This window comes from Phocoena sinus, chromosome 3 (assembly GCF_008692025.1).
Source record: "Phocoena sinus isolate mPhoSin1 chromosome 3, mPhoSin1.pri, whole genome shotgun sequence".
Classification (NCBI taxonomy): domain Eukaryota; kingdom Metazoa; phylum Chordata; class Mammalia; order Artiodactyla; family Phocoenidae; genus Phocoena; species Phocoena sinus.
Window position 1 is genome coordinate 130,473,677 of NC_045765.1, and position 113,257 is coordinate 130,586,933.

Below are 113,257 nucleotides of genomic sequence, written 5' to 3' on the forward strand. Positions count from 1 at the left end.
AAGTGCACCAGCCACCAAGAATATACTCCAGAAAGAGTACAGTCCTCCAGTTTCTGCTTCAGTTCCTGAGCACTCCAGCCAAATGGGACATCTCATAATTTCCCAAAAGCACCCTGCGATTTTGCATCTCCACACTTTGTCCATGTGGCTCCTTCTGCCTAGAATGTCATTTCCTCCTTATTCCTGAAAATTAATCCATCCTTCCAGAGCCAGCTCAAGGCTAACCTCTAAATGCCTTCCCTCAACTCCCAGATGGACTCGGCCAGCCAGTCCTCCCGTGTCCCACCCACCCTCCATGCCATCTGTACTGTGGCACACGGCACACAGAATGGCGTTCAGTAGTTTATCTGTTGGCTTCTCTACAGATAGAGAGCTTCTGAAGAGTGGAGCTTCTCTAATGCCTCTATGAAGCCTTAGTGTTGAAGGCAGTGCCTTCAACGGTAGACATTCACTACTGTTCGTGGAATAATTAGAATAAAAGACTATTGGCACTGGCTCCTCATCTCATCCCAGATGAGACGGTGAGATAGTCTCAGGATATAGCAAATGTAAAAGCAATACCTCCCTTTCAGGAAGAAATAAATGCTACATTTTCAGCTGACATATCATCATAGCGGGGAACAAAGGAGAGTGCTCAACAAAATAAATCATTTTAGAAAAAATCCCATGCAGCACTTCTGGACAAAACCACAGGGATAACATTTTCTCACACACAAACCAAGTGAAATACCTAATTGAAAATGCCTAAGGCAAAATAAAGCAGAATGAGAACTTGGATCCATAATAATAAAAATACCATCATGAAACAATCAGAGACTGGTTACATAACAGCAATAGTTAATGCCCGTTATTCAAAAGCTATAGCTAGTCTCTCCAAAAAGAACCATTTTGATTGAAATGAGTATAAAACTTAAAGGGAAAATTTTTTAAGTTTTTCAGTGAAGAATAAATGTGTTCTTTGAAAATTAATTATAACGGTAATAGCATTTTTTTTTTTTGGCCACGCGGCATGTGGGACCTTAGTTCCCCAAGCAGGGATCGAACCCGTGCCCTCTGCAATGGAAGCGCAGAGTCCTAACCACTGGACCACCAGGGAATTCCCAGTAACAGTATTTTTAACGTCTAACTATTCACAATGTTGTCTTAATTTTCTCTAAATCTTATCCAAAAGACATGCCTTTACAAGTTCTAAAAGCGTATTGGAAAGGTAGGGAGGCCCAACCATGTAGGCTGACATTCTCAGTAATTGAATAAATAAATAATTACGGGTGCTAAAGCTCAAACTGTTATTCCAATACAGGATTTTGCATTTAAAAATCTTATCAATATTAAATATTGAATATTTTATGTATATAAAATATTTTAATTAATTGTAGCTATTGCTTGCTTCCTTTATAGTGAGAACACTCACCTATTATTTGTGAATTTTTTTTAGGCCTTAAGAAAAAGCAACAGGGCTTCCTTGGTGACTCAGTGGTTAAGAATCCACCTGCCAATGCAGGGGACACAGGTCCGAGCCCTGGTCCGGGAAGATCCCATGTGCCACGGAGCAACTAAGCCCATGAGCCACAACTACTGAGCCTGCGCTCTAGAGCCCACGAGCCACAACTATTGAGCCTACACACCACAACTCCTGAAGCCCATGTGCCACAACTACTGAAGCCCACACACCTAGAGCCCATGCTCCGCAACAAGAGAAGCCACCGCAATGAGAAGCCCGCGCACCACAAGGAAGAGTAGCCCCCGCTCACCGCAACTAGAGAAAGCCCACATGCAGCAACAAAGACCCAACGCAGCCAAAAATAAATAAATAAATAAATTTAAAGGAAAAAAAAAAAAAGAAAGAAAAAGCAACAGTACTAAGTTATACCCAGAGACAAAGCTGGAAAAACTGCAGAAGAAAAAAGGCTTGAGGACCAGTGATCTACTTGCAGAGACAGCAGCATGGACAGTAATAGAAAATATCACCTGCTAAGTGTTGTAATTACAGTAGTACAAGGAGAGCACAGAGCGTCCATGGAGAGCAAAGAGCTGACAACTGGGGAAAGCCAACAAGCGTTGCCAGGATGATGATAATGCCTGTTTGTCCTCCAGTGCCTTTTCCACTTGCCCTCGCACAGCAGAGAACCACCACATGTGACGGCTTGTTGGTAGTAAATGCGAACAAATGTGAGGTGCCTCCCAGGAACTCAGAAATAAGTTCAACTGAGAGTTCAACCAGCAAAATCTGTGCACAAAGGCTATCCTAGTTAACTGTGGGAGTAAATCAAGAATGTATTGGTAAAAGGGTAATTGAAGAACTTGAATTCTCTCCAAACTCCATCCAAGGAAGCCTGGGTATAAACTCAAGAGAGTTGGATCTGGAAAATCAACATTGCCATTTAGCTGCTTGAATCTATTCAACTAATTGTATCCTAAATGGAAGGAGATTTGGGGAACAGAAAAGAGAGGTCACCACAGAATGTAAAACATTGATGGTTAAAGAAGACAAAAGTTGGCAGTGTTCATCCAGTACGATCCGTGGGAGGAAATGATGAAGTTTTCTGTTGCTGGAGCAATATACAGTTGACCTTGAAAAAAGTGGGCTTTAGGGGTGCTGGTTCTCCACACAGTCAGAAATCCACCCACATAACTTCTGTCCATATACGTGGTTCCTCCCCATCCAAGGTTCCGCATTCTTGGATTCAACCAACCACGAATAGTGTAGTACTATAGTATTTACCATTGAAAAAAAGTCCACATATAAGTGGACCCACACATTTCAAATCCATGTTGTTCAAGCGTCAGCTATACTCTATAAGAGGGCAACTTTATAGACCTCAGACTTCACCACAGCCTTGATGAAATATACCTCAAAACCCAAAATCTCCATGATTGCTCTGATTCTATGAAGCCCTTTCTGGTTACTAACTTAGCAGAAGGGGAGACCCTGAAAAAAGAATATAAGCCTTCTTCTAGTCATTAGAAAAGACTATCCCGCCTTTGTTTAAATATATCAGTATCATGAAGTCTTACATGAGGTGAATCAACCCTCCCAAATCTGAGCAATTCTGGGTGCAGCCAGACTATGGGCTGTAGAAAATTCACAAAGATTATCCTGTGCTCTTAAGGAGAAACATCAAACCATTTCCTTCATTGCCTGGGTTATCAGCCCTAAACTTTTAAAATGCAGCAGCTGTGAATAACTGGTCTTCACTAAGAGGGCACCTCCTAGAAATATACAGTTTCTCATTAGTGGTGTCTCATTTGAATACAGCATTTAATGGAGTCCTGGAATTCTCAAACAATGCTATGAATATTCCATGCTGAACCAAAGGACTCCTAGAATATAAAGTGATGCCACTTAAGTAATTTGTGGTGTCTTATCTTCAAAGTCGGAGCTACTGTTTGGAGTAGAATGACTGGAAATAAATCCAAGTAATTACTGCTGGCTATAGCAGTGGCTAGAGACAAGGTAAGAGCGAGAAAACAAAGGAAGAGACACTGCCCCTGCCAGCTGACGTTAAATTATCCCTGCCTCCCCACATCCTGTCTCATATGACCGAAGCAAAAGCAATGGCATGGCTGTTCCACTCTCTAGCAGGCTCCCATTACACACACAAACACCCCCCCCTACCTCAGCTGTCCTTTGGCAATTCAGTTCCCGCTCAAGGCTGTGTCCTGGATGCTGTTTTATCTGATTTCACTTGTATAAAAATGTATCACTATGTGATTTTTCCCAGGGCTGACCTTACTTTCACTCATTCATTCATTCATTTATTCATACATTCACTCAATTAATGTATGTTGATACTCATACTGTGCCACAAACTATGCGGAGTGTGGGATTGGTCTTTAAAGGATGAGCAAAGGAGTAGTAAATTCTAGGGAGAGCAATACACTTTTACGTTGAATCATACAAAACTGCTATTTTCATAAGTCTAAAACAGTCAAATATTGGCAATTTCAACCTAATAAATAATATTATCCTTTCTTTTTGGATTATGTACCTTGCCCAAAATGAGATTAAGAGCTATCAACATGGTGACGATAGTTGGCAATACTGTATCGTATATTTGAAAGTTGCTACAACAGATTTTTTTTTTGATGTGGACCATTTTTAAAGTCTTTATTGAATTTGTTACAATATTGCTTCTGTTTTATGTTTTGGTTTTGGCCGTGAGGCATGTGGGATCTTAGTTCCCCGACCAGGGATCGAACCCACACCCCCCGCCTTAGAAGGTGAAGTCTTAACCACTGGACTGCCAGGGAGGTCCCATGACAGTAGATCTTAAAAGTTCTCATTACAAGAAAAAAATTCTGTAACTATGTATAGTGATGGATGTTAACTAGACTTATTGTGGTGATCATTTCACAATACATACAGATATCAAATTATTATGTTGTACATCTGAAACTAATATAAGTCAATTATATCTCAACTATTTTTTAAAAGAACTGTCAGATAACTACATTCAATTTCAAAGTCTATAAACCCATTTGAGGTTCAGGGTGCTTTCACACAATGAACATTTTTTTTTTTTTTTTTTTTTTGCGGTACGCAGGCCTCTCACTGTTGTGGCCTCTCCCGTTGCAGAGCAACGCAGGCTCCGGACGCGCAGGCTCAGCGGCCACGGCTCACGGGCCCAGCCACTCCGCGGCATATGGGATCTTCCTGGACCGGGGCACGAACCCGTGTCCCCTGCATCGACAGGCGGACTCTCAACCACTGCGCCACCAGGGAAGCCCCACAATGAACATTTTGAGACAGCCAACAGCAAGATTGGCAAAAACACAACCATGACAATAGTGAGAGTCTACAAAGTGCTGATTACATTACAAACTACATCTGTCCCTCTTAAAATCTCTGCAGAGCTGGTATTATTACCTCCACTTTACAGATATGGAAGTTGAAGCTCAGTAATATTATGTAATCAGTCCAAAAATCTTATAGTTTGTAAATGGCTTAGCTGGATTTGAACCTATGATTGTCTTATTCCAAAGCCCAGACTCTTTCCACCAAAATTAAGCAGTAACTATTAGTGATTTAGTCTCCCTCAGTCCTCCTGCCACAAAACACCAATACACACAAGGATTTTCCTCTGAACCTCCTAGGTCTAATTTTCTATAGCCTAGAGTTTCCAGAAAGTTAAATCCATTATGTTCATATATTTTCCCCAGCCCCTGACCACTGTCCTCCATGATTTCCCACTCCAGTTCCAGCATTTTAAAATATTTACTGCCAAAAGATTAGATTCCCTGTAACCATCACAACCAGTCTAAGGAGCAATTCTAAGGTTAATTCTGACCCATAATTTTACTGAAGAAAGCAGAAAAACACCCTTACATAATAGAAGAGACCTAATCTGCAAGTGTTTGGGTTATCAAACTCCGCAGCACTCACCTCCCTGTATCAGATGGTGTCCCACAGATGTCCAGCTGGTTCAAAGGATCTGAATCAAACGTCTCTGTCCCCTACAGCACAAGTGAGAACAGGGAGGGTGGTCTGTAATTTATCCACATAGAGCTATGTGAATATTTCCTCTCTGGTTGTCCAGGGGCTTTTCCTTTGCTTTTAAGCCCAGCCCAAGCCAGGGTGGCACTTAACCCACTTATGCTGGGAAGCAGAGTGCATTATTATAACTTAAAAAAAAATCACTTCTGGGCTTCCCTGGTGGCGCAGTGGTTGAGAGTCTGCCTGCCGATGCAGGGGACGCGGGTTTGTGCTCCGGTCTGGGAGGATCCCACGTGCCGCAGAGCAGCTAGGCTTGTGAGCGATGGCCGCTGAGCCTGTGCGTCTGGAGCCTGCGCTCAGCAACGGGAGAGGCTACAACAGTGAGAGGCCCGCGTACCACAAAAAAAAAAAAAAAAAAAAAAATGCTGGAACCTACCAAAAAAAGATACACTACATCCAAAGACAAAGAAGAAGCCACAACAAGATAGTAGGAAGGGCACAATTATGATAAAATCAAATCCCATATCCACTGGGTTGGCGACCCACAAACTGGAAAGCAATTACACCACAGAAGTTATCCCACAGGAGTGAAAGTTCTGAGACCCACATCAGGCTTCCCAGCCTGGGGGTCCAGCAATGGGAGGAGGAGTCCCTAGAGAATCTGGCTTTGAAAGCCAGCAGGGTTTGATCACAGGACTTCCACAGGACTGGGGGAAACAGAAATTCTCTCCTGGAGGGTGCACACAAAGTCTCGTCTGCACCAGGACCCAGGGGGAAAAAGCAGTGACCCCATAAGAGACTGGGCCAGACGTACCTGACAGTATTGGAGGTTTTCCTGCAGAGGTGAGGGGTGGCTGTGGCTCACTGTGGGGACAAAGACACTGGCAGCAGCAGTTCTGGGAAGTACTCACTTGTGTGAGCCCTCCTGAAGGCCACCATCAGCCCCACCAAACAGCCTGTAAGCTCCAGTGCTGGGTCACCTCAGACCAAACAACCAACAGGGCAGGAACACAACCCCACCCATCAGCAGACAAGCAGATTAAAACTGTACTGATCACAGCCCTGCCCACCAGAGGGACTAGACCCAGCTCCACCCATCACCAGCCCCGCCCACAGGAAACTTGCACAAGCCTCTTAGACAGCTTTATCCACCAGAGGGCACAGAGCAGAAGCAAGAAGAACTACAGTCCTGAAGACTGTGGAATGGAAACCACAATCACAGAAAGTTAGACAAAATGAAACAGCAGAGGAATATGTCCCAGATGAAGGAACAAAATAAAACCCCAGTAAAACAACGAAGTGAAGTGAAGGTAGGCAACCTTCCAGAAAAAGAATTCAGAATAATGAGAGTGAAGATGATCCAGAATCGTGGAAGAAGAATGGAGGCAAGGATCAAGAAGATGCAAGAAATGTTTAACAAAGACCCAGAAGAACTAAAGAACAAACAGAGATGAACAAAACAATAACTAAATGAAAAATACACTAGAAGGAATCAATAGCGGAATGACTGAGGCAGAAGAACAGATAAGTGACCTGAAAAACAGAATAGTGGAAATCACTGCTGCAGAACAGAATAAAGAAAAAAGAATGAAAAGAAATGAAGACAGTTTAAGAGACCTCTGGGACAACATTAAACACATCAACACTTGCATTATAGGGGTCCCAGAAGGAAAATAGAGAGGGGACCTGAGAAAATATTTGAAAAGATAATAGCAGAAAACTTCCCTAACACGGGAAAGGAAACAGTCACTCAAGTCCAGGAAGCACAGAGAGTCCTAGGCAGGATAAACCCAAGGCGGAACATGCCAAGAGACATAGTAATCAAATTGACAAAAATTAAAGACAAAGAAAAAATATTAAAAGCAACAAGGGAAAAATGACAAATAATATACAAGGGAACTCCCATAAGGTTATCAGCTGATTTCTCAGCAAAAACTCTACAGGCCAGAAGGGAGTGGCACAACATATTTAAAGTGATGAAAGGGAAGAACCTACAACCAAGAATACTCTACCCAGTAAGGCTCTCATTCAGATTTGACAGAGAAATCAAGAGCTTTACAGACAAGCAAAAGCTAAGAGAATTCAGCACCACCAGACCAGCTTTGAAACAAATGTTAAAGAAACTTCTCTAGGGGAGAAAGAGACTAGCAACTTAAAACAATATTGCACATATAAAGATTGCTGCATCAAAAGCTCGTGGGAACAGCAAAGCCAAAAGCTACAATAGATACACACACAAAAGAGAAAAAGCAACCCAAACAACACTAAAGATGGTCATCAAACCACAAGAGAACAAAAGAAGGGAAGAAAAAGGACCTATGAAAACAAACCCAAAACAATTAAGAAAATGTAAATAAGAACATACATATCGATAATTACCTTAAATATAAATGGATTAAATGCTCCAACAAAAAAACATAGACTGGCTGAATGGATACAAAAACAAGACCCACCGTCTACAAGAGACCCACTTCAGACCTAGGGACACATACAGACTGAAAGTGAAGGGATGGAAAAAGGTATTCCATGCAAATGGAAATCAAAAGAAAGCTGGAGTAGCAATACTCATAGCAGACAAATTAAGCTTTAAAATAAAGACTGTTATAAGAGACGAAAAAGGACACTACATAATTATCAAGGGATCAATTCAAAAAGAAGACATAGGGCTTCCCTGGTGGCGCAGTGGTTGAGAGTCCGCCTGCCGATGCAGGGGACACGGGTTCGTGCCCCGGTCCGGGAGGATCCCACATGCCGCAGAGCGGCTGGGCCCATGAGCCATGGCCGCTGAGCCTGCGCGTCCGGAGCCTGTTGCTCCGCAGCGGGAGAGGCCACAGCAGTGAAAGGCCCGCGTACCGCAAAAAAAAAAAAAAAAAAAAAAAAAAGAAGACATAACAACTGTAAATGTATATGTACCCAACATAGGAGCACCTCAATATATAAGGCAAATACTAATAGCCATAAAGGGAGAAATCGACAGTAACACAATCATAGTGAGGGACTTTAACCTTCACTTTCATCAATGGACAGATCATCCAGACAGACAATCAGTAATGAAACACAGACCTCAAATGATACATTAGACCAGATGGACTTAACTGATATTTATATAGCATTCCATCCAAAAGCAGCAGAATACACATTCCTCTTGTGTACACGTGGAACATTTTCCAGGATTGACCACACGCTGGGCCACAAAGCGAGCCATGATAAATTTAAGAAAACTGATATCATATCAAGCATCTTTTCTGACCACAACACTATGAGATTAGAAGTAAACTACAAGAAATAAAAAAAAGAAGTAAACTACAAGAAAAAAACTGTATAACACAAACATGTGGAAGCTAAACAATATGCTACTAAACAACCAATGGATCACTAAAGAAATCAAAAAGGAAATAAAAAAATACCTAGAGACAAATGAAAACAAAGGCACAATGATCCAAAACCTATGGGATGCAGCAAAACCAGTTCTAAGAGGGAAATTTATAGCAATTCAATCTTACCTCAGGAAGCATGAAAAATCTCAAATAAACAACCTAACCTTACACCTAAAGCAACTAGAGAAAGAAGAACAAGCAAAACCAAAAGTTAGTAGAGGGAAAGAAATTACAAAGATCAGAGCAGAAATAAATGAAATAGAGACGAAGAAAACAATAGCAAAGATGAATGAAACTAAAAGCTGGTTCTTTGAAAAGATAAACAAACTTGATAAAACTTTAGCCAGACTCATGAAGAAAAAAAGGGAGAAGACTCAAATCAATAAAATTAGAAATGAAAAAGGTGAAGTTACAATGGACACCAGAGAAATACAAAGGACCATGAGAGACTACTACAAGCAAGTGTATGCCAATAAAATGGACAACCTAGAAGAAATGGACAAATTCTTAGAAAGGTACAATCTCTGAAGAGTGAACCAGGAAGAAATAGAAAATATGAACAGACCAATCACAAGTACTGAAATTGAAACTGATTTTTAAACTCCCAACAAACAAAAGTCCAGGATCAGATGGCTTCACAGGTGAATTCTATCAAACATTTAGGGAAGAGCTAACTATCCTTCTGAAACTGTTCCAAAATAATTGCAGAGGACAGAAAACTCCCAAATTCATTCTATGAGTCCACTATCACCCTGATACCAAAACCAGACAAAGATACCACAAAAAGAAAATTACAGGCCAATATCACTGATGAACATAGATGCAAAAATCCTCAACAAAATACTAGTAAACAGAATCCAAAAACACATTAAAAGGATCATACGCCATGATCAAGTGGGATTTATCCCAGGGATGCAAGGATTTTTCAATATCCGCAAATCAATCAGCGAGATACACCACAACAACAAATTGAGGAATACCTACCATATGATCATCTAATGGATGCAGAAAAAGCTTTTGACAAAATTCAACACCCATTTATGATAAAAACTCTCCAGAAAGTGAGCATAGAGGGAATATACCTCAACATAATAAAGGCCATATATGACAAACCTACAGCTAACATCATACTCAATGGTGAAAAGCTGAAAGTATTTCCTCTAAGATCAGGAACAAGACAAGGATACCCACTCTCACCACTTTTATTCAACATAGTTTTGGAAGTCCTAGCTACAGCAATCAGAGAAGAAAAATAAATAAAAGGACTCCAAATTGGAAAAGAAGAAGTTAAACCATCACTGTTTGCAGAAGACATGATACTATATATAGAAAACCCTAAAGACACTACCAGAAAACTACTAGAGCTCATCAATGAATCTGGTAAAGTTGCAGGTTACAAAATTAATACACAGAAATCTCTTGCATTTCTATACACTAACAATGAAAGATCAGAAAGAGAAATTAAAGAAACAATCCCATTTACCATCACATCAAAAAGAATAAAATACCTAGGAATAAACCTACCTAAGGAAACAAAAGACCTGCACTCTGAAAAGTACAAGATACTGATGAAAGAAATTGAAGATGACACAAACAAATGGAAAGATATACCATGTTCCTGGATTGGCAGAATCAATGACTATACTACCCAAGGCAATCTACAGATTCAATGCAATCCCTATCAAATTACCAATGGCATTTTCCACGGAACTAGAACCAAAAAAATCATAAAATCTGTATGTAGACACAAAAGACCATGAACACCCAAAGCAACCTAGAGGAAAAAAAAAAAACAAAAATGCAACAGGAGGAATCAGGATGCCTGGCTTCAGACTATATTACAAAGCTATAGTCAACAAAACAGTATGCTACTGGCACAAAAATAGAAATATAGATCAGTGGAACAGGATACAAAGCCCAGAAATAAACCCATGAATCTACGGTCAATTAATCTACAACAATGGAGGCAAGACTGTACAATGGAGGAAAGACAGCCTCTTCAATAAATGGTGCTGGGAAAACTTGACCGCTACATGTAGAAAAATGAAATTAGAACATTCTTTAACACCATACACAAAAATAGTTCAAAATGGATTAAAGACCTAAATTTGAGACTGAACACTATAAAACTCTTACAGTAAAACAGGCAGAACACTCTCTGACATAAATCACAGCAATATCTTTTTCAATCTGTCTCCCAGAGTAATGGAAATAAAAACAAAAATAAACAAATGGGACCTAATTAAACTCAAAAGCTTTTGCACAGCAAAGAAAACCATAAACAAAACGAAAAGAGAATCCACAGAATAGGAGAAAATACTTGCAAATGACGTGAATGACAAGGGATTAGTCTCTAAAATTTACACATAGCTCATGCGGCTTAATATCATCAAAACAAACAACCCAATCAAAACATGGCAGAAGACCTAAATAGACATTTCTCCAAAGAAAACATACAGATGGCCAAGAGGCACATGAAAAGATGTTCAACATCACCAATTATTAGAGAAATGCTAATCAAAACTACTATGAGATATTACCTCACACCAGTCAGCATGGCTACCATCAAAAAATCCACAAGCAATAAACCCTGGAGAGGGTGTGGAGAGAAGGGAACCCTCCTACACTGTTAGTGGGAATGTAAATTGGTATTGCCACTGTGGAGAACAGCATGGAGGTTCCTTAAAAACTTAAAATAGAGCTATCATATGATCCAGCAATCCCACTCTTGGACATATATTTGGAGAAAAACACGGTCTGAAAGAATACATGCACCTCAATGTTCACTGCAGCACTGTTTACAATACCCAAGACATGGAAGTAACCTAAATGTCTATCGACAGAGGAATGGATAAAGAAGATGTGGTACATATATACAATGGAATATTAGTCAGCCATTAAAAAGAATGAAATAGTGCCATTTGCAGCAACATGGATGGACCTAGAGATTGTCATATTGAGTGAAGTCAGTCAGAGAAACAGAAATACTGTATGATATCACTTATATGCAGAATCTTAAAAAATGATACAAATGAACTTATTTACAAAACAGAAACAGACTCACAGACTTAGAGAATGAACTTATGGTTACCAGGGGGAAAGTGGGGGGAGGGGAGGGATAGTTAGGGAGTTTGGGATTGACATATACACACTGCTATATTTAAAATGGATAACCAACAAGGACCTACTGTATAGCACAGGGAACTCTGCTCAATATTAGGTAGCAACCTAAATGGGAAAAGAATTTGAAAAAGAATAGATTCAGGTATATGTATAACTGAATCACTTCTCTGTATACCTGAAACTAAAACAACATTGTTAATCAACTATACTCCAATATAAAATAAAAAGATTTAAAAATAACAACCATATTAATAGTTTGGTGAAACAATATTTAAACAGTGTCTAAGAGGTTTCATTTTGTCCAACAGGCTAATTTTGAGATGTTAATGCATCTCTCTTACGTTTCCTTCCTTCCCCATTATAAGCAAGAAGACAGGACCCTTGTTATTTCTTTTACTCGGGAATGTGAACAGGCTGGAAATGTCCACTTGAAGTCAATGACTCTTCCAGTCTTTAGGGAGGGCTCAGATTAATGGGAGAGGTACCTCAAGGAAGGGAGAAGAGAGTGTCTAGAGAGGCAGCAGAGAATAAGAGGAAGAAAACCCCCACCCAACCCCAGACCATGGAGAGGTAAAGGATTTTCTAGGTTTCAAGAGTTTGATCTGAAGGGCTTCCCCAGGACTTTGGTGGTGCTCACGAACCTGGAACCTCAGCATAACTATGAGTTTATGTGTTGGGGTGAAGGTGATCCCTAATAATGCCTGAGATCAAATTTCCTGCCATTCCAACAGGATAGGGACTATCAGATTCAGGCTGAATTTTTAAAGTTGTTATATTACTTTCAAGAGTTATGGAATAGGAGTCACACCCCTATGTGTTCCAATTTCCAAACTGTATATCATTCATGTAATAATTTACATTCTGTGGTAGACAGCTTCTCAAACGTCTCCCATTGGAATTTAAATTGATGCAGCCACTATGGAAAACAGTATGGAGATTCCTCAAAAAACTAAAAATAAAACTACCATATGATCCAGCAATTCCACTTATGAGTATTTATCCAGAGAAAACAAAAACAGTATTTCGAAAGGATACATGCATACCTATGTTCACTGCAGCATTATTTACAATAGCCAAGATACAGAAGCACCCTAAGTGTCCATCAATGGATGAATGGTTAAAGAAGATGTGGTATAAATATACAGTAAAATACTACTCAGCCATAGAAAAAGAATGAAATTCTGTCATTTGAGACAACATGGGTGGACCTTGAGGGTACCATGCTAAGTGAAATATGTCAGACAAAGAAAGATACATACTGCATGATTTCACTTGTATGTGAAATCTAAAAACAAAACAAACAAAATTCACAGATACAGAGAACAGACTGATGGTTGCCAGAGTGGAGAGGAGTTAAGGGGAGGGCAAAATGGGAGAAGGGGATCAAAAGGTACAAACTTCAAGTTATAAAAGAAATGAGTCGGGTTTCCCTGGTGGCGCAGTGGTTGAGAATCTGCCTGCTAATGCAGGGGACATGGGTTCGAGCCCTGGTCTGGGAAGATCCCACATGCCACAGAGCAACTAGGCCCGTGAGCCACAACTACTGAGCCTGCGCGTCTGGATCCTGTGCTCCGCAACAAGAGAGGCCACGACAGTGAGAGGCCCACGCACCATGATGAAGAGTGGCCCCTGCTTGCCAGAACTAGAGAAAGCCCTCGCACAGAAACGAAGACCCAACACAGCCAAAAATAAAAATAAATAAATTAAAAGAAGGCTCAACATTTAAAAAAAAAAAAAGTCATGAGAATGTAATGTACAGCATAGTGACTATAGTCAATATTGTACTGCAAGTCTGAAAGTTGCTAAGAAAATAAATCTTAAAATTTCTCATTACAAGAAAAAATTCTTTTAACTTTGTATGGTGACAGAGCATAACTACACAGATTGTGATAATTTCTTAATGTATACAAATACCGTATCATTATGTTGTACACCTGAAACTAATATACTGTTGTATGTCAATTAGACTTCAATTAAAAAAATAAAAATGTCTGCCAATCATCTTGCCTTTTGTTATTCATGCTCTGTGTAATGCTCTCTTGAGTGTAGGTTGGAATCGGTGAGTCACTTCTAATTAACAGAACACAGCAAAAGTGATGGGATGTCACTTCTGTGATCAGGTTATAAAATTTTAACTTTTTTCTTTCTCAACTCTCTCCTGCCCTCTCACTTGCTCACCCTGATGACACTAGTGGTCACATTGTAAACTGCGCTATGGAGAGGCACATATGGCAAGGAACTCACAGGGCAACCTTTGATAACAGCTCGTGAGAAACTGAGGTCTTAAGTCCAACAACCTGAAAGGAACTAAATCTTGCCAACAACCACTTGAGTGAGCTTGGAAGCAGATCCTTACTAACCAAGTCCTGAGATGACCATCCCAGCCAACACCTTCATTGCTGCTTTGTGAGACACGCAGAACCAGAGGACCCAGCTAAGTCATGCCCAGATTCCTAACCCACAGAAACGGTGAGATAATAAATGTTGATTTATGCCTCTCAGTTTGGGGCTAATTTATTATGCAGCAATAGATAACTAAAACAGATTTCAAGAGAAAAAGTAGAAAAGAGAATGTGCTAATACACATTTACCTATAGGTGATATTTCTATAGAAAGTAAAATCTAGCCAGTGCTTCTTAAGCAGGGGTGCATATCAGAATAACTCAGGGCTAAGAGGAGTGTTAGAAGACAGAAATATACAGAAAAGGTAAAATGGGGTAATAAAAAATAAGGAAAATGAAGTCCATTTTTTTCCAATGAGATTCCACTGCCCAAGCCTCTGGTTCAGTCCATAGCAGGTGAGGCTGTCAGAGCCACTGTCTCAGGATTTCCTCTCCTTGTTACAAAACGGCTTTGGTTCACCACATTTCTTATGTGGTCTTTCAGGATCCTTTGGCTTCCTGCTATCTACCAGTTGAATTTGGTTTCCAAATTGCATTAAAGATAAATGCAAAAAAAAAAAAAAAAAGATAAATGCAGGGGCTTCCCTGGTGGAGCAGTAGTTAAGAATCTGCCTGCCCTTGCAGGGAACAGGGGTTCAATCCCTGGCCTGGGAAGATCCCACATGCCGCGGAGCAACTAAGCCCATGCACCACAACTACTGAGCCTGCACTCTAGAGCCCGCGAGCCACAACTACTGAAGCCTGCATGCCACAACTACTGAAGCCCGCATGCCACAACTACTGAAGCCTGCACGCCTAGAGCCCATGCTCCGCAGCAAGAGAAGCCACCACAATGAGAAGCCCGAGCACCACAATGAAGAGTAGCCCCTGCTCGCCACAATTAGAGAAAGCCCATGCGCAGCAACAAAGACCCAATGCAGCCAAAAATAAATAAATAAATAAAAATTTTTAAAAATTTAAAAAAGATAAATGCAAGTGAAGAGGGACACTGTTGTGATATCATCAGAATCTTATCCCCAGTCCTTATTCCTAGACAGGCTTAGCAGTCAGATTTGGGGAAATGGCTCCAGTTGGATCCTTAAACATTCCACAGTTTAATTAGTTTGTTCTGCCCTGGCAGAGGTTGTGAAACAGCTCATGGCAGTCCTGACACAGAGTAAAGTGAAAGTTTCCTTTCATATGTGTAGTCTCTCTCACTAACTGGACTCCCTCCAGTTATTGAGACCCATGAGCTAGTGAAATTAGTAAAGTCTCATTTTCAGTCATATCATGTTTCCCAAAACTACTAAGCAAGATTTCAAGTCATTCCCAGAAAACCTTGGCATGGTTAGAGGTGCTAACAATCCCTAGAAAACACTAGTGAGTGGGGGAAAAAAAGAGGACATAAGACTTGACAGTTAGGTGTTTTACTACTTTGACCTTTACAAGATAAGGACTTTGGGCCAAAAAAAGAAAAAGGAAAACTTACTCTTCTCAGGTGACTGAGAAATAATTTACTTAGCCATGGGAAGCTCTCATAATTAAATACGGAGGAACAATCATCAAAGAAAAATTAGACATTGGCCTCTCTGCTTCAGAATGTCCATTGTATTCCCTTCTGATTCTATACCCTACACCTCAATCTATCTCAACAGAACATGTTAGGACAGTCTAAAACAGAGATGCCAAAGACATAAACTGCCAAATTCAAGATCTTGTGTAGGAAATGTTTAAAAGAAAGATAGGTAAGAAAATATAAAAAGATATTGTATCTCACCAAGATTAAGACTTTTTGATTCTGTACTTGCTTTTTTTAAAATTGAAGTATAGTTGATTTACACAATTATATTAGTTTCAGGTGTACAACATAGTGATTAACATTTTTATAGATTATACTCCATTTAAAGTTATTACAAAATATTGGCTATGTTCCCTGTGCTGTACAATATAACCTTGTAGCTTATTTTATACATAATAGTTTGTATTTAATCCTCTACCCCTGTCTCTCCCCACTGGTAATCACTAATTTGTTCTCTATAACTGTGAGTCTGTTTTGTTATATTCGTTCATTTATTTTTCAGATTCCACATATAAATGATAACATACAGTATTTATCTTTCTCTGTTTCAATTATTTCACTAAGCATAATATATTCCAGGTGTTAAAGATATGTTGTTGCAAATGGCACAATTTCATTCTTTTTTATGGCCAAGTGATATCCCATTGTATATATATACCACAACTTCTTTATCCACACAGCTGTTGATGGACAATTAGGTTGCTTCCATAACTCGGTTACTGCAAATAATGCTGCTTTGAACACTGGAGTGCATATGTCTTTTCAAATTAGTGTTTTCCTTCTACATACCCAGGAGTGAAATTGCTGGATCATATGGTATCTCTAGTTTTTAGTTTTTTGAGGAACTTACATACTGTTTTCCATAGTGGTTGCACCAATTTACGTTCCCACCAACAGCATAGGAGGGTTCCCTTTTCTCCACATCCTCACCAACACTTGTTATTTGTAGACTTTTTAATGATAGCCATGACATGTGTGAGGTGATATCTCACTGGGTTTTGATTTGCATTTCCCTAATGATTAGCAATGCTGAACATCTTTTCTTGTGCCTGTTGACCATCTGTATGTCTTCTTTGGAAAAATGTCTATTCGGGTCTTCTGCCCATTTTTTAATTGGGCTATTGGGTTTTTCTGATGCTAAGTTGTATGAGCTATTTATATATATTGGATATTAACTCCTTGTTGGTCATATCATTTGCAAATATTTTCTCCCATTCAGTAGGTTGTCTTTTCTTTGTTGATGGGTCCCTTTGCTGTGCAAAAGCTTTTAGTCTAATTAGGCCCCATTTGTTTATTTTTGCTTTTATTTCTTTTGCCTTAGGAAACAGATCCAAAAGAATATTGCTACACTTTATGTCAAATGGTGTTCTGCTTTTGTTTTCCTCTAGGAGTTCTAAGGCTTCAAGTTTTATATTTAGGTCTTTAACCCATTTTGAGTTTATTTTTACATATGGTGTGAGGAAATGTTCTAATCTCATTGTTTTACATGTAGCTGTCCAGTTTTCCCAGCACCACTTGGTGAAGTGATTATCTTTTCTCCATTGTATATTCTTGCCTCCTTTGTCAAAGACTAATTGAACATAAGTGTGTGGGTTTATTTCTGGGCTCTCTGTTCTGTCCCATTGATCTGGGAGTCTGTTTTTGTGCAAGTACCATACTGTTTTGATTACTGTCGATTTGTAGTACAGTCTGAAGTCAGGAAGCGTAACACCTACAGCTTTGTTCTTTTTTTCTCAAGATTGCTTTGGGTATTCAGAGTCTTTTGTGGTCCCATATATATTTTAGGATTATTTGTTCTACTGTGAAAAATGTCATGAGTATTTTAAACAGGGATTGCATTAAATCTGTAGATTGCTTTGGGTAGTATGGGTATGTTAACAAAATTATTCCAATCCATGAACATGGGATACCTTTCCATTTCTTTGTATCATCGTCAATTTCCTTCATCAATGTTTCATAGTTTTCAGGGACTTCCCTGGCGGTCCAGTGGTTAAGACTCCATGCTTCCAATGCAGAGGATGCAGCTTCAATTCCTGGTCAGGGAACTAAGATCCCACATGCCCTCACACATGGCCTAAAAAAAAAAGTTTTCAGAGCACAGGTCTTTCACCTCCTTGGTTATGTTTATTATTAGGTATTTTATTCTTTTGATGTGATTTTAAATAGAATTGATTTCTTGCTTTCTCTTTCTGAAAGTTCATTACTAGTGGCTAGAAAAACAACAGATTTCTGTATAGTAATCTTGTATCTTGCAACTTTAATGAATTCATTTATTACTTCTGATAAGAGTTTGGTGGAGACTTTAGGGTTTTCTACATATATAGTATCACATCATCTGCAAACAGAGACAGTTTTTCTTCTTCCCTTCCAATTTGGATGACTTTTCTTTTTCTTGTTTGCTGTGGCTAGGACTTCCAATACTATGTTAAATTAAAGTGGCGAGAGTGGACATTCTTGTCTTATTCCAGATTTGAGAGGAAAAGCTTTCAGCTTTTCACTATTGAGAATGATGTTAGCTATGAGTTTGTCATAAATGCCCTTTATTATGTTGAGGTATGTTCCCTATATACCAACTTCAATGAGAGGTTTTTTTATTGTGATTGGATGGTGAATTTTGTCAAATGCTTTTTCTGAGTCTATTGAGATGACCACGTAATTTTTTTATCCTTCCTTTTGTTAAGGTGGTGTATCACACTGATTGATTTGCAAATATTGAACCATCCTTGAAGCCCTGGAATAAATCCTACCTGATCATTGTGTATGATCCTTTTTATATATTGTTGGATTTGGTTTGCTAATATTTTGTTGAGGATTTTTGCATCTATGTTCAGCAGAGATACTGGCTTGTGATTTTGTTTTTTCTCTGTAGTGTCTTTGTCTGGATTTGGTATCAGAGTAATACTAGCCTCATAGAAATGAATTGGGGGGTGTTCCCTCCTCTTCAACTTTTTTGGAATAGTTTGAGAAGTATAGGTATTAGTGTTCTTTATGTGTTTGATAGAATTCCCCTGTGAAGTCTTCCAGTCCTGTACTTTTGTTTGCTGGAAGTTTTTAAAATTACAAATTCAATTTCACTAGTGATTGGTCTGTTCAGATTGTCTATTTCTTCCTGATTCAGTCTTGGAAGACTGTATGCTTAAAGAAATGTGTCCATTTCTTCTAGCTTGTCCAATTTGTTGGTGTATAACTGTTCATAGTATTCTCTTACAATTTTCTGTAGCTCTGTGGTACCAGCTGTTATTTCTCCTCTTTCACTTCTTATTTTATTTGGGTCCTGTTTTTTTCTTGATGGGCCTGGCTAAAGACTTATCAATTTTGTTTTGTTTTGTTTTGTTTTTCAAAAAAACAGGTCTTGGCTTCACTGATCTTTTCCATTGGTTTTTTTTGGGGGGGGAGGGGCTCTTTTTCATTTCCTTGTTGATCTTTTTTTTTTGCGGTACGTGGGCCTCCCACTGTTGTGGCCTCTCCCATTGTGGAGCACAGGCTCCGGACGCGCAGGCTCAGCGGCCATGGTTCACGGGCCTGGCCGCTCCACGGCATGTGGGATCTTCCCGTACCAGGGCACGAACCCGTGTCCTCTGCATTGGCAGGCGGACTCTCAACCACTGCGTCACCAGGGAAGCCCTCCTTGTTGATCTTTACTATTTCCTTCCTTCTACTGACTTTGGGCTTTGTTTGTTCTTCTTTTTCTAATTCCTTTAGATGGTAGGTTAGGTTGTTTGAGATTTTTCTTGTTTCCTGAGGTAGACCTGTATCGCCATAAGCTTCCCTTTATAGACCTGTTTTTGCTGTGTCCCATAGATTTTGGAAAGTTGTGCTTTTATTTTGTCTCAAGGTATTTTCTGATTTTCTTTTTATTTCTTCATTGACCCATTGGTTTTTTAGTAGCTTGCTGTTTAGTTTCCATGTGTTTGGGTTTTTTTCCCCATTTTTCTTACTGTAGCTGATTTCTAGTTTCATACTGTTGTGGTCAGAAAAAATGCTTGATATAATTTCTATCCTCTTAAATTTGTTGAGACTTGTGTTGTGGCATAGCATATGATCTACCTTGGAGAACGTTCCATGTGCACTTGAAAAGAACGTGTATTCTGCTGGTTTGGGGTGGAATATCCTATAGATATCTATTAAGTCCAACTGATCTAATGTATCACTTAATACTACTGTTTCCTTGTTGATTTTCTGTCTGGATGATCTGTCCACTGATGTAAGTGGGGTGTTAAAGTCACCTATTATTAATGTTAATTTCTCCCTTTACATCTGTTAACATTTGCTTTATACATTTTGGTGCTCCTATGTAAGGTACATACATGTTAACAAATGTTATATCCTCTTATTGTATTGATCCCTTTATCAATATATAATGACCTTATTTGTCTTTTGTTATAGACTTTGTTTTAAAGTCTATCTTATCTTACAAAAACAGAAACATAGATCAATGGAAGAAGATAGAAAGCCCAGAGATAAACCCACGCACCTATGGTCAACTAATCTATGACAAAGGAGGCAAGGATATACAATGGAGAAAAGACAGTCTCTTCAATAAGTGGTGCTTGGAAAACTGGACAGCTACATGTAAAAGAATGGAATTAGAACACTCCCTAACACCAAACACAAAAATAAACTCAAAATGGATTAGAGACCTAAATGTAAGACCAGACACTATAAAACACTCAGAGGAAAACATAGGAAGAACACCCTTTGACATAAATCACAGCAAGATCTTTTTTGATCTACCTCCTAGAGTAATGGAAATAAAAACAAAAATAAACAAATGGGACCTAATGAAACTCAAAAGCTTTTGCACAGCAAAGGAAACCATAAACAAGACAAAAAGACAACCCTCAGAATGGGAGAAAATATTTGCAAATGAATCAATGGACAAAGGATTAATCTCCAAAATATATAAACAGCTCATGCAGCTCAATATTTAAAAAACAAACAACCCAATCCAAAAATGGGCAGAAGACCTAAATAGACATTTCTCCAAAGAAGACATACAGATGGCCAAGAAGCACATGAAAAGCCGCTCAACATCACTAATTATTAGAGAAATGCAAACCAAAACTATGATGAGATACCACCTCACACCAGTTAGAATGGGCATCATCAGAAAATCTACAAACAACAAATGCTGGAGAGGGTGTGGAGAAAAGGGAACCCTGTTGCACTGTTGGTGGGGGTGTAAACTGATACAGCCACTGTGGAGAACAATACAGAGGTTCCTTAAAAAATTAAAAATAGAATTATCATATGATCCAGCAATCCCACTACTGGGCATATACCCAGAGAAAACCATAATTCAAAAAGACACATGCACCCCAATGTTCATTGCAGCACTATTTACAACAGCCAGGTCATGGAAGCAACCTAAATGCCCATTGACAGACGAATGGATAAAGAAGATGTGGTACATATATATAATGGAATATTACTCAGCCATAAAAAGGAACGAAATTGGGTCATTTGTTGAGACGTGGATGGATCTAGAGACTGTCATACAGAGTGAAGTCAGTCAGAAAGAGAAAAACAAATATCGTATATTAACGTTTGTATGTGGAACCTAGAAAAATGGTACAGATGAACTGGTTTGCAGGGCAGAACTTAAGACACAGACGTAGAGAACAAACGTATGGGCACCAAGGGGGGAAAGCCACAGTGGGGTGGGGATGGTGGTGTGATGAATTGGGCAATTGGGATTGACATGTATACACTAATGTATATAAAATTGATGACTAATAAGAACCTACTGTATAAAAAAGTAAATAAAATAAAATTCAAAAATTAAAGTCTATCTTGTCTTATATGAGTATTGCTACCCCAGCTTTCTTGTCGTTTCTACTTGCATGAAATATTCTTTTCCATACCCTCACTTTAATTCCATGTGTGTCTTTAGCTCTGAAGTGAGTCTCTTGTAAGCAGCATATACATGGGTCTTACTGTTTTATCCAATTAGGCACTCTATGTCTTTTGATTGGAACATTTGGTCCACGGACATTTAAATATACTTATTTCCATTTTGCTACTTGTTTTCTGGTTGTTTTGTAGTTCTGTTTTCTTCTTTTTTAGTTTCTTCCCTTGTGGTTTGATTATTTGCTTTAGTGGTATGCTTGTTCTTTTTTCTCTAGCTTTTGTGTATCTATTGTAGGTTTTTGATTTGCAGTTACCATGGAGTTCATATGTTGACCTATATCTACCTGTTTTAATTAAACTGGTAGTCATTAAGTTCACACACATTCTAAAAGACTTACATTTTTTTACTCCCCATCCCTGCATTTTTGTATTTTTGATGTCATATTTTACATATTCATGTTTATCCCTTTTTTGTAGTTATAGTTGATTTTACAATTTTTTTATCTTTTAATCTTTGTACTAGGTTATTTAAAGTGATTCACAGCCTTTACTATGTATTTGCCTTTACTAATTGGATTTTTCCTTTCCTATAAATTCTTACTTCTTGTTGTAGCCTTCTTTTCCACTTATAGAAAATCCTTCAACATTTCTTTTAGGGTTGGTTTAGTGTTGATGAATTCTTTTCATTTTTTTACTTGTCTAATAAGTTCTTTATCTTCCAATTCTGAATTATAACCTTACTCAGTAGAGTATCCTAAGTTTCAGGCTTTTTCCCTTCAGCACTTTAAATAAATCATGCCACTCCCCTCTGGCCTGCAAAGTTTCTGCAGAAAAATCAGCTGATGGCCTTATGGGAGCTCCCTTTCAAGTGACTCTTGTTTTTCTCTTGCTGCCTTTAGAATTCTAACTTTTTGCCATTTTAATTATGTCTTATTGTGGGTCTCTTTGTGTTCATATCTTTTGGGGGACTCTGTGCTTCCTATATCTGGATATCTATTTCCTTCTTCAGTTTCAGGAATTTTTCAGCCACGGTTTAATCAAGTTACATTTTCAGTACATTTTTCTCTCTCTTCTGAGATGCCTATAATGTGACTATTAGTATACTTGGTGTTTTCCCACAGGTCCCTTAATCTGTTCTCATTTTTTTTCTTTTTGCTGTTCTGATTGGGTGATTTCCCTTATTCTATCTTCCAGATCACTTATGTGTCCTTCTGTATCACTTTAGTCTGCTGTTCATTTCTTCAAGTGTGTTTTTCATTTGTTATTATATTCTTCAGTTCTGACTGGTTCTTTCTTACATTTCTACTTCCTTATTAAAATTCTCACTGTGTTCATCTATTCTTTTGCCTAATTCAGTTAGCATTTATTACTAATGCTTTTAACTCTTTACCTGATAAATTATCGTTTTCATTAGTTTTTTCAGGGTTTTTTCTTTTTCTTGTTCTTTCATTTGAAAAAAAAAATGCCTCTTTCTCATTTTGCTTAACTTTCTCTTTTGAAATTAGGTGAACCAGTTACCTATTCCAGTCTTGCAAGGGCGTCCTTGTGTGGGAGCATGCCTATACTGTCTGCATGTGCCCGGTGGCTTTCCTGGGAGAGCTGGACCTGAAGTGGTCATGAGTCACGTCTTACCCCAGGGTGTGCTGGCAGCTATCACCTTGGTGGGAGGTGGGGCTGGAGATGGAGGGGTTAGAGTCAGAGCCAGGTGTGAGCCAGGGCATCTCCTCTGCTCAATGCAACATCATTCTATTGGGGTCAGGGGCAGGTCCCAAACTGCTGGAACGAAAGGCCTGAGGGTCAGGTCTGAGCTGGTTCTGTTCCTTCTAAGTCTGTGCTTTCCCCCTCCCAGCATCAGCACCTTTACCCCAGAGGGGAGCAGTGCTGGAGCAAGAGGGACTCAAGTGAGTGATGGGAGTTGGTGACTGGTGCAGGCCAGGGTGCACACTGGGGCAGTCCCAGCACACCAGAGTTCCACACCACTCCCGATCTGTTGCCCCCATAAATGCCAGTAATGCCTGCCCTCACCCTATATGGGTGCTGTGCTGGGTCTGAGCCACTCCATCCCCCACAACTGTGTACTCTCCTCAGAAACAGCAGCCTTCACCCTAGTGGGAAGCTGCACTGCAGAGCAAGAGGAGCTGGAGCAGGTGCTTGGCATCGGCCGGGGCATGCACTGACTGGTCGAGGGAAACCAGCCTAAGTCCCAGGCAGTTTCAATCTACGTCCTCTGCCTTGTTTCAGGAGTAAGCAAGCATGTGCATGCTCTTCGTGAGCCAAGTCTAGTTTCCTAACAGTTCTATTGTTAGTCCCACTGGTTTTCACACCAGCTAAAAGGACTTGTCTTCCCAGTGTCAGACCTCAGGGCTAAGGCACCCAATACACAGTTTGAACTGTTCACTCCCCAGGGAGGATCTGAGCCCACATAATCCTGCTCCTCTTCTGTGTCTCCTCCCAGGGACACAGGTCCTGACCTGACCACTTTTCTTTCCTTCCTACTCTACTCCATGTGGATCTTACAGCCTTGGTTACATATGTCTGCCAGTCTCCAGTTTGTTTTCTATGAGAATTGCTCCACATGTAGATGTATTTCTATGTGTTCATCAGGGGAGGTGAGCTCCATATTCTCCTTCTTGGCCTTCTTGCTCTCTGTCTGCTGGTACTTTCTTGATTTTTATCCAAAAGCATCAGTTAGATCACAGCTGTTACCTGGATGATGTCAACTGTAAAATGCATTCTGATTTCAAAGATATTAAAACATGAGGAAATGTCCCTCCTAGAATAGATGAGAGTAGTTTCAGGTCCTGAGAATAGAAGTATTTAGATTTCATATGTAAGGAGTCCACCTCCCAGCCCAAAAAACCTGACTTTTCAGGCTGACCATAGGCAATTACAAAGGCTTTCCCTGGCAGGCTTCACAGGAGAAAGAGGCCTTCTCCATATCAGATTTGGTACAAAATCAATACACAATGCATTGCCATTTCTGAAAGTTGTTGCATACAAGGACTCAGGTCCCCATGGATGGCCATGCTCTTACACACATCTGCATTCCTGGCACAGGCGTCTCTATTTGGAAGTCTTCCTATGGTGGAAAACTTGAAGACAATTTTCTTCACCCGACTCAGTACTTTCCCACTCCTAGCTCTTCCTTCTTCCTTCTCCCAGCCCCTAGGTCCATAAATCTCCAGGTGCCTTTTGTTCAGGGCTCCCTGAACAGTGAGACAACCCCCAACATCTGTGCTGATCCACCTGACCCTCAACCAGTAGGCCATTCCATAGGGAAAAGTGGAACAGAGGGAGTCTTTCTTTAGTTTAGACCCTTGTTTATACAAACTCAGTAAGTGATTAACGACTTGACTGTCATTTTCACTTTGGCTTGTTGTTTAATCCAGTACTCCCAATACCTGGCAGTTCAGCTCTCTCTCTCCGCCTCAGCCAAGCTGCTGCCACTACTCAAGTCAAACAGAATGCAGTAAAGCAATTTGAACACAAACCATGGGAACAGTCAGGTTCTTAAGAAGTCTATCAGCCAGGATTTCCACTTGTTTTCTGTGTACTCAAGCAAATGTTGAGGAACTACTACTCATTAAACACTGAGAACACTGAGTTGGCATGGCTAGATATGACATGACATGAGTCAAATGGGAAACAATTCACAACACTGTAGATATATATTTGGATGACAAAATATTGGGGTCTATGAGAAAAGAATCCAGGAATGGGAGGAAGCATTATGAACTATAGTAACCAAGGAAGGCTCTGTGGAAGAAGTGTGAGTAGAGCACCAAACTAGTAAAATTTGCGTAATTAGTGGGAAAAAACATAGGGATGTTAAAACATAAAACTCCCATTCTCAAAGAATATAGTCCTTTTTTCACACTATGGAACATTGTGCAAGTTAGATTTTTGTTGTTGTTGTTGTTAAATTAGATGTGTCTGCCCCTGTAACAACAAAATAGTTTCCTCTGCCGAGCAACACAGAATAGGATGTATGATTATTTTTCAGAATTAAAACCTTAATTATTTTGACTTCATTCATCTTCCTTTAGCTTATATTCCCCAAATTCAAACCAATGAAGTACAAAAAGATCAGACTGACTATTTTCCCCCATAGTTGTTTAGCTAATCCACTATGTGGCAATTAATATGAATTTGACCAGAGTTGCCAGCCACTGGAGTGGAAAGAGGCATGCTCCAAAAATGTATAGCCATTCTGGCCTAAATAGCTCCACACTAAATGCTTATTAGGAATAATTAAATTTTGGAAACAAAGACGTAGCTTTGGAAGCCTGGCTTCCCTCCAGCTATTCAATTAAATTAGTTTATTTATTAAGTCTCACTTTCAACTCTACCAACTTTAAAATAGGATATTATTTTCAAACCACAAATATTTCCTGAGCACTTTCTCAGTGCCAGGCAGAAGTCCCTGCCTTCCTAGAGCTTACAGTTAACTTAGTCTAGACTTTAGAGTTGCACTGTCACTAAAGTAGCCATAGCCACTAACCACATATGGCTACTAAGCACTTGAAACATAGCTAGTGCAACTGAAAAACTGAATTTTTAAAAATTTTATTTTACTTAATCTAAATTTAAAACCTGAAACATGATTCAGCTACTGGAAAACTTAAGTATGTCTGGAACAACTTGAGTATGTGAATCTATATTGGGTACATGAATCATAATTTGCTATATTCAGTATAGTTTATAAAATCTAAATATCGATCCTAAGTATTTCCAATGAAAACAGCATCCAAATTGAGATATGAGGTAATTATAAAATATATACTGGATTTCAAAGATTTAGTACAAAAATGTAAAGTACCTTAATTTTTATATTGATTACATATTGAAATGATATTTGGGATATATTGATCACATATGTGGCTCACAATATACTTCTATCAGACAGTACTGCTCTAGAGCAATGATTTGCCCAAGGAAGGCTTAAAAGCAGGGCTACTTAGGAAGCTCTACTGCACCTCACCTCACACTCATTTTCTTTCTGTTCCCTTCTTTCTTCCCTTGTTTTCTTCTCCCTCTCTTCCTTCTAACAATGACGTGCACTGGACTCAAGAGCTAGAAAGATTGCTGACCCAGGGTTTAAATAATTCAAGGCAACCGCTTATTCGTTGACGATTTTAATTACAAAAGATCAGTGGAATGACTTAGCAACTACAATATATTAGGAGTATCTTAGTAGCTCAAGGGAAAGGTGTGAAAGAAACAACTTTGCATTTCCCCATGGACAGTCTTAGAAGTAGTGTTCTAATAAGTCACTAAAAAATACTTAAACACTTTTTTAAAGTTTTAATATCAAAAAGTCCTGAAATATTAATGAAAGATAAATTTTGTTACCTTATCCTAAATTACATTTCATAAATGTAAGATATTACATAAATAAAATTACACTGGATAAGAGCTTTCACCAAAGCATTTTAAGCCAGCACAAAGTGGGTTTATTAAGTTATCATTATCTTTTATGGTCACTCTCCCAACTCCTACAGCACAGGCAGGTTGCAAAAACACAGAATGGGGAGGTATCTTATTTAATATCTTCTTAGCAGTTTACACAGGATCCTTGCTACTTGAAACAAATCAAGAATTTAGTCTTTGTCCTGAGTTTAGTACAGAAATCCAGTGACTGTTCCTAAGAACATCCCATTTCACCAGTATTGGCAGAGACTGCTAGCTGATTCCCAGTTACCTGGGTGTACAGAAAAGGCTACTTTACCTAGTCTCCCTTACAATTAGATGTGACTAAATTCTCAACAGTGGAATGTGAGAAGAGGTATATATGCCATTTCCTTGCCTAATCCATAAATATCTTCCATATGTGCACCTCTGCCTTCCCCCACCCACCTCTTCCCCTTTTCCTGGTTTGATGAAGAGAAGCATAAAGACCTTGGAAGCCATGTACCAAAGATCGCAGAGCCACATGATGGAAGAAGCCTGAAGTCCTAAGTAACAATTTGAGAGGCCACCTACCTTGCAGGAACACCCCTCCTTGGATAGTTAGGTGAGCAAAAACCTACTTCTATCTTGTTAAGTCACTGAAGTTTTGGGAGTTGTAAAAGCAGCTAGTGTCATCCTAGTAGATATAATCAGTGACTCAAAAAAAGATAAACCATTTCACAATTCTTGGTGTCACCACCAAGCAGCAAGATAGCACCCCACCCCTTGATTCCACCTTTTCTCCACCCTTCTTACCACTCCCAGGTGTACTGTTGCCAAGACTGTGACCAGGTAGACATGTAAACAGGTGAAGAAAGAATGAAATAAATGACCGACACATGAAAAGGTGCTCGACATCACTAATCATCAGGTAAACATAAATTAAAACCACAGTAAATGGTTAGAATTTTAAAAGCCAGCAATACCAAAAAATGGTGAGGATGTGAAGCAAATGGAACACTCTTACAATGCTGGTAGCTATAATAAATGATTCAACCATTTTGGAAAACTCTTTGTCTGTTTCTAATAAAGTTAAACACATACCTACCCCATGATCCAGCAATTCCACTCCTAGGTACATGCCTAAGAGAACTGAGGGCTGTGTTCACCAAAAGACTTGTAGTAGAATACTCATAGAAGCTTTATTTATAGTTTTTAAAAACTGGGAACAACTCAAATGCTCATCAACAAGAAATTGGAAAAACGATTTATAGTATATTCACATGACAGAACACCACACAATAAAAGAGACCTACTGATACACACAACATGGATGAATCTCACAAATACTATCCTAAACAAAACCAAACACAAAAGAGAGCGTACTATATGATCCCATTTATATAGAATTCAGGAACAAATATAATTTATGGTTATAAAAATCAGAATAGTGGTTACCTCTGGGCAAGGGAGTTGAGTGCAAAGGGACAAGAAGGTGATAGAAATGTTACCCATCTTGATTCACACAATGGTTTTAAGTATATGTAAGTAAAAATTTAAGCCATACACTAAATATCTGTGCATTTTATAATATGAAAATCTTATTTCAAATAAAAAGATTAAAAAGTTAACCTGTCCCAAAGCACACAAACAGTAAGATGTTGAGCTTGGGTTCAAACTTAGGTCAATCTGAGTCTTCTGACTTGAGTAGGGTTCACTTTCCTACCCAATTATATACAGAGAAAACTACAAGAAGACTGTTACTACTTATTTTAAATATGTGATTAGCATCATTCCCTCTACATATTTCATTCATAATATCCATATTATGATAAACTGTACTTATTTTGGCACCAAAACATTCTGTACTTCAAATGCTGGTTTTAACTTTGTTGCACTATAGCAGCAGTAATTCTGTCTACAGAATTGAAATAAATGACTGAATCCAAACTTTCCACCATCCCCCATGACTAGTAATATAGTAAGATAATTCAGCTGAAGAACAAACACGTTAAAATTGTCAGAACCTGCACTGCATTTAACTGGCACAAATGCATTAGTTGATTAGTATCTGTAGATGCTCTGGTGGTGGAGCATCCTATGACTGATGAAACAATCGATAGATGAGATATATAGTAAGATGCAGAAATAGTCAATTAACAAGTGTCACTCATGCCCCTGTGATATTTATAAGCAATTCAAGCACTATAGTTGCAAATGTGATCTCTGACGTATTTCTCGAGAATCAACTATTTATTGAACGTTGATATATCAGCTAGGGACTTCCCTGGTGGCACAGTGGTTAAGAATCTGCCTGCCAATGCAGGGGACATGGATTCGATCCCTGGTTTGGGAAGACCCCACATGTGGCAGAGCAAGTAAGCCCATGCGCCACAACTACTGACGTGAGCCACAACTACTGAGCCCGTGCGCCACAACTACTGAAGCCCATGCACCTAGAGCCCGTGCTCTGCAACGAGAAGCCACCGCAATAAGAAGCCCGCACACTGCAACAAACAGTAGCCCACATGCTGCAACGAAGACCCAACGCAGCCAAAAAATAAAATTTTTTAAAAAAATTTTTAAAAAGATGTATCAGCTAATTCAATATTAGAATATGAACATAAAAATACAAGTGCACCAGCATTTGGCTATGATACCCTGCATTCTTACACAAAGCTGCCTCTTTAAAAGTATTTTATTGTAACTGCATACACTGACTGTGTGCATCTTCATTGGGTGAACACCGAATGAAGAAAAATCCAGTTACTGTCTTTCTTTTATATAAAAGCAAACTGAGGCATAAAGCAGATCACTGATAGTGCTAGGCAACACCAAGTCAACATTAAAGCCAGTGTTAAGGTTACTCCAACTAGTTCTTTATAATGAAGCATCATACCTACCTTGTCACACAGGAGCTTCTCATCCTACACATACAAGTTTTTGAGTATTTTAAACTGCTCTTACCTCTGTTGAGAATTTACCCCCCACATGGTAACCCCCTCCCAAAACTAAGGAGAAAATCAGGTTAAATAGATATAGCCAAGACTTTGGGAGAATTAACAAGTTCATATACACAGAAGGGGAGAAAAAGTTGGGTTTTGTTCCTGAATGCTGAAAAAGAATTCTACAAACACATGAGACTCCAAATCCAGAAAATACTGACAGCAGAAAAAAATCTTTCAAGGAATTCTCACATGCAAAATCCCCCAGAGAAAAGATTTCAATGTCCTACGCTGATAATTTGGCAGTCTCCTAAATTACAGTAAAATAAGTAATGAGTCGCTTAAAGGATTAACCTGAATCGCCAGACCCCAAGCTCTAAGACAAATCATTTGCTCACCGCAATTTCCAGCCTCCGCAGTGTTTCAGCACGCTAACCCTGCTGTTTCCCCCACTCCAACCCACACCCACCCACCCCCATTCTCTCTTCACGAGGAATTCCCCGGGGCACCACCAACTGTCTCTAAAGCAGGAGTCATTCAATCTTCGGTTCTGGGGCCTTTCACTGGGTCTACGAATGGGTTTTACATAGGTTGATAAATCCCCCGGGATTTGAAGTAAAACTTGGGTCGATAACCTACGCGGTCCAAAGTGATTAGGAGCTGCGATTCTAAAGGGAAGGCCAGAGGAAAGCCCCGCGGTGCCAGCCCACCACGCACGAACGCCCCACACTCACCTGGACTTGGTCAGCCGGAGCTCTCGGCGGCAGGGACGCCTTCGTAACAGCTGCTCATCGCCGCAGTCCCTCAGATCCCTTGAGGCCAACCTCCGGCTCCGCCCCGGGGGGGAAGGCTCCTGCCGCCCCACGCCCCCAGTACTAGTTGGCATTCCCCAGCCGAGGCCGCGGAGAGAACGCTGCCAGGTCCGGGAGAGGAAGGACCACCAGGTCAGGGCCGCCCCCGGGGGCCGCCTCCACGAGCCGGAGGCGGGACGCAGACGAAGCTGCTTTCCAGCACTGGCTGCTTCGAGGTGGCCACGGCCGCACACAGCCATCTGGCCGCCAAGGCTTGGCTCTCTGCTGGCCGGATCGTAAAACGAGCGCCTTATCTCACCACCAGAACCGTGGGACATAATACGAGTCCATTCTGGACTTTTACAAAGGAGGTACTAGGTTTCCTGTTCTGCGTGGGGTACAGCGGGGAAATCTAAAGCCTACATTGAACACAGACAACCCCTGTCGACCACAGCATCATGCACGCTGTTGTGTGGCTGAAATTTCAATAGTGCCATTTTAAACATATTTAAAAATCTATAAAGAGCACACAAACCAAACAACATGAAGAGCTGTCTTCTCCCGAATTAGGGGACCAATAAAGAGATTATAAAAACAGCTCAAAGTGTAAAGCTAGGGGAAATGTGGAAGGGTAAACTTATGCTGCTGCCCTATGATGAAATGTTATCAATGCTGAAAAGTTAAATCAGAAAACGAGGACTATTCTACCCCAAGACCCTAACAGACAGATGCAGTAAGTCATGTACCCAGTACGAAATCAGGACCATTCTTCATCTTTATCCCTTCACTGGTACAGCTAATACTTGCTATTCCACATTTTGAGCTTCCCACTTTAGTTTGAGCTTCCCACTTTAGGCCAGAACCTTTGACTCCTTAAAATGCAAGGAATTCAATAGAAGAAAATCTAAGCTTTATTATTCACATCTCAACTTATCCCTTCTCTTGAGAGGAGGCCTTGATGAACAGAGTTAGAGAGAGAGGAGAGGGCACTAGACTCTAGGGGTTGGGGGGAAATGCACAAAAATGAACAGATTACTGAATTTGACTAAAGCCAGCATTCAATATACATACAACTTAGAAGCTGACAAAGGCTTAAGATTTCTGATGCCAAGCAGCAGGAAAACAAATGCTTAATGCAAAAAAAAAAGATTTCTCAGGTTAAATTACAAGGATTAAACAAGTATTAGTAAAGGAGAACATTCATTATTAAGCAACATTTAGAAAAACAAAATAAGATTGGAAATAAAATTGCTAAAAATGTTTTAAACGCGTTTAAAGATGGGAAGTATTCTACCACAACATAAGCAAAAAGATGAAAAAACATGAACGATAGGAGATTTAGAGATTAATTTTGCAGTTCTAGCAAAATTAATAGAAGTTCCATAAAGAAAGAACAGAGAAAGCTTAGGAAAAATTATCAAAGAAATACAACACACTCCCAGGGATCTGCAAAGCACACCAAGTACTCGCCAAAATTAAAATGTCCATTCATAAAAGTTAACACCACCAACATATTTGAGGATATAGCTTCCAGACAATACTAACTTTGAACCCAGAAAGGTAATAATATGATGAAAAGGGCATGTTTCTTCTCCCAACAAGAAAAAAGAAAGACAATCAAACTACAGGGTAAATAAATTGCTCTAAGAGTATGGCCCAAGGTTAAAGCAAACTGGTATGTGAAATGGTTTTGATAAATTTTCACTTGACCCTGGCATTTATAATAATTATAATAATTCTCCCTTGAAACACAGAGGTGACAAAATTGGAAAAATAGTAAAGATAATCAGACTATGTTAACTGGCCCATTCAGAGAACAATATTTGTATAATGTAAACCTTGTCTATTGATTTCCAATTTTAGAATCAACCTGTAGATATAACAAGGGAGACTTTTTGTTATAGAATAGAATGCAAATATTAACTTTGGAAATGTAAATGTATAGTTTACAGATGCTGTAATATAAAAACAGAAATAGAGGGAAGGAAAAGGGTGCCTTTATCAATCATCTCACAAAGTGTACTTCTAACTATATTAAAGTTACGATTTTTTTTCTTCTTTTGCTTTCTTATTTTATATACTATATAAGATGATGATTACCGCAGTAATCATTTCACAATACAGTGTAAGCCAAATCATTATGCTCATTATGCACCTTCAGCTTATATAGTGATGTATAACAATTATATCTCAATAAAACTTGAAAAACATAATAAAGTTACCAAGGAAGTAAGAGTGAGGTGAGTGATCTTTATCTATCACACACGAAGTCAATAGAAGTCTGAACTTGGTGAGACAAAAACAAAAGATATGATGGCAACCATTGTAAATGATTAAAGGTATTTGTGGGATGTGGAATAGCAATTTAGAAAGGCAGAGGCGGGCTTCCCTGGTGGCGCAGTGGTTCAAAGTCCGCCTGCCGATGCAGGGGACATGGGTTCATGCCCTGGTCCGGGAAGATCCCACATGCCGTGCAGCAGCTGGGCCCGTGAGCCATGGCCGCTGAGCCTGCACGTCCGGAGCCTGTGCTCTGCAACGGGAGAGGCCACAACAGTGAGAGGCCCGTGTACCGCAAAAAAAAAAAAAAGAAAGGGAGAGACAGCAGAATATTGCTTTCTATTATTAGTCTTTCTATAGAATTTTATTTTCTAGTCATATGTGTATCCATTACTCTGATATTTTTAAAAGAACTTATTCAAATCTATACCTAGAAATAAGGAAAGTAACTGAACACTGGAACATTTACAGTTGGTTTATAATGATGGTAGGATCATGTATGATTTTCTTTCTCTTTTTACATTTGTTTCAGTAATGCTATTATGGTAAATCTGACAAATCAAGCAAATTCAAAAAAGTTTTAAGGCAATCAGGCTATGACCAAGAAGCTCTTTGAGGAAATGAAAAAAAAAAAAAAAGAAATGACTTATAAATGCTCTTTGTAAACAAAACAAACTGGAAATTAGCCTTTCCCAGAAGTGAGATTAACAGTACAAGTTAAATATTTCCCCTTTTGTTTCTTTTTTCCAGCTTGTGGGATCTTAGTTCCCCTGACCAGGGATCAAACCCAGGCCCCTGGCAGTGAAAGCACAGAGTCCTAACCACTGGACCACAAGGGAATTCCTGGACCACAAGGGAATTCCTGTCCCATGTTTTTTAAAACTGAACCTCCCTTTTTGAGTTGCCTGTTCTTTGCGCATTGGACTAATAGAATTCCTAAATATCCACATATAAATAACTATACACTGATAATCCACTGTAGTCACAGTAATACTTTTCCTTGTCTACTGTTTAACCCTTTTACATAAGCAACTAATTCTTTTGTGATCAAATCTGTTTGTTGTTTCCATCATGATTTCTGTCCTTTGAGCTTAATGTCAACTCTCATTCCCAATTCAAAGGTTTAATATTTAACTGTATTTTTCTGTAGTTGTAATTTTTTATGTAATTCACATAGGGCTTATTTTTAATATGGCATGGGGTAGGCATCTAACTAGTTATCCCAACAGAATCTGTTGAATATTCCACTCCTCTTTTCATATGTGATGCTTCATTTATTAACCAAATTCCTATAACAAGACATATATGTTGGGGAAATGTTGCTCTGTATTTTAAGCAATAAAAACATACATTTGAAACTGGTTATTTTTGTCCCCCTAAATATTTACATCTCACTTGTTTTATGTCCTAATGTTTTGGCTCACTCATTTAATGATTTATTAAGAATTTCTTACATTCTAGACATAGTAAGTTTAAAATATATAATGGTAAATGAAAAAAACAGAGTACTTTCCCTCAATATTAAAATATCAAAAAATTATAACAGTGAACAGCAGTGTTTTTTATTGATATAGTTTGAGTTCAAAGAATGATATTCATTATTACATCTGTGTATTAATGTATATTATATTCAACTTATATGACTTTTTGTTCACTTCATTGGTTTCACAAGACTCAATAAAATTTCAAAAGACAGGAGTTGAGAACTATGACCTGTAACAAGAAAAATTAAAAGTGCTGTCGGAAAACTTAGGGGGAAAAGAGTTTCATCCTTTATTTTCAAGGAATGTCTATATAGTATAACTACAAACAGTTGTATCATTGAGTACAGAGCTCACATTGCAAACATTTAACTATGTTCATCACGTATCTGATGATATAAAATCAAAATTACTTTTAAAAGCTTGTCTATTTGTCATGAAAATCATGTCATTATATTTCAGTGACTCACTACTGTTTAAAGGCTCCTTTTAAGTAAAAATAGGACTCAATAATTTTTAACCAAAAGTGTATCGTTTGTCCTGTTTGTTATAGGATCAATAAACACTATACTAAGACATGGCATTTAGACATAAAATACGTCTAAAACTCCTGAAGAATACAATAAAAATAAGCAAGACATTTAGAATGCTTTAATCTTTCCAGTTAACACCATTTGTATCAGTAACTGCAACGTTGTAAGTTTTAGCATTTCACATAACTAGTCAGCAAGGATGTCTTTTTAAGGGTGGGAGTAAGAACAGAAGACAGGAGAAACAAGTGTCAGGTTTCATACTTCTATTAAAAAAATCAAAAATCAAAACTATTTTCTTCTCCGCATCAAAACTGTACCACAAACTTGAAGGTTGTTTTAGCTTTAATCCCATGACTCATCATCTACTGGATTAGGAGCTTGTGAAGAAGAAAACCGTGCTGTGTTCAAAGAGCTCTTGCCCTGGTAATTCTTTAAAAAAAAAAAAAAAAAGAAACAAACAAACATTTAATTTTATGTAGCTTTAAAGTTATACTGCCTAGACTGAGATTCAAGCTTTCTACCACGTCTTCCCCAAATATATAAAAAATTTCATTCCAACTGACTCCAATCCATTTGAAAAACGGTACGTATAAACCTGGAAAGTCTAAATGCACAGAGGATTTCAAGAAAACTTTAAGCCAATAGTTTTGGCAAGTGGAAAAACAAAGCTCTTCACTTCAATGAATAAGCATAAATATTTAATGATTAGTATGCTCACTGTTTCTGTATAAAAATGATGTTGCCTATAAACTGACAACAGAAAAGATATGCAACCACACCTCTATTATTTTCTTACTTAATAATGTGGTCAGAATTCAAAAAATAAAGAATTCCTACAAAAATCTCAGAAGATCCCAAATTAGAATTTAAAATGCCAGCAGAATTGGGAAAGGAAGGTGTCTGAGCATAAATCTCAAACTCACCTTAAAGACCAAAACTATATAATATGTATATAAAACTTTTAGAGAACTATTATTTATCCAGGGATGAAAATAATGGAATAGGTAAATTATTGAATGTTATAGTTACTTCACAATAGCACAACATTTACAAAGAATAACTAAAAGCCAAGTTCTAAATTTTTCCCTTCAACTTACCTTTCTAGTATCAATTGATACAAACATATTTCCTCTTGTACTACCACTGAAGCCAGTAACATATATACTAAAGGCCATTTCTTCCAACCATGCAGGAACATCCTGTTGAGCCTTTAAAAGAAAAAATTAACTTCATATACAACATGCATAAAGTCTCAAAGACTGGCACAGCTTACTTTTCCTTAAAATACATATATATAAAATGTCCGCTTTCAATGACAAGGTAAGAACACTATCTATTCAGTTTTTTTTTTTTTAAACATCTTTATTGGGATATAATTGCTTTACAATGGTGTGTTAGTTTCTGCTTTATAACAAAGTGAATCAGCTATACATATACATATGTTCCCATATGTCTTCCCTCTTGCATCTCCCTCCCTCCCACTCTCCCCATCCCACCCCTCCAGGCTGTCACAAAGCACCGAGCTAATATCTAATATCCCTGTGCCTTGCGGCTGCTTCCCCCTAGCTATCTACCTTACTACGTTTGTTAGTGTGTATATGTCCATGACTCTCTCTCACCCTGTCAAAACTCACCCATCCCCCTCCCCATATCCTCAAGTCCGTTCTCCAGTAGGTCTGCGTCTTTATTCCTGTCTTACCTCTAGGTTCTTCATGACATTTTTTTTCCTTAAATTCCATATATATGTGTTAGCATACGGTATTCGTCTTTTTCTTTCTGACTTACTTCACTCTGTATGACAGACTCTAGGTCTATCCATCTCATTACAAATAGCTCAATTTCATTTCTTTTTAAGGCTGAGTAATATTCCATTGTGTATATGTGCCACATCTCCTTTATCCATTCATCCGATGATGAGCGCTTAGGTTGTTTCCATCTCCGGGCTATTGTAAATAGGGCTGCAATGAACATTTTGGTACATGACTCTTTTTGAATTTTGGTTTTCTCAGGGTATATGCCCAGTAGTGGGATTGCTGGGTCATATGGTAATTCTATTTGTAGTTTTTTAAGGAACCTCCATACTGTTCTCCATAGTGGCTGAACCAATTCACATTCCCACCAGCAGTGCAAGAGTGTCCCCTTTTCTCCACACCCTCTCCAGCATTTATTGTTTCTAGATTTTTTGATGATGGCCATTCTGACTGGGGTGAGATGATATCTCATTGTAGTTTTGATTTGCATTTCTCTAATGATTAATGATGTTGAGCATTCTTTCATGTGTTTGTTGGCATTCTGTATATCTTCTTTGGAGAAATGTCTATTTAGGTCTTCTGCCCATTTTTGGATGGGGTTGTTTGTTTTTTTGTTATTGAGCTGCATGAGCTGCTTGTAAATTTTGGAGATTAATCCTTTGTCAGTTGTTTCATTTGCAAATGTTTTCTCCCATTCTGAGGGTTGTCTTTTGGTCTTGATTATGGTTTCCTTTGCTGTGCAAAAGCTTTGAAGTTTCATTAGGTCCCATTTGTTTATTTTTGTTTTTATTTCCATTACTCTAGGAGGTGGGTCAGAAAGGATCTTGCTGTGATTTATGTCATAGAGTGTTCTGCCTATGTTTTCCTCTAAGAGTTTGATAGTGTCTGACCTTACACTTAGGTCTTTAATCCATTTTGAGCTTATTTTTGTGTATGGTGTTAGGGAGTGATCTAAACTCATACTTTTACATGTACCTGTCCAGTTTTCCCAGCACCATTTATTGAAGAGGCTGTCCTTTCTCCACTGTACATTCCTGCCTCCTTTATCAAAGATAAGGTGTCCATATGTGCGTGGGTTTATCTCTGGGCTTTCTATCCTGTTCCACTGATCTATCTTTCTGGTTTTGTGCCAGTACCATACTGTCTTGATTACTGTTGCTTTGTAGTATAATCTGAAGTCAGGGAACCTGATTCCTCCAGCTCCTTTTTTCGTTCTCAAGATTGCTTTGGCTATTCGGAGTCTTTTGTGTTTCCATACAAATTGCGAAATTTTTTGCTCTAGTTCTGTGAAAAATGCCAGTGGTAGTTGGATAGGGATTGCATTGAATCTGTAGATTGCTTTGGGTAGTAGAGTCATTTTCACAATGTTGATTCTTCCCATCCAAGAACATGGTATATCTCTCCATCTATTTGTATCATCTTTAATTTCTTTCATCAGTGTCTTATAAGTTTCTGCATACAGGTCTTTCGTCTCCTTAGGTAGGTTTATTCCTAGATATTTTATTCTTTTTGTTGCAATGGTAAATGGGAGTGTTTTCTTGATTTCACTTTCAGATTTTTCATCATTAGTATATAGGAATGCCAGAGATTTCTGAGCATTAATTTTGTATCCTGCTACTTTACCAAATTCATTGATTAGCTCTAGTAGTTTTCTGGTAGCATCTTTAGGATTCTCTATGTATAGTATCATGTCATCTGCAAACAGTGACAGCTTTACTTCTTCTTTTCCCATTTGGATTCCTTTTATTTCCTTTTCTTCTCTGATTGCTGTGGCTAAAACTTCCAAAACTATGTTGAATAAGAGTGGTGAGAGTGGGCAATCTTGTCTTGTTCCTGATCTTAGTGGAAATGCTTTCAGTTTTTCACCATTGAGGATGATGTTTGCTGTGGGCTTGTCATATATGGCCTTTATTATGTTGAGGAAAGTTCCCTCTATGCCTACTTCTGGAGGGTTTTTATCATAAATGGGTGTTGAATTTTGTCAAAAGCTTTCTCTGCATCTGTTGAGATGATCATATGGTTTTTCTCCTTCAATTTGTTAATATGGTTTATCACATTGATAGATTTGCATATATTGAAGAATCCTTGCATTCCTGGAATAAACCCCACTTGATCATGATGTATGATCCTTTTAATGTGCTGTTGGATTCTGTTTGCTAGTATTTTGTTGAGGATTTTTGCATCTATGTTCATCAGTGATATTGGCCTGTAGTTTTCTTTCTTTGTGACATCCTTGTCTGGTTTTGGTATCAACGTGATGGTGGCCTCGTAGAAGGATTTTGGGAGTGTTCCTCCCTCTGCTATATTTTGGAAGAGTTCGAGAAGGATAGGTGTTAGCTCTTCTCTGAACGTTTGATAGAATTCACCTGTGAAGCCATCTGGTCCTGGGCTTTTGTTTGTTGGAAGATTTTTAATCACAGTTTCAATTTCAGTGCTTGTGATTGGTCTGTTCATATTTTCTATTTCTTCCTGATTCAGTCTTGGCAGGTTGTGCATTTCTAAGAATTTGTCCATTTCTTCCAGATTGTCATTCAGTTTCAAAAATTAAAAACTGGGGCTTCCCTTGTGGCGCAGTGGTTGAGAATCTGCCTGCCAATGCAGGGGACAAGGTTTTGAGCCCTGGTCTGGGAAGATCCCGCATGCCGCGGAGCAACTAGGTCCGTGAGCCACAAGTACTGAGCCTGCACGTCTGGAGCCTGTGCTCCGCAACAAGAGAGGCCATGATAGTGAGAGGCCCGTGCACCGCGATGAAGAATGCCCCCCACTTGCCGCAACTAGAGAAAGCCCTCGCACAGAAACACAGACCCAACACAGCCATAAATAAATAACATTTTTTAAAAAAATTAAAAACTTACATCTGACAGTACTTTCACTAGAGGCTGTGCTAAATGGCCATCTGATTCAGGATCAAAAAAGGAAATAGCTCTGCCAGTATTTCCACAACGACCAGTACGCCCAATTCGATGAACGTATTCATCAATGGTAGAAGGGAGATCAAAATTGATAACATGCTGAACATTTTCAATATCCAGCCCTCGGGCAGCTACTGAAGTAGCAACAAGAGCTAGGCACTTTCCACAGCGGAAATCTCCAAGGGCTTGTTCTCTCTCTCTCTGTTCTCGATCACTTGAAAGAAGATAAAAGTATGTATTAGGACAGCACTTAAGAAAATTATTTAAAAGAAACATTGAAGTTCGACACATAAATTTCTTTTTAATAACAGTAAAAAATAGCAACATTTAACATTAATGTCTACTTCTTACATACCAAGTATTATACTAATTCCTTTCAAGTCATAATTTAATTTGATTCTCATAATAATACTTTGAGGTTAGGACAATTAACCCCATTTGCAGATGAGGTAAGGTGACAGCTAATACACAGAGCCAAGATACAAACTCAAATATGACAAACATCAAACCTTACCTATTAATAATCTCTTTCTAGTCCTGACAAAAAATATACTACTTGATCAGAATGCCACCTCAAAAATTGCTGCTTTTTGAGTGTGGGTGGGGGCCGGGGGCCCGAGAGGTTCCACCACCACAGCGCTGGGAGCCGTAGTGGTTCCAAGCGGGGCTCAACATGGCAGAGAGAGAGGTGGAGTCCAGCCCCCGAAAGAGGACCAAGATGGAGGTGGTGCTCTTACCTGAGAAGAAGTGGGGTCGTTGGCATGCCCTGATGTATGAGAAAGATTTTGGCAACTATGAATGTCATTTTCTAGTCTAGCCCCTTTACCAACATTTAAGAACGTGGAAGAGTGTGACAAGTTTTGTCATATTAAGGATGTACCCAAACAACCTGCAGAGGCAAAGCCAATTCCACATAGTTGTTGAGTGCCTTTTAAAGTTTGTCTTGAAACTTTTCTTATTTAATTCTGAGTGATTTTTTTTTCAGATGGAGAATAATACAGTACTGTCGATTGAGCAGTAAAAAAAGAAAAAAAAATTGCTGCTTTTTAAAGAGCATAATCTCCGAATTCTATATATTCACTGATTAATCAGAAAGATTAGATTCAGCTGAAGAAACACCTAGCTCTAACTATCAAAGAGCCTTTTAAATAGATGTCTTGAGAAGTTACCAATCCTCATAATAAGAAGTCTAAGACACACCTTTAACTCGCCCATCCCCGCCACTTGGTTCTTATAAAAACTTAAAATGAAGATGAAGAATAACAGTTTAGATCTTGAGATCTTAATTCTAGGATTTTATACTAAATATACTGACATTTCTTAACAAATGACAAACATAGTTACCTCCTTACTAGGAAATCATATCAATCTACTCACCCATGAATACTTGTTGTTGATATTTTTTCTTGACAAAGAAAAGTGGCAATAAAATCTGCTTTTTTCTTGGTTTCAACAAAGACCATAGTTCTTTCATCTCCTACAAGACAATGAAACAATGATTAACATTCAAACTACAAAATTAGGAAAAGAAAAGAAAAGGGTAGGGTGAGTAGGAAACTGTCTCATCCACCACTGTATTCCTAGCACCTAGACTGAGGCCTAATAGGTAATAGTAACTCAAATATTTCCTGAATGGATGAATGTCAAAGATAGAGAGACAAGGACTTTTTCCTACTTTAGGACTAAAAAAAAAAAATCAGCTTGCCTTTTGCCTTCCTAAGCCAACCAAGAAGTAGAGACTTAGGGAAAGATAAGTGATATCTACCTGTCAACTCTTAACAGTTCCACAAATTTGTCTCAGGCCCTTCATTTCCCTCTCTATAAATAAATGCCTTTGTTCTTTACTTCCCAAGATCATAGAAGCTTTTATTCTACCTTGACTACCAGAGGTATTCATAATAATGGCATCCAACCCAGGGCTGACAAACTCTACAATATTCCATGTTCCAACATTATCTCTTAATTCAAACTCCTTAATCCCCAAAGTATCTTATATATACAGAAAATTATCCCAGGGCCTTAACGCATTAAAGAATATTTACTTGTTATTTTATAAGTACTTAATTGGCTGAAATTCAAGCATGAGCCAGAGACATTTCCACACAAGGAACTTTTCTATAAAATGTTAGACAGGAAAGATATTTATAGCCTTAAAGTAAGAAGGTATTACATTTCATAATCCCACTCCCCCATCTTCCTATGAGCTGGCTTCATTTATTCAACAAATATTTAGTGCCTAGTAGATGCCAGTAACTATTCTAGGTGTTGAAAACACAGCAATAAAACAAAGCCCCTGCACTCACTGTGGGGAGGCAAATAACAAATATTATGCATTAAGTCTAAAAAAGAAAAAAAATCAGAATAAAGGGCCCAAGTGGACTGATGTACCCTCTCTAATTAGATGACATCTGAGTAGAGATATTACTAAAATAAGTGAACTATTCAGATACCCAAGGAAACAGTATTACAAGCCAGAGGGTAAGAACAAATATAAAGGATCGGATCTAAGGTATGGGTGTTCTTGGTGTGCTCAAAGAAAAAAAAAACAAAACAAAACAGAAAAGAGGTCCCCATGCGGTTTTTATGTTCTAGGCAGAGGGAACATCAAGAACAAAGGCAATGAGGCAGAACCATGTCTGCTATGTGTGGGGAATAGTAACAAGCAAAGTGTGCCTGGAATAGGTGAGCAAGGGAGAGCAGTAGGATTTGAAGACAGAGGGGTAATGGAGGCCATATCATGAATGAAGGGCCTTGAAAACCATTGAAAGATCTTTACTTTGAGAAGGGAAGCCACTGGGTTTGGAGAAGAGAAGTGGAAAGATCTGATCTTTGTTTTAACTGAGCAGCTGATGGGTTCTGATATACTTTTTATTTTATTTTATTTTATTTTTGCGGTACGCGGGCCTCTCACTGTTGTGGCCTCTCCCGTTGCGGAGCACAGGCTCCGGACGCGCAGGCTCAGCGGTCATGACTCACAGGCCCAGCCGCTCTGCGGCATGTGGGATCTTCCCGGACCGGGGCATGAACCCGCGTCCCCTGCATCGGCAGGCAGACTCTCAACCACTGCGCCACCAGGGAAGCCCGGTTCTGATATACTTTGATGCTAGATAGAAACAAGAGGATTTTGCTAACAGATCAGATGTGCACACTGGAGAAAGAATTCAAGGATTCCTCAGATTTTCTGTCTGAGCAACTGGAAGAATGGAACAAACACTAAGTGAGATAGGAGGACTGTAAGAAAGGAAGGTTTAGAGGTGATATTTAATTATCAGTAAATCACAGATATCTATTAGACAACCAGGTAGGAAATCAATAGAGCAACTGATTCTTACAGTAATAAATGAGTTATATCCTTGAGACATAGTCATTTTATTTATCAGAGAGTAATGATTTTATGTTTTATCAAAAATTACCTTTCAATCCAACAAGATGCCCAATGCCAAAACTGATAAATTTGATAGTCAGTTACCTAATACTACTGTGCAGCTTAAAGCCTCGATTTCACCTTTTCTTGGTTCCCACTGTGAATCCCAAATGGTAATAAAAAATTTAACTCCCCTGACACTTCTCTAGTTTTTTTCCTCTACTGATTTGGTATTTTTTCTCCTTCAGACAATAAGCTATACCCCTTTGGTGGCAGCAATAATGCAAATTTAGTTTTATAAGCAGACTATCTGGTGATCTTTGTAAATGGATTAATGAATTATAGTTACATATTTTGTTGCGTGAAAAATAATAGACAATTCATCTTGTTAGCCTTTTTTGACTATTAGTCCATTGTGAACTAAAATCAATTAAGAATCTAAAAAGAATTCTAGCTTTGGTAGTTAGATTGCAATTTTTTTGTATTTCTGTGTTTACTCTTTACCTGTGGCTGAAGTGGTAGAAATGAAGCTATAAGCTCTTCATGTACTTATAACTCAGAAAGGGCTTTACCCACCACTATGTATAAGCATTATGTTAATACTCTATGGAGAGTATTAACAAATTATAAAGTCTCTTAAAGGAGCTCAATTCTGATTGGTTTACAGAGATAAATTAGAGAATTTATAGAGATAAATACTCCTAAAATTCCTGGAAAATAAAGAAATTGACTCATAATATTTAACTATATTAAACTTAAAAAAATTCTTCCTATAGGAGCTAAAGCAGAAATATTTTAAGATTCCAAGTTCCCATAATTAAGTGAAATCTTTGGTAAACAAGACTAACTTACTTGGTTTTAAAAATACAAATGTATTTTCTCGAATTTATCAGTGTTAAGTAGAAAACAAACATGTATCTTATTTTACTTGGGTTTTTCTTAATGTATAGAGATTTGCCAGTCAAAATAACTAACATTCTCCATAATGTTTTAAGTGTATGAAAATGTAAATCTGTGTTCAACTAAACTGACTATTCAACACTATCTACCGTTTTGTATACTGTCATCTGAAAGATAATTTCCAAGATCTTTGGCTTTAGATAACTTAAAATAGTAGACTATATTGAGTTAATTAACTCAATAATCACTGAATATAGGATTGAATTCTCAAACATTAATTACTAAACATAAGTTTATATCCTTTTGCTTGTTATTTTTCATATACTATAGAGAGGCAATATCTTTGAGTCATATTAATGAACCTACTCGGGCTTCCCTGGTGGCACAGTGGTTGAGAGTCCGCCTGCTGATGCAGGGGACGCAGGTTCATGCCCCGGTCCAGGAAGATCCCACATGCCGCGGAGCGGCTAGGCCCGTGAGCCGTGGCCGCTGAGCCTGCGCGTCCGGAGCCTGTGCTCCGCAACAGGAGAGGCCGCAACAGTGAGAGGCCCGCATACCGCAAAAAAAAAAAAAAAAAAAAAAATGAACCTACTCAATTTTGCTACTTTAAGTGTAAAAGAATATGTGTGGTGTAGAAAGATATATGTGTGGTATAGAAAGTTCATGAGCTCTGGTAGTCAGCTACAATGTTTGTGTATGACATCTCTCAACTGTCCATCCCTGCCTCTAGTTTACTCTCTGAAATAGAAGTTACTACAGTTAAAGTAATTAACATAAGTGGTTGAGACTACACTTGGAGTAACAGTGACCAAGAAATATAAACCATATGTGTGTTTGTTTTTCAAGAAAAGAGCAAAGATGATCACTGATGAGCAAACCCTTAAGGGTTGTCTGTGTCTTTTACTGTCTTTATTTTTTTATACCTCTATTGCAACTGAGAGCAATGCAAATGATTCTTATCAATAAAAATACAAATGAAAATTTTCCCTCAAATGTAATTGATTATTGCTTTGTGGATAATGACCACTTTTGCATCTATTTGTAAATCCATCTTAGCTTTCCTGATATCCTACACATAAATGTGTTCTTTGGGGACTTCCCTGGTGGTCCAGTGGTAAAGAATCCGCCTTCCAATGCAGGGGACACAGGTTCGATCCCTGGTCGGGGAACTAAGAGCCCATATGCCGTGGGGCAACTAAGCCTGCGCACCACAACTACCGAGCCCATGTGCCTCAACGAGAGAGCCCACATGCCGCAAACTACAGAGCCCATGTGCTCTGGAGCTCGCACGCCACAACTAGAGAAGAAAAGACCCGCACGCTAAAGAGAAGCTCACGTGCCACGATGAAAGATCCTGCATGCCTCAACTAAGACCCAACACAGCCAAAAAAATATAAATAAATAAACATAAATGTGTTCTTTGAATTCTCCTTAGAATTGGCTGTAACATCTTACTAGCTCCCTTTGTAATTAATGAGCTCAACAAAATCTTTGACACCTGTTCATTTAAAATTATGAAAAAGACAGATGGTATATACTACTAGGAAATAATGAAACCTACACACTTTAAAGGCAGAAGAGGAAAGCTAGCAGATTTAAGTTAACAATTAGAAAAAGAGGTAATTATATGAACAAAAATATGTAAAATACTAGGATATATGGCATGACATTTCCATGCAAAGTAAAAAAAAAAAAAAAAAAAGGCCATATTAGAAAATTTTATTTCAAGGCACAAACTAAAGCTATCTCAATCAAAGAAATACAACTATCTATTGAAAAAAAAATTTTTTGAGGGGAAAGAGATAGATTTCTCAGCAACATTGTGAAGGAACAGAACTAGATCTTTAAAGTCCCTTCTATCTCCAAAATTCTTTGAACTATGAATACAGGAAGCCTTAGAGAGCAGAAACTGGGAAGTAGAAATACAACAAAGATTTCACTTTTAGTGGAGTAAACAGAGCTTGATGTAGATATGTTACTCTTCCTTTCTATTTTCTAAAACAAGAAAATATGTATTTCTGCTGGAATAGTTTTTTGTCAAACACTGTTCAAACAAAGTCTCAAATTCTTCCTATTTTTAACATTTATGGAGAAGAAAGGATTATACTGCTACCTCACTTACCCAAAATATCGAATCATAAAAAAAAGAGCTTTAGAGAAAGAGGAAACAGTGAAAACTTATTTATTTAACTTATGCCAAATAATGTTTAAAGTCATTTCCAGAAGTCATTTTTGTAAAAATCAAAATCATAACGAAAGATAATTATATCAATGTAAGGTACCTATGTTTCGTAGAATTTCGACAAGTTTTTCTCTTTTTGAGTACTGGCCAACTTGGAGAATGGTCTGCTGAACATCTCTACATGCTCCACCCACTTGTCCAACAGCAACAAACAAATAATCCGACTTTAAAAACTCCCCAGCCAACCTTGAAAGACAAGAGAGTATTACTTAACTTATCCTCTTCCATTAATACTCATAATATTCACTGAATTCCTGCAAGTGTTACCTCAATATTAATAAGCCAGATTATAACAGCTATAATAAGAGAAGGTGGATACTTACATCATCCAAGTACTACTTTCAAATATCAGTATTAAATGTTAAGATTTTGCAAAATACTTAACAACTACTAGTGAAAAAGTCTGTGTCAAATTATGGATAAGTAATTTCAAGTGGATGTGCTCACCATACAAAACTATATAAAACGTGTATATAACAATAAAAAAAAGTATGCTAAGTATCAGACTACAAGCAGGAATTTTTTTATTAAAAATTAAAATGTAACCCTACAACAGAAATTCTGTTTTTCATTCATTGCTTTCATGTATGTTATTTCTAGAAGTTGTTTCCTGAAAATATTAGTTGTCAAATTAGTATAATTCAAATGAAGTATTAGAAGCAAACCAGATCTTAAGTCAGTGCTTTTTGTAACATGACAAACATAGAAAATGATAATATTTGTACAGCATAACTGGGCAAAAAAATGAGATGATGTGAAGAGACTAGGGGCCAGGGCCACACCAAGTTGTGGAGGCTCACCCCAAAGGTTGGGGGTATCAGCATCTTGACACACACACAACTCACTGACAGCATACAATTAAGAAGCCCTGCTCTAGATCACCCAGGAACATGGAGTAGGGAGAAGAGGAATTGCCAATTACAGAGCAAGTCTGGAAGGAAAAAAAGGGAAGGTCATGTAGCAGTCATGTATATACTCTCCTATGTAGCAGTCCCTTACTTTCTAGCCACCTCCTAGCATATCAAGAAAATAGTTCAAACTCAGTAAATCCATAATCTTAATAAATCACTGCTGCTTCTCTCTCTTCATCTGCTCTCTTACCATAAAAGAAAAACACTGTTGATATACTACCTCTAGAGACAAGAACCCTCTCAAACCTTGAGATCATCTGCAAGTCTTAATTGTCAATCATCCTTTACACTCATGAAAACATATTCTGAGTGCCTCGTGTCAGGCATACATGGTACAAGGCACTGCGTGTATAAAGATGAATGTGATGGTCTCTGCCTCTGAGGTGCTCATATCAGGTAGCATAAATATAATTGTATTAAAAATAATTACCATAATCTAAAATATTTATATAGGTTAATATTTACGTATTTTAATTATTTAATGATTTATTATAATAATCCAGTGTTACAATAGTTAATATCTATTGAACCTAACTACATTCCAAGAAACATGAAAAGTGTTTTAAATAGTTTCTTTCACAAGATACAGGATTCTTTCACAAGACTGGCAGGAAATGGATGAAATGATGTCTGTTAAAGAGTCTTCAAGTTTGAAGCTTGATCTAAGGAAGCAGCAAGCAAGAATGTGAAAAAATGATGACTAGGGAAAGGCACTCAATGCATAAGAAGACACAAGATAAATAATGAGGAGAAACAGAATTTGGCTTGTGTGGCTGATAGGAAATAGTCTAAATAAGCCAGAAATACATCGGTCCAGGTAAAAAAGTGGCAAATGAGGCAGAAGTTGTCTTGTGTAAAAGAATTTGAAAGTTGGTTAGTCTGTGGAGATGGAAAGACATGGGAGGGTTTATCTTAAATAAATGGCTATAAAGATCAGACTTTGTTTTGGAATTTTTACCAGCATAAAAATGAAACTACAGGCAGGGAGACAGGTTAGAAAGAAAGCTACTACCAATGAGCAGAGGGAAACTGAAAAGGACCTAAAATAAGGTGGGAAATAAAGAAACTAATGAATTTGTAATATTTTAGAGATAACTGCCAAGTTGAACACTTTTGAAGGGCAGAATTAAAGGACTATGAGGGAGGAATCAACATGATTCAAAGAACTCTGGCTGCCAAAGACCACAATGCCAATAAGGAAAACTGGAAAGGAAAGAGGGAGCTGAAGAATAGGTTCAATTTTGAACTTGATGAACATGAGTTACCGGTTAATTCATCTAAGAGGAAAAACAATCCTAAAGAGTTAAATCTAAAAGTCTGGAGCTGAGGAGAGAGATTAAGCATACAAGTAATAATTGGGTTGTTTGTTTTTGATATTAAGTTGTAGAAGATCTTTACATATTTTGGATATTAATCCCTTATGGAACATATCATCTGCAATTATCTTCTCCCAACCAGTACATTGTCTTTTTGTGTTTCTTCATGGTTTCCTTCACAGTACAAGACAAACAACCCAATTTTTAAAACTGGGCAGAGGACCTGAATAGACAGTTTTCCAAAGAAGACATACAGATGGCCACCTGGCACATGAAAAGATGCTCAATATCACTAATCATCAGGGAAATGCAAATCAAAACCACAATGAGATACCACCTCACACCTGTCAGAATGGCTATTATCAAAAAGACAAGAAATAACAAGGGTTGGCAAGATGTGGAGAAAAGGGAACCCTTGTGTACTGCTGGTGGGAATGTAAATTGGTACAGCCACTATAGAAAACAGTATGGAAGTTTTTCAAAAAATTAAAAATAGAACTATCGTATGGAGCAATTCCATTCCTGGGTATATATCCAAAGAAAATAAAAACACTAATTTGAAAAGATATGTGCACCCCAATGTTCACAGCAGCATCATTTACAATAGCCAAGACATGAAAACCTAGGTTTCCATCAACAGATGAATGGATAAAGAAGATGTGGGGTATACGTATATGCAATGGAATATTACTAAGCCATAAAAAAGAATGAAATTTTGCCATTTGCAACAACATGGATGGACCTGGAGATTATTATGCTTAGTGAAATAAGTCAGAGAATGACAAACACTGTATGTTTTCACTTATACGTGGAATCTAAAAATAAAAGAAAGGAACAAATATAACAAAACAGGAATAGACTCACAGATACTGAGAACAAACCAGTGGTCACCAGAAGGGAGGGGGCTGAGAGAGGAGTAAAGGAGGCGAAGAGGATTAAGAGTTACAAACTACTAGATATAAAATAAATAAGTTACAAAAATGTAATGTACAGTACAAGGAATATACTTCATATTTTCTAATAACTTTGTATGGAATATATTCTACAAAAATACTAAATTACTACACTGAGCACTTAAAACTAATATAATATTGTAAACCAACTATACTTCAATCAAAAAAGATACAGGTATTAAGTTTGGGAGAGTAAACAGGTACAAGCGCAAGCCAAGGAAATGGATGCTTCAATGGTTCAGTGAATATGTAGAATGAAAAAAGTGGACTTTAGACAGAATAATAGGCAACTTGTAACATTTAAATGCAGACAGTAAAGCAACTGAGAAGTCATCAAGAACTCAAGAATATAAACAACTCAAGGTCAGGAACTCTATCCTATTTATCATATAGCCCCAGGGCTTATAATCAAATATGGCTCATAAAAAGTCCTCAACAAATACTACTGACTGACGGTAGTATACATTAGTCATTTGGGCTGGCCAATATCTGGCCAAACACTTCCCTATTTCAGGGTAAATTAAAAAAATAGATGGGACTTCCCTGGTGGCGCAGTGGTTAAGAATCTGCCTGCCAATGCAGGGCATACAGGTTCAACCCCTGGTCCAGGAAGATCCCACATGCTGTGGAGCAACTAAGTCAGTGCACCACAACTACAGAGCCTGTGCTCTAGAGCCTGCATGCTTCAACTACTGAGCCCGCGCACCTAGAGCCCGTGCTCCACAACAAGAGAGGTCACCACAATGAGAAGCCCGCACACCACAACAAAGAGTAGCCCCACTCGCCACAACTAGAGAAAGCCCCACGTGCAGCAACGAAGACCCAACACAGCCAAAAAACAAAAATTAAAATTAAAAAAAAAAATAGAGTGGCTTTGTAGCAGCAGCAGCAGCGGCGGCTGGTCTCCAGCATCATGAGCGGCTTCAGCAGCAAGGATCACACCACACCCTTCACCCTCGAGTACTGAGTCTTCCTCAAAAATGAAAAAGGACAATATATATCTCCATTTCATGATATTCCAATTTATGCAGATAAGGATGTGTTCCACATGGTGGTCGAAGTACCACGCTGGTCGAATGCAAAAATGGAGATTGCTACAAAGGATCCTTTAAACCCAATTAAACAAGATGTGAAAAAAGGAAAACTCCGTTATGTTGCAAATTTGTTCCCTTATAAAGGATGTATCTGGAACTATGGTGCCATCCCTCAGACTTGGGAAGACCCAGGACACAATTGTGAACACACCGGCTGCTGTGGTGACAATGATCCAATTGATGTGTGTGAAACTGGAAGCAAGGTATGTGCAAGAGGGAAAATAATCAGGGTGAAAGTTCTGGGCATACTGGCTATGATCGATGAAGGGGAAACTGACTGGAAAGTCATTGCCATTAATGTGGATGATCCTGATGCAGCCAATTATAATGATATTAATGATGTCAAGCGGCTGAAACCTGGCTACCTGGAAGCTACTGAGGACTGGTTTAGAAGGCACAAGGTTCCTGATGGAAAACCTGAGAACCAGTTTGCTTTCAATGCAGAATTTAAAGATAAGGACTTTGCAATTGATATTATTAAAAGCACTCATGACTACTGGAGAGCATTAGTGACTTAGAAAACTGATGGAAAAGGAATCAGTTGCATGAATACCACAGTGTTTGAGAGCCCCTTCCAGTGTGATACTGATGCTGCCAAAGCCATTGTGGATGCTTTACCACCACCATGTGAATCTGCCTGCACAATACCAACAGACGGGGATAAGTGGTTCCATCACCAGAAAAATTAAGGAAATTTCTCTGGAATACAAGTTGATATTGCTGCATCCTATTCGTCTGAAAGCATTAGATGCAAAAGTAGTAACTTTTCCAAGCTTTAAATTTATAGAACTAATCAATCAAATGCTGCTGTGACCAATGCAATATATCCATACTGTTATCCATCTAAAAGCATCTTTCATATCAACTAAGATAACTTCCTGCTTAAATATCAAGACAGTTGTAGTTTGGAAGTCATCTGTCAATAAATGTCCAAGATAAGTACGTACTGGATGCATATGTTTGCCACGTGTTAGGAAATAAATAAAAATAAATTTTAAAAAATTTTATTTGTTTATTTATTGTTGGCTGTGTTGGGTCTTCATTGCTGCGTGCAGGCTTTCTCTAGTTGCGGCGAGCGGGGGCTACTCTTTGTTGCGGTGCACAGGCTTTTCATTGCAGCGGCTTCTCTTATTGCGGAGCACAGGCTCTAGGTGCTCGGGCTTCAGTAGTTGTGGCACGTGGGCTCAGTAGTCGTGGCTCACGGGCTCTAGAGCACAGGCTCAGTAGTTGTGACGCACGGGCTTAGCTGCCCCACGGCATGTGGGACCTTCTCGGACCAGGGCTCAAACTCGTGTCCCCTGCATTGGCAGGTGGATTCTTAACCACTGCGCCACCAGGGAAGTCCCGGAAATAAAATTATTTGGTTGGAAAAAAAAATAGGCAGCAGGAATATTACCTGCTAATTAGGTAGGTATTTACCCACCTAGTATTAATTACCTATGATGATGATGGGAATGTAGATACCCCATTTCAAATTTAAGACACCATTTAAAGAAACTATTCTTTTATGTACCACTAAGAAAGAAAAAAATCCTGGCAACTGGGCAAATGCTTTATTACGATTTAGACTTTTTCCTCAGTAAAGAGCTCTTTTTAACTTTATACAAAGACTTTTAAAATCATCTAATAAGTAATACAAATTGATAGTGTTTGACCCCACATAACATTCTATCAGACCAGGGGATCCACTTTCAGCAAAGGTGGTATTGCAGCAGGTGCACAACCATGGGGTTCATATCATACCACAACACCCAGAAGTTGCCAGCCTGACAAACTGGAACCGTCCACTGAAAGGACAGCTAAAGGGACAGCTTGGAAGTGATTCTTTATGAGGATGGAATATCATTCAGTAGGAATCAAAGATCTTCATGTGGTACATGGGTCTGTGAACCAAGGGATACAAGCAAGGGTGGTCCACATATCATCCATCACTTCCAGTGACCCACATGGGAAATCTGTGCTTCCTACCCCTACTACAAGTATAGGTTCTGCAGTTTTGGAGGTCTTGGTTCCCAAAGAGAGAATGGTTCCACCAGAGAAAACAGGAAGAGTCTTACTGAACTGTAAGCTAGAGCTGCTGCATGGGCATTTCAGGTTCCCTGTGGCCAAGGGATCAGCAGGCAGGAGGTAGAGTCACCACTCTAGCAGGAATGTGTCATCCTAATCTCAGAACTCACAGACCACACAGTACGTGGTATGATACTCAAATATCTGTGGAAATTGGTATATAAATTTTCCAACACAAGCACAATTCCCCCAAGCTCTATTATTTGGTTTGAGGAGAAGGCACAACAATAAAAATAATTTCATTTAGTAAGCACTTATTAAATCCTAGCTAGGTGTTGCACTCATGTGCTCGCTCTCTCTCTCCCTCTCTCTCCCTCTCCCTCCCTCTCTCTCCCTCTCCCTCCCTCCCTCCCTCCCCCTCTCACACACACACACACACACACACACACACACACACACACACACTTTAATAAAATGTGATGCTAATGTAAAGCCAGGAATTAAGGTAAGAAACAATGAAAAATAGGGTAAACTTCCTGGAAATACTTCTAAACTACCTATGTTACAATCTTAAATTTAGGATTAAATGAAGTAAATCTCTCAAAAATAAGATATTCACAGTATTTCTCCTGCTATAAAAGCATCAAGTACATAGCAACTACTTTTAAGAAGAAAAAATTTACCTTTGAATTTCTTCTGGAAAAGTTGCGCTAAACATAAGGGTCTGACGCTGTTCCTTTGATGGCATTCCTGGGCAGGAAATTAACTTCTTCATTTCTGGTCCAAAACCCATATCCAGCATGCGATCAGCTTCATCCAAAACTATATATTTGACTTGTCTGAGACCAATCTTTAAGGATATTTTCAAGGGTGAGGGCAGAGAATGCATACTAGTTAATGTACTAAACTAAAATATTCTCTACAACTCCAACTATTAATATATTCTTAAGGATGAAGATTAGAAATAAATGCATAAAATGAAGAGAACTGTTATGTTTAGGTACTACTATCAGTGTTCATTTCAGTTCTCAATTTTGCCTTATGTTATAAAACATTTTATAAGAAAGAAACCAAAACATCTAGATCAGTACTACACAATACACCTTTCTGTAATTACTTAAAAATTCTGTATCTTCACTGTTAGCCAGTAGCCACATGCAGCTAATAAGCACTTGAAATGTAGCTAGTGTGCCTGAAGAAATGAATTTTTAATTTTATATCACTTTGACATTTAAATAGCCACATGTAGCTAGTGACTACTGTATTGGACAGCACAGATCTAGACTATATTATCTGATAAAGTCAGACTCTTTAATGTAAGAAATAAAATTTCTTAACAGCATGACATATTCAAATGTCTTGTAACTGCTAAACTCATTTCTAACTCCTTTAAACCCTTAATAAATCCCCCATTCTCTAATCACTCAGGAACAACTGGGAAACTTTTCTAACCTATCATGGATACTTAGTGCTAAAAACAGACACACATTTGCAAAAAGAAAACAAGTTATTTTGGTACCCCAGGGAAGATGTTTAATCAAGGTGGATTTCTCTGGATACTCTTAATAAGTATCCTAAGAAAAGTCCCTTTATGCAGAAACAGCATGTTTTGAACAATCCCTTTAGAGAAGGGCCTTAAAAAAGCAGATCAGAGTCATGAAAGTGAACTCAAAATATTGATACAGAGATGTAATACTGTGGTATGTGAATACCAAAAAGAAATACATAGCCCTAAAATCTCTTTCTGAAGACAGAAAATTAATAGTCCTGGATAATATCACTCCCACACCTAAAACAGAAGACAAAATTACTGATGCCACAAAGGCTTTCTTTCAGGAAAAAAAATTTATTTCATCAAGACATATATGAAACTAGATAAAAGCACTTATTACATTTCTCTCCCAGTGTAGTGGGGTATAGGATACAGATTCTGGAATCAGATCCAGATTCTAACCCTAGCTCTATCACTTACTAGAGCTAACTGAGAGGTTTAAAATAAATTACATAATCTCACTAAGCTTGTTTTCCCAAGTATAAAATGGAAAATACTATTTACCTCCTATTTTCATTATTTTAAGATTTATATGAGAATGCATTCAAAGCATCTGATGGGGGCCTAATATATAAATGGTGCTGTAATAAATATATGTATCTTTATACCAATCTCTCTCTTCCCCAAACAAAAAAAATTATTAATCAATACCACAACTTTGTTATCCCTCTAGAGCCTACCTTTTCTTTACGTATGATATCCATCAGTCTCCCAGGAGTAGCACATAATATATTACAGCCTTGTACTATTTGTCGAATGGAATGCCCCAACTGGGTTCCCCCATATATAGCAACAGCTCTTACACAAGTCCTATTAACAATAAAAGTAAATGTCGCTTTCTAGTTACTTGAAAATTAGCCATTTGTTTCTAACAAGATGTAAAATGAAATCCATAAAGGAAAAGCTAATACATTCAACATAATTTTTAAAATATTAAATTCTTCCAAGAAGCTGAAAAGCTGTGAGAAAAAAATATTTGCAACCTGTCTGATAAAGGGCTCTTCAAAAACAATGATAAACATGACCAACACTCACACAATAAGCCAAAAACATGAACAAATGGTTCATAGAAAATACAAGGTTTTTAAACACTTTAAGTTCAACATTACTTTTAAAAGCAAAATAAATGAAGACTAACGACATTTTCCCTCAAGTATGATAATACCACGTTATCCAGGGCATAGGGAAACTGGCACTCAGGAGGATAAACTGATACAACACCTTTCACAATTTTAGTCTCTATTAAAATTTTAAAACATATCTTTTTCCCAATAAATTCACATCTAGGAATTTTCCCTTCAGATGTGTCCCCACACATGGGTAAAGATGACTGTAAAATAATATTCACTACTAACATTATTTTTAGTATCAAAAGATTAAAACCTATCTAATTGTCTAACAATAAAAGACTTAAAATTATAGCCCACCCATACAAAGGAATACTGTGCATTCATAAAAAGGAGTACAGTTCTAGAGTAAGCATTAGCTCCAACATACACCACTTTTAAAAAACAGGGTGACAACAAGCTTAGTATGCCACCATTTGTTGAGAGAATTAAAGTGCATACATGTGCACCAGCTATTTCTACAATAATTCACATAAACTGTTAATAGTGTGTAAACTCTGAAGAGGAGAATTAAAGACAAACATTGATACTTTTCAGTTTTTTGCCACAAAAATGTTCCAACAAATATCCATGTACTAATATTCATTTTGTGCATAATTATCTGAATTTATCATACATATGCTTTCGCTTTTTAAAAAAGAAAACTGTTATCTTTTACTTGATTTAAAAGCCTGAAGTTGGGACTTCCCTGGTAGCACAGTGGTTAAGAACCTGCCTACCAATGCAGAGGACATGGGTTTGAGGCCTGGTCCAGGAAGATCCCACAGGCCACAGAGCAACTAAGCCCATGCAGCACAACTACTGAGCCTGTGCTCTAGAGCCCACACACCACAACTACTGGAGCCTGCGCGCCTGGAGCCCGTGCTCTGCAAAAAGAGAAGCCACCACGATAAGAAGCCCGCACACCACAACAAAGAGTAGCCCCCGCTCGCCACAACTAGAGAAAGCCCGCGCACAGCAATGAAGACCCAACACAGCCAAAAATAAAATAAATAAGTAAAACTTTTTAAAAATTTACTGGAAAAGCTTTTAAAAAAAAAGTAAAAATAAAAGACTGATGAGCAACAGACTACATGGGGATCAGCAAGAAATAAACACTGGTATAAGCAATGTACACCTACTTTTTCCAAAAGATCTGTCAAGCTTGACATTAAAGGGATTTTAATAATTTTAATTTTTTCTACTCTCATTTTAAATAAACTGATTTATACAAAATAAAAAGTTAAGCTTCTATACAGAGAAAACTAAAAAATTGTAAAGAAAAACACTAATATCCCAATAGATAAACTGGTAGATAACAAATACATAATTCAGAAAAGAAAATGTATAAAGCGTTCAACCTCTCAATAACCAAATAAATGAAAAAAAAAATGAAGATACCTATGGTGGTTTTAAAATATGTACACAAATTCTTCAATACTCCTTCCTTTAAATATAGATCCTAACTCCGCTCCTCCATAGGTGTGTACAAGGCTGGCTTCATAGGTGTACAACCTGTGCAGTTATACAGGGTCTCAAGCTTAGAAGAGCCCTGTGCTTGGTTTAATGCTCTATATTTGCTGCTTAAAATTCATAATTTTTAAACAAAGGACCCTGCATTTTCATTTTGCACTAGTTCTAGCAAAATACATAGCCCATCCTGAGTTTGGGCTAGACTTACTGACTTGCTTAGTAACTAACAGAATATGGCCAAAGTGACTGCAACTGTTTTATAAAAGTCATAGCAACCTCCTCCTTGCTCTTTCTCATTGACCACTCAATCTAAGGGAAGCCAGTTGTCATTTCCTAAGGACAATCAAGCATCCTTACACAGAGATCCAGTCAAACCTTCAGATGACTGCAATCCTAGCTGACATCTTGTCTGCAACCTCATAAGTGATCCCAAGTCAGAAACACCTAGCTAAACTGTTCCGCAATTCCTAACCCTCAGAAACTGTAAGATAATATTTATTGGTTTTTTTGTTTTGTTTTGTTTGTTTGTTTTTACGGTACGCAGGCCTCTCACTGTTGTGGCCTCTCCCGTTGCGGAGCACAGGCTCAGCAGCCATGGCTCAGCAGGCTCAGCAGCCATGGCTCACGGGCTCAGCCGCTCCGCGGCATGTGGGATCTTCCCAGACCAGGGCACGAACCCGTGTCCCCTGCATCGGCGGACTCTCAACCACTGCGCCACCAGGGAAACCCGATAATATTTATTGTTTTGAGCAACTAGGTTTTAAGGTAAGCAGCAACAAATAACTAATACCAAATACTGGCAAAGTGTGTAGTGAAAGTGGCATTCTCATATACTGTTGGTAGAAGGCAAGCTTTAAAATAAGTCCATATTCTTTAACATTAAATTTATAAAAATACTTAAAACATAAAAGTAGAAAAAATTTATATAGCAAGCTGTTCATTACAGCAAGAATTATTTTTATTTATAGTAGCTCCAAATTAGAAACAACCTAAATCCCCCAAAATAGAGAAATAAAATACATACACATGGGCAATCTTAAAGTCATTAAAAATTAGGTCTGGTTGTTAAATAAGCAGTTATCCATTTTATTAAGTTACGTGTAAAAGAACAGAAAATTATTAGGAACACCCTAAGTTCATTTTTTAAACATACATTTAAAAACTACCAGAAGACACATCAATATGTTCACTATTGTCTTATCTATTTCTATTATCATCTAATTTTTAATAAGAATGTTTCTTTTTAAAATAAAGAGATTCCATAAACAAGATTATGAAAAAGTAAATTTCAATCAATTACATGAGTGCATTCTTATTCATGCACTGTGTTCTTCCCAAAATAAGTAAGAAAATTCTCTAAAGAAAAACTTGTGAGTGGCATTCTAGATGTACTTACCCAAAAGAAAATTTTCTGGCTTCCAAATAGATCTGACTGATCAATTCTCGGGTTGGTGCGACAATAATACACTCTGGTTCCTGCAGCTCTTTAAAACGACTGGCAGTTACTCCATCACGCATCATATGAGCCAAAATTGGCAAGAGAAAAGCTGCCTAGAAGTTAAATTCCATAATTTACAAATGTGTAGTGCATCATCCTTCTCCCTATGGCAACCTATTCCTCATGTCTTCATATCCTTTAGCTTCTTCTTTCATCTTTTTGGTAAATTTAAGATGAGAAAGGAAAACTATTTTTATTTCCATGAGTTTTTAACATTTAGGTCTTCATGCTCATATTATACAATATAAAATGTCTGATAATGTTAATCTACCCTATGAAAATATCTTTTGTTCTTTTTTTAAAAAGCACAGCCACAGATTCTAAATAAACTTATTTTTAGAGGTTAATGCAGCATGCAGCATTCATTCTAAATGACTCCCTTTGGGGTAGAAATAAAATTATCAGAATGCATGACATAAGTGGTCCACGAGCAGAGCAAAACTTGGGAAATCATTCATTTGGATTACTAAACATATCACCCTTATTAAAGTTACATGTGGCAAGAAATTTTGTGCTATAGTTTTCTCACTAAAAAATAAGACACTAAAATCTACCTCCAAAACCACATGTAAGTCACACAACAGCTGCTGTATTATACAACTCACTTATTTTCCCTTCAACTCTACTATGGAGGCTTTTTAAGACTAATACAGTATGAACCAAGAGTCTATCATCCTGGAAATGACAGTCTTTAATACTCATCTCATGGAACCCTATTTAATAGACAAACCCCACAGTTTAGTCCTAAGACCAACCTGGTCCCATCAGTTCTTTTAGAATTAGCATAACCGGAGGTCACTTCATACTAAGGATCAGGTACAATACCTACAGCTATTTCTCATTCTCTTGACTCCAAAACTGTATCAGCTGTATTACATAAATTATTTTTTACCTTTCTCTGTGGCTTATAAACTTTGGTGCTTTGACCCTCAATCATTTTGTTTTAGATATTATGTTGCACAGAAAAAGCTGACCACACTTAGAGATTAAAAATCTATGAACTACTCTGGAAATAGTTCAAAATTCTTTCTTCAGAAGCACACAAACCTCAATAAAACCAGAAATCAGAAGCAAACACACATGAATATTTATGACAGTTCACTGAAATCTTCTACTTGGGAAGAACCAAAGTTCAAAAAGTAGCAGTTTGAATATGGGACAGAATACATGCAGGAAAGTGACTTACAGTCTTTCCAGACCCTGTCTGAGCACAAGCCATCAAATCTCTTCCTCCTAGTATAATAGGAATACTGTATTTTTGCACAGGAGTAAGCTTAGTATAACCAGCTTTAGCAATGTTGCTATTCAGTGTCTGACAAAGATTAGCTTCTTCAAAAGTCTAAAAAAAAGCAGGTGGCAGTGATTAAATTCCATATATCATATACAGGTCATTCCATAAACATATTCTATTTGAATTAGTTTCAAGTTGTTAATTCCACTTTATATACTATGTTAACTTTACAAATATGCCCCCACTCAAAAGTAGTATCCAGAACCTGTATGTTATTACTTGATAGAATTAAGGAATATTCCGTATAGACAGTGGTTCTAGAAACTCTTTTCTGTCCCCTTAAAACCTGTGAGATACAAATAACTCTAATCAGTAAAAATGGTTCATTACCAACAAGGGACTCTGGGCTCCCCCACTCTTTAGAAAACCACTCCCCTAAGACACACTTTCTCACACACTTAGGAAGCAGAAATCTTGATCTCTAGGAAAAGTATCCTTTTTAGTGAATTTAAATAAAGTTCTCATCCTGGTTTGGGGAGGTGGGGAGGAAATATAGTACCCTCCCTTTCAACATAGCAATTAATTCTAATGTAGATGGTAGTCATGGTTCTAAATTTCCAACCTAAGACATTAGAGAATAAGACAAAATTTTTGTATTCTTTAATACCAACTTAAAGAAATGCACTAAGTTTTTAAAAACCGAAGTTTGCTACACAGTCATTATAGAAACAATTATTACACTGACCAGAATTGCTGGTGGTACATCATGTCCAGATACTTCTACAAGAATAGCATCATATTTGTCAAAGTTTATGCCTGTCTGATAATGTGCAAAGATGGAGTTCTCATCCTCAGGTGGAGGAGGTGGTATGTAGGTCACTTTTGGTCCTTAGAATTTAAAAAGAAAATTTACATTACAAGGACTAGAATAAAAATAAGAGGGAAAACATACAAAAACTGACAAACTCAAATTTTAAATACTGTAGTAATTCCCAATGTTTACCATTGAAGTTTTCACTTCAAATTTTAAAAAATTAGCTCTGTTTTTAAATATTCTGTATTTGTATTAAAATGCAACATACATTCATGTGGATCACACAAAAATTAATATACCTTGAGTGTCACCACTTTCTCCTCCTTTAGCTTCTGACTTCCAAGAATCTTAAAAGGAATCAAATTGAAAAACAGATAAATGTTTTTAAAAATCGAAGGGTAAAAGAATGCTCACTATAAAAATCAAATACCTTATCTAAAGTAAAACTTACTCTTTCCAGAGCCTGTAATTATTTCTTCATTTAAACCTTTGTAACCACCTATTAAAGAAATCCACAAGATACAGTCAAGATACAAGACTATGCACATTTTTCTTTTCATTGCTTATCTTCAAAAAGTTCTGAAAATGCATAAAGTCCCTTCGTACAAATAATACTTGAGACAACTAAGATAAATAGAACCCTGAACATTTTGTTTCCTTAGCATTCAACATGCTGATTTTATGCAGATTACACTGTTATAACATATTAGTATTCTTTCGTTTAAACTGTTATGTCTCTTTCCTAATCCCTATATTCCTCAGCAAAGGAATATATTTTCTAAAAGGAACTAAAAATCCATCTTTGTTGGGATGTCCCCACTACAACCCATAGGTTCTATGATTTGCTAGGACTCAGAATATAGTCATAACCATGGCTGTGACTTATTACATAGAAAGGATAGGGAGCAAAATCAGCAAAGGAAAAAGGTGTACGGGGAAAAGTCCAGAGAAAACCAGGCAACCAAGCTTTCAAGAGTCTCTCCCACTGGTATCACACAGGACAAGTTGTGACAACATGTTGGAAATGCTGTCTACCAGAGAAGCCCATTAGAGGTTCAATATCCAGGGTTCTTATGAGGTGCTAATAATGCAGGAACCTTCTGCCTGGCATGTACCAAACTTCCAGACTCCCAGAAGAAAAGCAGGTATTCGGCATAAACCACACAGTTGTACAAACTGTTTAGGCACAGTGAGCCACTCACACCAGTTAAGAGTGGTGAGAACCCTAAATCCAAGTTCTCAGAAGCCAGGTAAGGTCCAACCTTATAAGCAGGACTTTCAAAGAACAGCAGTCAGGTCTGCCGTGTTGACTCTTTTCTATACACTATCTTTCTGATCTTTAGACAAGGAGTCATCTATTGTGCCACTTTCAGGTACTACCACAAAAAAAGAACAAGGACTGCATTAGATTTGAAAGGCTAACTAGATATAGCATCTTTACATGTGAGCTAATTTTCTTGTCCTGTACGTCCATAGGTCTTGAAATCCTTTTTCAAACAACATCTGAGCATTTGTAGAAGATACGGTTTAGCCATTAGTAATCTTTTTCTATAGTGGAGAATCCAAGAATCCAAAGGAAGGAAGTGGGGACTAATAATGATCACTAAGAATTTTTCAGAGGCATCAAACAAGCTTTATGGTTTTACTAGTCTGGAAAACATTTCAACTTTTATGTGACATTTAAATATTTTTAACTCTGAAAAATTTTTTCATAGTATAAAATCATCTATACTGAACTTTCTTTATCCCCTATGCCAAGCCAAATAACTATCTCATAAGAAAAAACATTATTTTAATAAGAATTTATACATATAGATTACATCTCAATCTTTAACATCTGCATGGTATCTCCCATTTTATGGTTATATCATTTATTAAACAGACTGATGAGTTTTTAGGTGATTTTCAGTTTTTACTTATTATAAATGAAGCTGCAGTGAACACACTTTTACATGTATTGAGCAAATACACCTACAGTATGTAATTCCTATAACAGAACTGTTGGATTAAAGAGTAGTAGTAAACAACTCCCCAAAACTGGCTGTGCAAATGCATACTCCACAAAGTGTATAAAAGCAGCAACAGTTACCTTTAACTTCAAAAATTAAGCTTCGATTACAGTAAGTTTAACCACTTACAGGTAAACCAGATAAGAACTCACCTCGTCCACTTCCACTACCACTTCTGCTTTGATAAGTGTCACCCTTACCTGTAAGGCATTGTTTTACAGAAGATTTAGAGAAATCACAGCTCCTCCTCAAGCACATAAACCATATAGCTATTTCTTTTCAAATACTGAGTAATTACTCAGGATTCTAGTCCCTTAATCCACCCATCTCTTAATTCTATACTTAAACCTTTTTCTCATTTGAACGTGTTGTTTAAAGACTTCATTTTTTTTAGGGCAGTTTTAGGTTCACAGAAAAATTAAGCAGAAAGTACAGAGATGTCCCATATACCTCCTATCCCCACACCTGCATGGCCTCCCCCCATTATCAACATCCTCCACCAAAGAGGTAATTTGTTACAATTGATGAACCTACACTGACACATCATAATCACCCAAAGTCCATCATTTACATTACAGTTCACTCCTGGTATTATACATTCTTTATGTTTGGACAAATGTATAATGGCATGTCTCCACCATTACAGTATCATACAAAGTAACTTCACTGCCCTAAAAATCCTCAGTGCTCTGCCTATTCATCCCTTCCCCCAACCTCTAGCAACCACCTATTTTTTTCACCCTTCTTCTTATAGTTTTGCCTTTTCCTGAATTTCATATAGCTGGAATCATACAGTATGTAGCCTTTTCAGATTGGCTTCTTTCACTCAGGAATACATATTTAAGGTTCCTCTATGTCTTTTCATACCTTAATAGCTCATTTCTTTTTAGTACCACAGTTTATTTATCCACATTTCAACATTTTTTGTCAATAATTATGTTCCTTTTTTTCACTTTCTCCTCAAATCCCCTAGCTCAGAATCCTTTCTTTGAAATCAAAGCAAACTTCATTTTCCTTCCTCTAATTAAAAGTATAATTTATAACTCAAATTAACTGGTAGATAAGAAAGAAGAAATAATTCACAGAGCACAAACTTTGTAAGGGAGGCAAAACTGTCCATGTATTTTTGCCTACAAATCTAAAAAGCAGAGAAAATCATGAGCCAATCTAGTACACTTAAACATATATATTAGGTTTATTAATCCTAGAGCTAAAAGCAAATGTGAATGATTCATATTCAGTAATAAATTCTATTTCTCACCTACACCAGTTAATGCTAATCTTCTAGAGCCAAAAATGCCACCAGTGTGCTGGGTCCCCTCATCTTGTTCATATTTGCTATCTAGATTTACAGATAATAAATTTAGATTATGTTACTTTTAAGAAGCTTTTAAATCATGCAGCAAAGAAAAAAAATCAACTTATGGTGCCATAATTTAAAAAGATGCAGAATAATTTAAATTTAACAGGAATCACAGTATTTTTCTAAGAAGCACACAAAAGGATTTCTCCACAAATTATTTCCTTCAATTACAAATTACTTCCTTAAAATTTTTATTTTATTAAAATTATTTTATAAAAGTAGTTAGGGTCAATACTACACCAAAATATGATATAAGCAAAAGTTAAATTACCTCTGAAAAATAGCACGGTTACTGCCCCCAGAAATTTCACATTACATAATCTCACTGCTTATTCTCCAGAAAAGCACCCCTTGCACCCACAGTTCCCAAATCAAACTTTATCAGTCCTGAAGAGCAACCCTCCAGATCCCTTCACTTTTTTTAAAGTGACAATTCACTAATCCACTATACATCTATTAAATCATTATTACAATTTATGTTTTTAGCTTCCACTATTCTGTCCTCCTCGGTTAAGTGACAAATGCATTCCAACAGTGACTTCCGAAAACAATACCTTAGCACCAAGGAATGATGACTGGTAGAATTTAGGTAGAAAGCCACATTGGTATAAAAGAAGTATAATGGGACGCAGAGCCACAGAGAAGGCCACCTATTTGTAAGGTCAGCCATCTTTATCAAAGCTCTAAAATGCTTCACAGTATGTAATATTAAAGAAATGAGTCACACATACTGGTAAAAAGATTCATATATTCCCACTTAACCTGTAAGGAATTACATGTGTCTAAAAAATAATATTTTATACAATATAAGTGATTATGTACCAACCACTATGCTTAACTATTCTCATATAATCATCATAACAACCTTATATGATAAGTATTATTTTTTATCATTTCTTTCGTAATAAATGAACACACTATTTGCAATCCACCACTAACTTGGACTTCCTAGAACAAATCCTCCACAGCAACCTCGGAAAATACCTCTTCCACCTCTTCTGGATGACCCTGAAGCTTCTGAATCATTTCCATCTTGACAGCCTATAATATTAAAACATACACACAAAAACAACACAAAACAACAAGAAAGAAATACCGGGGACATGGTGGCCAAGTTAATTCAAGTCTTGCATAATTCAATGACTTTAATATTTTAAGCCATTAACAGATAGTTACTAAAAAGAAACGCTGTATGTGACCTATAAAAGTTCAACTTCATTAGTATAAATAGATATACTACAGTATTTTAAAAACCTGCTACTTGCTTTGGGAATAAAAACTAAAAATGACTAAAAGGAAAAAATGACAGTTGTAAAACACTCAAAGTTGCCACAACTGCACCATTAACGGTATTTCCACAATCCATGGAAAGAAAAAGTACTTACCATAAGTTTAGTGAGGTTACTGAACCTTCAATATACAAAAGTTAATTGTATTTCTATACACCAGCAAACAAAATGAAAACTATTAAATGGTATGTATCACTGATATCAATGAAAATGGCAAAGTAAGGGACTCCAAATGCTGCTACTCCAAAGAAGAAAAAAAATTGAAAAAACTGTCAGAATTAACATTTTCCCAACTGAAAATTCAACAAGGACTTGCATCAACCCAAGGAACACTTTTTTTTTAAAAAAAGGCTGATTCTTGGTAAGAGCAGTGATTTTGACCACAAGGCTATGAGACTAGATATCAATTACAGGAAAAGATGTGTAAAAAATACAAACACATGGAGGCTAAACAATACACTACTTAATAACGAAGTGATCACAGAAGAAATCAAAAAATACCTAGAAACAAATGACAATGGAGACATGACGACCCAAAACCTATGGGAGGCAGCAAAAACAGTTCTAAGAGGGAAGTTTATAGAATACAATCCTACCTTAAGAAACAGGAAGCATCTCGAATAAATAACCTAACCTTGCACCTAAAGCAATTAGAGAAAGAAGAACAAAAAAACCCCCCAAAGTTAGCAGAAGGAAAGAAATCATAAAGATCAGATCAGAAATAAATGAATAAGAAATGAAGGAAACGAGAGCAAAGATCAATAAAACTAAAAGCTGGTTCTTTGAGAAGATAAACAAAATTGATAAAACATTATCCAGACTCATCAAGAAAAAAAGGGTGAAGACTCAAATCAATAGAATTACAAATGAAAAAGAAGAAGTAACAACCGACACTGCAGAAATACAAAGGATCATGAGAGATTACTAAAAGCAACTTTATGCCAATAAAATGGACAACCTGGAAGAAATGGACAAATTCTTGGAAATGCACAATCTACTGAGACTGAACCAGGAAGTAATAGAAAATATGAACAGACCAATCACAAGCACTGAAATTAAAACTGTGATTAAAAATCTTCCAGCAGGGCTCCCCTGGTGGTGCAGTGGGTGAAAGTCCGCCTGCCGACGCAGGGGACATGGGTTCGTGCCCTGGTCTGGGAAGATCCCACATGACGCGGAGCGGCTGGTACTGTGAGCCATGGCCGCTGGGCCTGTGCGTCTGGAACCTGTGCTCCGCAACAGGAGAGGCCACAACAGTGAAAGGCCCGTGTACTGCAAAAATAAAAAAAAAAAATCTTCCAGCAAACAAAAGCCCAAGACCACATGGCTTCACAGGTGAATTCTATCAAACATTTAGAGAAGAGCTAACACCTATCCTTCTCAAACTTTCCAAAATATAGCAGAGGGAGGAATACTCCCAAACTCATTCTACAAGGCCACCATCACCCTGATACCAAAACCAGACAAAGATGTCACAAAGAAAGAAAACTACAGGCCAATATCACTGATGAACATAGATGCAAAAGTCCTCAAAAAAATACTAGCAAACAGAATCCAACAGCACATTAAAAGGATCATACACCATGATCAAGTGGGGTTTATTCCAGGAATGCAAGGATTCTTCAATATACTCAAATCAATCAACGTGATACACCATATTAACAAATTGAAGGAAAAAAACCATGGGATCCTCTCAATAGATGCAGAGAAGGCTTTTGACAAAATTCAACACCCATCTGTGATAAAAACCCTGAAGAAAGTAGGCATGGAGGGAACTTTCCTCAACATAATAAAGGCCATATATGAGAAACCCACAGCCAACATCATTCTCAGTGGTGAAAAACTGAAACCATTTCCACTAAGATCAGGAACAAGAAAAGGTTGCCCACTCTCACAACTCTTATTCAACATAGTTTTGGAAGTTTTAGTCACAGCCATCAGAGAAGAAAAAGAAATAAAAGGAATACAAATCAGAAAAGAAGAAGTAAAGCTGTCACTGTTTGCAGATGACATGATACTACACATAGAGAATCCTAAAGATGCTACCAGACAACTACAAGAGCTAATCAATGAATCTGGTAAAGTAGCAGGATACAAAATTAATGCACAGAAATCTCTGGCATTCCTATACACTAATGATGAAAAATCTGAAAGAGAAATTAAGAAAACACTCCCATTTACCATTGCAACAAAAAGAATAAAATATCTAGGAAAAAACCTACCTAAGGAGACCAAAGACCTGTATGCAGAAAATTTTAAGACACAGATGAAAGGAATTAAAGATGATACAAATAGATGGAGAGAGATACCATGTTCTTGGATGGGAAGAATCAACATTGTGAAAATGACTCTACTACCCAAAGCAATCTACAGATTCAATGCAATCCCTATCCAACTACCACTGGCATTTTTCACAGAACTAGAACAAAAAATTTCACAATTTGTATGGAAACACAAAAGACCCCGAAGAGCCAAAGCAATCCTGAAAATGAAAAATGGAGCTGGAGGAATCAGGCTCCCTGATTTCAGACTATACTACAAAGCTACAGTAATCAAGACAGTACAATACTGGCACAAAAACAGAAATATAGATCAATGGAACAGGATAGAAAGCCCAGAGATAAACCCACGTACATATGGTCACCTTATCTTTGATAAAGGAGGCAAGAAAATACAGTGGAGAAAAGACAGCCTCTTCAGCAAGTGGTGCTGGGAAAACTGGACAGCTACATGTAAAAGAATGAAATTAGAACACTTTAACACCATACACAAAAACAAACTCAAAATGGGTTAAAGACCTAAATGTAAGGCCAGGCACTATCAAACTCTTAGAGGAAAACATAGGCAGAACACTCTATGACATAAATCACAGCAAGATCCTTTTTGACCCACCTCCTAGAGAAATGGAAATAAAAACAAAAATAAACAAATGGGACCTAATGAAACTTGAAAGCTTTTGCACAGCAAAGGAAACCATAAACAAGACCAAAAGGCAACCCTCAGAATGTGAGAAAATATTTGCAAATGAAGCAACTGACAAGGCATTAATCTTCAAGATTTACAAGCAGCTCATGCAGCTCAATAACAAGAAAACAAACCCAATCCAAAAATGGGCAGAAGACCTAAATAGACATTTCTCCAAAGAAGATATACAGATTGCTAACAAACACATGAAAGAATGCTCAACATCATTAATCATTAGAGAAATGCAAATCAAAACTACAATGAGATATCATCTCACACCGGTCAGAATGGCCATCATCAAAAAATCTACAAACAATGAATGCTGGAGAGGGTGTGGAGAAAAGGGAACCCTCTTGCACTGTTGGTGGGAATGTAAATTGATACAGCCACTATGGAGAACAGTATGGAGGCTCCTTAAAAAACTAAAAATAGAACTACCATACAACCCAGCAATCCCACTACTGGGCATATACCCTGAGAAAACCGTAATTCAAAAAGAGTCATGTACCAAAATGTTCATTGCAGCTCTATTTACAATAGCCAGGACATGGAAGCAACCTAAGTGTCCATCATTGGATGAATGGATAAAGAAGATGTGGCACAGGGCTTCCCTGATGGCACAGTGGTTGAGAGTCCACCTGCCGATACAGGGGACACGGGTTCGTGCCCCGGTCCGGGAAGATCCCACATGCCGCGGAGCAGCTGGGCCCATGAGCCATGGCTGCTGAGCCTGCGGGTCCGGAGCCTGTGCTCCGCAACGGGAGAGGCCACAACAGTGAGAGGCCTGCGTACCGCCAAAAAAAAAAAAAAAAAAACAAAAAAAAACAAAAAATAAGATGTGGCACACATGTACAATGGAATATTACTCAGCCATAAAAAGAAACAAAATTGAGATATTTGTAGTGACGTGGATGGACCTAGAGTCTGTCATACAGAGTGAAGTAAGTCAGAAAGAGAAAAACAAATACCATATGCTAACACATATATATGGAATCTAAGAAAAAAAAAAGGTCATGAAGAAACTAGGGGTAAGACAGGAAGAAAGACACAGACCTACTAGAGAATGGACTTGAGGATATGGGAAGGGGAAGCTGTGACAAAGTGAGAGAGTGGCATGGACATATATACACTACCAAATGTAAAATAGATAGTTAGTGGGAAGCAGCCGTATGGCACAGGGAGATCAGCTCGGTGCTTTGTGACCACCTAGAGGGGTGCGACAGGGAGGGTGGGAGGGAGGGAGATCTAAGAGGGAAGAGATATGGGAACATATGTATATGTATAACTGATTTACTTTGTATAAAGCAGAAACTAACACACCACTTTAAAGCAATTATACTCCAATAAAGATGTCAAAAAAAAAAAAAAAGGCTGATTCTTGGTAAGAGCAGTGATTTTGTGGCATATTTTAACTTACCACAGTCCCATTCCCTGACAATTCCACTTCTAGACATATACCCCAAAAATGCAAAAACAGCGACTCAAACAGATAACTGTATATTAATGTTCACAGAAGCATTATTTAAAACAGCCAAAAGTAGTAAGAAACCCAAGTGTACATCAACAGATGAATGGATTTTAAAAAGTACAGGAGAGGCCACAACAGTGAGAGGTCCGCGTACCACAAAAAAAAAAAAAAAAAAAGTACACATACAATGGAATAGTAGTATTCAGCCATAAAAAGGAATGTAGTTTTCAGTTTCGTATCTCTGTCTTAAGTACAAATTGTTCCAAAACATGGTCCTTACCGCCTCTCTTGGAAAACCCTCTGTTCCGTGTTTGATTATCTTCACGGTCATTGTTAGACTCTTGAATAAAAATTTAACATGTGAATAGCATCTAAATAATTACTTTAGTATTTACATTAATGTAGCATCTAAGGAATAGCACTGTCACAAGAGAAATTAGTAAGAAAAAATAAAAATCTTTATAAGTTAAAATATGAACATTTTAATTTTTAAAATAATTGTAACCACAGAAATACAAAGACATTACTCAGTCAATTCCCTATACAAATCACCTAATATATCTAAATATTAAATGTTAAGCGTGTAATTTGTCAAATTCTGAGCACAGCCAAAAAATAATTTCGTAAATATCAGTTTAACTAGAAACAGTTTGAGAAATATCTAACCATTAAGTAGTGGGGACCTCAGAAATGCATGACTATTCTTCTTATAATGTCATTATTTCTGTAACTTGCCTTTCTTAATAAATCTGAGATGTCAGTGTTTTTTTAATATATGCAAACTTTCTCCCATTCATCTTAATGGAGAAATTGGGGGATATCCTGGTTTTCTGTTTTTAGTGACATTATCAAGTAACGTTACCAGGGTTTCTAAATAGTGGTATGAGGATCACTACACTGAAGGCTGCCTAAAAATTATTAGTAAGTTGGAAAGAGCCCACCCCCAGAGATGTTTATTTTGAACGTGCAGAGTGACAGCAAGGAATGATTTTTCTAAATTAAAAAATTATAACTTTTAGTAATAACTTTAAGCTTTCTAGAAGATTCCAAAAAAGCCATGTTTGGGAAATACTGAGATGGTTTCAAGGGATCTTTGTACATATCACTAACGTTTAGCGCCTGAGAACTTTAGGTCCCAGTGATGACACAAATGGCTGAACAGATGAGAAGCTATCAGTTAAGTTTCTGCGCAAAAGTACTAATCTACTCAATTAATATTGTTTTGTAATAAACAATGGCCCAGAGCTCTTGTTGCAGGCTCCTATTTGAGCTGACATCAACAACTGACAAATATTCCTGAAGAGCCATCTAACATCAAGACAACTTTCTTAGAAGCAAGATATAATATGACAAGCGTGCTGAACAGTAAAGAAAGAATTTTGGAAAGATTCTTGGAATAATAATTCTGGAATAATGATGATGTTAGCTAATATTTATTGCCTTACAGAAGAAAAAAAAAAAGCCTATGAATTAATCTGGGGCCTGACAAGGAGAAAAAGGTCTCATATAATCTTTGGCCAACTGTTCTGAAACAAGCCCAAAGCTATTTTTACCACACTGGGAATTAAAATAGGCTGATGACATTAGCAGTTGGGTGAAGGGTACAATTACATTAGAAGAAGGGTGGAGGAAACCCTCTGTACTATTTTCGAAACTTCTTTTGAGTCAAATGATTTCAAAATTAAAAAAATAATTTCTGTAGCTTAAAAAATAAAGCCAAGCGCAAACAAAAATGAGACGATGATCCCAAGATCAGTTATAATCTATTAATTATATAAAAATAATAGTAATAACAACAAATAGAACTTAGTATCTATCTGGCACTGCTCTAAATGAAGTCTGTTTTAACTTTTTAAGTCCTCACAAAAACCTTACAAGGTGGGTATTATCCTCAAATTATAAACAGAGAAAAAGAAATACAGAATTTTTTAAGATAATACAACTGACAGGAGGAGCATCTGGGTCTCAAATCCAAGGTGTCTGAGCTCCTTATCGCTATACTATACCAGCTAGGGGACATGAGATTGCAGAGAAAATAACCACAAAACACTCTATACATCTGTGTGCAGAGAAAAAGCTTCTATAATGATAGCAAAACCTGCTCCTGGGCTTGCCAACAACTGTGAGAGTGAAAGAAATTTTTAGGAATATACAGTTTTTTAGTTTAGGCGAACTAAAACTGAGAATAGAAGTAAATAAGGAAAGGAAGGGTGGCGGGGAGGGACAAGAGGGAAGAGATATGGGAACATATGTATATGTATAACTGATTCACTTTGTTATAAAGCAGAAACTAACACACCATTGTAAAGCAATTATACTCCAATAAAGATGTTAAAAAAAAAGAAGTAAATAGATCAAAGGAAGAAAGTAGACCATTTTGGAGGACAGAAGTTCTCTCAAGTGCTGTGAGAAATTGGAATTTGTGCTCAAAAGCACTCTGGCTCATCACTAAAGAGTCAACTGGGGAGGAAGGAATGTCTTTGGTGAGTAGAAATGATCTTGAATACTAATTAAAAGTTGGAAAACTAGGACAAGGAGAAATGGAAAAGGATAAAAATGGTGATGTTTTTCTTCTCTCAAATATTAGTTTGTTACACATGTTTTCATTAAAACAGGATAGGAGAAAAAGCAGACAAAAGCAGGGAGAATGAGACTGACAGTAGTTTGGAGAAGCAGTCTTAACTGATATATTAAAACCCCACCATGTTCCAAAAGGGTTTTAAGGTGATCAGGTCTAGGTTTGGTTTTGATTTTGAGAATCACAGTTAAGATCAAGTTTCAAATATTTAATGAAGATAGATGACATTTACTGGTTACCATGTATGTGTCTGGGACTAAGCTTTGTGCTTTTACACACATTCTCATTTAGTGTGCCTAACAAGCTATAAAATGAATGGTCTCCATTCTACAGAAGAGGAAATTGCGGCTCTGAGAAATTAAGCAACTTGCTCTATGTTATTCAACTAGCAGATAGCAGAGCAGGGACATGAAACAAAGTCTGGAACTCCAAAGTGTATTATGTTATAAAGATTCCATAGATCAGTGGTTACCAAACAAAAGAGGCATCAGAGTCACCAGGGATGCTTTTTAAATACAGGTTCCAGGGCCTCACCCAAATCTACTCAACCAGGCTCTCCTGGAAAAGTAATGTTAATATTGTAGTCTACCTTATGGTAACATTACTCTATTCTCATCATTCTCTGTATTCCTCCAAACCAGAGTGTCAGTACCTTTGACAGAAACGTCTTTGATTTCAGCAGTGATCCACAGTCTCATGAATCTGAATAAAGACCTACATGTCTCCAACTACATTTATATATGAAACTGGAATTCTGATTCATTTTTTTTTTCAGGCTAAAACCATTTTATTTTCCCACCAGTGATGTGATATAATTTTTATAGTACTCACCAGCATTTGATGTTGTCACTATACTTTAATTTTAGTTATTCTCTGATATCTCATAATGGTCTTAATTTGCATTTCCCCAATGGCTAATGATGTTGAGCATCTTTTCATGTGCTTCTTTGCCATGTGTATATTCTCTTCCATGAAATATCTGTTCCTGTCTTCTGCCTATTTTCTAGTTGGATTTTTTTTAAGTTGTTTGGAGAGTTCTTTGTATAGTATAGATACAAATCATTTGTCTCATATGGGATTTTCAAATATGTTTTCCCACTGTGTAATTTTAGTTTTCATCCACTTAAAAGGATCTTCTATGAAGCATTTTTAACTCATTTTGATGAGATTCAATTTATCAGTTTTTGCTTTTATTGATCATACCTGCAGTGTCAAGTCTAAGAATTATTCAGCTAGTTCTAGATGCCAAAGATTTTCTATTTTTCTAAAAATGTCCTGCTTTTACATTTAAGATTATGATCCACTTTGACTTAATTTTTATGTAAGGTGTGGAGGTTTAGGTTAAGGTTCATTTTTTGTTTGTTTGTTTTTATTGAGGGATGTCCAACTGTTTCAGTACCATTTTTTGAGAAGTCTATTCTTCCTTGATACCTTTTGCACTGCTATCAAAAACAAGTTAAATGCATTTATGTCAGTCTATTTCTGGGTTCTCTATTCCATTCCATTGATCTATGTATCTACCCTCCATCATTACTGCAAAATCTTGAAATTGGGTAGATTAATTCCTCCTGTTTTAATCTTCCTTCACAAATTGTTTTAGCTATTCTTTTTTTTTTTTTACATCTTTATTGAAATTCTGATTCTTGACTTGCTCTTTCTACTATCCTCTTTTTCTTAAGGAAGCACAGCATTCAAAAGTTGCACTTTATAGATTAATTAAGGCAGGTGACAACAGGCCAAATTAGGATGGCTGAACTCTTGGTTAAGGCTCTGGCTATAGCTGCTTTACAAAACGGGTTTAAATAAAATAGAACTGGAACAGACTAAGATAATTAATCTTAGTTTCTCTTTAGCATGTACTCTGGACACTAAATTCTTAAAGTCACTACAAAAAACAATGAACTTACCTCTCCAGAAACCAGAGCTATCACCTTCTTCAAACTTGTTATTTGAAAAACCTACAAAAAATATAAAATTAAACTTGCACATTTCTGAAAACAACAATTACCTATACCTTTGTAGAAGAAAGAAAGAAAGAAAGAAAAAGAGAAAGAGAAACATAGAAACAAAGAAACACTCTCTTTACAGGGACTTCTAGTTTTGATGCCCCTTTAAAACAGTATAAACCACATAAACTGTATATATAAATAGTGAATGAGAATTCATACACATTGTATGACAACTTCTTCCTGTGTCAGTTTATAAAATACCAGCCAATCTTATATTACCTCAAATGTCATATATTCCTCTATATGTACATGGCTGTGTGTGTGTATATATATCACTATAACCACTATGTACTTTCTATTCAAAATATAAAAACTTTTTAAACTTTATAAATTAACTTGTAATCTCTTCATCTGCTGGAGGACAATACAACTAAATTATAATCCAATATTCAATAATTTTCCCCTTCTCAATAACAAGGAAATTCTGCCAACTTCTTTTTGTTTATAAAATTTTAAAGAAACAATCTTTCATCAAGCTCTGCTTTCAAATTTCTCATTTAATAAAAACTTGTATCTCCAGATTTATGCATCTCTGGAGCATATAGATATATCTCTAAAATTCATTTTAAAAGCATCCATCAAAATATTTTATAAAATTTTAAAAATTTGAGCCTTAATAAAATGATCTTTACTGCAGAGATACTCAGGGAATAATGTAAGTTAAAACTAATGTCAGGGCTTCCCTGGTGGCGCAGTGGTTGAGAGTCCGCCTGCCGATGCAGGGGACACGGGTTCGTGCCCCGGTCCAGGAAGATCCCACATGCTGCGGAACGGCTGGGCCCGTGAGCCATGGCCGCTGAGCCTGCGCGTCCGGAGCCTATGCTCCGCAGCGGGAGGGGCCACAACAGTGAGAGGCCCACATATCGCAAAAAAAAACTAATGTCAATATGCAATGCCTATCAATTAGTATCTAACCTAAATAATAAAATACATTAAATTATGGCTTTGGTACTACAGAGACCAATTAGTTACTGTTTGACAGATGTTAAATTTATATGCAGGGACTTCCCTGGTGGCACAGTAGTTAAGAATCCGTCTGCCAAGGCAGGGAACACGGGTTCGAGCCCTGGTCAGGGAAGATCCCACATGCCGCGGAGCAACTAAGCCTGTGTGCCACAACTACTGAACCGGTGCTCTAGAGCCCGCGAGCCACAACTACTGAGCCCGCGTGCCACGACTACTGAAGTCCGCACGCCTAGAGCCCACGCTCCGCAACGAAGAGTAATCCCCGCTCGCTGCAACTAGAGAAAGCCTGCACAGCAGTGAAGACCCAACACAGCCAAAAGTAAATAAATAAAAAATAAATTTAAAAATATATATATATGCAAAATGTCTACATATCAAGTCATTTAACATCTCAGGTTCAACAAACCTATATACCCTCCAGCATTAAACCTCTTGGAAATTTAATACCCAATTAGCATATAAAAAATAAGTACCCTTTGGCCTCAATATATGATTGGATGACACTTTTTCCTTGAACAGATATGTAATTTCAAAATAAAGATAATCCCTACAAAAAGACTATATATCACAAAACTTGAATTTTGAGTTATTTTATTCATTTAAACATTTGCAATCTTTGAAGTTGGTTCAGGAAAGGATTACGTTCTACTGCCCTCTACAATTGCCCCTTCCCCTCCATACACCTCTCCCAGAAAAGTCAAGTGCTGGGTCTCCAAAATGCTTGAGAAAGTCTTCCACCTACACACTACTGGTCTCGATCTTAAACTCTTACCTAAGTTCTACTTTACAGTTTTTATGGGAAAAAAATGTAATTTCAAAGCTTCTACTGGTTCTTTGCTCAAGTAAAGATGGCGACTCAGATTCACCTTTGGAAGTATAAGATAGATCTCTTGCTTGTGGGAGCAGGGAAAGCAAGTCATGAGTATAGTAGAAAAGAACTGGGGTTCACCTGTGGGGTAAATCAATTTGAAGAGATGTTGCAGCAAGGAGCATGGCTATTAAAAAGAAAAAAAAAAAGCGAAATAGAGTAGCAGACACATCCAAAGCAGCAACTGCTGCTCTAAACTATGACTAGGAAAGTGAAAGCACTCCCTTGTGATCTCCATAAAGTCTTGGGAAAGGCACACACTTTCTATGTATATTAAAGGGAAACAGAATTCAAAGACTATAAAACTTGGGGTCACTTAAGTTTTGATTGTAAGATATCATAAGCAGGTTACCTCTGTTTCCAAAACTCCTTCCAACTCTAAAGCCACCCACTGTGGATGTATTCTCTCTTGTATTAGACTCGCCAGGATCTGAAAAAGTTCAGAGAGTGTTAAAACTCTTCAACATACAAAATCAAGTGTGCCATCAATAACTAGGAATTAAATGAATCTGTGGGTTAAGGGAACTCCCAAAGACAGGGAGAGAGTAGTACAGGAACTTATAAAGATAAAATACACCTGCAACTTTTTAAAATCATTAAATTACACCAAAGTAAAAACAAATATACTATTGGTGAAATACAACTGTCTACTAGGTGTTATTTTACTAGTGACCTTTAATCAAGAAATTCAACTCTGATTTTCTATATATTGAAACCTCACCCTGATAGCTATTTACATTATACCCCTATGTGAAAGTCATTGCTACTGAAAATTTTACACTGCTGTCCTGTAATTATTCTGTTACTTATTCATTTTTCTAGTACTTCAGTCGCTCTCAGTCTTTCCACTTTTTAAAATTAAAATTAGGAAGGGACTACATAATAAAGAAAAAAATGCTATGAATACCACTCCCCTTTACCTCCCACCCCTCCACAGTATGTCCTCATATCAGCCTTATTAGCTTTATCCCCCACTACAAGGCTCTGAACACCCAACATTTTAATTCATAAAACAACTTCCCATACTCCACATTGTGAACTTCTAATATCTTCTACCTTCCTACATGCTGTTCCTTCAGCATGACATTCCCTGCTTTCTTATTTTTCCTAGCAAAATTCTTTTCACTCTTCAAAAGCCGGGCTCAAAAGCCACCTCTTCAGTGAAGTCCTCCTTCAGTCCTCCAGCCATAGTCAATCCTTCAGTCACATTCCCACAGCACACTATGTGTATCTCTTTTTTAGCAATATTTCTTTCCATGTGTTTCTCTACCACTAAATTAAGAATTTTGAGGGCAGAGTTGCTATGGCAAGCAGCACAAGTATTTAAAACAAAAACTTAGAACAGACATCCAAAACAGCATAAACTGCCACTTCAAACTATCATTGGGATAACTATCATTATCTTGTGATCCTCATAAACTGTCTTACCTCCATCTGTAATATCCTAGTGCAGAGGAGTTAAGGGATCTGTGAAACTCCTAATGCCAAATGCAAAATTGCATATATGCAACTATCAGTATTTTCATCAGATTCTAAAGAATGTGTGATTCAGGAAGTTAAGGCTTTTTGGGCCATACTTCACAGAAGATAAAAAGCTAATCAATATATATGTTAAGCAATTAAGAGTCAATTTCAAAACCATGTGACTAGATATGCAAGTTCTGAGAATATCACAGAGATTGAAAATAGCGAAAATGTTAAATGGATCATTCGGGAAAGGGGTTATACTCATGGGTCTTCTATGAATTTCCAGGATTATAGGTAGTATTAAAGATAACTTTTTTTTCTTTTTTTCTTTTAATTTTATTGGAGTACAGATGATTTATAATGTATTAGTTTCAGGTGTACAGCAAAGTGATTCAGTTATACATACACATATGTTTATTCTTTTTCAGATTCTTTTCAAAGATAACTTTTTAAAGTATTAACATTTACAAAGAGTTTTGATCAGAAATTTAATGTATTTCAACCTACAACATATGGAATTAACAATTTATAGTAAAGTCTCTCTCAGTGATGGCTTCCTCATTTAAAAAGGCTTTATTCAACAATGTTTAGAAGTCTTCATCAAAAAGTATTATAACCCATTCTAAATTAGGATTTTAAAATATATCTAAATATTAAATAGTTCCCTGAGTATAATATCAAGGTATTTGTATTTCTAATCTTAGTAGTATAGTAGCAAACAAAACCCACACTTCAACCTCTTAGCACAACTACATGCTCCAAATCATCAACGACTCTTACTTAATATGCAGGCTTAAAAACCAAAATGTATATAGGCATATTTAACAAATAAATTATTTCCATTAGTAGCAGAAACATGTCAAAACATAAAAGTTTACATTTATGTTAACTGTATCTAAAAATATTAAATTTTCCAAATGGCAAATGAAATACACGCATCAACCTTTAGTTTCCAATGAATAAAAATATCTAGAAGGATTGACGTTTTTCAAAAAATAATAATAAATTCAAAAATAAGTGTCATGTATATTTAAAACTGCCAATTAACCCTAGCTTACGGCATCCCATAAAAGAAATAAATTTATTTAAAAATCCATATGACCATTTAATTTGAGGTTCTAATAATAAATATTTTGTTGCACTATAATAAAACATAGTGCAGAATATTTTCAGCATTTTAATATCAAATGGACTGGAGGAAGGTATTTTGCTGGGTCATTATCTGTCATATCTAGCACTGGTTGTTCTAAAAGTAACAACAAAAAATTCCAATTTTTGGAAAACAACCTCTTAATATTAATGAGCTAACAGAACTGCTTTCCATACTTCCTCTTCTTGAGAAATATAAAACTTAAGAAAGAAGTCCTTCACACCATAATCTTTGGAGCTTTTACAAACATTCCTCCCATGCCAATTGTTGGGAACAATAATCACCAACACCTGAAGAAGCTCTGGGAAGCAACTCTCTTTAACCAATCTATCTAATCAATTTAACTACTGCCTACTATCTTAAAAAAAGTCAAGCAGCGGGCTTCCCTGGTGGCGCAGTGGTTGAGAGTCTGCCTGCCAATGCAGGGGACATGGGTTCGTGCCCCGGTCCGGGAGGATCCCACGTGCCGCAGAGCAGCTGGGCCCGTGAGCCATAGCCGCTGGGCCTGCAAGTCCGGAGCATATGCTCTGCAGCGGGAGAGGCCGCGGCAGTAAGAGGCCCACGTACCACACACAAAAAAAGTAAAGCAGCAAAAAATAACAGACATCAAAAAAAAAAAAAAAAAACTCATTATCCCAACAAAGTCTACTGCACACTAAGTTATAAAAGATTTTACCTTGCACTAAACAGCCATAAAGGCCTCTATTCATTCCACTATTCAAAACTATTTAACAGAAGATTAAGGAAAGATACTTACCCCTGTTTCCCAAACTCCTCCCAGCAGCAAATCTGCTTCTCATGAAATGATCTCTTCGAGAAGATCCATCATCCATTTCTAAAGCAAATAACATTTGAAGCAAGTCAAAATAACAAAAAAAATACCTTGGTGGTAAGCAAACTTTAAACCTTCTCAAAGTGCCATCCACATGGTAAAGGAAGAATTTTATATAGCACTAAGAAAGATGAAAAGCCTAGTAGAAAAATGGGCTATGAATAAGAATAGGTAGCTCTCCAAAAGAAAGAAAGAAAAAAAAATTGTCTCTCACTCATAATTAAAGAAATTGGAAATCAAAAAAAGGATATAATTTTCTCAACCACAACTGACTGGAAAACAGTTTGCTAATACTGAGACTTATCAAGGACATAGCGAAACAAGCACAAATCATATACAATATTGAAACTATAAACTGGATCAATCTTGATCCTGATTTTAAAAGAAAATACTTTTTGGAAGTATACTAGTATGATTTTCCCTGTGGATATACTCAGATGGTAACAGATACACACAAAGATGTTTTTATAAGCATTGTCTATAATAGCCAAAAAAAAAAAAATCAAAGGAGAACAGGTAAATTACAGTCATTCACAGAACACTGTGCACACTCACAGAACTAAAAACATTAAAGAAGTTGACATTCAACAATAGAATGTTCATAAAAACTGGCCACATGGAAGGCCAAAATGCAAATTCAACAATTTCAAAAATCAATATCATATACACAAAATTCTCTAATTGCAATGCAATCAATTTGGAAGTTACCAAAAGAAAGACAAATACTATATATTTTCACTTATATGTGAAATCTAAAAAACAAAACAAGCAAACAAATACACAAAACAGAAAAGAGTAACAGATACAGAAAACAAATAGTGGTTTGCCAGATGGGAGAGGGGTGGGGGAAGGTACGAAATAGGTGAAGGGGATTAAGAGGTACGAACTACCAGTTATAAAATAAATAAGTTACGGGGATGTAATGTATAGCACAGGGAATACAGTCAATGTCTTATATTAACTTTGTATGGTGTGTAACCCAAAAAAAATCAAATCACTGTTATATACCTGAAACTAATATGGTATTATAACTCAAGTATACTTCAATTTTAAAAAATTAGAAATTATTAAATACCAAAAAAACTTGATTAAAATCCTCTTACATTTGGAAATGTATTTCTAAAACACTTCTATATAACATAGCGCAAAGAAAAAAATTACAATGGAACTTTAGAAATACTTAGAATTGTATGATAAAAATGACATATATCAGAACTTAAATTTTTATACAAAAAAAAAGGAACTCAAAAAAAAAAAGAACTCAAAATTAATGAGCTAAACAGCCATCTCAACTAATAGGAATGTTAGAAAAAGAACAAAATAAATCACACAAAAGTAAAGGAGGAAAAAAATGGTAAGAGCAGAAATTAATGAAATAGGAGAAACACACATATAATAGCGGCTCAACAAAACCAAAACCTAGCTCTTTAGGAAACCAATAACCCACTTTAGGATGAAGGACACACATAGACTGAAAGTGAGGAGATGGAAAAAAGATATTTCATGCAAATGAAAATGACAAGAAAGTGGGGATAGCAATACTCATATCAGACAAAATCAACTTTAAAACAAAAGCCATAAAGAAAGCTAAAGAAGGACACTATATAATGATAAAAGGATCAATACAAGAAGAGGATATTACACTCATTAACATATATACAGCCAATATAGGAGCACCTAAATACATAAAACAAATACTAACAGACATAAAGGGAGAAATGGATGGGAATACAATAATAGTAGGAGACTTTAACACCCCACTGGCTTCAATGGACAGATCTTCCAGACTGAAGATCAATAAGACAACAGAGATCCTAAATGACACAATAGAACAGTTAGACTTAATTGATATTTTCAGGACATTATGGTCAAAATATATACATACACAACGGGAGAGGCCACAACAGTGAGAGGCCCGTGTACCACAAAAAAAAAAAAGAAAAAACATCAATAAAACCAAGATCTGGTTTTTTTTTGTTTGTTTGTTTTTTGTTTCTTGCGGTACGCAGGCCTCTCACTGTTGTGGCCTCCTCCGGTTGCGGGGCACAGGCTCCGGATGTGCAGGCTCAGCGGCCATGGCTCACGGGCCCAGCCGCTCCACGGCATGTGGGATCTTCCCAGACCGGGGCACAAACCCGTGTCCCCTGCATCGGCAGGCGGACTCTCAACCGCTGCGCCACCAGGGAAGCCCAAGATCTGGTTTTTTTGAAATGATAAACAAAATCAAGAAACCTCTGGCCAGGCTCACCAAGAAGAAGAGACAGAGGACCCAAAATAAACAAAGTAAGAAATGAAAGAGGATAAATACCAACTAACACTGCAGAAATACAAAAAAAAATAAGAGATACTATAGACAATTATATGCCAACAAATTGGACAACCTAGAAGAAATGGACAAGTTTCTAGAAACATACAGCCCACCAAAACTGAATCAAGACAAAACAGATAATTTGAACAGACTGATCACTATAAGTGAAATAGAAACTGTAATTTAAAAACTCCCTGCAAACAAAAGTCCAGGACTGGATGGCTTCACTTCATTGGTACAAGAACTTGTACCAATCTTTCTCAAACTCTTCCAAAAGACTGAGAAGAGGGAATACTCCCAAAGTGATTTTATGAAGCCACCATCACCCTGATACCAGACAAAGACACTACCAAAAAAGAAAATTACAGGTTAGTACCTTTGACAAATATAGATGCAAAAATTCTCAACAAAATATTAGCAAACTGAATCCAAACAACACATAAGAAGGATCATACACCATGATCAAGCTGGATTCATCCCAGGGTCACAAGAATGGTTCAACACATACAAAATCAATGTGACACACCACATCAACAAAACAAAAGACAAAAACCACATGATCATCTCAATAGACTCAGAAAAAGCATTTGATAAAATTCAACATCCATTCATGATAAAAAAAAAACCCTTACCAAAGTGGGTATGGAGGGAACATACCTAAGCATAACAAAAGCAATTTATGACAAACCCACAGCCAACATAATACTCAACAGTGAAAAACAACACCTTCACGCTAAAATCTGGAACAGGACAAGTATGCCCACTCTCATTCAACATAGTATTGAAAGTCCTAGCCACAGCAATCAGACAAGAAAAAGAAATAAAAGATATCCAAATTGGAAAGGGAGAGGTAACACTGTCATTATATGCAGATGACATAATATATATAGAACACCCTAAAGACTCCACACAAAAACTACTAGAACTGATAAACAAATTCAGCAAAGTAGCAAAACAAGATTAACATACATAAATCTGTTCCATTTCTTTACACTAACAATGAAATACCAGAAAGGGAAAGTTTAAAAAAAAAATCCCTTTTCAAATCACATCAAAAACTCCTATAAGAGAACACAGGCAAAACATTCTCTGAAATAATCTTACCAATGTTTTCTTAGATCACTCTCCCAAGTCAATAGAAATAAAAGCAAAAATAAGCAAATGGGACCTAATCAAACTTACAAGCTTTTGCACAGCAAAGGAAACCATAAACAAAATGAAAAGACAACCTATGGACTGGGAGAAAATATTTGCTGATGATGTGATCGACCAGGGATTAATTTTCAAACAGCTCATACAAACAACTCAATAACAAACAACCCAATCAAAAAATGAGCAGGAGACCTAAATAGACATTTCTCCAAAGAAGACATACAGATGGCCAATAGGCACATGAAAAGATGCTCAACATTGCTAATTATCTGAGAAATGCAAATCAAAACTATAATGAGGCATCACCTCACATGGGTCAGAATGGCCATCATTTAGAAGTTTACAAATAATAAATGCTGGAGAGGGTGTGGAGAAAAGGGAACCCTCCTATACTGCTGGTGGGAATGTAAATTGGTGCAGCCATTCTGGAAAACAGTATGGAGGTTCCTTAAAAAACTAAAAATAAAGTTACTATATGATATAGCAATCTCACTCCTGGGCATATATCTGGAGAAAACTCTAATTCAAAATGATACATACACCCCAATGTTCATAGCAGCACTATTTACAATAGCCAAGACTTGGAAGCAACCTAAATGTCCATCAAAGATGAATGGATAAAGAAGATGTGGCATATATGTACAATGGAATACTGATCAGTCATAAAAATGACTGAAATAATGCCATCTGCAGCAACATGGATGGACCCAGAGATTATCATACTAAGTGAAGTCAGAAAAAGAAAGACAAATATCATATGATATCCTTATATGTGAAATCTTAAAAAAATGATACAAATGAACTTATTTAAAAAACAGAAACAGACTCACAGACATAAAAACAAACTTATGGTTATCAAAGGGAAAAGGGGAGGGAGGGATAAATTAGGAGTTTGGGATTAGCAGACACAAACTACTATATATAAAATAGACAACAAGGTCCTAGTGTATAACACAGGGAACTATATTCAGGATCTTGTAATAAACTATAATGGAAAAGAATCTGAAAAGAACATATGTATGTATATATATGTATAACTGAATCACTTTGCTATATACCAGAAACTAACACAACATTTAAGTCAACTATACTTCAATTAAAAAAAAATTTTTTTTAAAGAAACCAATAAAGACTTGCCAGAGTGACAAATCACTAGAAGTCTGATGGAGGCAGGGGGAAGGAAAAGAAAGAAAAGACATAACTGAACAGTATTTGGAGTTTTTTTAAAAAGGAAATAACCTCAAAAACAGCGGGAGGTGCTGTTAAATGGATATAAGGTTTCAATTATGTAAGATAAAAAAGTTTCTAGAGTTCTGCTGAACACTGTGCTTGTAGTTAACAGTAATACTGTACACTTAAAAGTTTAAGAGAGTAACTCTCATGTCATATGCTTTTTACCACAATAAAATAAAAATTACCATGAACAACTTCATACTACTAAATTTAAAACTTACACAGAAAAGTTCCAAGAAAATTAACTCATCAAAACAGACTCAAGAAGCAATAAAAACAAACGAAATTGTCCTAAGAAACTGAACCAGTACTTAAATCTCTGCATCACACCTAAATGTAGTTTCACAGGTGAATTCTACCAAACTCTCAAAGAACAAATCATTCCAATGTCATACAAGTCCACCAGAAAACAGAAAGAGGAATTATACCCCAACTCATTCCACAAGGCCATCGTAATTTTGATATGACAAGACAGAAGAAAATTATAAACCCCTCTTACTCATAAGTAGATACAAAATCTCAAAAACACATATTAGCGAATCAAGCCCAACAATAACTGAACAGATAAAACACTATGACCAAGTTGGGTTTATTCTGATATGCAAGGGTATTTTAACATCAGAACATCTAAAAAGGTAATTAACAACCTTAACAGATTAGAAAAGAAAAAACTAATTATCCCCACAGATTGAAGTAAATAATACAATTCAACACCATTCATGACTGAAAACATATACTTAGCAAACAAGGAAAAAAAGAGATGTTCATGGCAGCTTTGTTCATAACAATAAAAAAGGAAACAACTCAAATGTGCACCAAGAAACGAATTAAAATAGGTGGTATATAGTCACACAACAGAGTTTTACATACACTGTGTTCTATATTATATAGTATTATATATATGGTAGATTCACACAGCAGAGTATAATTATAAATGAACTACAACAATTGGCAACACAGATAAAGAATAAAGAAAGAATACCGAGTGAAAAATCCAAATTGCGGAACAAAAACTATTTATGGTACAGCACCATTTTTGTAAAACTTAAAGAAGCAAACTTAAATATAGTGTTTGGGGAGACATACGTTATGTGATAAAGCTTTTTTTTTTGAAAAGGAAGGGAAAGAACGCAGGATGGGGACTGGACAACAGAACAGGAAAATGATACATAAACAATATAACAATGTTAATAGTGTTCTTAAAAATAGGTGGTAGTTCAAAACATTTATGAAGCTTTATAATTTGCAAATGTGACATTTTTAATATAGTAGGTTTTTTTTATGAAAAGTCCTTCAATAAAAGTTCTATCAATAAAATAAAGTCACAAGGTAACAATTATTCTTTGAATTCTTACTGTCACTACTTGCCACATATTAGGGTAAAAAAAAAACTTTCAAAAATAAAAAATGCTAAAAGACATTTAAGTCACATATCCCTCTTCTGTACGTTCCTCCTCTAGCATCACAATTCATACTAGTTTCCTTCTCTCTTGATTAGGCTAAACATTTCGTCAAGTAACCTAAAGGCTTCTGAGTTCCAGGTAGTAGTAAATAGGTAAAGCTCAGATGCTCTCAGATGACGGAAAGCTCAAAGCCAACTTAAGAAGATCTATTCAAAAATCTAACTGCTCCGACATTCAAGGGACTCCTCATGAAGGAAGTACCAATTTCAGCATCACAGTAAGAAGTAGCTTTGCTTTTGGTAAAGAGAAAAGGGAAGGGGACATTACAAGGACAAGAACATTCCAGGCAAGGACACAGCCAGAAAAATTAACAATTTTCCAAACACTAGTTTCTAATGTTTGCCAGGCTCTCCCCAAATATACAAGATGAGAATAGCCATGCCTTAGCTGGCTCAAATTTTAAAGCTATGCTGTATAATACAGTAGTGCCTAGCCACATGTGACTATTTAACTTCAAAATGAATTAAAATTAAATAGAATCAAAAATTCAGTTACTCGGTTGCACGAGTCATGTTAGTCATGTTTCAAGTGCTCAACAATCAAATATAACTTGTAGTTCAACAGCCAAATGCAGTACAACTAGAGAATATCTGCATCCTTGCAGAAAGTCCTAATCAGCACTGGTCTAAGACTGGTAGTTCCCAAGCTGTATCACTAAGACATAAATGGAAAAAGGAATAAAGTACTCACTCATTCTCTATAGTGAATCAACATATAAAGCAAATGTTGCAATGGTACTCAAATACATAAGAAAGCAACTTGTGTATAAGAAATGGCAAGCCCTTAGAGTCAACAGGAAATGTTTTAGGCTCAAGAAACAGACTAACATACCTTTCAATCAACTAAAGTTTCTGTATACTCTCCCCAAGATTTCCTGTCTCTGTTAGAAATCAGAATAGTAGTTACTCCTGACAGAGGGATTGTACCTTGAAGGGAGACACAGGAGGGCTTCTAGGGTTCTCCTATAATGCATTGTTTCTTGATCTGGGTGCTGGTTACAAGGGAATGTTCAGCTTGTAAAACTCCAGTGACCTGTACACTAATGATATGTATATTACTCAATTAAAAATACTGAATCTGTGTGTACACTATGCTTCAACAAAAAAAAAATTATTTAGTTAAAGAAGAACCTGGCCTGGCCTAGACACTTCTGTGGACAAATTCTACTAAACTTATAAAAATCAGGTAATTTCCATGTTCCAGAGCTTATTTTTCTTTTAAATGAAAAGCCTGAAAACAGAATCAAATGAGAACAACTTAAGAAAACTACAGGCCAATCTTTTTTCTTTTTTTTTTTGCAGTACGCGGGCCTCTCACTGTTGTGGCCTCTCCCGTTGCGGAGCACAGGCTCCGGATGCGCAGGCTCAGCGGCCACGGCTCACAGGCCCAGCCGCTCCACGGCATGTGGGATCTTCCTGGACCGGGGCACGAACCCGCGTCCCCTGCATCGGCAGGCAGACTCTCAACCACTGCGCCACCAGGGAAGCCCCAGGCCAATCTTATATAATTCAAAAAGTGCTAAATAAAACACCTAATTTCATCCAATTCTGCAATAAAATAACTATATCCAAGGAATGAATTTATCCTAGAAACTTATCCTAGGAACATGAAGTTAGTTCAAGTTAAAAAAAAAAATCCAATTGATATAACCACTATGGAGAACAGTATGGAGATGCCTTAAAAAACTAAAAATAGAACTACCATATGACCCAACAATCCCAACACTGGGCATATACCCAGAGAAAACCATAATTCAAAAAGACACATGCACCCTAATGTTCACTGCAGCACTATCAGCAACAGCCAGGACATGGAAGCAACCTAAATGTCCATCAACAGAGGACTGGATAAAGAAGATGTGGTACACATATATATAATGGAATATTACTCAGCCATAAAAAGGAATGAAGCGGGGTCATCTGTACAGACACGGATGGACCTAGAGACTGTCACACACAGTGAAGTAAGTCAGAAAGAGAAAAACAAATATTGTATATTAACATATATGTGGAATCTGAAAAAATTGGTATAGACAATCTTACTTACAAAGCAGAAATGGAGACACAGATGTAGAGAACAAACATACAGATACCAAGGGGGAAAGGGGGAGGTGGGATGAATTGGGAGATTGGGATTGACATATATACACTATTGATACTCTGTATAAAATAGATAACGAATGAGAACCTACTATGTAGCACAGGGAACTCTACTCAATGCTCTGTGGTGACCTAAATGAGAAGAAAATCCAAAGAAGAGGGGATATATGTATACATATCGCTGATTCACTCTGCTGTACAATATAAACTAACACAATATTGTAAAGCAACTATACTCCAATAAATAAATAAAATCTAAATAAATTAATTTTAAAAATAAAATAGAAAATCCATTTATTTCCCTACACTAACATATTTAAAGAAGAAAAACAAAAGAAATCAGTAATTCCAAAAAAAAAAAGCACTGGCTAACTTTCAACTGCCATTCCTGAACAAAACTAATAGTCAAGCAGAAAGGAAAGAAACTTCCTTGGCATGAATGAAAAAAAAATTAACAGAAGCCTAAAGCAAACATTACACTTTAATTATAAAAAATGTGGCGCATTCCCACTGAAATGAGGAAAAGCCTAAATGCTTGTTACTTCTACTACTATTCAATGAATGGTAGATTTGTCAAGCGCTTCAAGACAAAAAAAAAAAAAGAATAAAATTGTATGAGATGAAATCTGCATCAGACATCATGAGGGAAGAGAAAGAATGCTTAACAGATGGTTCTGGGAAAACTGGGTTGCCATATGCAGATAAAATGATCTCTATTTCACACCATATTCAAAAGGATGGATTCAACTGTACACTTAAAAATTGTTAAGATGAGAGAACTTATTCAACTTGATAAAGTATAGCAAAAAAAACCCTATAGCTAACATCATACTTAATAATGATTAACTCAAAAGTTTTCCCACTAATATCAGGTATAAAGCAAGGACGTGCCCTCTCATCACTCCTTTTCAACATCATACTGGAAGTTCTATCTAAAAAGTATACATATTGGGAAGGAAGACATACAACATAATACTCTTTTTTCACAAATGACACGATCATCAATGTAGACAACCCAAAAGAACTGACAAAAAAACTTCCTGGAATTAACGTGCAATTTCAGCAAGGTTGGAGGATACAAGGTTATTACACAAAAGTTAACTGCATTCCTACACACCAGCAATGAACAAGTAGAATTTGAAATAAAAAACACATTACCATTTACATTAACACCCCAAAAAATGAAACTGTTGGGTGTAAACCTAACAAAATATGTAGATCTATATGTGGGAAACTATAAAACTCTGGTTAATGAAATCAAAGAAAAACTAAATAGACTGAGAGATAATTCCACATTCATGGATAGGAAGACTCCATACTGTCAAGATGTCAGTTCTTCCCAACTTGACCTATAAGTTCAATATCAATCAAAATTGCAGCAAGTTATATATTTTGTGGATATCAACAACTGATTTTAAAGTTTATATGGAAAGACAAAAGACCCAGAATAGCCACCACAATATTGAAGGAGAACAAAGTTGGAGGTCTGACACTACCCAACTTCAAGACTTACTATAAAGCTATAGTAACCAGGCCAGTGTGGTATTAGCAAAATAACAAAAGATCAATGGAACAGAACAGAGAGCCTAGAAATAGACCCATATTAATATAGTCAACTGATCTTTGACAGAAGAGCAAAGGCAATAAAATGGAGCAAAGAAAATCTTTTCAACAAATGGTGCTGGAACAACTGGACATCCACGTGATATTAAAAAAAAAAAAAAAAAAAAGAATCTAGGGCTTCCCTGGTGGCACAATGGTTGAGAGTCCGCCTGCCGATGCAGGGGACACAGGTTCGTGCCCCGGTCCAGGAAGATCCCACATGCCGCAGAGCGGCTGGGCCCGTGAGCCATGGCCGCTGAGCCTGCGCGTCCGGAGCCTGTGCTCCGCAACGCGAGAGGCCACGACAGTGAGAGGCCCGCGTACCGCAAAAAAAAAAAAAAAAAAAAGAAGAGAAAAAAAAGAATCTAGAGCAGACCTTACACCCTTCACAAAAATTAACTAAAAATGGATCACAGACCTAAATGTAAATGCAAAACTATAGAACTCCTAGAATATAACAGAAGAAAATCTAGATGACCTTGAGAATGGCAATGGCTTTTTAGATACAACACCAAAGGCATAATCCATGAAAGAAATAATTGATAAGCTGGACTTCACTAAAATTAAAAACTTCTCTGTGAAAGATATGTCAAGTAAATGAAAAGACAAGCCACACACTGGGAGAAGATATTTGCAAAAGACATATCTGATGAAAGACTGTTATCCAAAATAAATAACTCTTAAAATTCAACAATAAAAAAACCCAATTAAAAAATGGGTCAAAGACCTTAACAGTCACCTCATCAAAGAAGCATATAGGGCAAGTAAGCATATGGAAAGATGCTCCACATGACAGGACATCAGAGAAATGCAAATTAAAACAATAAGATGCCACTATATACCTATTAGAATGGCCTATTATACCTAATATACCTATTATATATATTAATATTCTAATATACCTATTAGAATGGCCAAAATCCATAACACTGACAACAACAAATGCTGAGGAGGATGTGGAGCAACAAGAACTCTCATTTATTGCTGGTGGGAATGCAAAATGTTACAGACACAATTTGGAAGACAGTCTGGTTGTTTCTTACAAAAATAAACATACTCTTAACCATACCATACCATACCATGAATGGGTGGAGCATGGAGGATTTTTAGAGCAGTGAAAATATTCTGTATGATACTATAATGGTGGATACATGTCATTACACATTTGTGCAAACCCACAGAATATACAACACAATGAGTGAACCATAATGTAAACTATGGATTTTGGGTAATAATGATGTGCCAACGTAGATTCATCAATTGTAACAAATGTACTACTCTGGTGGGGGAGGTTGGTAGTTGGGGAAGCAGAGCATGTGTCAGGACAGGGGGTTTATGGGAACTCTATACCTTCCCTTTAATTTTGCTGTGACCCTAAAATTGCTCTAAAAAGTAGTTTTTAATCATTTTTTACCTTAAAAAATGATTAAGACAGTAAATTTTATGTTACATTTATGTTACCAAGATTTTAAAAAAAAAGCCCTCCACTATCACTGAAGACCCATGGCCCAAGTTGACGAGAAAAACCCTAACGTCAAAGATTCTTTTTTGTGAGCCCTGTATGTACACTCATACTACATATACTATGTCCTGATTTGGCACCCAAATAAATATGGCCATCATGAATTTTTTTTTAAAAGTACAGATTCAGATGAATAAAATTTAAATGTGAAAGGTAAAACTCTAAAGATAACTTAGGTGGTTACTTTTTTGACACAGAGGTAGGGAAAAGCATCTTAACTAAAAGTGCAAAAGCAAATCAGAAAGCAAAAAAAAAATTAATTTAATGGCTTTGAATTAAAATTTTTGATCAGTAAGGAATATCATGGACAAAGTTGATAGATAATAAATGGAAGATATTCACAATGTCTAAATCAGAAAAAAAGTGTAAAATCTTGAACATACAAAGAATGCCTGCCAATCAACAAGAGGAAGAAAGCAAACCCAATAGAAAAATGGACTAAATATATGATAGGCAACTTACAGAAGTGGAAACCCAAAAAGATAACATGCATGCATATGAAGAGACAGTTAAGCTAATAAATAATCAGATAAGCGAATTTAAAACAGAGATTTTACTATATACCCAATAGGCTGGCTAAAAGCACAAGACTGAATAGTAATGTCAACGGAATGTAAGAACCCTCAGGTCCTACTTGTGGGAGTATAGACTGACATAGCTATTCTGGAAAGCAATTATTAAATATTTAATCAAACTAAGTATTTATACACCCCATGACCCTGTAATTCCTCTCCTGAGTCCATTACCCAAAGAATTCTCACTTAGACCCATAAAGGGACATGTAAAAGAATGTTCATCCTTGTGGTGCTGGAGGGGAATAAGAGGTAATTACAGTGTCCATCATGGGGATAGGGAGGAGATAAAACTTGGTGATAAAGTATATGAAATACCATACAGTAGTTAGAAATAATGCAATCAATTAACAATTAGGAATATGTCATAAACATAGTGGTGGGGGGTAAGAAAAAATTATGAGATCTTCAGCACAGTAACATTTTTCTAAGTTAAAATTACAAGCACACAAAAAAATAGGCACACGTAACAACATATCTTTTAAAACACACACACAAAAAGAATGGCTGCTTCAGGGAAGTAGAAGAATAAGAATTCCCTGACACTTCTAATAGCTAGTCTAGGAAGAATTCAAATCATTCAAAAATGGGTAAAAAAGAAATCAGCAAAGGCAGCACAGGATCTGTTCAATACAACAAGGAAAGAGAGAGGAGGGAAGGATGAAACAAGAAATGAGAGCTTAGAAAACTTAAATCCTCTAGAAAAGCACAACATGATTCCTAAGAAAACTGCTCTCCCCAACAAAACAGCCTAGCCCTGGCCCAATCACTTAAGAGTAGAACCCATCAGTCAAGAAGCTGTGTCCAGGCACAGGGTTGAGTTTTTAATGTTCCACTTTTAAATACAAAAAGGCAGGCAAGGATCACCAGACTTTTGAAGAAAGTCACCTAAATGAAACAAAACAAACACAGGGAAAAAGAAGTCTAAGAACCAGCAAAGGGAACAGAAATAACATTCAAATGAAATTATAATAATCCTCAGAGAAAAAAATAAGAAAATAAGTAAAGGGTATGAATTTCAGATTTAAAAGGCCCACTCACTGTCTATATACACTAAGTGTATAATAAATAAAAAGTTCCACATCAAGTTACACAATCATAAAATTTTCAGAATACAGAAGACAAAGTAAGATCCTAAAAGCTTTAGAAGAGTTTAGAAAAAGTCATATACAAAGGACCAGAACTCAGATTATCAAACTAAGCAGCATCACTAGTATTTCACATACAATGAAGCAATTATAAAGTTTTGGGGGAAAATTATTTCCAACCTAAAATGTTACTCAAAGTAGGAATCAATCTTCTGTTTTTATGAATCAATTATGAAAGTAAAGATATTTGCAATCTCTCAAATTTCTTTCCCATGCTTCCTTTCCCAAGAAGCTGCAGGAAAATGGGCTCCACTGAAGTGGGGAGGCAGGGGAATCAAGATAGAAAAAACATGGGATTCAGGGAAAAGAAAGGTGACACACGAAAGAGGTGAAGGGTAATTCTTGGGATGAGAGGCTAGAGAGGCAAGTCTATCCTGGAGAGGATAGAGGAATCAGGAAAAAATGAAACTGATAGATCACTGCATACATGATAGAAACTAACCATGAATATAGCCTGATGCATATTCATGCTTAGAAAGATGTGTTAAAAACTATGAACGTAAATAGATATGAATAAGTAGCTGTGCTTCTGGCAGAGGGTTTTGAAGTAAATTAGCAATAGAAACACAGATCAAGTAAACAAGGTAATGATTAACTCTAGTAAAAACAAAACAGAAGATTGAATAATAAAGGAAATGCAACCATAATATATTACATGGTTCACGTATGAATGATATATACACAGCCATGATACAAAAACTGAGTATAGCTTTTTATGCAAAAAGTGTGGTAACTATTAGGAGAGTGCGAAGGGAAGAAGTGTGAGTGGAGTATATAGGGGAAAGGTGGGGAGCTAAATATTGGTATCGGAGGAGGGTTGGATCCAGGACCCACCACCTAATCCCCTCCACCCACCCCCTACCCCCAAGGATACCAAAATCCCTGGGCGCACAGGTCCCTCATATAAAATGGTGTCATCTTTGCATATAACCTAACATCCTCCACATACTTTAAATGATCTCTAGATTACATATAATACCAAATACAATGTAAATGCTATATAAATAGTTGCCAGTGGAGGGCAAATTCAAGTTTTGCTTTTGGGAACTTTCTGGAATTTTTTTCCAAGTATTTTTCATCCATAGTTGGTTGATTCATGCAGAAATCTAAACAATCAGAGTTGAAAGACTGTCAACAGACACTCGTGGTTAAACCTGAGAGCCAAGATTTCACTTCATTTTCTTTCTTTTCACAACTATATTTAAGTTTTTCCACTATTTTTTTTTGCAATAAGAGTATGTAGGTATTAACTTAGTATAGCATTCATTGGCCTAGTATGTATTTCTGTAATAAGGAAATCTATTTTCATGAAAAAAATATTTTACTTAAAAAAGAGCTACCGAAGTATTTGTTATCCAGAAGGTGAGCAGGCAATCTATATTTTTCATTATTTGATTTTATATCATTAGCCTGAACATTCAAGATCTAATGCTAAGAACAGTCCAGGGTTTTAGTTGGTGGCTATTTCAATCTAGTTTACTGATGATTTCACTACAAAGTCACGTTATACCTTAATATACTATAGACCCAAACTTTCATTCCCTTACAAAAATTCTTTGACACCTCACAGAACAAGGTTTCTCCTGATTACGCAATGATCTATGCATATAGATGTGTTAAGAAGTATAGATTACTTTTACCCAATTTTCTTTTCTGAATACTTCAAGTACACACACATGCATGTGGTTAGCCTGCTGCTGGGGTTTCAGCAGGCATAAATTTCATAAACTTCTGAGAATCTGAATATTCTATATTAAACCGATGCATTTAAATGTTTACAAAAGACAAATGCATCTTGGTAATAGCAAAAGCATTTCTTCTAAACTCAGCTTCCTTCTATCAAGAGAATTACTCTAAAAAAAAGAGAGAGAGAGAATTACTCTGAAATTAAGGTGAACATGGGAATTAAATTTGCTTTAACCCAATGAACTCTGATTCTCAAACTCCCCTTCACATTTTAGAAACTACCTCTCCACAGGTTTTTTCACTTTGGGACAGGCTTCAGTGAGCCAGTAGCTTCCTAGACTATAAAATGTTTTACCTCATCCACTAATTTTTGATGAGAGAAATGAAACTACCTGGTGTCACCAGGCCCTCTCTTGCATCAGAGTAAGACTTAAAAGTAGTAGTTACTCAAATTCATAGAGACTCACAGTAAATTCACAGTAACTCAAATTCATAGAAAGTAAACAGTGATTGCCAAGAGCTGAGGAGACGAAGGACTGGCGAGTTATTGTTTAATGGGCATGAAGTTTCAGTTTGGGAAGATGAAAAAATTCCAGAGGTAGATGGTGGTGATGGCTGCACAGCAATATGAATGTCCTTAATGTCACTGAACTGTACACTTAAAAATGGTTAATACAGTTAATTTCGTGTTACGTGTATTTTACCACAATAAGAAAAACTGAAGAAAAATAGTAGAACTAGCATTTCAGCCTGCTTTGGACTTCAACAAAATGAAACACTACTGCCATAAGTTTAACTTCCTAGCCCAGGTCCTACCACTTCCACCCATCTTCCCATCCACATCAACTTTATAAAATATGTAGGCGAACCAGATGGAAATAAGTGGTAGGAGAAAACAACAGCTCCCTTATCTTGATTTGTTTCTCTTATTTGCCTAGGACCTCCCCTAAATTTGTTTTCAGATCCCAAAGAAACTCGTATTATCTAGATATGAGTTGGGTTTAAACAGTTATCCTGACAGGTCACCACCACTGCAACCTGCTTCAACACCTTACAGAGTCCAATCTCCTACTGCCTTATATCAGGAATCCTGACAGTTCCCTAAGCAGCCTGAAAGCCAAACATGCAACTTCCAGGTTGGGCAAACGTTTTACAGCAAACCTACTAAATCAAAGGATACACTCTATAGCACTACACTCTCTCCTGTCTCCTTTCCTTTAGCTGTAAGTGGCCCCCAACCCAAAATATTCAAGCCAGAATGAATTCTCACTAGAAAACATCCTCTACAAGACATCTACTAGTCAGCTCCTCATCCACTGGATGAAGCCCTTAACCTAAAAACGGTTTCACATTTTTGCCTTAACACATACCTGACAATGAAGCCAGAGTCCTGTTAAAAGTGTCTCCATTTGCTCCAGAAGAATACCTATCCTGTAAGAAAAAAGAAAAGACTAGTTTTCTACTTTGAATAATAAAAATGTGTAATCTATCTCACAAATATTACAAAATTTTAACAACTGGGTTTTGTTCAGAACGAAACAATTATAGAATGTAAGATTTTCTGAGTCACTGCATGTTCCTTTATTAATTACTCTAAAACACCACCACTTTAACATTGTACGTATAGCGTATTAATATATCACTTAAAACACTGGTCAGCAAACTACAGCCACAAGAGAAATCTGGTGGGCTACCAGTTTTTGTAAATAAAGTTTTACTGGAACACAGCCACCCTCAGTTCATCTAGGTATGTCGATGGCTGCTTTTGCATTACAATAGCAAAGTCGCCACAGAGACCATAAGGCCTTCAAAGTTTAAAATGTTTACTACCTGGCCCTTTATGGAGTTTGCTGACACCCAACTTCAAATAAAACTTTAGCCACCCTACTTGAAAAGTATAATCAAATACTATTATTATATAACTACAATAACCAAAGTAATACATGAATAAATCAATACCTGCCAATACACAATATAGGTTACAGAGTTCAGTATTTTACAGTATACTCATCAAATCTGTACAGAATAAAGTAGAGCACAGGAGAGTGGTAGATAACAATTTCTACAGTAAAGCACTACAGAAATTTATTTTTAAACTTCAATTGTTTTTATATGAAGTGAAACTAATGTACTCACATTATTAAAAAAAGAATTAATTCTAAAGTAAAGAAAACCTCACTTATGCACTAAAAACAGTGTATCTACAGATGTATCTCGCAGGTGCACTAAAAATCCAATGAAATGGTGGATGCCAGCTACAGGTCAGAATATTCATGGTTAATTTCAATCAAATTTGTCACAGAAATAGTTCAAGATTGCCTTTAATGCTCCCAAATACTGACTGTTCCATTTTCCCTACTTCAGTCTCAAAATTTATTCGCTATTAATACATATGCATTATGCTTGCAATGGTGTAACGACTGTTGGACTCAGAAAATTCATAGCTAAATGTCAAGTTAATTTTGGAACCTTCCAACATTTCTCAGGGTATTCCTGGGTTAATGACAACATGAGTAACATTTTTCTCACTTCCAACTCCTAGGATGTCCTTATCATCATTAAATCTTTATTTCCTCTCAAACAAGCTTCCTCTACTTAAGGCAAAACTTTTGAACAGAGCTCTGAAATTCTTGCACATCAAAATCAGAATTCAATAATTTAAAAATGAAAAGTGACCTAAAATTTACAGATGATACTTTAATTAACTGATTGCATTAGAAGAATCACAATATTTTTTCAAATAAATTCCTTTAAATAAACCCAAAGCTGGAGGGAGCGTACCAAGGTAGGTCTCTTCAGGTAATACTTTTATCTAAAATTTCTTTCACAAAAGACACTAAATGACTTTAAAAACTACCTTTATAAAGCTCGAAAGTCATCCAGTTATTTTTCCGACTTATTAAAAATAGAAAATAGAATCCTGGAAATGGCTTGGGCTACAGTAAAAAGTTCCAATTTATGATTACCATAGACATTAAAACAAGAAAAGTAATCCAGTTTTCCCTGTTTAAACTGAAACCCTGAAGACTTCTTTCTCTTTTCTAGTGGCCAAAGTATTACTGGATGAATAGAGCCCCAAAAAGGGCTGGTTTTATAAGTGTTATAACACTTTCAGCATTATATAACTGATAAAAAAGTAATGAAACACTCTGGCACCAAAGAATCGAAAAATTACTATTATTAGACAATCTTCAGACTGTGGAATTTAATGTCCCAAATACATTCCAAGGCAAATTTTTAAAAAAAAATTTTTTCAACAGAGTTCATCTTTCATCATAAAAAATCCTTAACCTTTTTCATTACCTTAAAAATAAATTAACTTCATATTTCCTTCCAGCTATTGCATCACTTCTCTGCTCCTTTGTAGGCAAAACATCTTGTCTACAGTTGCTGCCTCCACTTTCTCATATTCTATTTTTCCTTCAAGCCACTCTAGTCTAGCCTCCATCCTCACCTCTGCTCTGAAAAAGCTTATAATAAGGATATTATGTAATAAAATTACTACTTTTATGTTTCATCCTACCAGAACTCTCAGCAGCATTTGAAACAACAGACTCTCCTTCCTCTTTCCAACATTCTTCTCTGGCTTAAGGAACACACACTCCCCTGGTTTTCCTCTTGCCCCACTGGCCACTCCCTCCTCAATCTCCTTTGCCAGCTCCTCCTCTAACGTTCCTTTAAAGTTGGAGTGCCCCACAGTTCATGGCACAGCCCTCAGTCTATTTTACTCTATCTAACTTTACCCAATCTCACAGCTTTAAATCCCATTAATATATAGGTAATTCCCAAATTTGTATCTATAGCTCTGATCCCTCTCCTAAGCAACAAATTCATATTATCTACTGACTGGCATTCCTACTTACATGTTTTCTTCGGTATCTCAAAATGAACACAGCAAATTCAGGATTCTTGATTTTTTTCCCCTCCCAAATTTGTTCATCTTCCACATATTTCCCATTTCAGTAAAGAGCACCATCATCTATCTAGTTGCTTAAATTTAAAAACCTGGCATCACTCTCTCTTTCATTCCCCATATCCAGCCCATCCAGTCCTATCAGCTCTATGTCCACCACTATCTCCAGGGTCCTTTCCCTCTCCTTTTCTCTTTCCTTCTTGGATTTCATTTTCTACCAATCTTGTCTTATCTCACTGTGCTACAGCCATACTTGCTATAGCAGATTGAATAATGGCCACTCAATGATATTGTCCTAATTCCTGAAAGGTGTAAATGTTATCTTATTTGGAAAAAAGAGATCGAGCAGATATAATTAAGAATTCTGGGACTTTCCTGGAAGTGCAGTGGTTAAGAATCTGCCTGCCAATGCAGGGGACACGGGTTCGTGCCCTGGTCCGGGAAGATCCCACATGCCGTGGAACAACTAAGCCCGTGTGCCACAACTACTGAGCCCACGTGCCCTAGAGCCCGTACTCTGCAACAAGAGAAGCCACTGCAACGAGAAGCCCGCACACTGCAACTGAAGAGTAGCCCCCACTTGCTGCAACTACAGAAAGCCCACACACGGCAACGAAGACCCAACGCAGCCAAAAATTTAAAAAAAAAAAAATTCTGAAATGAGGAGATTACCCCAGATTATCACAGTGGGCTCTAAATGTCATCACAAGTGTCCTTATGAGAGGCAAAGGGTATTAAGACAAACACAGAGAAGGCCTGTAAAGACAGCAGAAAGAGAGGCAGCCACAAGCCAAGGACTGCCCATAACTACTAGAAGCTGGAAGAGGCATGGATTCTCTCCTAGAGCCTACAAAAGGAAGACAGCACTGCTGACACCATGATTTCTAACTTCTGGCCTCCAGAACTGTAAGAGAAATTTTTCTGTTACCGTAAGCCACCTAGGTTGTGGTAATTTGTTACAGCAGCCATAGGAAACTAATACATTGTACTTCCTCCTGTTGCCCTGATACCCCAAGTTTGTTCCCTTCTCTGGATCTTTACACATCATGTCCTACTGGGACTCCTTCAGGTCTCCAGCTCATGAGTCATAGTCTCAGGGAAGCTTTTCCTCTCCAAGTAATCTAAATCTACCCCATCCCAATATCTATCTCTCTCTCTCTTTCTCTTTCTCTCTTTCTCTCCCTTTCTCTCTCTCTCTCTCTCTCTCTCTCTCTCACACACACACACACACACACACACACAGAGTTTCCTGATTTTTTTCATAGTATTTTTCACTCTATATTTGATTTTCAATGTGTTTATTCTGTGTCCCCCAGTAAAACAGAACATCCATGACAGTGAGCCCCTTATCTATCACGTTCACCACTCTCTCCAGCACCAAGTATGGCTGAAATAAAAATGTGCTGGGACTTTCCTGGCAGTGCAGTGGTTAAGAATCTGCCTGCCAATGAAGGGGACACGGGTTCGATCCCTGGTCCGGGAAGATCCCACATGCCACGGAGCAACTAAGCCTGTGTGCCACACTACTGAGCCTGCGCTCCACAACTACTGAAGCCTGTGCGCCTAGGGCCCGTGCTTTGCAACAAGAGAAGCCACCGCACCACAACGAAGAGTAGCCCCTGCTCACTGCAGCTAGAGAAAGCCAGCAAAGCAACAATGACCCAATGCAGCCAAAAAATAATAATAAAAATGTGCTGAATGAGTCTCAGGTCTTAACATTACCTTATTTTTAGAACACTTAGCTATAAAATATTTATAACCTCTTTATCCATTCAAATGAACCAACTGAGAAATTTCAAAATGTTTTAAACATAAGGGTTCTCACAGGTAGCTACAAATAATCTATTTGCATTTTGATGAACACATTTCTTTTTACCTTATACGTACTCATTATTTTCAATTCTGGAATATCTTACTTTTTTTTTTTTAGATCTTTTGTCTTTCCAAACAAATGAATACTTCCATTAACATGTTAAGTTGTTTTTTTAAAAACATGGTAGGGTTTTGATCTCAATTGCTTGTCAGGTCTGCTACTCAAGCGAACTTATAGCTGGACAGCTTATGAACCTTGAAGATGCCTCTTCCCTGTCCATTCAGTGACCTATACAGACAGTTCATGTGTTTCTTCCCCAGCCCTTTAAGGACCTTTGCAAATATCCTCCATTTTATGCCCAGAATACCCTGAAATGCATCAGAGTACTAAATCAACTTGTACAGAATACCAAGATCTCATCTCCTATTCTAGGTTCCATGTCAAATAAAGCTACATTGTCCAAATAAACTGACCAGATAGGTTGCATCAGAGAGCATGCCATGTAAAATTTTAATTTTGAACAAAATACATCTCTCCTCCTATGATCTAAAACAGAAATTAAAGCCCCCAAATACAGACAATACCATCCTCCATCCCTTCTTCTGATTCATCAGTCCCAGCCAGATCAGCCCCATTCACATTCCCAGTTGAAGTCTGGTCCCTTCTTCAGTTTCTCCAGCAATTGCTGCATGGAGTCATCTTCTAGAATTAATGCAGCTCCTTCAGCACCTCCAGAGCTAGAGAACTCCAACTCTGAGTGTCTTGTATCACACACAGACCTAAGGTTCCAGATGACCTATCATGTCACATAAGAAAGAGCAAATCACCTCAAAATAGAAACAATAACCAAAGTCCAGGAACAAATGTGTCTGTTGCAAATGCTTACAATCTAAGCCCTAATTTCTGCATGTGACAGCATTTTCCAAATAAAAGTTATTTCCCCAAACAAAAACATTTAGCAATCAAAACTCACGTCGACGTTATCAACTGCAGACTATACCACAAACCTACTGTGAGGACAGAGTATATACAGAGAAAAAAGGAAGAAAACGAAAGACTCTCTGGTTTTAGGTTCTCGTGGGCATCAGCCAATCTCCACCAGTTCATCGGAATCCTTTGGTCATAAACTGCCAATCCTCCTTCAAGAGGATTCACTTTTCTCTATCCCCTGGACTAACTCGACCAACATTTCTACCACCATTGCAATCTCTTTAGCCTTCTCCTCAGCCTTCTCATACTTTTTTGTCACTCTGCCCTTGACTCCGTCATTTAGATTTGGGAGATGAGTGAAAGCACTTTCCTGGGTTTTTATTTGGATGAACATATTATATATCTCCCACAACTTGCTCCTATTCAACATATATGATTTTCTGTGCTCTTGAGTAAGAGACACAGTATCTTCCCACATCTCACTGATGACTAGCAGCAGAAATTGCTGGAAATCTTCCTCAGGCTCCAGCACATCAACTTCCTTAGGTCTGCCAACCCAACAATGTCCAACAACCACATTTTCCCCTGCTACTTCAGAACTGCAGTATGAACATGAACAAAGAAGCCATGAACTTTACTTTCTTATCTAAACAATTATTACAAACTTTGCTTTTACTGCTTAATAAAATAATTGTGGATGGACTAATTATCTCAAGCTGTTTCCACTTTAATCACAAGAGTATCTGCCTTTGAAATATGCCACAAAAAAGGCAAAAAGATCAGACAGAAGTGATCACTGTGTAGACTTACTCCCAGGGTCATCTAACAAGAAACATTACAACTAGCAAGCAAACCCAGCATCCTGTTACAGTCATCATACTCATCCATTCCACCACTCATCCCAACAAGTTTGCATGCAACGTGCAAATGCCTAACCACTGGGTTTTCTGGACTGCTGTAACTGTTAACATTATCAAATTTCTCTCAACCCCACATCTTTTATTATTCTATCTTCAGGTGGTACACTCACTTCAAAAACTAGAATTGGGAAGTTCTGAGAACTACCAGAATAGTAGCCTGTTAGTTCAAAATTATATAAGCATGTATCAATATTAAATCTCCAAGTAAGGATCCTGAGAAGCATTCAGAAGAGGCTGATCACATAATAAGGACCTAGTGTATAGCATAGGGAACTCTACTCAATACTCTGTAATGACCTATATGGGAACAGAATCTAAAAAAGAGTGGATATATGTGTATATGTATAACTGACTCACTTTGCTATACAGCATAAACTAACACAACACTGTAAATCAACTATACTCCAATTTTTAAAAATTAATAAAAAAAAGAAAAGGCTGATCACAGATATTGTTACCAATCTAAGATGGTCTCAGAGCCAATATAAATTGAACAAAAGGGAAGCCCAGCTGTCTCTTGAAATCGAAATTCAATTAGAACAACCAATCAAAATGGTGCCTTTAAAAGAAAATAGGCTGGGGGCTTCCCTGGTGGCGCAGTGGTTGAGAGTCCGCCTGCCTGCCGACGCAGGGGACACGGGTCCATGAGCCATGGCCACCGAGCCTGCGCGTCCGGAGCCTGCGCGTCCGGAGCCTGTGCTCCACAACAGGAGAGGCCACAACTGTGAGAGGCCCACGTACCGCAAAAAAAAAGAAAATAGGCTGAAGAAAAGACCTCAGATTTTTCCTACATAAAAACGTCATGTATTTGTCCTTAGTTTCTACATTTCTTATTCCACCAAGGCAGGCAAACAGAGCCACTGACTGCACCATGTTCCTTCAAGTCAAGTAGGCCAAATAACTAATTGCTCAACCAGTACCAGGTGTTAAGTTTGTAGATAAGTGCAAAAAGTTTACTACAAACTGGCCCCACACAAATAGATACTAAGAATCATAAGGTAGAACTGTTAACATAAATTAATATTCAACTCAGTATGACCAATATCAAGAAACAAAGTATGTTACTGAATAGCACAAAGATTTCCAAAAGGTAAATCTGGAAGCCTGACAGTTGACCATCCTCAATTTCAGACACCCTTTGCAATAACCATGCACAACATGCTACAGTGCAGTAAGTATACTGTTTGAAGAATAATACTTAGTGAAGACAAAATCTCAGAGTAAGAAAAAATAAAAATAAGACAAGTCCAAGTGGAAGAACATCTGTATCTGTGAGTTAAACTTTGTATTAGAACAAATCTGTTGAGAACCAGGGAAAGAAAGAACCATAAAATATTCTTTGACCAAGTCATTCCATTTTAGAAAAAAATACTCCCAAATTAAAAAAAAGAATAAACTCTAGATATTCATGACAATATTACAGTGGAAAGATAACAACATCTTAAATTCGCACCAACAGAAAATTATTTATGTTATGGTAGCTCTAGTCCATGAAATATTATATAACCATTAGAAATTATTTTTAGGAAATTAGTAATATGGAATAGTTAATGCTGAAGAGTGAAAAAGCTGAAATCAAAAATTATTATTATGTACTATCATTACAATCTATATAAAAACATGTTTGAGAAAAATAGAAGAAAATTTACTAAAAACAGAGCATTTGTGCTAGTGAGCAAGACTGTTAGGTGATTTTTCTCCTCTTTTCCCAATGGTGTTCCAATATTTTTATGATGGGAAGACTGTAAAAAGATAACATACAAAAGATGTTACTTCTAAAATAAGTCCCAAAACAAGAAACATGATAAATTCAGATTAACATCTTAGGTATTTTAATATAAACTTTATATACATACAGATCAAATCCAATTGAGACAAAGAATTACTTATCTTATGATTTGGGGTAAATTAAGAATTTCCACTAAGACATCACTTTGAAATAGAAAGTGTCAGAATTGACTAACATAAACACCAACTGGAAATTCTGAAAGGAAAAAAATCAACTTTTGGAGACATTTTCAAGTATGTAACACTTATGTAAAAGCAACCTGTTAAAATACACTATCTTCTAAAGTAAAGTCTGTTCACCTTATTAAGTCAATTTTCAAGTCAAAACTGAAATCCAAAACCCACTCCATAACCCCTTCTGAATTCCAATGTAACTCTTCAAACACCACTGAGAAAAAAGATCTGCTGATTTGTACATCTGAAGATCAAACTGATGTTACCATCTGAATCAGTCTAATGTTTTTATCTTGAGAACCCTGCTTGTAGGAAACCAATTTTCAGAATTCAAAACATCAACCAAAATCAAATTAAATTTTTTCAGTTTTCTATATGACTGTATCTCAGAGACATTCAACCACATTAGCATAAGCTTGCTTTCACCCACAAGTCCTAAATCATCGAGATTTAAATTAAATTGTTAATATTATTATATACATTTTAGTTTTTAATTATCAAATTACCTCAGACTATTTTATTCTATTTGAGGCTTAGCGTGCCTCTTCATCATTCGCCATGAGATAGTTAATAACAATCACACCGAGATAAGCACAACAAACTGTAATTTAGAACTTTCTCACCACAGTGATTTTCAACTTCGATAAAATCTGCAGCATTTAATAACTGCAAACTTTGAATTTTATTACCTTCTCAAATACAGGAACATAGGAAGACATACGAGGTTTGATTATTTCTGCTTCCCAATCTTCATCTCCCATGGTGGCTTCCAGTTCTATTTTCATAAAAATACAAACATGCACATTTAGCCTCAATTAGAATCAGAGAGATCAGAATTGTATCTTTAAAAGCATAAACCCTCATCATTTCACCTATACCCCTCCAAACTACTCAACTAAGTGTTGATCCTCCCAAAAAGTTTTTGCAAAAAAAGCAATTAAGTTTTGTTTCTTCCCTAGAGACAGCATTTATGTCCATCCTTTTTCTCTTTAAAAATCAGTTGAACCACTTACCTAATCACTCTAGCAATCACCACGTCCCCACTGATGCTTAGGCTTTCTCCCAAAATCTGTTGTTAGAATTTATCTTCTCCATCGAAGGGTCCTCAAACGTCTTATTGTATATTAAGGGGAGGGGACATTTTTCAGATACTACTCAAGGTTTCTCCCTTCACATGCCTCCCTTCAAAACTAGGTAAGCCTTTTAGCTTGAGGTTTTTGACTTAGTTTCTTGGGGGGCGGGGGGGCGGGGATCAAGGCCTCGAAGTTTGGCAGGGAAGGAAGCAGTGGTTAGGCGGCCCGAATACCTCCAACAAAGGACTGGCTTCGCCAAGGAGGATTTATACACAGTGTTACTACAACCATCCCTATTCCGAGAAAAAGACGAGCAGGGGCTGGTCAAAAAGGCTCCTTCACCTCCTCTGCAGGCCTCAACCTCAGACTTCGGGCACCCACGGTGCTTTTGGACCCTCCGGCAGAAAGCAGAATGACGCCAAAGGACGGCTTCAAACCCCCGCCCACCGCATCCGTCCTTCAGTCGGCCCAAAGTCTAGCTACTGGGAAGCCCAGAGGGTCGGGACGAGGCGCGTACGGGGGAGGGAAAAAGCCGCTGGCCCACTCACCTCTCCGCTGCTTGCTCTCCCAGAGTTCTCGCAGGCGCTGACGCCGCTTAAACGGCTGCACGTGCAGGACGCAGGCTGCGTCAGGTGCGCCCCTCCGACAACAAATGGCGCCAGGCAACGAGTGCCCTCAGCCAATCAGCGGTCAGGCAGACGCGCCGTCCCGCCCCCATCTCCAGCCTCTCCTACCCTACTTGTTTGCATTCTAGGCCGCAGTGGCTGGACCCATTAGGCTCCTCCCAGAGTGGTCCGTTAGGCCTAAGGTAGAGAGTTGGCCGTGCGCCGCTTGTCTCTAGATTCTTGGGTGGGGTCCTCAAACTGGAGTGGCTATAGAATTTCCGTATGCGAGAGCTGCAAGTCAAAGTTGAAAACAGGGCTTCCCTGGTGGCGCAGTGGTTGAGAGTCCGCCGGCCAATGCTAGGGAACACAGGTTCGTGCCCCGGTCCGCGAAGATCCCACATGCCGCGAAGCAGCTGGGCGCGTGAGCCATGGCCGCTGAGCCTGCGCGTCTGGAGCCTGTGCTCTGCAACGGGAGAAGGCCAGAACAGTGAGAGGCCCGCGTACCACAAAAAAAAAAAAAAATTAGAGGAATAAAATGCCTTCTCACCTACCTCTTTAAGCGTCCTCTCCCCTTTTGCCTATTGCAGTCCCTGGCAGTTGGCCTATTTCTGAGGCGCTTGCTTCACATCCGGGGGGATTCCCGAGTGCTTCAACGTATGACTGAGGCCGGTGGAGGTGCATTCCTTTTCCTCCCAGTGAAGGCAGGGATGAGACTGTCACGCTGATGTCCAGAAAACTGTAAAGAAAGTAGCTTGTCTTATAGAGTTGGGGGTCCAACTCTTTGGGAAGGAGACGCTCTCTGATCCAGATGGAAGAAGGAAATTCTGCTGGTGTAGGTCGTTCATCAGCGCTTGGATTTGTGGCCCACCTGTTTATATCCCTAGAGTTACTGGCCAAACTTAAGGGTGACTGAAGGTCATTTTGGTACTTATGTTCTCACCAATCAGATATTCTAGTTCTGCCCCACAAAAAGTCAGGGAAATCCCTCCGTATTTTCCCATCCCTCCAAAAGGCATAACAACGGTCTACTTGAAAAGTGTCATTTTCATTTTGGGTTCTATTTTCATCACTTTCTGTTCTCTGAATCTTTGAATAAATTCCCGAATACTTCATAAATATAAGTCCCAACACAGTCCAGCACTCAGGCACAGAGGTTGAGGTACCTTATGGGCACGCTTCATACTTTTCAGCTCTAGAACCACCATTACTGGTCTGTCTCTTCCGTAAAAAATATGTCAGGATTTATTTAGTTAGCACCAAACTTTGTCAGACTATTTTCAAGGTGAATTATCTTTTTTCTTTTTTTTGATGTGGACCATTTTTAAAGTCTTTATTGAACTTATTACAATGTTTCTTCTGTTTTATGTTTTGGTTTTTTAGCCACGAGGCATGTGGGATCTTAGCTCCCTGACCAAGGATGGAACCCACACCCCCTGCAATTTCTATTTTTAAACAAAATTTTCACATCATACCTTTGAGGCAGCTGACACTTTCAATCACTGTATACGTAAGGGGGAGAGACACAAATACTCTTTCTGGTGCTCTGAATTTGTACACAGGGTCCTCTGAGGTATTTTAACTCACTTTGAATATTCTTTCAAAGTTTTTTATGTCACGGGAAAATACTTATTAAGTGAAAAGAGCAAAATATGAAATTGTGTAGATAGAATGATAACCAACTAGATTTTTTATTTTAGGAATGGAAAGTTTGGAGATATTTTCTAAAATGAGCATATTTTTAAAAACATTTAGCAAACATTCTCTGTTGTTAAATCTTGGAGAGAAGAGATTTTTGTTGCTTTCAATGAAATAGTTCTTTATGAAACACTCAATGTATATAATTTTTGAGAGCTAGCCCTGGTTAAGAAAAAGTGAATTCTGATGAGAACTGAAGTTCAATATTGAGGAAAGGATAAACAATGGATGAAAATAATGAAATTCAAAAATTGAACATAAACAGTGAAAAAGGACAAACAATTTAGTAAACACTTGCTCCTTAATGTGTGTCCCAAGAAAGTGAAGCCAGTATATTCCATTTTCTGGTTCCATCTAACAGATCTTAAATTAGTGATGGTATTAAATCACAACATAGGGAAAAGGCAGGGATTCATTCAGCTCTTAAATAGGCTTTAAATAAGCACCTACTGTATGCCAGGTACTATGCTAAATGCTATAGGTAAAATTAACCTATCAAGGGACATTCTAGTGAAAAGAATGGCAATGGCTAATGGAACTTAAAACCTTAAGATTCGTGTCTCAAAATTCCCTGGAAAGCTTATATACAGTTTCTCCAAATTATCTAAATCCCATATAATAAAGGTACTTGTTTCTCAAGTACCTTTAATTCAAACCAATCAATATGCCAAAGTGGCATATTTTGGGGTGCTCCCCTTCAGAGTATTCTGCAGCTGTACAAAGGAAAAAGGGTTATCTCTGTATATTGCTATGGAGTAATCACTAGGATATATTATTGGAAAAAAGCCAGGTACAGAGTAGGGTGTCAAGTATGCTAGCTTATATATAAAGAGATGTATCTGTTTATATTTTTAAAAAATGGAAGGATAAGCCAAATATTAGACTACCTATGAGATGAGAGAACAGGTTGAAAAGGATAAGAATGTGTGCCAGACGTCTCTGAGTGAGTGGATTTGATTGTGAAACCATGTGATTGTTATGCAAAACTATAAAACTAAATTAATTGAAATTTAAAGAGCTATTTTAGAATTTAAAGCAAAAACCAAATACACTTAAATAAATGTATATTTATTTAGTGGCTTTTTAGTGGGTATTTAGAGTTAGTGGCTTAACCACACAGAAAAGAGTTATTTCAAGTGATTTAAAATATAGTAATTTGACCATATGTCCCTAGTGGGATATATCATAAGGCAAAAAGAACTGCAAAAAATAAACCAATTCTGTAATCATATTGTTGGTAATAAACTGGTACATAATTAAGTTAATATTAAGAATTAAGATTTTTAGTGTGAGAGAAAAGAGATTGAAATAGAAATCAGAGGTTAAGAAATAGCCCTATACTCTTAAACTTGAATTGGAAATATCATTATGAACTCATGATATATTATCTCCATAAAATAAAAAGGATTTCCTTACTCTGCCCACTGAAAAAGCATAGAAACAATGACAAACCCATTAGCAGTGCACATGCTAGCACACAGACTGATGTTGACCTGAAACAAAAACACTGCCAAATATTTCTCCAGCAAAGATGGGTTTATTCAGGATTAGCAGAGAATTGCAATTTGGGGTCTGCAACCATGCCAAACCACATGCAAGTCCCGGCATGGCAAAGGAAGGAGAACACTTTTATAGAGAGGAAGAGGACTTTTCAAAGCACCTGGCCAGTAAGATGGGTTCCTCACAGTTCTAGAGGAGTTCCCCAGGTAGGGATAACCTTTTCTAAAGAGACTTTAGCCACAGAAGAGGCCGTCTGTCTTCAAGGAAAGGCTTCAGTCCAGTGTGAAAACATACAGACCATAAATAAAACAAAGAGCTCATGGCTTTTCATTGGCTGAGTCCCTGCCAGGAAAGGAGTCTTTCTTCTTCCTGTTAGGTTCTATCACCAGAGCATGTGAGAGCTCCCCCTTCTGGTCTCCCAACTCTATTTAATTGAGGTTTCTGTTTATTAATTTTTTACATTTTCCCCTTTTGATCAGGATTTTTCTCTGAAAGCACTGCTATCAGAGTCAGCGTTTTTAGTTTCAATGGCTTTTTGTCCCTCATGTCAAGAAGGACGATTCCTGGGTATAGTGTCTCACATCAGAGGGAAAGTGCACAGATTGGAAGCCTATTAAGGTCACATTTGAGTAACAAGGAGGAGGAAGGAGGACTCTCAGGCACTTTTTATCTAAAGTCCTGTTATCAAAATCATAGACATCAGAGATCTCCTGAGGCATTATGCCATCATCAAAGGCTTGGTGACAAACTTCCAACAGGCCTGGTCCAGATATCTTGGGAAAGCTGTCTTATCAGATGTCATCTGCTTCAATTCTGGAAAATCTTTACGTTCAGGTCACCAGATGATGTGCAGTTTCAGTTAAGGTTCGATGCTTTCTTTAAGTGTGTCTCATGAATCCAAGAGTCTATTCCTTGGAGTCTGGAAGCACAAGGGTTGTTTGGAGTACTTGATAGAGTACTTTCCAGCAAGGTTGAAGAGAGTTCTTCTGGATTCTGATAGATGAAATCTCCAGGTTGCAAGTTGTGATGCTTAAGGTCTTTGGCCCCCCAAGGGTGCACTGTGAAAAGACTGATCCACCAAAACATGGTTATTTTTAATAGAAGCAATTAGGCCTTTGCAATATTGGAGTATCTCTCCTTTTATCAGTTGTAGCTTAAAGAAGCAGGAGACAAGTTCATTGGGTATACTGTGACTAGCTCAAAGGATGAGAGTTTATGAATTCCAAAAGGGGTGGATGTGAGGTTTAGAAGGATCACAGCAAGGCAAGGGGGTTATCCTCATGCCACAGGGTCCAGCTGTTGGCTATAATAACCTATGAGTCAATGGTGAATCCATGTTTTGGGGTGAGTACCCCAAGGGCATTCCTTTCCTTTTCATATACAACAAGGAAAAATGGAATTTGATAATTGGGAAGATCAAGGGCGGGTGGGTTCAGCAAACTCTTCTCTAAGACCTTGAGGCTATGTCATCCAATTCTTCCCATAAAATTAAGTTGTGTTGTTATTGTTGAGTAAAACGTACAGAAGTTTGGCCATAAGAGGGAAAAATTGGAATCCAATTTTAGCCATTAAGGTCTAGCCCAAGGAAACCTGTCACAATTTCAGCAATTACAAACTAGACCAAGAAAATCTCACAGTTGGCACTTAGTTTTGGGTTTTGGGAAACTAAGACACCACGAAGTCTACTGGATCTAAGTGTATCCCTTGTTCTGATATCTGACGCCCTACATATCAAACCTGGTTTGGGGCAAACTGCCATTTTTCTTTGGTGATATTATGTCCCTTTAAGGCTAAAAGTTTAGCAAGTGGATGCTGTCTTCCTGTAAGGAGGCTTGAGAACGAGAGCAAAGAAGTGAATCATCCACTTGTTGCAACAAAGCAGTATCTCTAGGGATCAACCTTCAGGATTTGCCCAAGAAATAGGGGCTCCGTATAACCCTGAGGCATTACAGTCCAGGTGAATTGGCTTTCTTGCGAAGTGAAGGCAAAAAGGTATTGGCTAGCTTCACCAACTGAAATACTAAAGACTGCGTTATATAAATCAGTTACAGTAAAGAATTTACTACCTAATAACGATGAGGGCTAGGAACAACAGAGATAACAATGTTGTTTGTTGCTGGGAGGTCCTGGACAAACCTCCACCCTTGGCCCTTAGGTTTTCTCACTGGTAAAATGGGAGTGTCTGCCTAGTACAAGGGATAATGAGGCCTTGAGCCTTGTAATCTTCTATTATAGGCTTTACACCTTGAATGGCTTCCTTACTCTTAGGGTATCAATTAATTCTGGGAAGAGATTTTGAGGAGTCTTTCTGAATTGTAATGGGAAATGTGCTATGAATTTTACCAACATCATCTGGAGATTTTGCTCATAAGGAAAGTGTTAGCTGATTCAATAGGGACAAATGATCAGCGTTTCCAGAATCTGCTCTAGTATGGTCAGAGATGGAATAAAAGATATCAAAGGGTCATTTAATTCACTTGGTGGATTGCTTAGATGACTACTGTCAATTTCTATATTTTCCCCTTCGGGGAGAAAGAATACTGGCATGATAATTCTCTAAGAAGTCTTAGCCTAATAAGTGGATAGGGGCAGAGGGGCCAAGGAGAAAAGGATGAGTATCTCTCAAAAGCCCTAAACAAAAGGGAATAGGTTCAGAGACAAGAACCTCTTGAGGCTCATTAAAGATCTGCACTATTTGAACTGTTTTAGTACTTTGAGGCAGGGCTGTTTTATAGTAGCAGAACTGAGCAATGAGTGTAGCTCCCTTGTCAGTTAGGACTAGAAGAGATTTTCCCCCAATCTGGAGAAATGTTCCTTCAAGCCAGTTAAGAAGGAGGGTTGGGAAAACCACCTATAGTTCCTTGGAGCCCTGTCACTGAGAATTGGGAGGATGTTGGAAGACAAGTGCTTAATTTTGTAACAATCTAGAAACTAGGCAGGTTTTGATTATATTTAGGACCATTCATTTGCTGGAGTTAGAGATTAAGAATTTTGACTGTATTCCGTTAAGGTAACATCTAGAGAATGAGAGGGATGTTTTGCCAGATTTACTAAATCTGGAGTGAACAAAGTTTTCCATTCCAACCTGGTCATTTTTACTAGAAGGAAAAGGTCCCAGTTCCACCCATTAATAAACATAAGAGTTGGGGGAGAGGAACCAAGATGGCGGAGTAGAAGGACGTGCTCTCACTCCCTCTTGCGAGAACACCAGAATCACAACTAGCTGCTGAACAATCATTGACAGGAGGACACTAGAACTCACCAAAAAAGATACCCCACATCCAAAGACAAAGGAGAAGCCACAAAGAGATGGTAGGAGGGGCACAATCACAGTAAAATCAAATCCCATAACTGGGGTGGGTGACTCACAAACTGCAGAACACTTATACCACAGAAGTCCACCCACTGGAGTGAAGGTTCTGAGCCCCATGTCAGGCTTCCCAACCTGGGGGTCCGGCAATGGGAGGAGGAATTCCTAGAGAATCAGACTTTGAAGCCTAGTGGGAATTGATTGCAGGATTTTGACAGGACTTGGGGAAACAGAGACTCCACTCTTGGAGGGCACACACAAAGTACTGTGTGCATCGGGACCCAGGGGAAGGAGCAGTGACCCCAGGGGAGACTGAACCAGACCTACCTGCTAGTGTTGGAGGGTCTCCTGCAGAGGTGGGGGGTGTCGGTGGCTCACTGTGGGGACAAGGACACTGGCAGCAGAAGTTCTGAGAAGTACTCCTTGGTGTGAGCCCTCCCAGAGTCTGCCATTGGCTCCAGCAAAGAGCCCAGGTAGGCTCCAGTGTAGGGTTGCCTCAGGCCAAACAACCAACAGGGAGGGAACCCAGCCCCACCCATCAGCAGTCAAGTAGATTAAAGTTTTACTGAGCTCTGCCCACCAGAGCAACAGTCAGCTCTACCCACCATCAGTCCCTCCCATCAAGCCTCTTAGATAGCCTCATCCAACAGAGGGCAGACAGCAGAAGCAAGAAGAACTACAATCCTGCAGCCTGTGGAACGAAAATCGCATTCACAGAAAGATAGACAAGATGAAAAGGCAGAGGGCTATGTACCAGATGAAGGAACAAGATAAAACCCCAGAAAAACAACTAAATGAAGTGGAGATAGGCAACCTTCCAGAAAAAGAATTCAGAATAATGATAGTGAAGATGATCCAGGACCTCAGAAAAAGAATGGAGGCAAAGATCGAGAAGATGCAAGAAATGTTTAACAAAGATCTAGAAGAATTAAAGAACAAACAAACAGAGATGAACAATACAATAACTGAAATGAAAACTACACTAGAAGGAATCAAGAGCAGAATAACTGAGGCAGAAGAACGGATAAGTGACCTGGAAGACAGAATGGTGGAATTTACTGCTGCGGAAGAGAATAAAGAAAAACGAATGCAAAGAAATGAAGACAGCCTAAGAGACCTCTGGGACAACATTAAACGCAACAAAATTCGCATTATAGGGATCCCAGAAGGAGAAGAGAGAGAGAAAGGACCAGAGAAAATATTTGAAGAGATGATAGTCGAAAACTTCCCTAACATGGGAAAGGAAATAGCCACCCAAGTCCAGGAAGCAGAGTGAGTCCCATACAGGATAAACCCAAGGAGAAACACGCCGAGACACATAGTAATCAAATTGGCAAAAATTAAATACAAAGAAAAATTATTGAAAGCAGCAAGGGAAAACTGAAAAATAACATACAAGGGAACTCCCATAAGGTTAACAGCTGATTTCTCAGCAGAAACTCTACAAGCCAGAAGGGAGTGGCATGATGTACTTAAAGTGATGAAAGGGAAGAACCATACAAACA

At 37.5% G+C, this 113,257-nt stretch overlaps 2 protein-coding genes and 1 pseudogene across 7 annotated transcripts; 1 reads left to right on the forward strand and 2 right to left on the reverse strand.

The window, feature by feature from the left end:
• Nucleotides 1–34,894: 34,894 nt before the first annotated feature.
• Nucleotides 34,895–105,266, reverse strand: DDX4 (DEAD-box helicase 4). Of its 6 annotated transcripts, none has more exons than XM_032626543.1 (22): nucleotides 105,191–105,266; nucleotides 104,259–104,335; nucleotides 95,402–95,462; nucleotides 79,172–79,249; nucleotides 76,150–76,227; nucleotides 73,862–73,912; nucleotides 69,657–69,716; nucleotides 64,595–64,696; nucleotides 63,554–63,634; nucleotides 62,445–62,492; nucleotides 60,735–60,782; nucleotides 60,583–60,630; nucleotides 60,215–60,357; nucleotides 59,425–59,577; nucleotides 58,137–58,291; nucleotides 54,842–54,971; nucleotides 53,293–53,459; nucleotides 46,369–46,514; nucleotides 41,200–41,299; nucleotides 39,766–40,036; nucleotides 36,257–36,367; nucleotides 34,895–35,588 (listed from the first exon to the last, which is right to left on the reverse strand). In XM_032626543.1, exons 2-22 carry the CDS (start codon nucleotides 104,328–104,330, stop codon nucleotides 35,502–35,504), a joined length of 2,190 nt encoding a protein of 729 aa, XP_032482434.1. In that variant the 5' UTR covers nucleotides 104,331–104,335; nucleotides 105,191–105,266; the 3' UTR covers nucleotides 34,895–35,501. The 6 variants fall into 6 exon arrangements, with proteins under 6 accessions (XP_032482434.1, XP_032482433.1, XP_032482435.1 ...); XM_032626542.1 differs by having other exon boundaries at nucleotides 104,259–104,411; nucleotides 105,191–105,232; XM_032626544.1 differs by lacking the exon at nucleotides 79,172–79,249 and having other exon boundaries at nucleotides 105,191–105,226.
• LOC116751084 (inorganic pyrophosphatase-like) lies at nucleotides 50,422–51,295 on the forward strand. The gene is given in 1 exon segment (XM_032626549.1): nucleotides 50,422–51,295. A coding segment is annotated over 1 exon segment (870 nt). The 3' UTR covers nucleotides 51,292–51,295.
• LOC116751085 lies at nucleotides 100,899–101,266 on the reverse strand (annotated as a pseudogene).
• Nucleotides 105,267–113,257: the final 7,991 nt, after the last annotated feature.

Excerpts from the sequence above, each read along its gene's own strand:
- DDX4 (XM_032626542.1), bottom strand. The coding sequence starts at position 104,354 with ATGAAAATAGAACTGGAAGCCACCATGGGAGATGAAGATTGGGAAGCA. Across the intron at positions 63,635-64,594 it reads ATTTGTTCTAGGAAGTCCAA|ATAGCAAATATGAACAAGAT; the intron begins GTTAGTGGTGGA and ends CTGTAAATCTAG. Across the intron at positions 62,493-63,553 it reads ATTAGCATTAACTGGTGTAG|GTAAGGGTGACACTTATCAA; the intron begins GTGAGAAATAGA and ends AATGCCTTACAG.